Below are 119,357 nucleotides of genomic sequence, written 5' to 3'. Positions count from 1 at the left end.
TCGGGATTTCTGAGCCCTATCAAGATTTCTGCTTTTCTTGCCTTGCATACAATTAGAATGACTGATGAGCTGAGTTGGGTGCATCCTGGTTGCTGCTCTGCATTAGCTTAGAAATTAGCTTGGGAGGTTTGAGACCTGTAAGGGATTCAAAATGTCAACACTTTATATCATCGAGGTCAATAGAGAAAAATACCGTCATATTAGTCTTTGGAGTTCGAACAGTTCAGTTAAGCTTTATTCGGTTAAAATTGCTTTCATCTTGTTCGACCACAAAGGTGGATATTACTTTTTAATTGATGCAGTGCTTCAAAACCACAGTCAATAAATACTTGATTAGGACGTGGTGCAGCATGCGTGATGATCGCGCATGGATGGCAGGTAGATAACTGAAGAATCACCAATCATAATATGCAGCTTGACATTAGTTGGCATCATTCATCATCCTTAAAACATTTATTTTGATATGTCGAACAAAACCTCTAAGTCTTCAGGCGCAATAATATGTTATTATGACGATTTCAGATGGCGGACTGGACTTCTAATTAAAACCACAAAGCAGTCTCTTGTGTACTAAAATGATCTTTTTATAATATATATAAGCGAATTCAGTCAAACACAAAGCGCTTGCTGCACTGAAACACACTCATCAGATTGACATGTTTACAATGTTCGCAGACACCTGTGAGCACACTATACATGTATCAAGGCATATTGATTTCATTTAAACGCCTAGCAGTAAGGCTTAAGCAGGAAACCTGAATATACATGACCTCATGGACACGTAAATCCGGAGGCTGCAATTTTTTGCAGCTGGAACACAAGGTGCGCTTAGCTTTATGTTTTGGCATGGTGCAAGCTTTTGGTTGCATAGAAAGTAAAACGACCGAGAGCTTTTATCGCAGTTGCACTTAGTTCCATCTGCATTTTTTCCAATCTCCACCTCCAATCTCCATGAGTACAGCTCATAGAAAGTAAAACGACCGAGAGCTTTTAATATGAGTACAGCTCAAAGAGCCAGAAACTCGAAGTCGTTTCTTGCGGCCGTCCCTATCACCATGAGACATGTGGTGGATGATGGCAGCGGTCCTTATCGGGCCCACATAATAAGGAACGTACAAGAGTGCCTCTGAGTGACGTGGCAGCTTGCAAGGCCGCACGAGCATTTGGACCCACCAAGCAGCCTACTACTACTACTACTACTTCTACTATTTTTTCTTCTTCTTTCGCCGTCGTTACTCATACACAACAAATATGAGTACAGCTCAAAGAGCTAGACACTCGAAGTCGTTTCGTGCAGCCCTCACGCATAATGTAAGCTAAGCTACATCCGATGTCCAAAGCTTCTAGAACTAGGCCTAGATTATAAGTGGAAACCTTTCTCAAACATAATATGTATGTAAAAAATTTTGAGTGCATTAAAAAGAGTCCGCATAAATTATGCATGTTTTATAAACCAAGGTCATCAATTTGAAGTGCCAAACCATTTGTTTCATGCTACTCTTGCTCTTGCACCTGCTTCCAAAGTATCAGCTTTTTTTAATGTGTTAAAAGTTTCGAGTTCATTAAAAAAAAGACACCTATTAATCAAGCATATGTTCTTTATTGGAGAAGCCCAAATGTCAAAACCTCCAGATCGAATACCCAGGCCCGCCCAGCCTTTCTCCAGGTTTGCTCTGCCAGGGCTGAGAAATCCTGCCAGGGAGCTCTCGGTCGGTCGTCGTCGAAGTAAACATCTCGCCAATTGTTTGAAAACCAAATCAAGAGAATTAAAGAAGAAGGTTTTCTTTCATGTGGGGTTGCAACGCGTTAGGTGGAGAGCGATGGAGGCGGCGGTGCACGAAGTCTGGCCAGGATTGGGTGCAGGACGTGTCGCACGGAATCACGGCTAGGAAAGATTCTGGATTCAAATTTTTGAGATTGATGAGTCCGAGCTGTCGTCTTCCGACGTGGAAATCGGCTATTGATTGTTGGGGACCGGGCGAACCTTTGAATCGTCGACCGCGTGCCACCCAGAAGTAGCTCCTGTTTGACTCGACCCGCCTCCCTGATTCCTAGTCCTAATAATAATTAGAAGAAGAAGATCCAATTTGTTTTCTGGTCCGATTATAACAGGGACTATTAGAGAAACGTGAAAGGCATAAACAGTAGTGTCACTCTCTGTAATGGACCAGGACCAGCCAGACCTATCACCAAACCAACCGCTATCATTTACACAAGGTCCGCTGCTGGGTTGAGCGGTGACGAATCAACAATCACACCACGGACCACCGCTAGATTGCTGTCATATCACCTTGATTGGCACCTTATTAAGCTGGTTGTGGCGTGCGTTTGATCTTCTAGATTTGAAGCACATTGATTGCTTGTTTGTGCAGGCTGGATTGTGCGGCGAACGAATCCACCATGAACCGTGCTCGTGTTTTAAATTCCCAAGCTCCAAATGCCGAAAAAAATTCTGCCCTCCAGGGGGTCATGACATTCATCAAATCATCGCCGGGAAAGGTGAGCTCTTACCGATTAATTATTTTATTACAGAGTTAGGTGGTAGGTCTTATCTCAGACACCAAATCCAATCCGCCAGGAGGCCAATGGTTTCAATTATTGGAAGATTCTACCACGTCAAACATGAGTTCCTAACAAATTTCCTGGGAACCGCTGGCATACCAAATCCTAGGGAGCGCGACCGCCTTCCCCGGGAAAAATCTAAGATTTTCCTCTCTCTAAAATCAGGAGTGAGATTGATCCCACGATATAGAGCGACTCTTTGTTTCTAAGCTGCAAAGCGCCTCAGGGAACTATGAAGAATGAAAAATTTATTCCCTTTCACCATATCTCATTCCGCTAATGCTTCCAAAAATTGTTCGCTCAAAAATAAGGTGCTCAGAAAGAAAAGCTTACTTCTACCAAAAAAAAAAAAAAGAAGAAAAAAAACAGTTTGCAGCTACAGAATAACCCCCCTTTTTTTTCCATTGGACTTCATATATGCTTTGCTATCATCTTACAATGACCGGATAAGAAGATCATATACAAATGATACATGAAAGAAAGAGAAACGACACTTGGAAACAACCCAACTGATCCTGCAAAGAATGACAATAATAAAATGTGGTTATATCAGGAGCTTGGACGAGAGAACTTGTTACCGTCTTTCCCATTTAAGGAGACCTGCACTCGACAACAAAAGCCCCAAAAAATCACATTCTGTCTGCATAACTGATCATTCGAACTCACAGGGGGGTTAGTGAACACATGTGCAGGATCAACCAAGAGTGCACTGTGCATGTTTGCCAGCAAGCCCCCTAGTCAGCTTCATCCCTCAAACTAGGGTAATAGCTTGTTATTTCTAGCTGAATATTGTCTATCATCCTTTTATACACTGTTGCAGCGAGCAAAATGGGAAACATTTCTAAATGAGCCCCCCGCGAGTCATGCTAATAGATCTTTACACATAAATGCAAACGAAAAGTGAGCTGTATGTATTTTTATACGGTCGATTACAGGCACAAGCTGCCACTTCTAACCTGGTCATTAGTTATCTGAAAGATCAATTTAACTGGAAATGGAGCCTATCATATATGCAAGGTTGTCTGCTTGTGTTTCTGTGTGCCATTTAAGTCCTAGTCGGTCTTATCGTGCATACATTGGATAAGATTTTGCAGCCATGGTTACAATCACCCTTGAAATACTGTGGCGGGTAGGAAATTTAAGCATGACAAATAACAATTCCGCATTAATCAAACGAATGGTCCAGATAACTCATCTATATACAATCACCAAATAGGAAATCACAGCTTCAAATATTTATGCATGCAATCACAAAGCTCCTAATAACTAAACAACCTACACAACTGGCAGGTCAAGATGTGAAATGAACAAGCATGCTCACAGATTAGATCATAGAATATGATACAGATAATTTGAAACAAATCTAACATTTCTGATTTTAAGTGCTCAGAAGGTGGTTATTACCAGAAGAATATCCTCATCGGTGCCGAAGGATTTGCGTGCTTCATCGAGGAACTGCATAGGAACTCTTTCAGACTTCCTGCAGAGTTACAACAACCAACTGAAAACCTGATGAATCATTTTCTGCCCAGAACACAAAAACAGACATAAAAATAGCCCAAGCCGACACTTGTGTAATATACAAGTGCAAGGGAGAAAAAAGATTCTAATCTATAAATGTTAAAAGATTCCAGAGACAAAACTAAGAAAAAACTATATCTGGATGAAAGATCTGAGAAGACAAAATCTAAAGGAAACTTGGTAACTATGGAGCAACCTAGGCAAGAGGCATGCAAATTGGATCACTATGAGATTCTGTCATCCATGTCTTTATATAAGGGAGGGTTATGGAACAAAATATAGAAAGACAACATAAGAAATAACAGTATGGACGAGACCTTTTCTCTACATGTATGGCTATTGCTACGAACAAGAACTGTCCTATTCCAGTACAAAAGAATCTAGTGGAGTTGTTCCTCGAAATATAATTCACTGAAGCATTCTGTACAATAGGCTCTCAAGTTGCTGGCACTCACACAGAAGTACAACCTATGAAGATTCTCCATATCACGGTAGATTAGCGACGAAGAATTCAAAACTATCATTTTAAAACTTCTCTAGATGGCCTTTAGTTTGTGGACATTATCCCAGACTACAGTTTTCTCATATTACATAAAGAGAACAGATCCATTGACAAATCAAAGAACAGACATCCATTTGCCCAGTTATTATGCCATGAGGATAAGCAGAGCTACCCTGACCAAGGAAAAAAAGCAGAACAAAATTAGAAAGAAGAAGGAGGAGGAAAGAATACCGGTAATTTCATCTTCTCCCAACAACTCCCTAGCAAAGCGATTCTAATGTTGCTATATCCGGAAGTGATAAATCTTAATTTCAGGTACAAAACAAGATACTTAAATCTTTTTTCAGTAATCATAAATCAAATCACATGGACCTAAATGCCGCAAATAACCCCAAAGCACACTTCGTAGATTCGAAAGAGATGCATTCACTTCAGTGTAGATATGCAATTTTAACACAATCATTACCATCACTACCAAGCCTTGTTCCAACTATTTGGAATCATTTTATGAATCTTTACAAATCATTTCTATTAAGGGAGACCTTGGGTGTTGTTGCAAGATTTTTTTTATACTTTTTCACAACTTCCATTCATGTTAGTTATTCATTCCAAAAATAGATAATGATATATGTCTAGATGTATATATTGAAGATTGATAGGGACAGAAATGCATAAAGGTCGAATTTAGATCTAGTGATGAATTGTTAGCAATGCTTTCAAAGAGCAGCAAGCGTTACAGCTACAAGCATACCAGCCACGTTATTAAAAGCTTTAGTATTTAACAGCGATAGGCAATAAACTTTATGCCCGAGTAGCATAGAGGTGCTATAGCCTTATTTACATACTACATTATGGTTAAGAAAAAGCAAATCATATAAAAGTGAAACTTCCCCTACTTTAGTTCAAATAAAGAAATTTACATTAGAATACCTAGAACTGGCAGGATCTCTTATTTCAAATTCATCAGTATCTGCATCATAACCACATATTATAACATAGTGCCCTGACAAAACCATAAAATTCAGTTAGATCAACTAGTAGATGATCCACATACAAGGAAAGAAATCAATTTGCAAGAAAGAATTGAAGAAAAAAAGGGATCTTACAATTTCTACAACATGGTAATACATAAAGGGAGCATAGGTCAATTTGATTAAATATTAAATCATCCACATATAGAAGAAGATGGTTCAGTTAAATACTGTTTGATTAGCAAGACCAAATGGGAAAAAAGACCTGTTTATTTTGCAAGTGACAAGAGAAACTGGTGTGATAATACCATAAAACTGAGGTAATCAAGGAACGAAAGTGATGGGATTGAGTTATTTGAGGATAGACAGTTTGCTACTCATGCGTAGAATTATTAACAGGTGCGAACACCCAATCCATGGAAAGTGTTGTGGAGATGGCTCTCAGCTTATTTCAAAGCTTCCATAAACCCAAACCTCACTTCTGAAGTGGAGTTCAACAAGGTTAAGAGGCTATAGAGATGGCTTCTCTATGTGGCTTCATAGCGGAATTAAATCAATTTATGGCTGATTGGAGGCACTTAACCATGATTCTGACATCAACAGTTTGTTGTTACCAGATATAATCAGCGGGTGATAAAAAGTGATATCCATAATGACAAATGTTGGAATTAGCCAACGGACATCATGAACTTAACCTAATGGAAAGATAACAAACACCCTCTCCTTACAATGATGGCTGCTTCATTCAACATCTTCTGTTGATTGTTGATCTGCCACTGATAATTGGCCCTGCACAGTGATTTTCATTTTCACCTTCAAAGGAAGCATCTTCCAGCATTTCTGCTTCTTTTTTGATTCATGGATTTTCTCAATATAACATTGTACCTCACTCAAAGTTTTCAAAGAAAACCATAGAGCTATTACTTCTTGGATTTCTAAAATGCAAAGAAATCCTTACACATGCATGCCTTGTCAACTAAAGTTTTTTAAAAAAATCGCTGCACTAAAATAGCTGGAAAGATAGCCTCACTAAAACAATAATCCCAAGGACTCATCAAAACATTGTGAAAAAGAAAAAAGAAAAACGATGTTTCACAATTCAAAAATATCAATTTCAGTGCAGGACTTATCAGAAACTGAAAGCACAAAATAAAAGGCAGTATCCAATTATAAATGAAAGCGAGTACCATAATAAAAACAAACAGGAGAAAATCTTCTCACCCATATAATCGGAGTTTCGACCATACCATTCTGGCACGTGTACATCTTTCAGCCAAGTCCGACTGCATTACCAATATTAGTGTAAACATCAAGCATATTTGTAAAAGAAACAAAAATAATATTTTTAGATTTATGCATTCTGCTTAATGCAATAATGCCGACCATTCATGTTTGTTAACTAGAGCCTTGGAGGGAAAGTCTAAAAAAAGTAAAGATACCTAGAAATGATCCCCACCCTACGAACCACCACCAACAACCATCTCTCTCTCTCTCTCTCTCTCTCTCTCTCTCTCTCTCTCTCTCTCTCTCTCTCTCTGCTTTTGTGTTTGGGGTAGGGGGCAGGGAGGATGCCCAGGGAACAGTAGTGCTAGCGCCAGGAAAAAAAGGCAAAGATATCCAGAATGCAAATTTGATAGTCTACAACATGGTGCTGAGCTAGGCATTTTGATTTCTACAAAAGAAAGAACTTTTTCTTTTATTGACAATATCACAGGAAGAAGCATTGCAAAAAATTCCTTACCGTAACTTCATCTTGTCAACTAAAGCAACAGCAATGCATTGGCCAGATAATATTAGGACAGAAATATCTTTTCCACTGATGGATCTGCACTGTGAAACACTATATATTTGTTAAACTAATACAAGAGACTAACTAAAAACTGGTTAACCAACAACTATTCATCTGATAACTTTTTCACCCTTAAAAATAGACCCATCACTGAAACAAGGTAGCAAGCAGTAACGTGAAGAACATATACTTGTATGCTAATCCCAGCTTCAAGTGCTTTTTTAAATAGTCCGTCCACTCTTCCTACATCATCTTGCAGTTGCTCCTGCACGTGTTCCAAAGTTTAGAGTTATATACTGCTGATAAATCAGAAGATTTTTGTATATATTATTCAAAATATAATAGACATGCATAGAATTGCAATAAAGCAAAGAATATCAGCAATAGAACTGAAAATGATGTGAGATAAGCTTTAAGTGAAGTCAAATATTTGAAGTTTGAAAAAAAATAATCCCAATATCCTTATTTTTCGAGGCAAGTAGTATGAGTCACTCAGTATGCGACTAACACAATAAAATTATATGTATCATAATGAACTGGGCAGTGGCCCAGCACTCGCAACTTTCCTCCTCGTTCCAGGTATGAAACTTTGGAGTTGTTTTCCCAATTAGTTAGATATGCATAATTTCACCAGGTGGATCTTCCCTCCCTCAACAACACCCCCCCCCCCCCCCCCCAAAAAAAAAAAAAAAGTATCATATTACAAAATTCAGTCATGGCACCAGTTGTCCCAATTGCTTGAAATATTTAAAGTAAAATATAAAATATGGATAATTGCTTTCACAGCACTCATGACTAGACCCTTTAAAAACCCAATGATCTCAAAGGGTCCACATATTCTTGCCCCATGAAATATCCCAAGAAGTAATAAAAGGTTAAATCTGATTGTGCAAAATAATAAAAAAGCACATACTTAAAACAAAAACACAGGACATACGTAGAGTATATTTTGATTTATGTGTGACGAAGAAGATAAAGCAAAGGTTGTCAAAGCACTCATTCAAACCACAATCTTCACTCTATCAGTGTCCGCAAGAATTTGAGCATTCTAACTTCAAATTATCATCATCAGAGTCAATACCCAAGCAACATTATGGAATACATTGAGGAGATGATACTCTGCAACATCTGCAGTTAAAAGTGTGCTGTTGATGTACTTAGACAAAGTTGTTAACCACCAGGTTAAACATATATTTATCCTTTAATTTATCCATATGATTTCAAGAAATGTGTTCAGTCATTACAATCTCAATTGCATTCTTGAGTTCAAGGTGAAAGTTTCCAGTTTCAGATCCTCAAGAGGGAGCAGATCGTTTTAGTAAAGTATATGACCTCAGATGATGTCTTTTTTTCTAACAAATCACTATATTAACACAATGCAAAGTCTAGAACAGAGGAATAACCATAATTCCCGGTTTAGTCATCAAGAAGTGCCATCAGTCTAACTGAAAGGTCCCTGTTGAACTTCAAGAAGTTGACCTAAAAATCAAATGCATAATTACATCTAAGCTTCTACGTTCAAATTATGGTCCTTCCAGCAGGAATTGATCCAAATTACACCACTGAATACTTCCCTGGATAGATAAGTGGAGGGGACATAGTTTTCATAAAATCACTCCCAACAGGTAACAGGATCCAGTGATAAGGATGGTTAAGCATGCTTTTAGGACAACAACATTAGAATCAAAACTAATACCAGATGACGAGGGAAGAAGAAACCCTGCCTCATAGCAAAAATCATCTCCCAAACCACCCAAAACAGGAGGGGGGAAGGGAAAACTTCTTCCCTACAACGACTGGAAAAAAAAGAGCACCAAATATGGTGGAGACGTCAGCAACATGAAGGCAAAAAAACTAAGGTCTCGTAGACAAAAAAAGAAAGACATATTCATGAGGGGGACAACAATCAGGATATATGGAAATGTTACTAAATGATGAAAATAATCAAGCAAGCCTGACTAAAAAGAAAAGAAAAAAGCAAAAAAAGGATCGCACTTCCTTTCCCTACAAATAATAATGAGAAAAATTCAAATAAGCACAAGGAATATAAATCTGTTCATAATAAAATGACTAAGAACTTACCCTGTAGAAGGATTCTGCTGAAAATTCTGGATTTACTCCTAAAGTGACAGTCAAGAAAGAAAAACTAACTGAAAACTTATGCAGCAAGTATGCCAGATCGACAGTCCAAATACTGCAAAAGAGGAGCGAAGACATGAACAATAAACTAAAGAATGACATTCATTTACAAAATGCATCAATAGATAACATAATTAATTAACACATGTCTAGCAAAATCAACATCCATTTTTCTGATAGGAACAACTGATAGTAAGGGACAGGATAAGCATCTAAATAGAAAAACTGCATATTTGCTGTTCTTAAATGAACTATAAGCTTTGGACAAATGTAGCCATAAGCAATGACTGTATTGATTTGGAAATAAAGCATCACATGTTTATGAATTACCTAGATGAAAATTAGAAACTTTGGGAATTTTGAAGTTGTCAAACAGGAAATTTCTAATGTATACTTCCTTTTCAGAAGTCATGGACTCACTCTCTGAACTAATGTACGATCTTTCCCATTTCTTGAGAATAATCTTGTTAAATTGTCCCTGAAAATGATACTGTTATTGCTACCAGCAGCTCTTAATAGGAGTTCCCTTAGCAAATATCATTTCATCAAGGATTTAAGAGTCGAGTCTACTACCCAGAGATTGATACAGGGGATCCTTGTATAGTAGCATGTCTCGGTTTTAGTAAACCAGGCCCGGATCATCCCATATCATGCCTAACGTGGCAAATCAAGCACATTATTGCTCGGCACATATTTTTTCCCTTAATATTTTTTTAATCGAGGCATATTGACCCGATACCATCCCCATATCACGTGTACCCTACTGGTCCATGCATAGCCTATACGTCGGTATTTAAATCGTTGCCTTTTATAAATGGGAACAGGGACGAGAAGAGATTCTAAACCACAGGAGCAGCTGAGTGCTAAAAGTCTGTCAAGCAGTCATACCAGCGGAATAGAAAAGAATGTGTATTCCATAAGAAACCAAAATTTCATATTCATTTTTGTGGGTTTTGTATGGGCAGCAGTTAATAATCGAATCGACAAACTAGCTGGAACATCGTTTTGAAGCAAAACAAATTAGACATCTTTTCTTTATCCCGAAGGAGTTGGCACAGATAACACTCACCTTGTCGTACAGCAAAGCTTCTCGAGATCATGAATGTTGTAATGGTCGATTCCCAGAGTCTTTAAAACCATTAAAACACAGGCAAGGCCACAATCCCAATTGAATAGCTGCCGAACATGAGGAACCTAGAAGCCCACGATCATCAGAGCAGGAAATTTAACTAACAGGTAATTGAGAAGTAAAGTAGGTCACCAGAGGAAACTCACATCCACAGAGTGAGAACGACGGTTAAGAGGAATTAGATCTTTAGAAGAGAAGAGGCCTCCTTCCTCTTGGCCTCCTCCTTTGATCATCTTCAACAACTTGTCAGCAATGAGGCATAGACGCCACATAAACAATCAGTTCTAAATCAATAATTCCACGACATTATATAATTTGCTGAATGGCCAGACCTCCTCCTCCTCAATTGCGAAAATTCTGCCATTTCCTGCAGAGCTTCCCTTCCCTGAGTCAATTCCTAGGCTTCATGAAATCAACGAAATCATCTTAGTAAAAGAACATGTCATCGATATCAATACAGGAAATCATTCAAGACGCGTTTTTTCGCTTGATCGTGATGGAGAAGGAAGGCCAGGGTCTGGAATCGGTTTAATATTTGTCGAGGGAGATGGGGATCTTTTTCGAGAGGGGGGGAGGGAGACAAGAAAAAGATCTCAATTCTTAGTACTTCGACAAGTCGAGGAGATCACCAGCATCTAGTGTTTATTTGCAGACTATCTGCAATTGATCATGGATCGCGAGTATGCGTTGTCAGAAGAGACGGCAAAGAGGAGAGAGATCGCACGGTTCGTGGGGAAGAAAGACAAAAGAACAGCGGACAACAAAGAACGAAGACCAATAAAAGCGCAAACAGAAAGGGGAAAGGGAGAGATGGAAAGTGCCCCTTTCTTTGTTTCTCTCTTTCTTTCGTTCTTGCCTGAAAGGTATCTGCGGAAACGCGCCCGAGAAATCGAATCGGCAGCAGGTACTGCTGTCAGCGGGGGTTCCAGAATCCGCTCCAAGGCATCTCCCTTCTCTCCTTCTCCGCGCCTATCGGGCGACGAGCTTCTCGTTTCGGAGAGAGCGACCCAGGCTGAGTTAGAGAACCCACGGTAAAAAGAAATAACCAGCCGAAAGATAACCCGACTGATAACGCCCGACAGATGGGAGGCAGTGCGGCCCAAGCCCGCCGACTGGCCGCTGGTGTGGTGCCTGTACGAACTTGAATATGCTACGAAGTACCAACCGACACGTGGGAGGATATGCATGAATATATATTTATTCAAGTGGAAGAAAATTAGATGGATATACATGAATATACAGACTGCTGCTTTTTGGTTTTTTGCGGGTAAAGATAATGTTTTGTTTTCGAATCTAAGTCGATGTGGGCATTGCCCGGCGTTTTTTTCTCTGGAACTCTCCTGTTTAATTAGTATCCTAGGTGGACAAAATATCCAAATATGTATACTTTTTGTAGAAAAGAAGGAATGTTTTTCTTTAAAAAAAGTGGATATAAAAGGGCTAGGCTAAAGGATTCCCGTGGAATGTTTAAAACAAAAGGTTCGGGAAGAAAAACCGGAGACATGATCGTAAGATTTGTTTTTTTAATAAATAATTAGATAGAAAGAGTGAGTGTTTTATTTTTTAATTTTTTGGGCGAAGAATGCCGTATAAAAATTACTCTATCAATGGCATTGAATTTTGAAACATAGTCAAATTTTCAAGTTAAGACTAAATATCATCCACCATCTCATAATATTAATTTTGTACAGAGTTATGTCATCTAACTCAGGTAAATAGATTCGTTTTCAAATTAAGTCATGATTCATTGAAATTCTATTTAAAGGTGCTTGAGTTAGATGGGTGGGTATTGATCATGCTAGATAGTTTTTAAGGTCAAATAAAGTTAATTTAACAAAGGCTTTAGTTTAGAATTTAATATATTCTCAAAGCACAAGCTGGAGAGAGATTAATAAAATAAAACAATGGATAAAAGAAATTAAACTACATACGTAAATTCTATTGTCAAGCTCTAGCGCTTCTCACCAATTAGCATACAAATGGCCTAGCCTGACAACCTTGTAAATTAAATATATATTGCTTGAACTTAAATTATCGAGCTATCCTACCAAATATCTTAGAAATTTTTGGTTTGATCGAAAAACCTATCAATATCCTTTCCTAACAACCATGAAGTTTAGAACATTCATCGCCAATGATCCATAGCAACCTAAGTTGTTTGTTGCTCTTGCCCGCACGAACCTTCTCATGTCAATATATAGTCCGAATATTAGGGGTAAGCAAAATGATACCAACTGATTGATAGGATGGTTATTTCCAACGTCATTATGAAATAGTTTGATCGTGCATGTGCATTGCATCAATCCACCTGATACTTTTGCATTTGCTTACCTAATCAATGATTCGCAACAAATCAAATAGTGGTTGATCTTGATGAAACATAGACTCCTTCCACCCGATAACTAGAGCATTAAAAAGAAATATTGATAGCTGACTCCAAAGTAAGTGCAGAGACATTGGAGTTCCCAGAGGCAACTCGGGGGCCATGCAAACCAGTTTCCTCGTATAAAAATATTAAAAATGGTTTTTTAATATTTTTATATTCATATCATTTTTTGTTATTATATTCATATAAAAATAAAAATAGCAAATATTAAAAATGGTTTTTATATATGTCAAATTTATACATTTACAGGAAGTCACTCAATTTTTGGGAAACTAACTATTTATTTCCAGAAAAGCTAATCATATATATTCTCATATATATTCATATTTTTGTTCGTTTAAAATAATATTTTATAATTATCAATTTTTTATCAACCATTTCAACGTTTTTTCTTCATCACTTTTCTACATTAGCATAACTAAGAAATATGATGCACCTCGTGGCGTGGCATGTAATCACACTTTGAAACAACCATTTGAAATGGACTTGGGTGCGTATATCACAAGGAAGCTGGGAGGAAGCGTCCTATTTCGATTTTGAGACAAGTCCCGAGAGATTATTAAGCAAAAAAATCCCGAGTAGCTCGCCGTACGTGGACCACTTTTTCTCCATATAAATCCCACCCCCTCGTCTCACCGACTCGCCTCCATGCGGCCCCGATGTCAAGCCATCTTATCACGATGGTAACAGCGCCGTTTCGGACAACTCTAGTTCAAGGGCATTACAGACATTTGGAACCCAAGAGCGGCACGGCAGTACCGGGTGGTTCTATATACACCCCCCCTATTGCTAAGGACACCCCCCAAAAACCAAAAAAAAATATCCAAACTAACCTTTAGTGTAATTACCATATTGCCCTTGAAATTTTCTCAGTACACCCCCCCTTCCTCCTCACTGCCGCCTCCTCCTCCTCCGCCTCACTGCCGCCTCCTCCCCTCCCCCTCCTCCTCACTGTCGCCTCCTCCTCCTCCTCCCCGCCTCCCCCATCACCCCTCCTCCTCCTCTTCCTCCCCCCTCCCCCCTGCGCCCGCTTCCTCCTCCTCCCCATCCCCCACCTCCCCGTCCTCCTTCCTCCCCCCCTCCTCCCCTCCACCTCCCCCCCTCCTCCCCTCCACCTCCCCGTCCTCCCCCTCCACCTCCCCTCCACCTCCCCGTCCTCCTCCTCCTCCTCCCCCCTCCTCCTCCGCCACCTCCTCTCACTCCTCTTCCCCCAACTCCCCGTCCTCCTTCCTCCTCCTCCCCATCCCCCACCTCCACCTCCCCGTCCTCCCCCTCCACCTCCCCGTCCTCCTCCTCCGCCTCCCCCCTCCTCCTCCGCCACCTCCTCTCACTCCTCTTCCCCCACCTCCCCGTCCTCCTTCCTCCTCCTCCCCATCCCCCACCTCCCCCTCCGCCTCCCCCCGCCTCCCCGTCCTCCTCCTCCGCCTCCCCCTCCTCCTCCGCCGGCGAGGTGCTCGTTGCTCGGGAGATGGCCGGGGAGGTGCTTGAGGCGAGGTTTTTTGGGCGGAAGGGAGAAGCCGGCGGGTGTTTTGGAGGGGAAGAGCGGGGTGGGGGGGTTTGGGGGGTGTAGAGAGCAATTTAGGTGAGGAGGTGGGAAGGGTGGGGGGTAATTTAGGAATTTTTAATTTTTTAGGGGTGTCCTTAGCAAATGGGGGGGGGGGGGTGTAGAGAGTATTTATTTTTTTTTTAATTTTTGGGGGGTGTCCTGAGCAATAGGGGGGGTGTATATAGAACCACCCGGCAGTACCCCACATGGATGCCAATCTCTTTTCTTTCTTTTTCCCCGTGTCCTCCAGCGATTAGTATACGGTGGGAAAGATGCGAGGCTCGCATCCCTGTAGAGTCCCTGACCTTTTCCTTCTCATATCTTCGTCGCCATTGTTGTGTGGCTCTGCACTCCATCCCTAGGAAGCACCAAGAGAGAGGGAGAGAATATGGGAGGAGACAGGAAGATCGGGGTGGCGCTGGACTTCTCCAAGAGCAGCAAGAAAGCGCTGGAATGGGCCATCAACAACCTGCTCCACAAGGGCGACATGCTCGTCGTCCTCCACGTCATGCCCCCCAAGAAGGGCGAGTCCAAGCACGGCCTCTGGGTCAAATCCGGTTCCCGTAAGATCTCCCCTCCACTCTAGGGACTCCGATCCGACTTCTTTTATCCACACCTCTCGCCATTCCTAACCATTTAGCTCATGTTTTAGCTCTGATTCCTCTGGCGGAGTTTAGGGAGCCGGAGGTGACGACGCACTACGATCTGGAAGTCGACATCGAGGCCCTCGACATGCTCGACACTGCTTCCAGACAGAAGGAGGTGCTCCGTTTAATTCCCCCTTTCCCCATCTCATAGTTCAATTTTGAAAAATGTTTGGTGACTATTCTCTCTTTCCCCCCCTTAAATCTGGGGCAAAAAAAAAAAAAAAAAAAAAAATTCAGGCAACGATCGTGGCGAAGTTGTACTGGGGAGATGCGAGGGAGAAGCTGTGCGAAGCCGTAGAAGATCTGAAGCTGGACTCGCTGGTGATGGGCAGCAGAGGTCTTAGCCAGATCCAGAGGTAATGTGCACTCCTATTTCTGACTCTAATTGTTGCTTACTTATCTCCTGCCAGTTGCCACGCCGCCTTCCCCCAATTTGATGCAATTAGAAATAGATAGGTCGTGATGTATATAGGACCTGTACGTATAAATATCAAAGCGATCTCAAATTCCTTCCTATACTCATATTTTTAGTTCAAATCCATCAGCTGGCCCACCATGAATTTCGTACATGTCAAATCTGCGATCATCGTCGTCGTCGTCGTCATCTGATGTCCCGCGTCAAAATCGGAAAGTTAAATCCGTCCAGTGTTTCAGACCCACCGGACGGGTAACTTGAAGCCCATTCCCTTCTTCCCTTGATTATTTCATGGTTGTAGACGTCTAAATCCGTCGTAAGAACCAACAAAGATTTGCCCATAGGATGAACTTTTCAAGTTTTTCTTATGCTTGTACCCTTATTTATATGTGGGTTGCATAGGCCCTAATTTAGTTTCATCATGGCGATATGTCGAGCCATGTGTTGGGAAATTACTGATCAATGAATACTATAGATTTCATGGACTGCATTAGCCAAACAATTGATTCATATGAGGGGGTTCTTCACAAGGTTTAGGTAAACTCAACTGCCTCCAGCTGTTCTCGTTTTGTCAAGTGTCTTGGCCAGCGGGCAGATTAACTTGCGGAGTCTTCAATCTCTCTTAGCATAATGTTGGTGCAAAATTTATCACAAGTTGAGCGTAATAAAATTGACAAATTTCAAGTTGAGTTTTAGAGTAACCTGGAGGACCTCTTGGAGTCTTGGACTCTTCAAAAAATTTTGTTGCAGGGTGGCATTTATATGTGCTTATATTGTTGTACTTATGTTCTCTTTAAGAGAATTCTTTGTCTGTCCGTCATGTGAGTCCTCCAAGTTTGCATTTGCCAGCTGACCATAGGCTTAAGCACCCTCTAAAACAAAAATTAGTTGGGAAAAAAATCCCTCTAAAACTCCCGTGCTTTGAGTCAGGATCTTCTCAAGTTTAGGTCTGAACTGGAGAGATCCAGCTTGCCAATCATGACCATCTGTGTATTACAGAGATTATAGTAGAAGAGATCATTGGTTGTCATTGTCATTTGTTGCTATCGACCCTCGAAGAGGAGGAAGAGTTGTTGGTTGTAGTCTCAAACACGAACAGGAAGATACTATGATACACCCGTAGCGATCTGGAGCCGAATTTATTTGGAATTTGGGGCAAATAGACAATAAAAACGTAGCTCCTCTGGTTCTCTTCAGGCCCACAAGGGGGTGGACTAGTGTGAAGACAATGGTCTAGGATTCCCAGAAAGACATCTCAAGCCAATTACATTGGTTCAGAAATAGGTGCTGCAACTCATGGTTACAGAAAAGTAAAAAATTATTTGGAAGTTTGGGCAAATTGACAATAACAACATGCCTCCTTTGTTTCTGTTCAAGCCCACGGGAGGTGGACTAGTTTCAAGTTCCATCAAAAATCACGTGGATTGTTGTGAAATTGACAATTTTAGGATCTGAGAGTAGAAAAATAATCAGAATAGAAAATCAAGCGCACACAAGAACACCAAGATTTAAGTGGTTCGGCTTGGGTAGCCTACATCCACTGTCGAGGCCGTCAGGAAGAAATCTACTAACAACAAAAAGGGAGTACAACAGGGTAGTAAGAAATCACTTACAACCCAAAGCCCAAATACACCCGAAGAAAACTCCAACTCCACTCTCAGGAATCCTCTCTGTTCTCTTCACTGTGTATTATAGCTATCTCTCTCTTCTCTGTTATTCTCCCAAAGATTGAACCCTTAGGTCCTACTTATAGACTTTAGAAGTCCTTTTCAATCTGGGACTAGGAGTTTACTCCTAATACAAATTAGAAGTCATATCTCTACGAGCACTTAGGAGCTCTAATCCTACTAGGATTAGTTGATGAGCTGTTTGGCTAATTTCTAGCCACTCGCTCAACATGGATCCCCAGTGTTGGTTTCATTCCATAATAAAAGTGGAAGCTGGAGAATGTTTGGGAGACAGGGAGTCCTAAATATTAGAAAAAAATTGGTCTGCATGTTTGAAACCAATTCAACTTAAAAGCTTAAACTGCTAGGTCCTAATCATTTATATGAGCTCTTCTATGTCTCACTAATTAGTCCATATAGGACTACACCTTACACATAATCGTCAACAGAAAATCCTCCTCAAGATGGCTAGGGTTGTTGAAAGTTCATGTCCTGCAATGTACGAGGCATTAACTCTTGAGTCTGATATTCTTGAACTTGACTTCAGTACCTCTCATCAAACACATTATGCGAACAATGCCACAAACCCTTGGACAAATCTCTCGTTGCTTCAATTGAAACACCAAGAAATTATTCTATACTGCAAAATTTAGTAGAACACATCTGAATGTTTACGCTTGAAGTTTGGGTCTTTAGTGGAATGAAGATGTCCATTATCAGGCACCTGATATCTTTTCTAAGCGAAACTTGCAAAAATTCGGAGCTACTCTAAATTTCAATCCAAGCCAACTTATGGCATTACGAGGGAAGTGGTTGGAATGAAGATTTTTCAAGCAATGAAAATTTAGTTGCACTAACCCTGGCTGAAAAACTTATCATATCATTATTCTGAAATATTTGAATTTCATCTATAATGAAATTAATAGTCCCCATCATATTCTGATTTTCTCTTGCTTTTTTCTTGTTCCTTGTTTTTGGAATATTTGCAGGATTCTGTTGGGCAGTGTGACAAACTATATATTATCAAATGCAGCATGCCCTGTGACCATTGTCAAGGATTCAAACTCCAAACCTTGATATATGTTCTGCATGGAAAAACTCAAGCACCAGAAATTCAAGGAGTGAAAGTTCTTCTATTGCTAAGAGACAGGAATTTAGTAATGCTTATAGACTTGGAATAATGTGGAATGTAAAATGAACTTGCAGAACTTGAAGCATAGATTGCCTTTAATTCACGTTGGCCTTTCAGCTTTGTGTAAGAATTGTGGTAATAAATCGTGAGTGATGTTTAGTTCATTGTCATCCCGTGTACATCTTTTATCTGCTCTCCATATTTTCAGCAGTCTGTCAGATCTGGAATGACTTCCGACGTTTCATTTGTTTAATCTGCTCGAGAAAGGAATGCTTGCGTTTCTTCTCGTCTCTTGATACATATGTGAAGTAGCTGGTAGGCTTTATTGATCAGTCAGAAGCAGCTTGGTGCTCAATAGATGAAAGCGTCGATCACGATGCCGATCCATCTGTACTTCAGAAGCGGCCTGGAATGTATTAAATGGGAAGTTGGTCTTTAATTGTATGGCTTTCTAGTTTCATCCTCTCAAATGTGAATTGTGAGAGCTTCTGCTGGCGTGTGTGTAGTTTCATAGGAATCCAAATAACATCTTTGGGTTAATTTTTTTGAGTGAGGTTTTGGGTCCTTATAAAAGTTATCTTGATAACGTGCTATGTGGACCTTTCATGAGGTGTGGGCAGTTTAAAATCTTAATTGTTTGTTTATAAGGATGCCTAAAACATGTGAAGAGCGATCGATGGTGCTTTTGCAGTTGTAGCGAGCAGTCCTTGGTGGAAACTGGAATAACAGGTCTGCTTTCCCTTTCTCCTCGCGTCGTAAAATTCGGTTCGACCTCTCCCCTCTCGAATTGGGCTGGGCCGACATTCTATACCTGCACTGATCGAGTTGAGGCACCCGTGGACTGCCCATACTATACTTGCCAGATGTTTGGCACGCTTAACATTATCTGATGGTCGGCTTAAGAGTAGCAGCGTTTGCATCACCAAATCAAACGTCTGGATGGACATCTCCCTCCATGCATTCAAATAAGATCCTCCGCCATATATATAATTTATGAAGAAAGAACGTCAATTGGTGGGAGCGTAGCGATATTCCTCAGTTGATTGATTTCATTGATCGATTGACGACTGCTTTCGCTGTAACTTGCGGATTTATTATAGACTAAGAAAGAATAATCAAAGTATTCTAAAATGAAGGAGCAACCGAAGACGAGACATCTATACTAGAACCAACGGAGAGAATACTACTCCGAGGGCAACCCACTTATCCAGGATAAGTTTTGATGGTTATGATTTGATAGCTCTCGACAAGGCGGAAACTCAATGGTCAATCGGCGTCGCGCAAATCTCACCCACCGTTCTAGAATCGGCGGTCTCCACCCCACTGTTTAGAGTGACGCTTTTTCTTTTTCTTGCTTTCTTTTTTGGGTGTCTTTTGCTGCTCTGCCCAACGCCGCTTTACTCTGCGCGGAAGATTCGACCCGGTCCCCTTTCCTCTTCCACCGTCTCGTCGCCCCCTTTGTCGAGATGGACGACGGCGAAATATACGAATACGACGACCAGCGGCCGCGGAGCCCCGGATCCGACGGCGGCGGAGGGACGAGCATCCACATCACGGCGCTGGACGGCATCATCAACGTGAACTCCCTCTTTACGCTGGCCGTCTTCGTGGGCCTCGCCTGGAACCCATCCGACCTCTCCGCCGGCAGCCTCGCCTCCGGCGACTGCGTCGCGGGGAAGCGGGTGGCGCAGGACCTGGTCTCCTTCCACGTCTTCGCCTTCGCCTCCTTCCTCTTCTCCAGCCTCGTCGCTCTCTGCCTCAAGCAGGCCATCCGCCTCGTCCACCCGCCCGGCAGCTCCCGGGCCGCGCGCGTCAACAGGGCGCTGCTTCGCGCCGGCATCCTCGCCTCCGCCGTCGGCTCCGTCTTCGGATGCGGCTTTCTCATGCTCGCCCTCGTCAACGTCGTCCAGGTCAAGCTCGGGCGGCTCGGGTGCGGCGGCTCCGCTTCCGCTGGGGCCATCGCGCCCCTCGTCACCCTCGTCCCCGCCGCCATGCTCATCTACACCGCCATCGTCTTTTACGCCTTCACTCGCTAGTCGGTCGCCATGATCGGTCTCAACCGCCCATCCATCAACCATTTCCATGGTTAGGGTTAGGGTTAGGTCTCTCTGTGAATTAGTCTTCTCCGAGGTTCCGACCTGTTTATTTTTTCCTTCCTCTTTTGTGTGTGGAAATCTTGATTTGAAAATACCGACTTTGTGAATAACTGTTTTAATCTTTCATGAATTTATTTGCTTGCTTATATGATGAACTTTAAGATTGATTTCGTATCTTTTTTGTACAGAATTTTATTTGGAAATGGTGATTATTTTTTTTTGTTAATTTTCAAAAACGCTTTGATTAGTCGGTGTGAGTTGTTCGTGCATACTTCATTGTATAACTAAGAAAAGAGTGCATTGATGGAAGTAACCGATCAGATCTATGGGAAGTGGAGACACGGATATCTGTTGTACAAGGCTTATTTTGACCGTCAAACATTGAAGAAAGTTTAGAAAGTAGTTGCTCCTCGTGAATTCCTATCCGAAACTGCCCAAAAGCCAGCATTTCCACTTGGGGAACAATTGGCAAGTCAAATGGAAGATTCTGCCTCCAGTTTCAACAGTGTAAGATGAATTCATGTTCTTCATTTAGAGATCTAATTTATTTTTAAATATTCTTTCGTCATTTGATTCCTTGCTTTGTAGTCTTCAACAATGGCAAAGAATCAATTCGACATCTCCTTCAGTTTCCACTACCTCCATTACCTCATATTTGCTTCCTCTTTGCCCCGATCCATTTTTGTGCTCTGCTTTCTGCGATCATGCCGACCATGTAACTACAAGCAATCACGTTGGGAGATTAGAATATACGTGATCCCAGAAGAATGGGTTCACCCATAATTGCTAATGGTTTGGACGAAAATATCTACAAAGGGAGATCGGGAAGAAGGTCGGGGTGCTCGACAATGCAAGTTTAGTTGTAGGAACGGCAGGATGTTGGTGAAGGATAGAGGACAATCCTCTGATGCTTGAAGCACTGAAGCAAGTCTCCACAGAAAGAAAGCAAGAGTTTCAGAAGACATTTATGTCTTAGTTGCTGGAGATGGACTGAGGGTTTATAGATATGAGGAGCTCGGACCAAATTTACTTGTTCTGGGTTCTCTGGAGCAACAACAATTGGCAAGGTTTTACAACTTGATGGATGATGTTTTCATAAATCCGAGTCTCAGAGCAACAGGCCACAGGGTTTGTATCATGCACTATAGAAGCAATGCTTTCTGGTGTTACGGCCACAGAATTTGCCAGCATTACCAGCACTCTTATTGTGGGGCCAGATATCAGCTACGCATTTTCGCAAACAGTTCGTTTGCTTGAGGACTCTTTCCGCAGGATTCTGGACATGGAAAAAGAGTACTCACGGAGGAAGGTGAGGTCGGCTGAAACAGAGCAACGTGGCTCTGCGGGAAAGATGGCAGCTGCTTGTGAAAGGCTTGTGCTCTGCTTTTCTAGAGAAGCTAATGTAAAGGCTAACAATGATTACTGAAAAGGCCTATTTCCATGGGATTGAAGTGGGTGAAGCTGTTCTATCCATTTTGGTGGGTGTTAGTGCCACCATAAACAAACTGTAATTGATGTAGCGCTGCCTCCATTAAAGTCATATAGGCTATGTGGCTGCGGCACTCATCTATATCCATGAATATGGTCTTCTTGGAGCTTCTCCAGCAATATATATACCTGTGGAAAGGTTTATAGTCTGCGCACGGAAGAGATGGAAGTTACAATGAATCACTTCTGCCTCCTCGGATTTTTTGTGGTTGCAAGTATCGCGGGATCGGAGAGTGCTAATGGAGCTGGGGGATGTGGGAATGTTCGTGTTCATAGAGTTGCCCTTCGGATGGCTCTGAGTGCAGCAGCATCACGAGATGCACAGGCCGGAGTTTCAGATAGGTGCTGCTCAGAAGAAGTGAAGAAGCTAGGCCAGAACCCAAGCTGCCTTTGTGCTGTCAAACGCTGATAGCTGCTGGTTGTGATGTTGTATCTCCTCCTGGTTTAAATAAGATGATAGACATGCTGTTCCATGTTGCATGTGCTGTATGAACATAAAAAAAAATAAAATTAGTGGTTTGTTGTGTTGAATATAATCGTGGATCCTGGTCTGTTCATAAAGGTTTTCAGCAGATTGTCGAGTCGCGCTTTAGACTGCCTAATATGCTATATACAGCTGATTTCTATATCAATTGGTGAATTTGGTAGTTGGGAGATGATTTGCAGGGCTTTATCCTAATCGATTCAAATTGTAAACTGACTGCTTGTTTATGTTTGTATGGTGCCTCCTCCTCCTCCTCCTCCTCGTTATATAGGTGCGAGGGACTTAAATAGTTGTGCAAACTGAGAGGTACTGTTTAAAAGTAGTTGCATCTGATTTCTCGTGGAATTACTCGCTCCGTTTTCACCCATGTAAATCTTGCTAGATTGTTTGCAGCGGAATATTGCTAGGAAGAATTTATCCAAATCAATCCATTCATTCTTTTTTCTTTCTTTTTTGGGAGCATGGTTCCTTTTGCTTCAGAAATTAGAGTTACATCTAAATGCACGGGTATCGTAAACTAAAGAGGGGCATCTAGTTGTGCAAACTGCAAATTACTGCTTAATAAGGTAGTTGATTCATGTGAATCTTGCCAGATTGTTTGCAGTACGATTTTCTTGGGAAGAATTTATCCAAATCAATCCAATGACTAAACTGCTTCCTTGAGTTCTTGATATTCTACAAGTCCGTGCGTTTACCCGAAGAAGACGAAAAGAAAAAGAAAGAACGTCCATGCTGCAGCTTGCACCAGAATTCAGGATCGTATGCACAAAGTTGGCCATTTCCTCTGGTGTTTTAAATTGTTGGTTCCCTAATGGTGACTTTAGCTTTAATTATTGAGGTGCTTACGTCTCCGCGCATCACACTGTCAAGTTGGTATGAGCGGAGAATTCCCAAACAAGCGTGTATCTCTTCCTCCCTGCTTTTTTTATAAAGAAAAGTTAGGCATGATACTTAATTTTGCTTAAATTCAGAATGTTATATGCCTTTTCGAGATCCAACTTGACACACATATAACCGATCTTTACGTTCGACCATTTTGCGAAAGCACCATACGGATAATGAAATCAGGCAACTTTTACTCGCCTTCCGTCAAACCCTGTTCCAAGGACATAGTCCTCTGCTGAGATATTGTTAAGAGGTTGACATAGATGCTCGCTATTTTTGTCACCGCTGTTGAGTTTGAAAGAAAAAATAAATAAATAAATAAATAACTTGGAGAGAAAAAGAGGAACAATCTGCTCATGACATCTTCTTAGTATTGAATCCAAAGTAATCCAAGTTCAACGACAGTGGTACTATCTGTATCTTTTTTCCCTGTTATATTCCATGATGGTCAAAAACCAGATGAGAGCTAGATCTATCCTACACAACTAGGAGGTGAGCTGGGGGAAGCATATTTCATTAATCTATCCTACACAACTAATCCGTTGTTTGAATGTGGCTTTACGACCTCCATCTTGGTTCCTGTCAGGGTTGGTGGATTTGAGCCATCCGTTCAAAGAGCTTGTAAATCAACCTCCCAGACCTGGATTAATCAATCAACGCTCTGTCCATACGACAGTTGAATAAATCTGCCATATTACCAGAGACTCTGGTAAAATCCAGTCTTTTTTAAGTATCTTTTTAACATCTGTCGTGTGACATCAGATATTTGAAGATGTTCGATACAAGATTGATATAAGATATATTCCAACGGGGACAACTTTGACTAGGCAAGGAATCAAATGGTGAAGTTAATTTGCTGGTAGCTCATGCTTTTGCGGATCTAAAACAAATCAAATATGTTTTATTTCCATTTTCTTGGATTCAGACTCCAAAATCTGAATACATATTTAAAAATGGGTTAATGTTTATCATATTTAATATGTAGAACATGCTTGAGATATTATTAGCACAAGTTGTAATGATTGAGTTCAGGTTTAAACTAATTTTGGATATTATTAGCCATTTATTGATCCACTATTAGTTCATTAAACCAAAGCAACAAATTGTCTAGAATAAAGACTCACGAGGCTCAAGCTGCCTGCAAAAGTCCTCCTACCACTGAACCTAACACCTAACAAAGCCTCGACCTAATGACACTAAAAGGTTGGGTTCACATTGCTAGACAGGCAGAATAAACTTATGGACCTTCATCCGTTTCCAGTATCAATGACATTTGTTGTCTTTTTTAAAGTTGATTTGATCTGCAACACTAATTCCACTGCATGTTGCTGCGTCTGTTACTTTCTCTTCTTTTTTAAAAAATAATACTTTCATATATATATATTTTGATTTCATCTCAGCTAAATGTAGTCAATCAAAGCATTCATACTCCTAACGAGCACCAATCTCTTACCTAACTCACCTACCTTCATAAAAAAAAAGAAGAAAAAAAGTAAACCCATAGTTTGAGACCACCATGAAGCTCGATATAATTATATTATTTCACATTTCCGCTCATTGTCAACTTTAGAATATCGATTAGGAACAGAGAGTTAAAACTCTGGGCCAGGCCTTAAGCACTAGCTGGAAATTGGATCAGATCGGGTCATGGAACAATCCTACCCATTTGTAGCCGATCCCATATCCTAGAGAGCATGGATCCATTGTGGTGCATAGGCTGCACCATGAAATGTTATACCACATCCAATAACCATGACTGGAAGATGAACAGCAATGGTTGTCCATCTTGTGATGGTGACCATCAAGCATGGCACAGCAAGCACTCTGCGGTGCAGTCCACACACCATATAAGATCCTGGATGGCAGGCGGAGACACTGGTGCTCGCTTCTCTGCGAGCACCTGAAATCAGCACAGAGGCTGTTTGCTGTATGGGAAGCGCACCTATCAAAATTCCACAGAAGCTTCCGCCGCGGCCGATGAAATGGACCACCGGAAATCGGCAGGAAACGAGGTACGAAATTTCCATGCAGCTGCCGGCTCACAAGGCGGTCCCCTCACCAGAAGAAGCTTCGCCCACTCCTTGGGAGACCTGAACCAAGTGTAAACGCGTGGCGCGCTGGGCGCACCCGATCTAGAAGCCCAACGAACAACCACCGATTCAAAAGATGGCAATGAGAGACGCCCATCCCCATCATCCAAGCTATTCAATCCCAGAAAACTAGATATATAGACGCTCCTTCTTCCAATGAACCCCTGCCCTGCGTCATTCTCTCCCGTACTTCTAGAAACAGATCGAATGTCTGCCTCATGGGAAAAAAAGAGGTACTTGAAAATTCTGCAAGAATACGAAAGATATCCAATTAATCCACCTTCTTCGAGAAAAAAAGAACGCGTCTAAGAGGACCTAGACCTCGAACGTCTGCGCCTATATAATACTATAAGAAGCCGCTGCAGTTGCAAGCTCCCTGGCTACACCGGAGGCATGGAGTCGCAAAGAGCTTCCCTCTTCTTCTTGCTGCTCTTGGTTTGCGTCCAGGTTCACATCTCTAGGGGTGCAGAAGCCAGGCCACTTCCCTCTGCCAAACAAGAACGTAAGCGGTTTCCTAGAGAATTATAATTAAGAGGAATTATTTCGTGTGTTTGTATGCTATGTATGTGAAGGGTTTTAGTCTGAGTACCTGATTGGTTTTTGAATTATGGCATGGCTCAGGATATGTCCAAGTATTGGAGTCACTGGGCCTGAACTGCAGGTGCTGCGACGGAGCAGGAGGCGAGTGCAGGAGCACCTGGGATTCCACTTGTGCTAAATTGGATTGCCATCCCTGGAAATTCTAGTGTTCCTGGCATCACAAGTTTGATGATTTCTTCAGCTTGTACACATCACTTTCGAAGAGACTGTAATTAAAAGCACCAAATAATACTGCAAATCATACTTCTAGTGAAAAAAAAAAGCAGAATAAACGAGCATCGAGTAGATTGCATGTAGACAGAGAAGAAAACTTTGTGAATGCCAACACAAGTTCTCTAGAATTGATCTGTATCACGACTAATCTTTTATCATGCCTCTACTTATGCAGATCATGAAAACTATAGAATTGAGGGTACGATTGAAGAAAACCCAATAGTCCTAAATGGTCATTGAGTTTTCGTTAAAAGTTTGCAGATTACAATTTTCTGATGATTGGGAAATGGTCTATATATGAGCCTATTCATAACTCAAAAAAAATTGTTGTCTCATTGCCTAGCACCAACTCATTTATGATTTGCCGGTTGATTTTGCTAGCCATATCGCTCGACGTCCAACGAGCAGAATTAGGTACGAAACGAAGGAAAGGTACGTACCTGGTTTCCAGCTGACATAATCTCAGGATCCTTTCTATTTTTCATGGCATGAGATGACCCAGTATCTATCTAACCAGAGAAATAATCCCTAGGAGAGGATTCTGCGAAGGAAGCTGATATGATGCCAACCCCACTTGCAATAGCATCACCCCCCCCCCCCCCCCCCCCCCCAAAAAAAAAAAAAAAAACCTTTTTTTTTCGGTGGAGACTTGCAACGGCATCATCGAATACAGCTAAGACAAGCAACTCATCCAGAAGCAAGAGTTAAAGATATGAATAATAAATATGCGATCAGCTGATTTTTCTTTTCTTTTCTTTTTTTTCTTGAAAGTATGCCACCGATCTTAAAACAAGCTAATTGAAACAAATGACATACCAAAGAGCAACTTTATGATCCAAGGGAATTGGATCACTACGTAGTCAACTAATAATACAGGCCCAGGAGGAATATATAGATCAATGAAATGCTTTTGTGTGTGCGCGCGTGTGTGTGTTTGTTTGTGGGGGCCCTGGGGGGCAATACAAGGTTAAAAAAATACATTAGAAGTACGCATAGTTTATGTTAAGAAGGGGTCTTATAGCATGGACGCAGAGGCCGTCACTCTCTCTCTCTCTTCTACCATGGGAATAAGCCAATCCGAAAACCCAGCAACCTGAAAGAGGGAGGGAAAAAGAGGATTTAAAGGGATCGGGAGTTGGATATGCATGGTTTCTGCTTGCCGACTCACATACGACATTCTTTTCGAAATATACTATGAATCTATGATACCATCAATGATAAACCGATCGATAAATCCCGTCTGAGAAACAAAGCGGAGGCAACAGCGGATCAGATATCCTCGTTGATCCCGTGGAGTCGAGGTGACAAGCCATGAGACGCCACAGCTGAGTGATAGATTTTACCGAACACTTTCGGGGCAATTGGGACGGAACCAAATAGTCGAGCAGGAGACGAATGGCGATTTTATGCATATGATCATCCCTTTTTTATTTTTTTTTTCATTTTCGGATCTTTCATTTCCCCGGCGTTCCCTCAATGGTCGGCTACTGGACACGCGAAGTGGGAAGACCAGCCTCTCTGTCCCACAAGCAAAAGATACCCACCACCAATCCTCCCACAACGTCAAAGGAGGCCGGTGCGGGAACTGAAATAAATTACTAAAATAAAGATTATGTTGACATCACTTTCATTTTTTATTTTTTGATAAAATATATTTTCCATTTTATTTCTCAAATTTAAAATATAAATATAATAAATTATTTTATAAATACAAATATAATTATGATTGTCAAGATGACGACAATAAAAATAATAGAAATTTAATAGTTGTAATAGTAGAAAGGTGATAGAGATGGCAGCCGTAGTGGTTATGGCAACAATAATGATTGTGTTGACATAAACAATAGTGGAGACAATGATAATGACAGTGATGGATATTGAATTGATAATGACTGCGATAATAGCAATGATCGCAGCGAAGATAATAGTGGCTATATTGAAGGCGGTGTCAATAGTGATTATAAAAAAAATAGAGCTACCTGTTTTTTTAAAAATAGTGAAAGTAAATATATTTTACTTTCATTTTTTATAAATAATAAAAACAAATTTTTTAAAAAAAATGAAACTGATGGTACCAAACATTTTTCTTTTTTTGTTTCTTTCGATATCTATAATTCTATTTTTAAAAATAAAAATAAGAAAGTAACCAAAAATGCTAAACAACTCTAAACTACCGTAGTTGGGAGACATCTGCAGATACTCTGCTATGTTAATACGTTTTATATACAGATTATAACTATTAATTAAAGACCCCTCTCGCCTGCATAAATCACTATTGTAAGTTAAGATCGTGCGTTAAAATTATGACAACTTGATCACAACCGAATAAAATATAAGCAGTAACAAAAAAGCGAGAGGAGGAGTTGGGCGAACTATTGCCCCGGCGGCAACACTCGCAGGTCGGATTTGATTATGGATGATTTTCGGTTTGCCCCACGCCCAGCTAAACACATATAATTCGAGACAAGGAGTTGGTTAATAGTCAGATTCGTCATACACGCCGCCAACCCGATCTACAATAAGCCATCCATTTCAGCTACAGATTAGCATCAACAATATGCCACTTGCTTCCCGCTTTAAGCATGGCCTTGTTCAACTTTACTTTTTCCTCTTTTTTTTTCTGGTTTAGAAAAATCATGGCCAAGTTAAATTACTCTGGACTCCATATTAAGGTAACTCAATTCCCGGAAACTCTCCCTAAATTTGATACGATGATGGCAATCAGAACACAATTGTCACAGATCTAAGGATGAAGATAAATGAATGGAGGACCGGTAACTATGGTCCCTGGTAATCCTGAAATTTGCTTGTGCCATTAACAACAATATCATCATCACTCAAAGCCAATCTGCATGAGATTCATTTTGGGAAAAAAAAAACCGACGATGGAACTCAGTTCATCTAAGAGAGTTAAGCATGTCTTCTGCAATGTAGACCTGTTAGAACACAACCGTGTCTAGCATGGTTCCCAGAGTCTGAACTATGTTTGATGACATCAAGTTCGAGACATGCTCTTCCAAATGCTTCTTTGCATCTTGCCTTCCAACATTTGCAATCGCCAGCTTCTCTGGTGGCAGCTCATCTTCCTCCTGAACTGCTTTGTTATACTTGATGGCCAAATTCAGCATTTCCTGCTCATACACCCCACATCAGACAGATCATTAGAAAATGCTGCAGTTGAATCACAAATTCTCAGTTAGCAAACCAGAATTGAAAGATTTTGCGGCAACATTAGGCAATTCTCTATCATGGTATGACATCGGATAAGAAAACAAAGAAACAATAATAAGCTGAATATCTAGGTAACAATACCTGCACAGTCTGCTCGTTAGTTTTGGAATGAGCATCGAACTTCCGCAAAGTCAATCCATCAGTCCACTTCTTTTTGTGCAGGTTTAGTAGCATCTTTTCTTCAAGCTCATTTTTTCGATAATTTATGGCTATAGAGTAGTAATGCCGATTCAACCCATGGATAAGTGCCTAGCAAATGAAAACCATTAAAAAGGAATAATTTGAAAGATAATAGAATAAATGTTACCTAGTGGCCACTTTAATGTGGATCACCACAAAATGGGAGAAACATCAATGATCAATTGGACTGTTTGTGACAAAAAAAGTAGAAGTTAACAAGATATCAGGTAAACATGGGAACCATGTTTCTCAAGATTTACCTTTGCATCCTGATTAATTATGCCCTTAAATTAACAAGCAGCCTCTGATTAAGTTGGCTGAGGAAAACATTAATCCTTCCATAAAGCAATTTATTAATATAAATGGAGTACAACATGATCCGTACACATAATAAAGTAAATAAAAAAAACTATCTCCATCGATTAGGGTTTCAAACTCAAAACACTTCATGACAAAGTTCAAAGTTGAACCTGTTAATGAATAGGCTGCTTTTCAGAATTCACTAATTTCTCTTGAAACAAGTCTTCTCATATCATGCATGATCCATCAGTGATTAGAACACAAACATAAAAATACACATAATATGCTTCTTTGGATCCAAATGTAGTTTAGTAAAATTAAAAATAGAGATGAAAGTAAAAGGAAAAATTAGGATCATGAAGTTTCCAGGACTAACCATTTTCGGAATTTAGGATCGATTATTCATATGAGAGAGGAGGCTAAGAAAGATACTATTCGTAAGGTTAAAGCAAGTTGGATAAAATAGAGAATTGCACATGGAATATTACGTGATAGTAGAATACCTACTAGGTTGAAAGAAAAATGTTATAGCACAACCGTACGGCCAACTATGCTTTATGGTACAGAATGTTGGGCAGTTAGAAAACTATATATGCATAAGATGAACGTGGCCAAAATAAGAATGTTGAGATGGATGCATGGTAATATAAGAAAAGATAGAATAAGAAATAAAATCATTTATAGAAAGATGGAGACCACCAATTGAGTATAAATCGAGAGAAGGATGACTTAAATGGTTTGGACATATACAACATAGGCTCAAAAATACACCACTAAGAAGGAATAATTTGATATATGTAGAAGAAAAAAAAGGATAGAAACAGACTGAAAATCATATGGGATGAAGTAGTAAGGAAGGATTTGATATGGCCACACCTTTTAAAAATTGTGGCCCTAAATAAAGCGGAATGGAGAAAAAAAGAACCATGTAACCGATCCCAGCTAGTATGGGATTAAGGTTTAGTTGAGTTAAGAATACTTACTTGGATGCAAATCTCATGGCAATCCAACGGTTAGTCACATCTTAGCAATCCAATGACTCGTCAGATACTACAAAAAAGTCACCTTATTGAAGCTAAAGTTGCATTCTAGCAGCAGCGGCTCTTTCTCTTTGAACCTTGGTCAGGTTTAATCAAAGCCTAACCTATAACTTAATAAGGTTCTGAAATAAGAACCTAATCATTGATAGGTTCAACTCTGAATCTCATGAAAGGGTCTTTAAGTGCAAAACTCCAAAACCAATGCATAGGGTTATGCCAAACCCTAGACCAAAATTTCTTTTATCATATATAACACTCATATATTATCGCATTATTTTTATTAATAAAAACCTTGTGTACAAGGGTATTGGTTTCTCAGCCCGCATAACCGAAGGTTGCTCAATAAGTTAAAAGCATAATTAATCAGGATTCAAGTACAAATCTAGAGAAACATAGTTCCCATATTTACCCGATTCCTTTGTTACTTGAACTCTTGTTTCTCACAAACAAAGTCACATCTATAATTGATGTTTCTCTCATTTTGTGGTGATCCATATTCAACAAGCAATTTACCTGAATGGATGGCTTGTTGAGATGCCCAACATTGGAGGTAGTCTGGCGAGGTTCTTGGCCTAGCATCATGGTTTGAGGATTGATCAAGCGGAATGCATCAATGACCACTTTCCCTTTGACACTCTGAATTGGATCTATGACAACTGCTACTGCCCTTGGATTCAAGGCTTCAAAACTCTGTTCTAGGCGATGCAATTGAACAACCATGTCATAAAGCAATAAAGAAGTTTAAAGACCAAAGTATACAAGCAAACTCAGTAATAATGATAGAATTGACCAGAAGCACATAAATTTCAAGTAAATTTCATAAAGACTAGAAGAGTTTGGAGTGAGATGAAGGGAGGCATGAGCATTACAGGATCTAGTGGAACAACAAAAGACAATCACTCTTCTTAGAAAAATAGTGCAAAAAACAACTAAATACATGGCCCCCATAACCAAGAATGTTAAACCATTGGATACACAGTTTTCATATACGAGAAAGGATAGGTCAGCTCCATCCTTCTCTCTTTTTTTAAACTTTTTTTTCATTTATTAAGTTGCTTACCTGCTGCGTATTTATATCAACCCCAGAAAGCCAACAACCAAAGCCTGGATGAGAGTGGTACCAGCCTACCACCATTTCAGGCCTGAAAAATTAGAAACAAAGTTAGCGAGCATTATTTCTGCAGGCATTGCAAACATCCATTATATCTTATCCATGATACAAAGTCATGAATTTAGAAAAGCTAGCAGCATGCAGTTGTCAAAAACCAAAAGCATTAATAAGATAAAAATATATAAATAACAACTGATATGTGTCTGCATCTGTACTTGTGCATGTGTGTGTAAGAGAGAGAGAGAGAGAGAGAGAGAGAGAGAGAGAGAGTAGCTCCATGGAATAATCTATGGTGGCCAATCATACGAAATACACATTTGACCATCATTGATGCTATCCCAAAAACCCCAGCAAAAGGTACTACCTTCTTAGAACTGACCTTGCGTAAAGAAATTAAATTAGTAAATAGTATATTTGCAACTTTCATACTTACACAGATATTGTTTCCAAAATAATTCCATATTACCCAGTTTAGTAGCTTGCAAGGACCCTTTAAAATGGGCAATGAATAATAAGAGAACTCTAGCAGATAATAAGAAGTCATATATTGAATTTGCCTCAGCCAAATAACCTCTCCAACCTGCTAACAGCTTAAACATCAGGCAAAATGGCAAAAAATGGGTCTATTCAGGGCTATGTTTGAGAGAACCCCTTTTCCTGCAATCTATTGTTCTCGGAGACACTAAAGGTACAACCTCTAGACCATGGCAAGACCAAATGAACAGACGAGTACTCGGATTCAAGAGATGAAGGTGAACGAACTTATCATATCTAGCAAATGCATTGTAGCATGTAAAGCAGACAAACTATCAGGAATAGCCAAATCCAAGATAACTTTTACTGTCCAGAAGAAAACAACAGGCAATTGTAGCAAAGATAAGGATTAACAATCAAGGGGGGTAACAGTGTCTGCCTTATGGTGCTGAGAGCACGAAACAAATGCACTTGACTCATTGACTACAATAAATTTCCAAGTTTGCTGCAAGATCAATGTGGCACACAAGATCAATCTGTAAATTTCTGTCTCAAATTCTACTGTGTATGCAGTTATCAGATGAGGACCTTGCAAGCTTTAGGTTTCCAGAACACTTTACCTCTTGGAATTACAAAGAAACTAACTGAAACTCTTGAACATATTCCTAGCATAGAGTTAGGATATTACATATCCATGTTAATTTTATGATCAATAAGAGATAGGTAGAATTAGAAGTGTTGCACTGTCACATCCCCTTGAAATAACAGAAAAATTTCTGATCACCTAATTGTACATCCCTAACCCCAAAGACATCAGGTCCATCACTTTTCAACAGCTAATACTCAAGTTACTCTATATCCTAAATACAAAAAACACCCTTGTCCCCCCTCTTGCACAAAAGAAATCATATACATTCTCTTGCAAGTTGTATAAACAAGGAACCTACAGAACAACATAAAACAGAATAAATTACATGGAACCATGTTCGCAAACATCCTTTTCACTGTACGATCCCAATCATACTTCTTCTTTCTTTCATGAGGCAACCAAGTGGAAAGCCTTTTGATCTTACATATTACAGAGGCAACCTCTCCAAAGGTCTATCCTCCCCAATCCTATATCCCTCCATAGAACAGTAACCATAACAATGTTCTGACCAATAACCCATCTCAACGCCAAGCTGAAAGAAAAAGAATTTAAAGCAGATAAACGTTTGCAACTTATTCCATATAACATCAATGCCGCCCACATACTGAAATCCAGATTATACCTCTAAAACATAAGAAACATTTACTGCACATTTTACATGATATCTAATAACTAAACTGTATAGGCCATGAGAAACTGGATCATTTTGTCTTTTTCAATAAATACTAATATCAAATGTTTAAAAAAGATCCCTTCACCATACAAAAGTTTTCATAATCCTTCAGATTTCCAAATCAACCATCTCGCTTACACCAAATCACTAATATTAGATAGGAAACCGACTATAACTATTTAGTAATCATTGTTTGTTAGTAAACAAGAAAAGATAAACTGCGGCTACTCCATTAACTTCAGCACCTTCCGTACAGTTGCATTTATTACCATAGATAAGTGATGGGGATCTAAGCAAAGTTGCTACAAGTCATTCATTCAGACAATCAGAGTTATTCAGGAAAAAAGAACTGAGCCTATACAAAGGAGATTAATGCCTCTTGTGCCAAGAGGAAAAGGGGAAAAAAAGGGTGGGATTCCAATATTTAGAGAAAAAAAAAAAATCAAGAAAAGATACGGGAAAAAATTGGGAAAGGCTCGAGAGAGAGATGAGGACCTTCCGGTCTGCTTGAGCATATCAAGCATGTTGGTCTGGAAGACATGATCGACGGCCTCGACGCTGACGCCGGTCCCGCTCTGCGGCATGGCGAACACGTCCACCACCCGCACCGTGTACTCGTCCACGAACTCCCCCAGCATCAACCCCATCACCTCCATCGGAACCCCGGCCCTCCCTATTTTTTGTTTTTTTAATCAATAATTCCAAGATGAAGAAAATATATGCATATATTTATAAAAAGAAACCCTAATTTGATTGAAAGAAAAGAAGACAGAGAAAAAGAGAGCACAAGGAGAGGATGAAATCCCTAGATCTGATGGACGGGAAGGGGTAGGAGGGTTGGCAATTTACCGTGCTTGAGCATCTTGAGGAGGGCGAGGGAGGAGATGTAGACCTGCTCCGACGAGTCTAGCAGCGGGGAGTCGGTGGGCGGGTGCCCCATCGCTCCCGCCCCCGAGAAGATGCGATGCAGCCTCTCCATCTCAATCTCGGGCGTTCTATGCCCCTTCGCTGGAGTGGAGACCCAACTCCGTTCCGAAGGATCATTTATAATACCTGGGGATTTTCAGGCTCTGTCCCAGCCCGGAAATCGCACTCCGTCAAGCTATTAGCCCATTACCAGGCTAAACTGTGAACATGATTGGGCGAGCTCAACAAGACACATTTAAGAGTGCAAATGAGCCGAACAAACCGTAAGCTATCCCAGCTCAACTCGGATCCAAGCTTAACGCAACTCAACCATTACCGAACTTGAATACCGAAATACCCAATCGAGTATATATATTTTTCATAATATTTTATTATTAATTTTATTTTTTAATATAATATAATATTATATTTTAATTATGACTAAGGTTCGAATTCAAGCTTGAGTATGGATCCGTTGATAATCAAGTCGAGCTGATCTCGAATAGTGCTTTTTTTGATTAAATCGAGTTTAAGCTTGAATATTAAAGCTCGATTGATCTTGAATCGAATTTTGAGCTCAAGTATTTTGAATTAAGTTAATTTCAAGCTGCTAACAATTTGACTCGGCTCATTTTGATTGCATCTCTAACCACAGTGAACTCTCTTGCAGATCAAAAACAATCTAACCTAAGAGCTAAAATAATTAACACTGCATACATGGTGCACATGCAAAATCAAAAAAGCTAAAATATTGCTTTTTTTTTATTAAGTCAAGTTTGAGCTTGAACATTAAGATTCGATCGATCTCGAATCGAATTTTGAGCTCCAGTATTTTGAATTAAGTTAATTTCAAGCTTCTAGCTATTCGACTCAGCTCAGCTCAATTGCATATCTAACCACGGTGAACTCCCTTGCAGATCAAAAACAATATAACCAAAGAGCTAAAATAATTAACACTGCATACATGGTGCACATGCAAAATCAAAAAAGCTAAAATAAGTAAATTTGAGATTTTCTCCTCAAATTGGTAAACTAAATTACTTTTGGCACATCCTTGCATCATATAACAAAGAAATTAAAAGCATTCTTGCTAGCATGAAGAACCTGTTATCCTACAACCTCACAAAAAACTTTAATTTGATCTGAAGGAATAGATGTAGCTTGATCCAAAGTAAAGCTATCTGAAAGACCATGCACCCTCTTGCAATGTAGAGAATTATAATATCATCCATATTATTATCAAACAAGAAGAAGAAGAAGAACAAGAAAAAGCAGTAGCAGTAGCAGTAGCTCATATAAATGTTTTCTTTTTGCCAATTTTAACACAATTGACAATCTAACAATGTCCAGTCACAAGAATCTGTAACTTTCTTGCCAAAAGACCATCAAATTAATCCACTTTAGAATCCTACAAATGTAACAAAGAAGCTCCACAGTCACAGGGACAAAGAACTCAAGTGTGGAGATAATTAGCCGCCATCATCAACTCCAAAGTAATTTCAGGTTCAATATGAAACTCCGTCTCCTTTCCACTGCCATGAATGACCATCAACATACGAGTTAGCTCAAGAAAAGAAAAAAGCAAAGCAGAAAAGGCTTTCAAACCATTCTAGAAATTATACAATCATATTACAGGTCGACTCTAGAGCTCAATTTAAGAGCAAAGCATTGCAAGAATAAAAATCAAGTACGCTTCACTAGTTCATGGTAACCACCACAGAGTAAAATGCATACATTATTAGACTCAGGTTCAACTTAACCCTCAACACAAACATAAATGATAGACAAAGATACTGGTATTGCATTTCTAAATTTATAAGCTACCATTTAAAAGGTATTCTCGAAAACCAACATATCCACTGTTAATGTAGAAGATGATCTCTGGGATAAATACATAGATCTAGCCTATAAATCCAACTTAGTCAGAACATGAAGTCCAAAATCCCTTTATATAATTCTCTTTGACCTTTTCTAAATCCATTCATTGTTTCCTATCTTTTACCAAATCTTCATCCATATAACAGCAAATTCATGAGATAATAAAACAGGAGCACAAGCCAATTTCAATTAGAATTTCCCATGAGAAATAAAAAAAAAAATCAATGTAAAAAAACTGTATAAGTGGTTTGATGAAAAGGTTATATGCACCACATATATACATGAAACATTTCCTGTGACCATACTGCCAGCTATAAGTTTGAGCTCTATTACAATACCAATGAACTTAAATTTTTTATTTTCCTTTTTATAAAGCCCTTTCAAGGAAAAAATATTGCATAAGATGACTTGTTATTTCTTCATGCGATCAGAAGTTCAAATACTACAGCAGGTAGATGAAAAATTAAAAATGGTCAATTTTAAGAGCAGTGATCGATATGATTGCACACGTAGGTGCAACCATCTAAATTTGCCTCCATTGGCTCAAAGACATGCTTGGTTCTTGGGTCCACTTGAATCTTCCATGGGACCCACAGCACAGATGCAGCAATTTGCAGTGGGCAACAGGAATATAGGTGGCCGACAACCATGTGAAGCAGTCCTTACATAAGAAGGTAGGGATAAGGTAGGATATTAAAACATAAACACGAGGAAATATTGCTTGGGGGAGCTGTTAGCTACACAAATACGATAAACATTTCCTACTATATATGTTTAAATCTACTAAAATAGAGTGCACTATTCCAGACACTTTCTCAACAAGCAAAAATTTTCCATCTGGATTGCAAAAATAATAAACCTCCCCAGTCTTTCCCTGCCTCCAAGGTTTAAGCATGTAGAAAGTATGCTGCAATGGAAAAATAAAATCCTATTTATACACATAGTATGAACAAAAAAGAACATGCATCAAGGAAAGGCCATCTAATTGCTGAATACAAAGGTAATATTTATTCATCTAGCAACATTTCATAATTATCTTGTTAGGTAAAAATATACACCATGAATTAGTTGTTCCTTGATGTGGTAAAGACTCATGCTCTCATAAACCAATAATTTAACAATTTTACAACTTTTCTCAATACACCTTATCTTCATTAACAAAATTAAATGAAATTTTTATACTTTTAAAAGTTATAGATAGCTTCTCTCATTAAATGTCACCAATTCATATTTAACTTCTGCATATTCAGGGCCTGTTTGTACTAGCATTACAATTTGGATTGTATCTACTTCTGTATATTTATAAATTGATAAGATTAAATCAGATGTAATCATTGGAAAAACATTAAAATAAAAGAAAGGGTGCATAATTTCGTCATTTACCCCCTCAATGGATGGTATCAGGGTAATCCATTAGGTCCAAAGTCAAGAAGAAACTAAAGAAATGCTAGTAGGCTTTTGAGACATAAAATATGTAGCACTTGAACACTAATACCTAGCCCAGCATATTAGACGCATGACAACCCAATATTCAAGTATTCTCTCATTTTTCATGCAATACAAATGACCAATGTTTTGGGACAGAATGACATCCTAGACTGACCGACCACAACAAGACAGCTGGCCAAGATTCTGTCAGCATGTCACCAACCAGTTCCAAATAGTATTTGGATACATCAGGATACTAGCCTAATGTTCTCCAAATCACCTACCCAAGGACAAGGATGTAATAACCGAGAAGTTGTTTCCTTGTCCTTCTTATAGTTCGATGACTTTGCGAACCGAATAAGCCTGTTCTTCATGCTGTCAAGCATGAGAATTTCTTTATTAGCTCCATGCTAACAAAATTCAAGTGCAATTGGGAACCATCCATCCTAAACCTTAGTAAATGAATGCACATGCTAATTCACAAACAAATGTTCATTAACCAGGACAATTTTAAACTCATTAGAATAGTCCCGTTATGATTTGCGACTTTGCTGGATATAGTTCATTAAACTTGAGCAGCTTACCATGAGTTCTTAGTTGGATGGACAACTGAACTGGAAATGACACCATAGGCAATCTATTGGAATTGATTTACTTGCAAAGCTTGAAGGCTTCTACAGGAAAAGTGATTCCTAGTGTAGCATGAAGATGCAACATATCCTGCAAATCTAAAATGAACAATACTGGTTGAACCACGGTTCCCAGCATGTCTTCTCTTGGGTAATCATTTACTAGTTCTTGGACATGCGTGCATATATGCTTGTGTCTGTCATTCTTTTCCATTTGAAGGTGGATAGAAAAAGAGGGCTAGTCCACTACTCCAATATCAATTTGAACAGTTAGAAATTCCAAAAGGTCATTCATATATATTTCGACAAAATACAAGGGCCATCATCAAGCATTCTCGATGCTATCCAACGGACAGGAGAAAAGTTAATGCTGCAGGAGACTACGTATTACAACTAGTACATATTATTTCAGCAACTAAGTGTCAGGCATCAATTATTTTTCCCATCAGGCATTAACTTAAGGATTAACTCGAAATATGGCTGGCTAATCGTCGAAGAGACTCAAACATGCAAGAAACTTAATTTTCGAGGATTAACTTCTCTAGCATTTCTTGAGAAATAAAATTTTAACCGATCAGACAAACTATCCCCCAGGAATTCAAAACCGCTTTGTTCCCTGATTAGACCAATTGTGATCATTAAGGACCGACGAATGCATAAACATTTATTTCTGTTCATGGAGGATTAAATTTTACCCTAGAGAGCGAATTAAGCAGAAAGGAAAGGGGAAAACCAACACGTTAATAAGGAATGATAAGGATTGAGAACGGGAACCTGGCGTATTGAAGGGACCAGTAGAAATACTGGCAGATTTTCTCGAGGATGGGGGTGCTGATCTCCGGAAACGTCACCTCCCCAAGCTGCGTCTCCGCGAAGCCACCTGCCACATTAGAATTGGAAGTCTGGTAAGAAAACCCTATCGTACTAAAACAAAATAAGAAGGGGAAGAGATGGAAGGGAGGAAAGGAGAAGATGGACCAGGGGAGGTGAGCATGTTGCGGATGGTGTGGGAGACCATGGCCGCCTTCTTGTCAATCACGAACTCGAACCCCTCCGCGCTTATCAGCTTCACCGTCTCCTCCTTCATCCCTTCCCCTTTCGAGGTCTCAACGATGATAGGGGTGGTAACTTCCCAGGGCCAGGTCGGTCGATTCTAACGCGGAAACTATTGCAGGATTTACCAGTTACGGTCGAAAAGAAATGGACCAAAAAAAAAGCGGGTCATTTACCCAAAAAAAAAAAAAAAAAGCGGGCCGTAGATCGGGCCGGGCTAATACGTTAACTTAAATCTCAGCTTAAACTTGGGCCAACCCAATCACTCTAGTTGCTAAGCAGAGGGTGGGTCGGTCTGGCCATTTAGGGATTCAACTCTCTCCCTCTTTCTTTCATACGCATATTCCTATCAAATGATTCAAAAACCTCTTTTAGATCTATCATGTTAATGAGAAAAAAGAATGTGAACTTTAAATTATGACTTAGAATTAAGAATAGTTTAATTCAATAATTGTCTTAAAATATCATACTAATTATATGCTCTTGTCTGTCTCCTCTTTCTTGTTTCTTTATCTTTGATGAAAACTAAATTCGATATTCCAAATTTAAAACAACAATAGGCATCATCGAACAAAATCACATACTCAATGGATCTTGCTCTTACTATCTTACATGCATTTTGTTTCATGCTTTCAAGAATTCCATGCACATATTCGAAAATAGCTCTCATATTATACCAATTACATTTCTTTTGAAGCATTGGAAATGATAGTGCCATTTGTCAGCATCCCTAAACACTGCCCCTAAAAGAAGAAGGGGAAAAAAAATCAAAATATCTTGCCTATCATCATTCATATGTCATAGACCAACAAGAAGAGCAGGCATCCTCTTTTTTTTTTTTTTTTTTGCTAAAGAAAAGGGGAAGGGGGGAGGAAGGGACAAGCCCACCCCCGCGTAGCAGCCTTGACTACTGGGCTCTCACCCCGCCAGGAGAATGTTCGATGCGGGTAGACCGAGTCGTGTGTTGGGCACCCCAACCTATTTTACTCATACTATCCCCATCCGTGGGCCGGCTCGGTTATCCGACCCGACCTTTCGTGTGAGTACGTCACACCTGGCATCACCCAGACTACCAGCCGACCAGTAGCGCTTCCAGACCCCGTGTCCAGGCGTGGGGCATCCGGTCTCCAAATTTAATCGATGCCCGCGCGTTTCGAACCTGAAACCACTTGGTTGGAAGCAAACACCCCGTTCCAACTGGGCAGGCATCCCTAAGTAGTTGTTTGTGCAGTAATTTGTTTTTCAATTTTGAATAATTGACCTGACTAGTATATAACTAGTGCAATGTGCGAGGTGCAATTTTTTCTTAATTTTCCAATTGTATTTAAATATAATACAAAATAGATAACAAAAATTGAATAAAATGTAACGGATATAACAACCTAATTATTTCTACAATAAATATTTTTGATGTTAATATTATAATATACCATCACTATACAAAATTCTAAATATATATATATATATACACACATTGATATAGTGAAATAATATATTATTATAAAATAATAAAATCATGATCTATAACACACACACACATATATATATATATATATATATATAAATAAGAAATGGAAAAAATATTGTATTTAAAGTCTATTTAAGTGTAGTATAAAAGAGTCAACAATGATTGTACTTTCACTTTTAATAAAATTATGATCATAAAAAATTAATAAAAATTAATAAACTGTTATTGTAATCTAATAGTGACATTTAACAAGTTGATAAGTTTTTTTATTAATGAAAGAGCTTTATTAATAATTTTGTTAATACGAAGAGTTTGCTTCATTTTATATACATATATAGATATATATTAGGTGGCGGTAGCTCCGGTGGTTACCAAGTTGCTATCGATGATATCCGAGCACCACCGCCAAGGGGAGGAGAATCATCTAAACAACTGTCGGTGTAGGGCCGGATCCACCAAACGACATCAAGTCGGGCTATCATCCTACGGTAAAGCGATGGACACCTCACGCGACCAAAATCACCCGTGCGACGTGGACGGCAGATCCTGGTGCTCGCATTACGAATTGTATGCGTGCTCTGTTTTGGCCCTGCCTTCTTCCTCCCCCTCTACTCGAGGAATAAACGTGGGCGCGGACCGACACCTCCAAGCGGCCAGCGAAAATATTCAAATTATTTTTTTATAAGAATAAAAAATAATAATGGGGGATATTGGAGGCGCATAAAATGTTGATGGGGTTCCATTTCTCGCCATTGACCTCTGGGACTTTGCTCCGCAGTCCTCTCTCTCCTCGCCCCTGAAACCCATCGAATTCCAGGCTTTCTCCGCGTTTCTTCGATCGGATCTCACAGCGGGTAGGGTTTTCTCCAGGCCGATCCTGATCCTATTCAATCCAGTCTTCTCCATCAACTTCGGATTCAGATCTTGATTGTTTTTTTTTTCCAGATCGGAGGGTAGAGGGGAGAAGGAGCGGCAGAGATGGCGCACAGAGTGGATCACGAGTACGATTACCTCTTCAAGATCGTCCTGATCGGTGATTCCGGCGTCGGCAAATCGAACATCCTCTCGAGATTCACCAGAAACGAGTTTTGCTTGGAATCCAAATCCACCATCGGCGTCGAATTCGCCACCAGGACTCTTCAGGTCAGCTGCTTCCGTTCTGGCCTTCTCCGTCCTGTGCCCTCGTTCGTTCTCCCAATCCTTCCGTTTTCATCTGCTCTGCTCCGTTTTAATCGGAGGAACAAGCATTACCACGAATTTGATTTCGAAATAGCTTTCACCACGAATAGTATATTCATATCTTGCTGCTTTGATCTCATAAATGTGGTATATAATGAAGGGGAAAACGAATTTAAGCCTTTAAATTGTCGTCAATTGACCTTGTAATCTGCTTTCAGAACCTAATACTATATTTTACTCTGAGTCATGGTTCGTTACTATATCAAGAATGTAAGGAGTGGCTGCAAAACATTAAAGATTGCGATCTACCTTAATCCGGCAATCCCACCACACTAGAACCTCAGTTAGCATTGTTTTCCGAGGGTCACAAAGCACTTCTTGGAGGGCCAGAAGCTCGATGTTTGATTAAAGTTTTGAAACAACTTAATTGCTCCTCTAAAAGCTAATGAGGTTTACTAGGAAAAGCCTCCAGTTTAGAGCCTTTGGGCAAAAGCTCTACATGAGATGCGTGGGGAAGTTGTTTTCCTTTAGATGAGAAACCTAGGTTTGAGTCCCAGTAACAAGATTTATAATAAATTAATTCAAAATAACCTATAAATTAACAATACTTTATAATAATAATTTTTAATTGTATAATATAATAATGTTATAAAATTACACTATATTTATAGTATTATAATAATATTATATTACTATCATCCTTATTATTATATTATAACAATCATATAATAATGTTATAAAATATCATTATATTTTATAATAAATATAAAAATCTATTTTTGATTATATTTTGTAGATTTAATATTAAAATAAATAATCATGAATAAGAATAATTTTATCGTAAACTTTGATAATACAAACAATTTGACAATTGGCGTCCTTTATCATCATCTCTTGATACTAGAAACATTTTTCCAATTTGGTTACCCAACTATAGCACTTCAGAAGTATAGCTATTAAACAGTTAATAACTTTTTATTAAAAGCTTTGTCGAACCACTGAGGTGGTAGCCTAGTGGGAGCGTGGTCTTACTTCCAACCAAGTGGTTCCGAGTTCGAAACGCACGGGCGTGGATTAAATTGTGGAGACCGAATGCTCCCTGCTCGGACACGGGGTCTGGAAGGGCATATTGCTCTGCTGGTAGCCTCGGTGGTGCTAGGTGTGACGTACTCACACGTGGTATTCGTGCCGGAGCCCAGAGGGGTAACCGAGCCGGGCCCACGGGTGGGGAGGGTATGAGGAAAACCGGCCGGGGTGCCCAATATACGGTCATTTTTGCCCGCATCGAACATTCTCCTGGTGGGGTGGGGGTCCAGTGGGGCTGCTACGCGGGGGTGGGTTTGTCTCTTCCTCCCCCCTTCCCCTTTTGTTTAGCAAAAAAAAAAAAAAAAAAAAAGCTTTGCCGATGAAAGTTCTATTGCCTAAAGCGATACGAACAAAAGCTCTACTACCTAGACCTATGCCAAATGGGGCTTAAGTTACTTTGCTGATGAAAGTTCTATTGCCTAAACCTTTACAAACAAAACTTCTACCACCTAGACCAATGCCAAATGGGGCTTAAGTTACTTACCCATTCCCAACCAACACCCTTCCCACCCTTTTTTGAAGAAACATATAGAGTTTTATTAAACTTCTGATAGAGGGAACTCACCCAGTGGGATTAATTTCAAGGAGAAACTAAAATGGATTTCATTTACCTCTTTGTTGATGCCATTTTGGATGGATTGAAGCAGATTTATGATTATTTGGACAAGAATAGGAGGTTAAGGTACATCACCATTCTAGTACTACTCTTACGCTAGCATGCTTAACTATTGAGCTTAAGATACATCAAGCTTAACTTTTCTTAGAAAATTAGAGATCAAACAACAGAAAATTAGAGATCAAATGCTACCTTATAATTACAGACTAAATGCTAGCGTCTACTTCCAACCCATTAGTGCTTAATCAAATAGTTCCATATACATATTTGTCCTTTAAATAATGCCTTAGAAAAGGGGGAAAAAGGCTTGTGAATGTTTATGAAAAACATGCAAACCGTAGAGACATTTTTTTCTTTTTCTTCTGGGCATGTATTGGTAGTTGATTGTTTGCATGACTGAAAAATCCTTGCCAGGGGGTAAGATGCTGTGAGGTAAAATTCGTAATACGTATAAACTGATGATCTGGTGTTCACAAACCAGCTAAATAGGCGACCAACTTCTGTGCCTGAATTGAAGATATAACTATGAAATTTTCATCCATGCTAGCAAATTTGAGTTAAATTTCTTAAATGATTGTAGAAGTAGTTTAGCTTGTGTAGCTTCTTTTATTATTTTTCCTTTATATTCATATTCTTTCTCTCACTTTTCTCTGCTTTTTATTTTATTTTTTTTATTATATTTTCTTTGTTTTTTAAGGTAAGCTCTAACATTCTAATTGCAATAGGTCCAAAGAATTTACCGTTATAAATTGTTTCTGACATTTATATAATGCAAAACTTGTTTCTATTAATAACAAATTGCCGATGTCATAACAATGATATTAAGTCTTTCATGGAAGTTGATTGCTCTATAGTTAGTTTACTTTGAGATCAATATTGAGAAGAGGAATACTGCTCAATGGAGAGAGTCCAGGCATACAAAGTAAGTGTGCAGAAATGAGAATAATGAGGTGGATGTGTGCTGAATCTATAGGGAGAGGAAGGGGCAGATAAGGATATGGGTAAGAGCTGGGTCAAGAGAGGACATATTGGTGGAGATTGAGAAGTATGGTTTTGTGACTTGAGTATGACCTGGTAAACAAAGGTTCTCATGAATTGTTCAAAGAAAAAGGATGTTAAGGCGAAGAAAAATCTATCACTTTTGTTTAATCTATCAGTTTTTTAAAGTTGACTTTCTTTTTGTGTGTACTGATGATTAATTAATTACTAGATTTGTATCGATTGCACTTCTGCTGCTTGATATTGTTTTAAAGTTGTCTCACGAACTTATTGGGTTTCTGTTTTGAGTGATCTTCAGTTGGTGTCTGTTGGGTTGTTTACCTATTGTTGCATGACATCAAGGTGAAAACCCAACCCTGTGATTGTTAGTATCATGTATTTATGTACTAGAATGACATTTGCAGTTACATTCTGTATTGCTATAGTTCACGGTGCAGCTGTTTGCTTGTCAATTTTGCAAATGCAAGGTGCTCCATCCAAGAAGCTATTATTCTCCTGGATGGAGATAGTACTAAATACAACCATGTGGAGACAGAAATGCATTTTAGATTGGTGAAACATTGAACATTAATTATTTGCTTAATCTCTATATTGGCCCTTGCTCATTATATGGCATACTCTCCTTATATAATGATGCATCAGTTCAGTACTAACCATCATTCAAAAAACCCTCTTTTTTTTGATGAATAACCATTGTTTTGATTGTCTCTTTTGTATCAAGGCTCCATTTGAGGCTTATTCTCCTTGTAGATGTTTATTTTTTTCCATTTGTTTTCCATTCAAGGAATGCCATTATGCACCTCTCTTTATATGGAATGCATATTGTCTTGTGTTATTGTGTTTTGCTGCCTTTGCACTATGGATTGTTGATATTGGGGATTGGCAATCTAAATACTAAATTGTCTTTACATATCTGTCGTAGTGGTTGACTAAGACTTGTGCTGCATCTCTTGTTTTGCTATTTCGATTCTGTTGTTAATGCTGTAAAATTTTGATTTTTATTTTTTTTAAGCAGATAGAGGGAAAGACAGTCAAAGCACAGATATGGGACACTGCTGGCCAGGAGAGGTACCGTGCCATCACCAGTGCATATTACAGAGGTGCAGTGGGAGCACTTCTAGTCTATGACATAACAAAGAGGCAGACTTTTGACAATGTCCAGAGGTGGCTTCGTGAACTCAGAGACCATGCAGACTCCAACATTGTCATTATGATGGCTGGTAACAAGTCTGACTTGAATCATCTAAGAGCAGTTTCAGAGGACGATGGCCAAATATTGGCTGAGAAGGAGGGGCTCTCCTTTCTTGAGACCTCAGCACTGGAAGCAATCAACATTGAGAAGGCATTCCAGACTATTTTGACAGAGATTTACCAAATAATAAGCAAGAAGGCACTTGCTGCTCAAGAGGCAGCAAGCACAGCTGGACCACCCATTCAAGGAACGACCATCAGTGTTGCTGATTCCTCTGGAAATGCAAAGAGAGCTTGCTGTTCCACTTAGGTGATTACCTTTCAGAAAGGAGCACTACAGACTTACAGAGATCTCAAACTATGTGTAGATTACTTCTCCAATTTTTTGTGTGCGATTCTAGGAGACTCTGAAGGTCGATTTCCTTTTTCAAATGAAAATTTTCAATCAAAAGATAGATGTGTTTGGTATAGGATGAGTCCTTTTGTGCTTTGCTTTTCAAGGCACTGAAGCTTGGTAGGGTAGACGATGCACGTAAAGAATTCGGTGCCCACTTTGTACTTTTGATTTGATTCTAACTAAAATGAAACCCCTTTTTGCATCTTCGGATGTGAATTTGTTGCTGATTAAGCTCTTTTCTTTTGGTTGGTCATTTACCATAGCAATTATTTTGTTTGAACCTTCGCGAAGTTTACCGAATGTGTTTGTGAAGAGGAATGCTAAATCATTAATTACACAATCATCATCTTGTTCTCTTTGATATACTAAAAAGTCAAAATGCACGTGTAACATGCTGCTCATTTGATTTGAAAACCAAAGTTTGCGTGTGGTAGTAGAACATAGAACAAGGTGATTAGAATATGGATCAGATCCAGCATTCAAGTAATTTGATGCAATTGATCTACTGATGATCATGGAGAAATATACTCCTTGGATGTTTATGTTTACATGTAATATGCTGTTACTATTTTTCAATACAAGTGTGGCTTTTCACCCGGAATTTCTCCAAATTACAAATTTTTTTAATAAGGACTCATTTGATTCGGGGGAAAAAGAGGGGAGAAAATAGGGTCAACAGAAAAATGGAGAGATATCTTATGTTTGGTTGGAGTTTTCAAAGAAGAGAAATAAAAAAATATTTTTCAGTAAAAATAAGATTGGCATATTTCATGGAAAGAAAAAGCTATGTAGGATATGAGAAAGTCCAATTCCTACTAACTGAAAATTAGGATCTTTTTTTCCAAAAATATCCTCGAGCTTTTAGATAGAATAAGATTAGGTCCTTTTTCTTATTAAGAGAATAACAGATATTTTATACATTTTTTAAAAAAAGTAGGTACTATAAGCCACTATAAAAATGTGTCATTTTTTCGTGATCAACCAAATAGTTTCTTCTTATCTGATGTGGTACTTTTTCTTCTGATATGTTATGCGGCTAGAATTGAACAAAGCTCAATAGTCTACTTTAGTGGGTGTGATTGTGAATCATGATCGAAGAAGAGTCACGCTGAAGTGGACAGCAAACTTGAAGTTGAGAAGACCAGCGTAAGGGCCAAAATCCAGCTCTTGGAGTGATGCCTTGATTTCTCATCAACACTCGGGACGTGAAAGCATATTAGAATTGAAGAGGGTTCTTTTTATAGTTCTGTTAGACAATGAAGGAAAATGTTTAGATATTTCTATAAAATTTAGCCAAAAAATTTATAGTATTTCTGCATTGGGCCACCTATTTGTAAGAGCTTGTAATAGGTTGGGCTTGGGCCGGCCTGGTCTGCTCTGGGAGCGGTCTAGACCGGCCATTTGGGCCGACCAACATGCGTCGGCATGTGCAACGAGGAGAGGACTCTCGGTAGGAGTTGTCTTGCTCCCTAAGTTTGTCACGGAAGAGAATTCTTAGGGCTTGTCGGACTCCAGTGAAAGTTCTAGGACTCGGTCTATAAAAGGCACCTCCCCTCTCCTCTCAAATCTCTTGCTTATGGATCCCAAACAATCCTCACCAGATTTCTTTTATTTTCCAAGTTCTATTTCTGAATCTCTTCTCCGATTATCACCAAGAAAGGCCACTAGAACCTCATTGCCCTAATCCTTCTTCTCTTTCTTTCCCTAGTTTTAGAGTTGCTGGCACATTGATTTGAGCCGGCAAATTGCTGAAATTTGATTCGAAACAGAGGTGCCCTATTTTAGCTTCTTCTCCTGAGTTTTGCCGCCGCCAGCCACCGAATAGGCTGGGTTGTGCTGACCCTAGAGATCCCTATGATCATGTGGTTATCGGTTAGGGAGATAACCATGGTTCAAGCTGAGTTGATCGGTTCTTTGATGATGCTCTTTCTCTTTTCTTATCTTCTTCGCATCGGCCGAGCATCGTCGCCAGTGGTACTGCGGATGAAAGTAGCTATCATTAGAGCTCGACCACCTTGGGCCGCCACCCCCCGATCCAAGAAGAAGAGGGTGAGATTGGGCTCTCTCCTATTTGGAAAAGAAGAGAGCCCTCTCTCTTCTTTCTCTCACCTCTCTCTCTTAGTTTTCTCTTTCTCTATTTCTCTCTCTTCGTATGGTTCTATGGACCCACCAGACGGGTCCTAAATGTTCTCATTGTAGACCTGGGTTGAGCATTGTAAACTGGTGTCGCTGCGACCATCCATTGCGTTTGTCTTACCCCGATTATTACTAACCACCGTTGGATTCTATCATCATAAATTTTTATAGTGTTACCTGTACCATAGTCTGATTCTTGTTTTATGATTTGAATAACTTTATTGGCCAAAGTGGACCAACTCGGATCGTCGGACACTACTACCTAATAATCTAGGTCGGACGCTGCTACCCACTCGATCCCGTCATTCCTACACCCCAACTACTGTCATCTACTGTTGGACCCATAACTGTTAATTTCTAATCTATGACCTTCTTCTTGATTGGATATATAGTTTTTGATTAGATGGATTGAGTTACACTATATTAACTAATTCAACCCAATGGGGCGTTGTCATCTAGCAGATATCGTATATCTTCTTATACGAACCTATTTTCATGATCAACCCTAGTTTTGTATAGGGCTACAATCATCTGGACAGAAAGAAGCCCAACAAGATCTTGTACTTTAGTTTCTCTCTCTTTCTTTTTTTCTTAGTATTTTCTCCCTCTAGCTTGATCCGAAAATTTTTTGGTTAAAGGGACTTAGAGGATAGTCCCAGATTACTACATAATGGTGGACCTTTTAGTAGATCAGTAGAGGGTTCTGGATTGTCGGATATTTTAGATAATTTTTTATGTTGATTTGGTTCTGTAGGAGAACAATCTTCTAGATAAGAGGATGCTGAGCAGGGTTTTGTACACTCCAATTCGTAGATCGTGATGTAGGTAGGTGATTAGTCTGTCTGGATTGTCTGCTAAGAGGTAAGAATCCTTGTACACCGACCTGCATGATATAGATATTTTTGTAGCTATATATGTTTGATATGCTAATGATCTAGATAAGTAAGAAGCAAGAATGATTTTATGATGGTTTTGGTATTAAATCATATTTTGATCATGTATGCTTGTGATTGATAGTATGATAGATGCATATATGAGTATAACTTACACTTGCATAATCGAACTAATGGATGTGGTGCTCTGGACTAACCATATTATATTAATTGCCCCATCACAGGCGAAAAAACATGATCGTGGTTAGTTTAAAGCTGAAAATTAAAAAAAATTAATGTGTGGATGTGAACTGGATCGAATGAACAAAGATTTTAAAAATGTAAAACTATAGCAGGCCCCATCATAGGTTGGAAATATGAAATTATAGTAGGCCACATCACAGGTTGGAAATTTGAAACTATAACAGGCTTTGTCACAGGCTAGAAATGTGAAACTATAGCAAGTCCCATCGTAGGCTGGAAATGTGAAATTATAGCAGGCCAGTCACAAACTAGAAATGTGATACCATAGTAGGCCTCGTCACAAGCTGGAAATGTGATACTATAGCATACTTCATCACAAGTGGGAAATGTGACCAGAATTTGGTCTAAAGTCAAATAGATAATTAATCCGGATCAAGTTAAAAAGGAATGAAATGAAAAGCATTAAAAATATTATTAAAGATTTATGAGATATCATATGATATATCACTCTTAAGTGGCTAAATTTTTATTGATATTTGATGTACATATTTATACTGATTATTCAAGCATTTTTGATAGTCACTTTATGATTTTATGATGTGTGCAATAATTTCTTGTGGTTTTCAAACTTATACTATTATTGTGTTGGTATGAATGTATGGAGATTTTTACTGGGCTGTAAAGCTTACTACCCTTTTCTCTTTTTTTTTTCAGAGATACAGATTGAATAGTATATGATTATAGTTGAGATCGCATATGAAGGAGATGATTAGATAGAACTTCACTGATGTTAGTTGGATGATCAAATTTTGTAATTGGACTAACTCTGTTATTTGGTATGAATTAAGGTCATTATTATACAATAATATTAAGATTGTAATAAATTTTTAGGTATAGTACAGTTTTTAGGAATTTGTCCTAAGCTGTGTGCGGCCGTGCCGCGTGCCTGGATCAGAGTTCGTACAGTCTATACTCTATATGAACTAAATACCATCCAGCTCATATCCTATGGAAAGAAGAACACGATGTTTCCGAGATTTGGACTAGATTTGGAAGGAATTCGAAAAAATACAAGATGGATGGGCCACCGGGACTAATTTTTATAGAATTGTCAGTCTAAATTTATAGAAATTTTTAATCCTGCTGCACGATTACTGCCGGCTGTCATCCAACAGGGCTGTGCATGGCAGCACTCTGGAAGGTGGTCCAAGGTGGCCCCTAGAGGGCCCACCTCTCGCACGTCAAGATGCTCTTGCACGTCCATCCCATCACTTTTCTCACAAAAAGAGCTCGCCACAAGCTGCTGCCCTCGGCCCAACCGTCCAAGCCAAATCTAGGAGATGATACGGCGCCCTCTCCCATCTTCTTCTTCCCCTGTCGTGGTACTTGCTTCCTCCCTTTCTGTCGTACGTTGATGGGTTTGGAGGCATTCCCTGTGTGCGCGCACCTCCAGATACGGCGGTTGGACTGGATACATTTCACCACCCCATCTCCCGGTCTGGACCTCTACCTCCAACCCAAGAGGCCCCGGCGATTGGAGCTGACGGGCTTCAAAGTCGTAGGTGATCATTTTGGCCGCTGCCACTACACGAGGTCAAAGTTGTCGTTACCTTCCTATCTTGCCCCCTTTGCTTCCAATTCCCACTTTTTTTTTTTGACAAAGGATAATAATGGCCTGTTTTTTCACACCCTACTACATAGCTCCGACATGCCGTGTGGCTAGTAGATTATGAGAAATTGACCTTGACCAACATGATATTGCAAAATTGGCCTAGGTTCAATGATGCTGCCAAAACATGCACCACCTAGCCATGAATTAACATCCATTAATTATTAATTCTAGTGCACACCCTAATGCTGCTATTCAATCCAAAGTTCTTGCTTGAATGACTTCTCCTGTAAAGACGGGACCGCCGTATAAAGGGTCCACGATAGATTGTGGCTCACATTAAGCAAAAAAAAAGCAGACTAGCTAGCTAAAGGTGGGGAGGATTAGGCCACAGCGGTATAGCTTTCTAGGAGAGCAGTTGAGCTAGCAGATGGCTTTTTGAAATAACGACCGGTAAACTGACCCTAAGCAGTGGATTCCCCACTTGCACTTTGTTGCTACTCTCATTTATATATATATATATATACACGCACGGGTCTGTCATTTTGTTGATGGTTTTGTGTGTGTACGCGCGCGCGCTAGCTGTGTCTGGTCAGAAGTTGAAGAATGATTTCCTCCATTTGTTTATTTATGTCCGTGTTTGTGTGGAAGGCAATGGTTTCTCGTAATGGCGCCTTGTGGCATTTATTTACTCCAAGTCAAAGAGGACTGAGTTTGGTAATTTGCTTTGCCCACTAAAAGGAGATAAGAAGCCGTTCCCTGTACGTTCACATGGAGCTCGGATGTGACGGTTTTTTGGTGGGCCAGGTTTGGTTGAAGTCTGCAATGTTACATCCATGCCCATCCTTGTGGTAATTCATGGCTATCATTTGAATCCACTTCAGCATCTAAATGCACGAAAAACTCATTGCTTCCATGAGCCAGCCCTTCGACCAGTCTACTAGAATTCAAAGAGGAAAAGCATGATATGGTCATGTTGCAACTTGCATATCATCATTGATTATTGCACTACATCATCGCCACTCTGGCCTTGGTGCAGTCAAATAGTTAATAACAAAGTGGGATCGCTTTTTGTTCTCTTTACCTAAAACCATTTATGTCTTAACATTTTGATGGTCTGAAGAGATTTTAATTCGATTGTTGAAAAATAAAGAAAAAATAAAGAGAATTGTATTTCTGCATGTCTATTACAATATACAGGAGCAACCTTTATATAGACTAGGAGACTGACGAAGTTTGGTAAGGCCGACTAAATTTGGCACAATTAATCACAAACCAATCAAAGTAAAGTTTGATAAGGCCGACTAAGTTTGGCATAATCAATCAATCAATGGATCTAATTAATCATATAATTTTAACACTGATAAAATTGTATCTGAAGAACCACATGATCTAGAATTGAAGCGATGGAAGCTAAATTCATCTTCTGAAAAAAAATTTGACGTCAACAAGGTTGATTTCAAGCTTGTTTCAGGCGAGCAGGAAGCAATCGATCAATTTGGCTACCTAGACCCGGTGCCGACCACAGGGGTCGAAGATTGCATGTATGCTTCACCCATCTCATTAATGATAAAGCTGCATCTGTTCGTGTCACTCAAAACATGCAGATTCCTATAAAATGTAAGAATATATATAAGAACATGTCCGTTGAGGTGAATCCTCCTTTTTTCTGAGCTCGAAATACACGTGAACTGCATTGGCACTAACCCGGAGCTGCTTTCCATTGCGTGGAAAAGCAATGCTGAGAGCCTGAGAGCAAATTAATCACTTGAGTGATACCACGGCACCAGCCTGATGCTAACGTCACCAACGGCGACCCAACTTTTCCAGAGATAGGAACTCGATTCTCTCATTCTTTCCGACCGAATGAATTGGACTGAGAACTATGACGCGCTGTCACTCCTCCCGCCACAGGACCGTGAAGAGCCACGTACAAGGATGCAGAGAATTGCGTGGGTTCGGTGCCTGGGACCAAGCAGGGGATATTGGATATGTATATTGGAGAAAGGTTTATCGAGTACTCGGAAGGATTAGCAAGCGGAAGTTAATTGTTTTCCATTCTTCCGGTAAAACCAAGTGATTTACTTTAAGCAAGTGCTTGAGAGCCACTTTGTCAACAAAGAGGCGCACTAAACGCCATCACATCACTTAGATCAATTGCGGGTGGAGTGCTTACGGTTACCGACAAGTGCCCGCATGTATATCTTATTTGTGCTAGCTGTATATATGTTTGAGCATATTATCCACATGCATGAGAAGTAATAGCAAGCACCGACGAATTAATGATATATATCGATCGTGTCAAGTAAAGTGGTGCAATCTAATCCACTTGACATCCAACTTATGTCTCCCACCAGAGTTGTCGGCATTAATCATTGCTTGTCATGCAATTTGCGAGACTGATCTCATTCCGCAATAACTCTCCAATCCTAATGGCCGTGAACCTGCATCTGGACACAGCTGCTGTTTCCGACTCTCAAAATGAAATTGCTTCCCTGTTTTTCTGATGAAACGATTAGGCCAAGAAGCTAGCCTAATCACTTCCATTCCATAGGTGAAATTGTTAACTAATATTATGTGCCAACTTGGTTGGAGATATTAATCATCCATTTGTATGCACCAAATAATTTAAAAAATGAGAAAAGGACGCAAACCGCTCAGAAAGATGGTGCAGATCTGGCAAATCATGGAGATGTTTTAGGGAGTCAGCTTAAGCATGCATACTGAATTTTTATTTTTGACAGAAGTAGAATTGCGGATAACAAGTAGGTTACTAGATTGTGCACGCTTCCAGGTGAAGGTTGAATGCTCCTGCCTTGAACCACAAAATACCGTCTTAACATTATGATCTTGCATCCGATACATGCTGATTAAAGAGGGGAGGATGTAGTTCACATAGTTTTGGCAGTTTTTACCTATATGAATAATGAAGCTGTGGGTTTAGGTTTTTTTTCGGATAATAAATTTGTTGAATTATTACACACAACAATGGCATCTACAAGATAGAGATTAATTGTACAACTTTTTTTATCCATCTTTCTTTCCTTGTAAGAGCTAGGGAGCAATATGGTTTCAATTAGTAACAATGGTGTGGTTTGTCAAACAAAAATGTGAAGTGGCTTTGTGGAAACCATTGATGCAAGGTTTTCATCTTGGTCGATTTTTATTAGAGTTGGACATTCACCAATATAATGTAATTAATATCTCAGCCTTCACTGGTCGGCGAATATTTTCTTTAAAAATACTATATAGACCAATATAAAGTAATATGTCCTATGACACCATATAATATGATAGGATTTATTACTTTATCATTTCCTGATTAAAATTTTTACCAATTTAAATCAATTTATGATATTTATTTATATAATATTTAAAATGGTAACATGTCCATATTACCAGCAAATTAAGATCTTGTAATATCTTGATTTTTTTTCTTCTAATTTTCAATTAGATAGAGATGAATCAGGATCTTGGATCATCTTGATAAGACCTTGAAATTAATATCTCGATTTTTATTTTTTATTTTCAAATTTAGGCTAAGATATATCAATGTCTTGAAACATCTCGCACCATCGATCAAGATGGCTGAGGTATCAATTTCAAAAATCTTGCTCATATATATGTTGACGGAAATTATTGTCATAATTAACTATCAATCCTTTAATTGATGGCCATTTTGTATTGAATTTCTATTGATTCTAAATTTTAGTTACCTTCTTTTATTTCAATCGAGTACCGTTTAATATCTAATCTCTAAGGCTTTGCAATTATCTTCCAGGGCGAATCATATCCACACGTCACAACACATAGGAAATACCTTTATATTTTATGTGGCTATAGCCTATGGGCTAGCTTTAGCGGAAGATAGCTGAACGATCGATATGCATGCCTTTTGAAAGTGGTCCAACGAGACCTGCCTCTTTCCATTCAGTCTTCCTACTCGAGGATTCGATTCCTTTGCCCGCCAGCGACAGCTGAAGTGCTGGTAGGAGAGAATTTGTTATCGTCCAATATCCGAAACACCAGCAAAGGCCATAATTGCAGAAAAAATTAGGGCGTCCCAATTCGATGGGATGCTATATAAAGAGCCATGGAGCTCCCCTTGCTCTCAGCCAGCTTAGCGCACCTAATCAGTCTTCCCTCGCATCTTCAACTCCCCATCTCCAGTTCCTCTTCTCTTCTATGAGAACAGAACTAGCTGCAACCCCCATCTCACTCATGGAACCGGGGATGTTCGACGAGAAGGGGAGAGGGGAGGCACAAGTTGAGGAAAAACGGGTCTATGATTCATCCGTTGATCACAAGGGAAGGGTTCCTCTCAGGGCCTCAACTGGAGCCTGGAAAGCAGCCCTCTTCATCATAGGTAATATATATTTATGGCCCGTGAGCACCTGAGAGAAGCTGAGTTGTGTATTAATTAGTTTCTCATGAAAGAGTTCATTCGTTACATTATACATCGATCGATCGCGTATACATATGCTTTCCTTGCATGGTGCAGCAATAGAGTTCAGTGAGAGGCTGAGCTATTTCGGTCTGGCCACCAACCTCATCATATACCTGACCAAGGTGCTCCATCAGGAGGTGAAGACGGCGGCCAAGAACGTCAACTACTGGTCCGGGGTCACCACCGTGATGCCGCTCATCGGAGGGTTCATCGCCGACGCCTACCTGGGGAGGTTCTCCACCGTCCTCTGTTCCTCCCTCATTTATCTCGGGGTGAGCGTGATGAGCATAACACCACCATGATGCTTTCTCTTTCTTGTTCCTTGATTAGTCCGTCACTTTCTTAATTTGTTTTGAAGGAGCTTCTTAAGATTTCCGGGCTAGGGAAAAAAATCGTCAAAAATACAAAACCACACACACACGCACACGCACACGCACAAAAAAAAATTCTTAAGGGGAAGAAAGACATCGAGAAAAGAGAATTTTAATAGCGACCTCGCTCAGCAGGGCGCACCACTCGCCAGAGACGTTTCTTTCCTATTCCGGCCGCGGTGAATAACCGAACAAGTTATCCGAGATAATTCCAACGTCGGCGAATAAAGATGTGGGCCAAGGCCAATTTCGAGTCAGGCCAGGCCCGCACAAGTTTTACCTGATGGTGCACAACAACATGGGCAGCATCATGTCTGTCTGAGTCGATCACATCGTGCACCAACCCACTTCTACGCCCTTCCCATATTCCTGCCGTCGTGGCAGCTTGCATCGCCTTGCATGCATTCCAAGTTGCAAAGCTTACGACCACCGAGTCACATGACGCGCTGAACCACCAAAAAGATGGTTGTCGCTTTTCCCCTGCTGCCAATATTCTTCACACGGCCTTCGCGAACACGACGTTGGTCTATATTCTGTCGTTGGATATTTTCTCCTCACGTTCAACTGTTAAAAAAAAAAGAAAAAGAAAATTCACTGTCAAAAATTAAAAAAAATCAAGTTCACTTCTCCAGAGCTACTGCACTCGATACCAAATAAGCACGCTTGACTCAGCTGACTTTCTTCGCTTCGGCTGAAGCACTCTGATGGGTATCTGGTGCCGTTGCTATGCTACGTTCCTCCTGACTTTTTGCTGTCATGTTACTTTCCTCCTATGGAAGAACATACTTTTCGCTTCGACTGTCCGTCTCAATTGCAGCACAGCTAGTTTCAACCTAGGCACGATCCACCACCGAGGTGCAAAAGCCGATTTGGAATGCCGGACTTAAAACAAAGTCATATTACATATGATTGATTTTACGTTGATCATGAAATCTCGAAGAGTTTGTAACATAAAACAGCTAGCATCGAGTCTATATAATTCATTGGATCTTTCTTGTCGCAGGGTCTCATCCTCTTGACCATGTGTCAACTGGTCCCGGGCCTGAAGCCCTACCACAGATCATTACGACTCCATGAGATTATCTTCTTCGTGGCCATTTATTTGATCTCTATTGGCACTGGGGGTCACAAACCCGCACTCGAGAGCTTCGGAGCGGACCAATTCGACGACGACCATGAGGAGGAGAGGAAGAAGAAGATGTCATACTTTAACTGGTGGAACTTTGGGCTGTGCTGTGGGCTGTTGCTAGGGGTCACCGTGATTGTATACATCGAGGACAAGGTGAGCTGGGGTGTGGCTGATATTATCCTCACCTCGGTTATGGGAATCAGCCTGGTGATATTCTTGTTGGGGAGGCCATTCTACCGATACCGGGTGCCGACGGGTAGCCCCCTGACGCCCATGCTGCAAGTTCTCGTGGCAGCCATGGCCAAAAGACACCTCCCTCACCCTTCTCATGCCGGACAGTTGTACGAGGTTCCAAAGTCGCAGAAGAGTGACAAGAGACTGCTTTTCCACACCAACCAACTCAGGTATAATAAAACTATGCAGCTCCTTTCAACCTCACTCCTCTCGATTAGTTGATTCATTACTCTTCCATAAAACCCTAGCTGTCTGCGGGCTTGTCACTCGAGCACTATATAGCGTTTGGGCCCGATAACACTGTCGCTAGGCCTGGTGTTTCCCCTGAGCTACCTTTAGATCAAATCATATCACCGCAGCGCCAAGATGGCCTTGACAAGCGGGATATGTTACCAGTTCCTGTACCTGGACCCGATTTAGATTGCATTCTGAGTGAGCCCGTGGTTAGAGCGGGCCACATGTGGGCCTAGTAACGCTTTAGTCATCACGTGCACTCGGCCCAATTTGCTTCGCTCTTCGAACGCCAAAATTCGCGACACTTTAATCCACTTGGCCTTTTATGTTCTCGGATCAATTCCTCCTGATTCCATGAATGAATTCTCAGGTTTCTTGACAAAGCCGCCATTATCGAGCATAGAGACGATGAGGCCGCCTTCGCAGCTGAGAAACTAAACCCATGGCGGCTAGCCACGGTGACTCAAGTGGAGGAGACCAAATTAATCCTCGCCATGGTTCCCATATGGTCAGCCTCCCTGCCATTCGGCATCTGCGTGGCACAAACCTCCACTTTCTTCATCAAGCAAGCTAGCATCATGGACCGAAAACTAGCCGGTGGCTTCGACGTCCCTCCAGCCTCTGTCTTCTCCCTTGCTGCCATCAGCATGATCATCTCTGTAAGCTTTTATGACAAGATTCTGGTACCCTTCTTAAGACGAGCCACTGGGAACGAGAGGGGCATGAGCATCCTCAGAAGGATCGGAATAGGCATGGTGTTCTGCATCGTCGCCATGGCTGCCGCAGCCATTGTAGAAAGGAAGAGGCTGAGGGTGGCCGAGGCAGAGCAAACAAGCGTGGTCTCCATGAGCGTACTTTGGCTGGTTCCTCAATTCATGATCATGGGCTTCGGCGATGGGTTCACCATTGTGGGCCTGCAAGAGTATTTCTACGATCAAGTGCCTGATTGCATGCGGAGCCTGGGACTGGCCTTCTACTTGAGCGTGATAGGCACAGGCAGCTTTTTGAGTAGCCTCTTGATCACTGTTGCTGACCATTTGACTGGGAAGGGAGGGAGGGCTGGCTGGTTCGCCAAGGACCTGAACGAGAGTCGCTTGGACCTCTTCTACTGGTTGCTAGCTGCTATAGCTGCAGTAGGCCTCTGTGGGTACGTGTACCTAGCCAGTAGGTACTCCTACAAAAATGTGCAGAGAAAGGTGGGAATTGCCAATTTCCCTCAACAAGATGACATAGAATCTAGCAAATCTTGATATGTCTACATCAAACACCTCTGTATGGATTGTTTCCAGTAGTATGTTTATGTTTGAAGAATGGCATTAGCTATGCTTTTGTTGTATCATCAAGAAGAATAAAATGTGTCATCACTTTGCAAATCTAACGAGTCAGTTTGTATCGACACCACATAAATTTTGAGCCATAAGGTTTTACTAGGTGCGATCATATCAGTACTAATGCACCGGATCCTATTAGAACTCCGCAGATAAATATGCTTGGACGAGAGTAGTACTAGAATGAGTAAGCTGTAAGGTTTAACTGGTGCTTAGAGTATCTGGGTCTTTCGTTCACACCCGTATCCACAGTGAAACTAATCTCGCTCCCAATAACGTAGTGCCACCCGAAAGCAGCACTCATCTTGTGTTGCTCTTGGAAGTGCTTTTTACAAAACTCCACATGGGAATCATATTTGTTAATAAAATGGGCCACAAAATAGCACATAGATAACTCATAGTGCTGATTTGGTCATTGCTTGGCCGACCATATATACAAGGCTGGTCCTCCATCTTAAGAGTCGGGGCCAGATAAAGCCCCTATGGTTTTTGCCCCAACTAATCCATCTCTGAGCCATAAAGGTGGTTCCAGAAAGAAGAGTCCGATATTGAGGACCTTTATTAGAGGACAACACTTGATTGCTAGCCAGCTAAAAAAGACTCTGCTGATCTATCGTCCCATTATTCTAATGCACGCGAAGGCAGTGCATGTGCAAACCGTAGATAACTATCCTGACGGCCGCTTCCTAGCGTCGCCAAACCTCCGGTGCCTTTCTTTTTTTTTTTGCTAGACTCGGTGCCTTTCTTGGTGTGTCACCAACTTCAACTATATATCAACACATCATTGATTCCGGATGAAAATATTGCACCTTTATAAAGATAGACACTATACCTCCTTTAACCTTTTCTCCGCTCTGTTAAGCTCACAGCTTTAGAACGAATCGATTCCTTCCACCCTCACGGAACACAAAGTTAACTAAATAATTAATTATTAACTAGGGTCGAGAATCTTTATTGTACTCCAATTATTCTTCTCGAAAGCTTTACCGGGCCACGGGGATTTAAAAACTTGCTTAAAAAAAAATCAAATTTTATTATTATCCACAATTATGGAACTAGAGCTCTGGCTTTGTCTTCTTTTCAGCTTGGGCTCCTCCTTTAGAGCACCAGCTGGACCCACCGGGCCGCACTCGGCACGCCCTGGTTAACCACGAACGCCATGTAATACCCCGGCGGCGCCACCCTCCCGTTCGGCGGTGCCTTGCAAGCAATGCGGTACCGATGCGGAGCCCCATCTCCGCCGCCCCTTGCCACCTCCGCCGGCGGCGAAACGGCCAGCCTCACCATCCTCTGCCCCTGCGAGAACGAGTGGGTTGCGAAGGGCGCGCTTAGGAGGTTCACCTCCAGAACCCCCACCACCGGCAGCGCCACCTCTACCTCCACCTCGAACCCCTCCCCGTAACCCACCTTCTCCGGTGCAGCCTCGAGCCCCGGCCGGAGGCTGGCCTTATCCGGCGACAGATACTCCGGCGAGAACGCCTCCACCCGGAGCTCCGTCGGGAATTCGCCTTCGAAGCGGTAGAAGTAGTGGGGGTTGCTTCCCGCCACCAGGACCCGCCCGTCCGGCAGGAGGTTGGCCGTGGAATGGTACATCCGGGGAATCTCGGTCGGGGTCAGCGTCATGAACCTTAATCCGTCAGGTTCGTTGGGCCGATAAAGGACCGGGTTGAGGCACGGTCTGGAGGCCAACTCGAAGCCCTGAGAGCCGGCCTGCGCGCCGTTGATGATGAGGACCTCTCCCGTGGGCAGCATCACCATGTCGCCCATGATCCTCGGGAACGCCATCTCCTCCATGGCCCATACAGGGTCCGTGTCGGTCGCCACGAGCCGGCCGCACGTGACCCCGGCCGGCATTTCGAAGTCCCGGTGGAGAAAGGCCCCGTACTGGGCCCCGCCGCAGACCACGACCTCGGCCCTGGAGTAGCCGTCCGCCGGGTCGAGGGGGAGCATGGCGGAGGAGCCGCCGGAGGGATAGTTGCGGGGCCCACCGTCGAGGACGGGGTACTCGCGGAGGACGTCGCCGGTGTCTGGGTCGTAGAGGACGGACCGGTCGTTGGCGAAGACGAAGAGGTGGCCGTCGGGGAGGAGGTGGACGAAGGGGTAGAGGTTGTCCATCTGGGGGTCCGAGGCGGCGGCGAGGAAGGGGAAGGGGCGGAGGGGACGGTCCGGCGGATAGAACTCGACGGAGGGGGCGGCGCGGCCGCCGACGATGACGACGGAGCCGTCGGGGAGGATCTGGTTGGTGGCGTACCAGCGCCCGGCGGCGAGGAGGGGGGAGGGGAGCTCGAGCCAGTCGCAGGGGCTGCGGTCGTCGAGGGAGCAGGGAGAGATGGTGCGGAGCTTGCGGAGGCCGTCGAGGTCGCCGCCAGTCTGGAGGAGGGTGCCGTCGGGGAGGAACTGACCGGAGGAGCACCAGGTGTCGGTGAGGATGGAGAGGGGGCGGAGCCGGCGGGTGGCGGGGTCGAGGAGGGCGGAGTGGGCGGTGCAGTCGCCGCCGGGGAGGGCGCGGTCGGTGGGGTCGCGGCGGCAGTGGCTCTTGGGGAGGGGGAGCCGGGAAGGCCCGATGTCGGTCCTGTCCAGGAGGACGACCGTGCCGAACCGGGTGACGGCCGTGTGCATGGAGGCGATGCCGGCGTCCTCGACCAGCACCTCCCAGGTGCCGGGCAGCTGCGCATGCGTGAGGCTCACGCTCGTCAGCAGCAGCAGCACGTGCAAGGACAGACGGACGAGGCCGTGGGGCGGTCCGGTGGAAGCGGAGGCCGCTGCTGCCATGGTCGGAATTTCTGTACTTCAGAACGTCCGGAGTCAAATGTAGGAGTGGGCGTCTTCGGGCTTAAAATGGCGACCTCGATTCGGCTCCACCTGGAGTATATAGTTGGAGGGGAGGCATCGAAACGAAACGAAGAGAAAAGCTCCAGTAACGACGCCCGACCACCGCAGCAAGAGTAGCCCGCAATGTGGCCAAAAGGGAAAAATAAAAGAAGAGGCAAGGCTGCCGCTAATAAGCTGGCATTGACCCAGCCTGGATCAAGGGATGACCGTTTGATGGCAGCGTTTTGGACTGCCAGAATCTCAATTTAGCACCGAAATCTTATACACCATGGAATTGGTATAAAAGCGTTAGATACAGACAGAGAGAGAGAGAGAGAGAGAGATGGTGGGGGAGAGAGCGCCCACCGTTTCCGGCATGCGTCCACCGTTCTCGGCGGAGCCCACATCAACGGTGGGAGATGCAGACAGGTTAAAGGGGCCGGCACGTTCCGGGGCGGGTGTGGTGGCACCCGCAGCATCTACCTCGTGTCATGTGATTCTCCTGATGGGCCAAGTGGGTCGTAAGGTTTACGAAAGCAGACGATAGAAAATAAAACAATTCCGTGTTGTGCTCTTGAACGGGACATTTGCCTGCCGCTTAGCTGATTACGACCCTCCACCCACTAGCTTAGTAGACTCTCATCAAGGGTTGCGGTTTGGACCCGCTGCCGTTGCAGGCTCCGGGTGTGCTGCAAGGATAACTTTAAGAGTCGTGCAACATTTTGATGGTCCCGTTAAAAAAATAAGGGCCATTGGAAGATGAATAACATCTCTCAGCAATTTAGCGGCCGGCATCTGATTACGGACTCATTATTCCGGAGCAGACGGGGAATTCCTTAGCATAATAGCATGTTCTCGGTCTTGGTTTGCCAAAGTAGGTCCTGTAAATCCAGAGAAGGAACTGCCGCTCTTCCTTCGAGTTAACAGCAAAACTGCATGACATGGGCCATAAATTCACGCTCCAATAATTATGAACAATGATAAAGATGTCGTCGTCACGAATGATGGATATCTATTTTGAGGACCTTGATTTTATCAGTATACCTTATTCTTGAAAGCCGTGTACTTGTTCTAACAATATTTACTAATGTTGATAGAGTAAGATTAATAAACTTCATGAAAGGAAACTACTATATAAAACTTGCTACTGCTCACTTCATCAATTTTGTACGGAAGTCAACGATTGGCTAAGTAGCATGTAAGACTAACTGACATCGCCTAATATCCATGTACCACACCAATCCCCCATTGCCCAATCATGAAAATTTTGACTAATATAGCAGGGGATCAATGCTAATGCTCTTCATGGAAATTACTTGGCATGATAATAAACTTAGCATATCTAAACTTTCATCACCACTTTTTGATGTGGAGGACACAAGCACCAACTTCAATTTAATCTTAGCCGTACAATACAAGCAACATCATGGACAATGTTGAGCCTTATTGCGCATGAAGCAAAGGTAAATTTAAGCTGATTTATTGTTCTAGACTGTGTGTTTAAGGTAAATTGATCGACAACGGGTTGAAACAAATTAAATAGATTAAAGGGTTAAACCTTGCCACCCCTAGTCAAGATCATAATATCCATCCAACGGTGAGCCTAACATCAGGATGTTAGAGCACAGAACCTTTAAAATATCTTGAAAACAATGGTTGCGGAGAGGAGGTCAAAACATAAAATTGGAGTGATTCAAAGGTGTACATGATTCATAATCACAAAATATTTTCAAGGAAAAGATTGTGGGGCTGGTGGCTGAACACGGCCCAACCAGGGCCCAAATTTGTTGACAAACGCAGCCCACCACGCAACACTGTTCGTAGGCGCCCTTGTATTTGGGTCTTAGCCTCCTAAACTATTTCAAGTGGTGCCTTTGCTGCTTGTAGTTAATGTCGAATAAGAACAAGTTTAAGTGAAAAATAACATTTTTTTATCTGAACAAAGAAACGGCTTTCTCTTTTTTTTTTATGAAATGCTTTTTAGATAGAAAAAGAAGAAGAAGAAGAAGAAGAAGAAGAAGGATATGCAATGCACCTTCATTGTTTGGTCAATGGAAGCAATGACAGAGGAATGATGAAAAGGAGGTGCAATGTACAAAGTATGCCGGTCAGGGGAGATGCAATATATAGAGTAACCCGGAAATTTGAGTTGGCAAAAAGAAGATTGAAACGATGAACCGAGTCGCAGTGGGGAATATTTTTCGCCATATCGAAGAGATGGAGATAGTCGTTGGCCAACTGGAAGAAAAAGAAGATGCTCAAGGGGGTCTCTTTGAGGAGAGATTTTGCCTACTTAGGGTAAATCTATCGACTTACCACTCTCTTCTTCACCAACAAGATACTTTGGAGCTAGAAATCCAGAATTTCTTAGCTAAGGGATGGAGATGGTAATTCAAAATTTTCCATCGCTCTATAGCAGTGAGGAAACAGAGGAACTGTATTAGATTGCTGAAGACTAGTAAGGGTTCGTTGTTAGAGGACCTAGAGGAAATCAAGAATGAATTGTTCCAATTTTTCAAGCCAGATGGAGATTGGATGCAAAGTCATCTCACTTGGGTCCTCGTCCAAGTCGAAGAGACTCTTTTCAGGAGAATACAGGGTTAATGAGCCCAGTGATGGATAAGGGGGTTACGGATACTCTAAGAACTTTGGTTGGTGTTAAATTAAGCTCCAAATTTGGACAGCTTTTCAACTTTCTTCTTCAAGATGTAATGGCCCATCATTCAGGAGGATGTGTGCTAGGCAGGGAAACAATACTTTGAAAATAGCTCTATGCTAGATGCTTGGAAGAGAACTTTTGCAACCCCGCTCCTTGAGAGATCCAGTCCCATATGGAGGCGGTACACTTGAGACTTATCCATTTGTGCACCATCCTTTGCCAATTAATTGCAAAGATTATGGTAGCTAGAATGCTGCCGCTTCTAAATGATCTAATTAGTCCTAACTCCTAAATAGGGAGCCTTCATTAGGGGCAAAGGCATATTAGATAACACTCTTCTAGTCAAGGAATTTACGTAGGACCTCATAAAAGCTCCCACATGTAGATGCTTGATGGCCATCAAAATTGACATAGAGCGGGTCTATGGCTAGCTGTGATGGGATTTCCTATTTCTCTTTCTAACATAGCTTGGGTTCTAGGATGGGTGGATCGGCTGGATAAGGGGTTGTGTGGTCTAGCTTCTTTTGCTCTTTTGGTAAATGAAACTCCTGCAAAGTATTTCTAATTAAAGACTGGGGTTGTGCTAGGGTTGTCTCTTGTCACCTTGTTTGTTCATCATCTTTGCTAATACTCTCTCCTGTATGTATGCTAAGGGCGGTTAGTGGTAGAGCTGATTATGCGTTGGGTCTCAAGCCTAAATTTTATTCATTTTTAGTCCGGCTTCAGGCCGGCCCTTTTTCAAAGTGAAGCTTTTTTGTGCCCAAGCCGGCCCATGACTAGTTCTAGTTGGCAGCCTATCAACCTAGTCCCTTAGCCCCCCTCCACTGCTCCACACACCTTCTGTCCGTAGATGGTTGTCTTGTCATAGGTTGGGTTCTAATGAGTAATGTGGTGGTATTTAGAGGGTTGGTCCTCGACTATTTTCAATGGTGTTTATGATTCATAATCACAAAACTCTTTGGAGGATAGGATCGTGGGGCTGGTGGCTGAAGAAGGCCCAATTATTTTTGGATCGACCCTGGGCCCAAATTTGTTGACCCTTGTGTTTATATGTTAGCGTTCTAAGCTGTTTCAAGGGGTGTCCGTTCTGGTATATTTAAGAACAAGGTTAAGTGAAAAATAACGACATCCTTTTATCCGAACAAAAAGCAGCTTTCTTTTTCTCTGAAATGCTGCTTAGATCTTGAATTTTGAACAAAATGAGACTTCCACCTGGAACCAAACTATGATTTTTTCTGTTTTGCAAGAAAATACCAGTATCCTGACGAATCTTGTGAACCTCTCAGCCCATCGAAATTTGGGCCTTAAAGAGAGTGGCTGGGTCAGTTCTATCTAGCGGTTTTCTAAGGGATGATCAGGTGGATCCAAACGCGTTGCTGGAAACTTGGATCTCAATCGGTGAAATGTCAGCCGGACTGCCCAAGTTGCAGCGGCCCATGCGGTCCGGTTTCAAATGACCGAGCGCAGGTGATCGTACGACCGGAGACTCAGCGGCCTAAAAGAGAGGGGGAGTTGCATCCAGACAAAGGGAGTCCGTGCATCAATGCCGCTTTATTTTCACTTGCATTCTGGCCATCCTTCACTCCCGCGTCCGTAGCCATTAAAGCACCCCAGGCCGTACAGTAATCGGGTTGAACAGGCCTCGGTATCCGGGGATCGACGGGAAACTCGGGCGCTCCCTTCCCTCATCTCAAGCAAAAGATCTGCTGCGGGGACTCTGCACTCTGCAGCGCAAAAGATTGAAAAGGAAAAGTAACCAAGGGCACCAGTACTCGCCCTGAAGCAGCGAAGCAGTACTCTCTCTCCACTCAGTTCTCAGTCAGAGAACAGACGACGTCACGTTTCCCTTAACACCGTAACGCAGCACTGCACCTCCACCTAACCCGCTTTATTGAGGAGCAAACCCAATAATGATCATTCCTCAGGAAGCCGGCACGAACGCTCCGACACGTGGTTAATGATGACCGTGATCCGCGTAATAATCTTTTATTTTCGAATCATCTTCCCCCTACGCTACTCCCCAAATCTGGCTGTCATCATCGCCATTCACGCCACGGCACGACGAATGTGCGATGTAACGTCACGTTCTCATTTGATTTTACTACGATACCCTCCCAGGCTCGCTTCCCAATGGCATGCGGGGAGCCTCGCTGAACCAGGGCGATCGGCCCGCCCTCTGGGGGCGGATGGAACGTCCCCTTCACCCCGGCCCCGTCGCTCCGAATGGTAAGTTGGAACTTGGAAGGTATACGAACGGCTGCGATCTTCCGTGAAGCGAGCGATGAAGGGCATTTTTGTCATTTAGTTTCCACTTAAATTCCCGATCCGGGATAGCGATGGAGGTCCCACCGACCTCCGGTTTCGGATCCCACGTGCGTCAGCCACAGCCGTTCGCTCGACACCGAGTCCCATATTCTCCACCCAATCACGAATTTTAATTTAAATTAATGAATGGAGAATCATTGATCACACATACGCTCGTTGCTAGTGATCCTCAAACCGCGCGACACATCCAACAGAGTGGGGGCATATTTGTCATTTGCCTTAGTCATTAAATCCGATTTCCTTCCTCGCCTCTCTGTCTCTTTCTCACTCCCACTTCTCATATCTTTTTCGCCTTTCGCTTTCATTGTTTCCTGTAATCCTCTCTCTCTCTCTCTCTCTCTCTCTCTCGCTCCTTTGGCAGAAGAAAGCAAGCGACCTTGGTTACAAAAAAATCAGAAAGGGAAAAGTTATCTAGCTGTAGACCTTTCTTGTTCTCTCTCCAGGGGAAGAGGTGTGGGGAAGAAGATGTCGGCGGCAGCGGAGCGATTCGTCGTTGAAGGAGGAGAGGAGCAGCTACTTCAACAGCATCCGATTTACCACGTGCCCCAGCACGGCCGGAGGGAGAAGCTCCGGTTCCCGCCGGAGGACTCTCCACCACCCACCTCCTTACTGTTACTCCCCGATGCCACCATCGCTTCGCCGCTCTACCCCACCAGCACCCTCACCTCCTTCTTTCCGGCCTCTTCCTCCGCTTCTTCCTCGTCTTCCTCTACCTATTATTCGCAAAACTCTAACTACAATATCGCTTCCAGTACCCAATTCTCGGGCCACACATCCACTCTCTCTCTCCCAGCACACCAGCACCACCAGATCTCCAACCAGGGCTTCTCTCTGTCCCTGTCTTCCTCTCCTTCCAACCCTCCACCCCCTCCTCGCCACCAGTCGGGCGTCGGAATAAACCACGGGGTGCTGAGGAGCCCGGCTCCTCTCGGGCCATTCACGGGCTACGCCACCGTCCTCAACCGCTCGAGGTTTTTCGAGCCTGCCCGGCAGCTTCTTGAAGAAATATGCGGTGCTGGCCGTAGAGCAGTAACAGCAGCTGAAGGAAGCAGCGCTGACGATATGCTTTTAGATGCTGATCCACCGGCCCCGTCGCCGATGGATCATCGGATGGAGCTGAACGACCGGATCTCGAGCACGGAGCAGCAGTGGAAGAAGACCAGGCTTGTCTCCATGCTTGATGAGGTGACGCTCAGCCCCATTAGCTTGTTTTCCTAGATCGTTCATTGCTCTCTTTCTCTTTCTTTTTCTTTTTCCCTCTTCTTCTTGTTCTTCTTTTTCTCCCCCACAGCCGATGAAAAGACTTTGTGAGAACTTGTTCCAGTTACTACTTTCGGGATTGAGATCCTCTTTTTGGGCCCTCTCGAGTTCTGCTAGCTTCTCGAGGCGTGTTACTGGGTTACGAGGCAAAGATATCTTCATGTTCTTTCATGTCAAAATATTTTGGATGCAACGGGTGGAATCTTGTTACTGTACGAGATCATGGTCTTGTCATATTTTCATACTTGCTGTTTCAGCTGGGATTATTGGGATAGCAATCCTGATTATTTCTTGAAAATGAAACAGCAAAAATGCATTATCAAACTTGTGCACTTGATTAACTTCCATGCATCTTTTTCATTTGATGAAATATCCTTTTATTGCTCGGTAGGTGGGATTGTTAGATTCTAGGGATTACTTGCTACTCCTTAATTCCTGCTGCATTTTGGTGCAAATCATGATGGTAAGATATCTTTATTAGTTAATTACCTAGAAGATGCCATGGTAGATAATGGGCTAAATCCTTTGGATTTTGTCTTTTAAACATGTTGCTCGAAATATTAAATTTGCCGAACATGTATCATAGAAGTTAACCGCAATTTTAGGAAAAGAAATGAAGACATGCAAAAAGGTTGCAGTATCAGATCATGAAGGAAATTAATAGTAGTAGAGCCTTTTGGGATGAGCAGAACTGTTAAAATTGGGGTTGAACTTTCGTGTCTAAACTACTTGTTGCCACGAGGCCAAGGATTTTCTCTTATATGTTTGAATTTAGAAATCTTGAATGTTACAGTTCATTGGCTTATCGTATATCGATTGATGAAGGGGCTGTCATTGTAGGGTAGATTGCTGCTTCTAAGGGGATATACAACATCGTGACATTTTTGAGAAATAATTTTGGCCAAGATGACTATCAGTTGTTGATCTGTAGGAATATAATCTCTAATCAATAGAGTTCAAATATTTTTTAAGAGAAAAATCACCAGAATTCCAATATTTAGTTTAAGCTACCTAATTTTTGCTAATTAGACATTTCATTTAAGTGACTAAACAGTTTGTCAGAGTTAAAGCAGAAAAAGAAGGAAACTAACTTTTCATGGGCCAATCTATCACAAAGAAGGTTATCACAATACATGTATTATTAGCATGCAGGCATGTGTTTGCTCCTATCGGCTATGCCTTGGGTATTTAGATTGGGGCAAGGAATTCCAAATAATAATTTTTCTGATGCCTTTTTGGGGAGTTCCCTAGGTTGTTACATGCTGCATGGAGAAATCTTCAGATTGTTGGAGTGTTAGCATTGAATTAGTTTAGAAAAACTTACCTTTATAGTTGCACATGATGTGCATATCGTTTGAATGGTTCCTTAAGTTCCCATGAGTCTAAATTATGTCAAATTATCTCCTTTTCTTTTGTCTCATTGAAAGACAATGTTTACTAGTGCCATATAACTACACATGTTTATTGAAAATAGCTAAGCTTTATAAAACAAGATGTCAAATTATTTACCTGAATAACCACACGCACATGTGCACTGGCTTAACTAAGTGAGAGGTCATATTATTATCAAATAAAAAAGATGTTGGCAAATCATGAATATTTACAATTTTACTTTGTTCTCTAAGATGTTTGGTTGTTCTAATGATCAAAGAAAAGAACTCTTGGCAGCTGGCATCTTTCACTACAACTAAAAGTATATGGATTTGGCATTCTGGTAGTAAGAGATGATGTAATGATTAATCTTGCTTGCTGTGAGAATTCTTCACACTTCATTCAAAAGCTTGTTTTTTGCGAGTTTACTTAGATATTACATTTAATTTTGAGATGTACTCTGAATCAGGAGTTAAGTTGTACGTCTTGGAGAATATTAAAATTGATTTATGAATTAGTTTTAACAAGTAGTTCTGGGATATATTGACATTTTGCTTCTTACTGCCATATTAAACAGTATATGAATGTTCAATATTAGGTGGAATGAAAAGAATTGCGAAATAGGGATATGCTTTTATCTCTATCAAGAAAATTTGTGTCAAAGCATTTGTATGCGTTTGACAGGATTTGTTAATGCTGTCATGTTCGTCATCATTATCATTGCCGTTATTAGTTGTAGCCTTTAGCTCCTAGGCATTTTTAAAGTCCATGAAAGTACTAAGCTTATCTTTCTGACCAGTTCTTGACTTTATGAACCTTTCTTATTGGTGCTTTAATGTTAACAAGGGTAAGTTTAGGCACAAGACGGACGTGCCATGAACCGACAAGATTATTTGACATGTATTGGGGGGGGGGGGGGGGGGGGGTAACTACGTTGGTTTATTGTAAAATCATGCAATTACAATGCAACTTTTGGGAATCTGTCTAAACTGGGTCAGAGTTTAGATGAAGGTGCATGGAAGATGATAGTGTTTCATAGAGACGTATAAGATATGGCTGTGTGCTAAGTATTAAAACTAAAATGCTATTCCATGCTTCGGTCCCTTTTGGATGCTCTTGAATTGTTCTCTTCTATTCTTTTGTTTCACCTTTCCTACGTTGTCTGCTTTGCACTAGAAATCACTATGCATGGTTTTTCCTAGTTACTGTTCTCTAGATTTGCTTTCAAAAAAGATCTATTAAAATTGTGTTGATCTTGCAAATTTCTTGATTGAATTTGCTGTTGCTGTAGTAGTGTTCTTTTTTTCTTTCTTTTTGAGCAAATGACTACTAGTATTCTTTTGTCACTTTGATGTCTTAATAACTTCTGGAGGCTACAACATATCATGTTCAGCCTTGTTCTTATATTTCCTTCTTGCCCTAGTTCATCTCAAATGATGTCTGTGTAGGTCTATAGAAGGTACAAGCAATACTATCAACAGGTGCAAGCTGTCATCACATCTTTTGAATCTGTAGCTGGCTTAAGTACCGCTTCGCCTTTTGCCTTCATGGCCCTAAAGGCCATGTCGAAACACTTCAGACGCCTCAGAAATATGATTGCTAATCAGCTTCATCACACAAACAAGGTCCTTGGAAAAGAAAGCCTCGGTAGTGAAGAAACTCCAAGCTATGGGCTCACTAACAATGGTGTTTGTATTCAACGAATGATAAACAACTCAGGTACCTTTAGCCAGCCGCATGTTTGGCGACCTCAGAGAGGACTCCCTGAATGTGCTGTTGCTGTCCTACGTGCGTGGCTTTTTGAACACTTCTTGCACCCGTAAGTGGCGATCCCTTCATATGTACTTAGCTTTGTAGTTGGCTGTGTAAGTTGGAGGAGGTTTCTATGTCCGTTTCCTAGCGGCAATTTTGTTTGTCTGTTGGTCATGCATAAATTTATTCATGACCTACGAATCAACTCTTTTAGTGCCTGACATATACCCAGCTACTAGGTTGACAAGTTATTTTCTATATCTTCCCCACTTTTGAAAGGTCACAAAAATAGAAGAAGAACTGAAAAACAAAGTCAGCAACCCTGCGTCTTTTGGAATCAAAGTTGTTATTAGCAGTCGTTGACCGTATCGTGCACGTGTTGGGTTATCTGATATTAGGAGCTGGCAAGCATGTCTCACTGTCCAAGCCACCAGGCCATAGTTTATGTGATAAAGGAATGGCGAAAACATTACTGCTGTGAACTTGTCATCTGCATTATTTGCAAGATAAACTGATGGATGGTTTTATCTGATATTCTTATTTTTTTCCAGATATCCTACTGATACTGACAAGCAGATGTTGGCTAAACAAACAGGTCTCACAAGAAATCAGGTAAATGAACTTCATTCATGCCTTTTAGTCACTTCATGGGAAATAATATGTTGCCCCTTGAGTTGTAGGTGTTCTCTATAATGTAATTTAGGGCACTGCTCTTTCTTTTTTCTCTTTTTTTTTTCCTTTAAAATCTAAAGTTTGGTGGAATTTGGCCACGGCAGTAATACTTGTTTCTCTCTTTTCTCCCCTGGATGATCTAACGAACTGTCTTTCTGTATTTTGATGTTACAATAGTAGTAATATTTTAAAATGACACATCCATTCAAACAGGTTTCAAACTGGTTTATTAATGCGAGGGTAAGACTTTGGAAACCAATGGTTGAAGAAATACACTCTCTTGAGATGCAACAATTACATAAAGTTTCAGCGGGTGATAAAAGCCGTGACCTTGATGAGCAAACTAAGCTACAATCAGCTTCTACTGCTGCTTCCCATGATTCTCAACCACCTCAAAGTGCTAATACCCAAAAGAATCATCACCCAACAAGTAAATGCATTCAACATGATCGCACTCAGACGCCCAGCCATACCCAAGAGCCATTTAGCTTCGTATATGATGTTTTACCTGGTCATCAGCATATTGGAGTTGGTATGAGTGTTGCTGCTGGGGGAAATTCAGGTGTTTCGCTTACTCTTGGTCTCCGCCAAACCAACAAGGTTTGCTTGCAGGAGCCTCTTCCATTGAATGTTGTTCGTTGTTTTGGTCTTGAAGAGTGCAATGATGCTTACGTAATGGGTGCATTTGACGGGCAAGACCGGCAGTTTGGAAAGAACATCGGTGGGCCGTTTGTTCATGATTTTGTTGGATGAAAGTGCTTGTGTGATATCTGTTTAGCCAAGATGGAGCAGCAGAAAATTTTAGATGTTAAGAAATACCAAGATAGGCCAAGAGTATACTCATTGGGTGCAGGGGACTCCAATTCTTCAAGCTTTGTTTTAGAAGATTTTAGCCTCGATGGAGCAGAAGGTATGCTATTTTATGCTCAAGCTTCCTATTTTGTTAGAGACATTAGTCATGCCGCTGTTGCACATGGACATGAAAATCTCACTTGAAGTGAGCGTTAAGTGTGATGAGTGGTACTTTAAAAGCTATAGATCACAAACCTCATGACCTTGGATGGCTATTTGCGAGCAATTACATGCACAGAAAACATTGGAAAGCGCGTGGCCCTTGCGTTTGCGCCGTTTATGAGAACGGCTTCTATTTGATGGGTCGGGAAAATCTATATTGAGTAGATTTTGTCATCGCGGAGGTCACGACCAAGTTTCCCGCTTTTAATGCCTGCATGTTTGCCTTCTGATATCCTAGGACCCCCTCGTCCAAAACAAGTCGGACGTGTCTCATATTTTTCAAAAAATATTAAGCATTCATTGTCAAACTTGGCCTTCATGGCCATGTATCTGCTGCTGCTGCTGCGCTAATTTCTTTTTGTGTTTTCCATTCTACAGGATACAGAAGGAATGTAGGCTGAGTTCCACTTCAGAAGAAAATATAAGTTTGTTTATGATGCAGTTAAACATTGTGAAGTATGAACTTGTATGTCATTTTAAGCTTGGCAAGAATGTAAGAAATTATATTAAGCAAGTTTGTATTGATGATAGCTGGCTGGTTAGGAGGCCGTTCTGTGTCCTCAAGGGGTAACGTGTACCAGAAAGGTGAGGCAGGGATTCCTGGCCGTTAATGGGTGTTTTCCTGGATGGCTTTTAGGACGTTTGCCAAGGTATACGCTCAAACCAATAACAAATGGATCATCGAGCTAAGAAAAACTTACCTTCTTGGGTCGAGCATTTTATTATTTTGCTAGGTCTCTTTCATTTTAATTTATTCGGGGTCTGAGGCGCTGTGGGTTCCGAACATATTTTAAGCAGTCCGCGGGGACTGGCGATGCAGGTCGCTGAATTGGGGCCGAGTTGCAGCGGCCAACGTACTCGCGTCTCGGTAATGACATGTACTGTTTACGCAGAATAATTGCTTTCTTGGAAATGACATGCACTGCGAGCGATGTATCATAGGCCTACCATTCGATATACGCACTACTCCTTCTTTAGCCTTGTTTTTTCTGTGTTAGATTACGGTCGGTACAGTGCTTGCTTTACCTGTAATGTGGTTTCTTTTGTCCTTTGCTCTCAGCCAGGAAACTAGCTTTGCTTTTCCAACCTTTCTGTTCAGTGATGCTCTCCTCTTCCAGTTGTAGATGATGCTTCTTATCTATGTTAATTGGTAATGTTGTTAATACTCGATAGGGCAAGGGTACGGGAGAGCTTAACCCCTCTCAACCAAATCAGTAGGGCTTTAACTTGTAGTTAGAGATTCTAAATTCCATCGTTGGTGGTTCATGGACTCGTAGTTATAGATCTGATTAGGTCGCCCTTCGTTGTTCTAGTAAAAGTATGGAAACTTTAATCACTTACATGCTATTGGTATGCGTGAAAGATTGTGCACGTTAATGCAAATTTTTCGAGATTTTATTTGACTCTACCATCATACTGAAAATGGTGAACCAATCAAGGATGGCAAACTAAAAAAGAATTGCCACCTTGTACCCAAAAAAAAATAAAAAAAAAAGGAATTGCCACCGGAGAGTCTGCTCTCATGACGGGCCGGTAATATGTTACATCATGAACAGTGAATAGCAAGGCAAAAGTGTAATTAAAAAGTATCGCTTAATATGAATATAAATATCTTTTAGTTTTACGACGACATAATAGGGTCGATAATTTTACGTATATTGTGTTGGGAAGTGCTGGATAACGGTACAAACCTTGTCGAGGGATGAGGAGCAACATACCAGAATCGCAGGCATGGTCTCTCATGGAACTGTGAAAAAAGAATATTTTATTGAATCTCCGTGCTAACTCTTTACGGAAATACGATGATTCATTTTCATAGAAATTATTGTATTTCATGCAATTAATCGACTCGGACATTTCTGCAGTTCAGATTCATGCCATCGATATTTTGTTGCACCTGCCTGCACGAGAAGCAAACGTGGTCCCTGCCGTTGTTTATCGATATTCATGTCTTCACTGGAAGCGATGAAAACGCTCTTGAAATCGAATGACATGGTACTGCTAACCACGGCGACTCAATGATTCTCCCCATACGGGATGTGTTGGTGGAAAAATGGACCACCCCACAAATGTAATTATAGCACCCAAATCCATCAGCAAGCTCGAGCTCATCCTAAGTGATGGAGCTCTTCCGCTCTCGAGCTCATCCTAAGTGATCGGGCTCTTCCGCTCTCGAGCTCATCCTAAGTGATCGAGCTCTTCCGCTCTCGAGCTCATCCTAAGTGATCGGGCTCTTCCGCTCTCGAGCTCATAGACCAGAGAGCCGAGACCAGAAGGCCGAGACCAGAGAACCGAGACCAGAAGGCCGAGCACAGCAGGCCGAGCCCATGCCTTAGCCAAATATCCAATTTCCACCTAACCCTCTAAGGGACCTGACAACTCCACTATAACCTGCCACTATCTCCAAGCCATCAAGGCATAAGATCTTCGCAGGTATTCGGCACGACCTGCCATTAATGCACGAGACTCTCTCAAGTCTCCGATGCACTCAGTCATTTAATGAACACGGCCCAAGACGATCTCCGGATCACTGAACCATCAGAACGTATGGCTCTCCCTGACCGCCGGTTCATTCGGTAATAAATGCACTTACCATCCACGGACCCCAGGCCCACCACAGCCGGCGGTTCAACCACTCCAACAGGTCCGATCGACCGTGACAACTCCCTGATTCCGGTCTGATCCGGTCCCGTTCTCCATTACGCCATTAATGGGCCAAATCGTGCCCAATTATTACAAAACAGGACAAACCTCCTGTCACCTCCCAGGTAACAAAAATCCTCCTATAAAAGGAAACCTGGGGGGAAAAGGAAGGGGGAACAAAAAACGGAAACAGATCCCCGGGACTGAACCGGCCGGGAAGCACAGACACAATTGAGGACATCATCCTCTTCGTCTTCTTTATCTTATCCAAATGTTCTTGCTGTCTTCTCCAGATACTCTCTTCCCTGCTATCTCCACATACTTGCCCCCTCTGACTTAGGCATCGGAGGGCCGGCGCCGGGGAGCCCGGCCACCGGTTTTCCTTGCAGGACTTGCACACCCCCCCGCAGCGGAGGATGCAGCCAGCCGGCGCACCGCCGTCCGCCCCCTGTAGCAGCGGAGCTCCTCCTTCCCCGGCTTCACGGCGGCCCCCGGGTCCAATTTCCAGCAACAGGATGGATGGATGGATGAACCCATACTCGAATGGTACTTTTAAGTGTCACCTTTTTTTTGGGAGGGCGAGGAGCATGGTTGTCTCATCGGTGAGGAACCTCTAATATATTGGGTGGGTGGTGCAGGAAAAACTTTTGTTTAATTTGGACCCGAACTGAAGATGGAATGTTGAAGGTGGCGGATACGGGATACTATCATGCGATAGCAATTTGCTGGTTATAATTTATGATGCTTTGGTGAAGGTCCAATGATACAGATGCACATGGCCTGTGTCCGTTGCCCATTCTATTCCTTCGCTCGGCCGGTCCAAGGCTGCGAGATGGAAGGCCCATGGTCCTACCCAGCCCACTTATGTCTGACGCTCGAGAGCGGTCACAAGGAGAACAATGCGTTCGGGGACCGGCAGAGCGTCCGGCGGTCCCATCTTTCCGTAGAAAAAATGTTAGGATCACTGCCGTTTGATTGGCCTTGGGCCAGATGTTAGGATTGTGATTGTGTCGACGCCTTCCTTGGGCTTGGGCCAGACGCTAGCATCTGGTTATATCGCTGGGCTCATGCTTGCAGAGAACCGCTCCTCCTTGCAAGCCATGCCCCGCCACGTTTACGGGTTGAAGGAAGAATATTCCAAGAACCCGAGCCAGAGACGCCGACGGATATTCCCTCGGATGTGCTCCGGTATCGGCTCGACGTGCTAGGGTTTCCCGATCTCGCGAATTCTTCATCTCCACCGTCCGATCCAACAAAACCCGATCTTACATTTCTTGCTTCAAAAAAAATAAAAAATCCTCGTAACCGGCATAACGACGAAATCCACCCTCTTTCAAATCGAGCTTGACGAAATATATCTAGGTTTCTATTTGTTTTCGAGGGTTTGAGTTGGATTTGGGGTGGCCTCCATGGACGTCGAATCTGCCTGGGCTCGTTTCTAGGGTTCCCGGGTTCACGTTCTTGTATCAATCCGGGGAGCGGCGATGCAGACGGAGGCGCGGGTCGGGGTGGTCATGGAGGGCGGGGGGCAGAGGGCTCTCGCTTCCAGCCACGCCGTCGCCGTTGACGGCGGGGTCCGGCGCTTCTCCCAGGCCCACCACCAGCGAACTCGGCAGCAGGGCCTGCAGCAGCAGCCGCAGATCGGGACGTCGGTGCATCTCCTCGCCGGAGGGGTCGCCGGAGCGGTTAGCAAGACCTGCACGGCTCCCCTCGCTCGCCTCACCATTCTTTTCCAGGTAGGTCATCGCTTTCTCCCCTTTCCTTCGATGCTCAACAGGAGGGATTTTTCGCCATTTGTGTTAAATAATTTGTTATGATCAGTTGGGGGGGGGGGGGGTGCGCTAGTAATATTTACAAAAAGCACAGCACATACTTATTTAATAAATTTCAAGAGCACAAGTTGCCAGTAAAAAGAGAATTTTGGGATCATCTTCGGGTTCTTTTGAAAATGAGGCTTCCCGAGTCGAATAGTATTTAGAACAGACCCAAGAATTAGAATGGTATGAATGTCCCAGCCACCCAGGGCATTATGTGAATGCCAGATTGTAAACCCTGGCAAGTGGTGTTGCTGATCAAGTGTGAGTCTGAAACTCGGAGGTACGTAGTCAAAATGGACCATGGACTTTGTCATTTTAACATTGCCGATGATGGTTATTTGTAAAAAAAGGGAGTTGCAACATAAAGTCTCTTGTGTTGCATGTCTAATAGATAATAGGAATATTTAGAACTCCAAATCTTATGAACAATATGTCCCAACCATGTCCATTCCGTATTCTATCTACATAGTCCATGTAGTTTTGGGTGTGTGTAGGCATGCAAGAGAAAGTATGGAGGCACATCTGATGCTGATATGAGGAAGCATGGAACGCTTGATTCTCTATTAATAAGATAGCCTGTTATCTGCAATCATTAGCTTAATTAAAATTTAAACTCAACATTAATTGTCTACATTATCTTACAAAGTCCCTCAATATAGGTTCTCTATAGTTTGCTTAAGTGTTTAAACATTCAGTGGTTTGAATTTATTTTACTCTAAATTGAGCACTAGGATCACATGTTGTGATTATAAGGTGATGCATTTTCTAGAAGCCTTGGTTCGTGTCTTTGTGAAACTGTTATATCAAGATCCGATCATGTTTCCTTTTTAATCTCTTTCTTTTTTGTATCCATTCTTCTACTTCCAATTATCCAATTTCTCCGTCATTTGTGTAAGCATCCATAATCTTGTGGTTTATTCTCGGATAATCTGTATTGGTTGGTCTCATATAGGTAGAATCCAGTCTTTTGGCTTTTTCATTGTGCAAAACCCTCAAATCAGCAACTAGCTCTGTGGCATTTTGTTTGTAGGTGCAAGGCATGCATTCTGATGTTGCAACTCTAGGCAAGGCTAGCATGTGGCGTGAGGCTTCCCGTATTGTTTATGAGGAAGGGTTTAGAGCATTCTGGAAGGGAAATTTGGTTACCATTGCTCATCGCTTACCTTATTCCTCGATTAGCTTTTATGCTTTTGAACGCTACAAGCATGTAAGTGCGAAAACTCACTGGAGAGATGTATGCTAGCCTGTCAGCAAACTGAGTGTTGTGGTTTCTAATTCAATAACCACATTTTCTTATATTTTGCAGTTTCTACAGTTAGTTCCAGGGCTACATAGGCATAGAGAATATGTGAGTGCAGATGTATGTGTGGGATTAATAGCTGGTGGTCTGGCAGGAATAACAGCTGCATCTATGACATACCCATTGGATCTCGTGAGGACACGTCTTGCTGCTCAGGTAATCCGATGATTCATATGACAGGTCAAGCAGCCGTCCATCTGTTAGTTTCAACTTTAGCAATCATATTTGAAGGAAAACTTCTTACTATTTTCAACTTTAGCAATCATATTTGAAGGAAGACTTCTTAGTTTTCCAGATATAAATTGGAACAAAAAAATTGGCCGATCGATCTCTCTTTAAGGGTTTGAAGACATGAAAATTTTATTTAACCATATTTTGAGGCAATGATACTGGTTGTAGCAGTGTAGAAGCTTATGCATTGTACTGTTATGAAGTACTCTTTCCATTGTTCTTATTTATATGATGTTCTCATTTAAGAATTTTATGATTTAGCCCTTGATAATAATTGCATAAATATCTAGAAGTCATTACGTGGATCATGGACGATCTACCAGTGGACTCACAGTTGCTTACTATAGTTTTTAGCTCTCATATAGAAATTAGAATTCTTGTTTGTGTTTCTGGAACATATTCTGTGTGCCTAGCCACATGAATGAGGGATAGACTTTTGTATTGAGTCCATTTGTTTTGTAAAGACTTTATGGCTAATTCCTTGTTTTATAAAAAGAAATCTAATGAATGTCTGCCATCATCATGCTGCCACTAGTCCGTGTTGTGCCCGCTTTTTAATCATACAAGCAGCTTGTATGTGTTTCTAAAAATATACTAGAGTCATTATTTTATCTAGTTTTTGATAGCTTGATTCTCTTGAAATTGCTAGTTCCATCTTCTGCATTGCAGTGTGACCTGGTCTGTATTTATTCTTCCATCTATCAGTATCTTTAGGTATGTTTTGTTTCTGTTATAACTACTATGAGATTTGCATTCATTTGCAAATTTTGGAGTGTATCTTACACAAGCATGTTGTCCACAAAAGTAATATATTTCATTCCCATCAACCATGGTCAGTTGGTGATACCGATCCTTCCTCATTAATTTCTCTTAAGTTTGCATTCTTATTCAATGCAAGTCATTTTAATTGCTTTTCCCATGGTTTCTAATGTATTTCCCTGCTCTTTATTTCTAAAATATAGATTGAGCACCTTATGTTAGAGCCCTAGTAGGTTCCAGAGCTCATGTCATATTGTCTAAAAACTAGTTGCTTACGATGCATTGGCTGACGGTTAGTGTATGAAAAAAAGTGAAAAATGGCCAAGAATACTGTTAATAATTGAATCACCTATTTTTTACATGATTTATCATATTATCACTAACAATAATAACAAAATTTCTCAATTGCCTTGTCGAATCAGTGGATAAAGATAGCAAATAAAGATGGTAAGGATGTAAACGCATCTGTGGTGCTAGACGTCTTGTGACAATGGAAAATAACCCAGGTTAGCCAAAGTACGAGGTGGATGCTCCTTGGCTCCATGTTGCCTTAGTATAACCTTTGGATTTATTTTCATTGATTTGAGTATTGTTTTGAAGTGCCTTTAATAACCAAATCTTCTGTTGTAATATTCTCAACCTCCATGGATTGATAAAACACATAAGTTTTATATAACTTATTTTTATGTTTTCTTGGTTATTTTTATGTTGTCTAGTTCATTAGCTCTTCTCAATGCAAAGTCATAAATATCTTCACCACTGCAGGACATTTGTGTTTTTTGATGTGTTATGTAGTTTGTACATTGCTGTTTAGAGCAGGTATTGCAGATATTTTTAGTATATTATGAATTTGTGTGATTTGAAATTGTGCAGACAAAAACTATATATTACAGAGGCATTTCACATGCGCTCTATGCCATCTGCAGAGATGAGGGTATAAAAGGGCTATATAGGGGTCTAGGAGCAACATTACTGGTAAATTATCATGCAATTTACTTTAGTTGGGACTACAATGTTTTTTATTTGTTTTGGGTTGACATTGATAACTGGTTACCTGCAGGGGGTTGGACCTAGTATAGCGATCAGCTTTTCTGTTTATGAAACCTTGAAGTCCCGTTGGAAACTGCAAAGGTGACAGTAGTGCACTTTGATTAAATAAAATCTAGAACTTTGTGTGCTGAGAAAATTATTCTTTCCATTGCCTGATTGATGCTAATATGTGCATTTTGATTATTTGGAATCAGGCCACGTGATAGTGCAGTCTTTGTTAGCTTGGCTTGTGGAAGTCTTTCTGGCATTGCATCATCAACAGGCAAGTAATTGATCACTTGACAAGATGAAATCTCCAAGTCTCATATGACATAAAAATGAGATTCAAAAGAACTAGCAAATATTCAATCAAAAGAACTAGTGAGTAGATGGAAACCAGTACGAAGAATGGGTTAAAATACTGACAGTGAAATTCTATGGCTTTAGTGCATATATCGGAGACTTTTTTAAAAATTAAGTGGGCCACTCAAATACATTTGTAGATTACTGTACTCTGCTCCCATCCATAAGAAGTAGATTGTTGATTTTTGCATCCATTCAGTTCAAAATTATGTTACTTTAAAATACCTATTCCTTAAGATATGCTTCTATGAGTGCGGGTTAGGCCTCAACCAAGTGGACATTGGAGACTTTGAGATTTGCAAGCACCCTGCCTCAAAAGCTGGGAAGAAGCATGGATACTTCAGATCACATGCCTTGTTTGTATCAATTACAAATCGAATATTAATAATTGTTGAATACTTCCCTGATATGCACCTGATACTTGTATTAAGTATCCTATTGTATAAGTTTTTAGAAAAACTTTTTGTTACTTCCTAGATACACTTGAGATACTTTCCCAATACCTTCAAAATATGGGGGAAAGGTGTTTTCTTCCATTTTTAAATGTTAACCTTTTAAAAGCGAATGGTCAATTTTAGAGTCTATGATGTTAATATTTTAATATGTAGTATGTGGGTCTAGGATTTGAATGATGATTAAATGATAAGCTCATAAAAGTTGATGTTATTAGGTGAAGTATGGAGTATGTTATTTTGATAACCTACTATATTTTATGTATGCCTTTTTTTTTCATACATTAAAATGCATAAATGTATATGTTGTTGTGAAAGTATATTTCTATATGCATGTTATATGTGCATATTCATTGATGTATCTTAGCCATATCATATCTCAGTTTTTCGAGATTTGTTATATTGTGAATGCATAACATGTTGTATTCATATCTCATATCTATGCCCATGCACATGATGGTATGGATCTCAAAGTCTTCCCTGTATAGTCGACCGACCTGAACTGAAATCTCAGTTTCAACTTTTCAGCGGAACTAAACCATATCGTGCTTCTATTTTTCTTTGTTCCAACATCAAATATAAATTATTTATATTGACGGGATTTTGTGTGTTTTACATGGTGCTAACAGGGTTCTAGTTCACCAAGGGTTGAAGAACAAAGGTGATAGACAAAAAAAGGAGAGATGCCACGAGGACTTGATAACAGGAGACCTTGTAATCTCACAATAAATTGATATGCAAGGGAACCATTAAATGCAGATAAAATACCAACATCCTGTTTATGCTGGTTATCCTTGAAGTTATCCTTAAAGTTGGGTTGGCTCAACTAGTTAAGCCCAATTGCAATGAAAGCCTCAGTAGAAGGTCAACCACATAAAACTAGAAAGTATTGCCTTAAGTTTGGGATCTGAATGTATTAGGCACATGATATGGACCATTATGAATACTTGCCGGGGTGAGAGCTTATGTATCACTATTTATCTCAAAACATGCAATGTATGCAAATGCTCTGGACTTCTGGTCATGCATGTCAAGCATGAAGGTTTTGCCTCATTGGAATCTGGTGTATGCGACACATGTTTTTAAGGAGAGAAGGAAGATGCTTGCTCCAGTAGACTACAGACATTTGAGATGAGGGAGATACTTCCTTGATCTCTTGTAAAAGCCATGTTTGTGGCCATGTAACCTGCAAATGGGGTTTAGAATGTAGCTTCTGCTTTTTCATCCATGGGCAAGGTTCAATTTGGGGCTCTTATATCTTTTTAGGACTATTTCCTTGACAACTATCCTTTTTTTTTGTAACTCTTCACCTTCAATAGGGATATTGCTCTGTTTTTTCTTTATTACAGACTCTTGCCCAGCTATTTCTTCATTTGATAAGAATCTGGTTCTTAGTTGATAGAATTGGGAGCGGGTGTGGGTGCGGGGAAGTCGATATTTTAGAAACATTTTTAGTATGGAAGTGCTTTTGCAGGTTCGATATTCGAAAAAGATTCTAAAGTAGGTGCATTACCTTTGGTAGAAGATTCCATCTACTAAGATCTGGTTTACTAACATTGGTATCTGTGGGCCACTGAATGCCATTCTGGGCCTCTCTTATTCTAATTGTGAGATGATCAAGTTGAAATGATACATCTGTTGGCTACTAAGTCGTGCCTTCTTGCTTGTGTACTACAAACTGCTGGTATGACACATGATTATATGCAGAAATTTCTGCTTCAATAAGTTCACAGACCAATTGCTAGCTTGACTTCAAGATCATCTTGGACAATGAAATACTTGATTCAACTTTATTTCCAACATAGTTATATGCATGTGTTTTCCATCAGTTTATGAAATTGAACTTCCGCCTGTCTCAATTTGACAACCTTGTGCAGTCATTAGACGCGACATAATCAAGCTCTCTTTCATGCTATGTGTTCTATCTGAGCATTATGCAACTCTTCAGATAATGCATTCTCTATATAGAAGTTCACCTAAGGCTCAATGGATTTACTTGTGTCCTTGTTTTGACTTCGTCCAAGTTCTGATTGGAGTGAAGAATTAACAATGGCACCAAGTTCTGATTGGAGTGAAGAATTAACAATGGCACACACGTACACTGGCGTGCACGCACACACTGAGAGAAGGAGAGAGATCCTTAACTTTTAATGTTCTTTGTCATCTCTACTTGTCATATTGTGATTGGCTTGAATCTATTGTTATGTTGCATTTGATTGCTAAATTTTGTATTTTATGCTGATCCTGTTGTTTTAACCTATCTGTTAGGATTATCTCTAGTGCTAGCATTGAAGATTCTGGGCATTGTATAAATAATGATTTCAGTAATAATTCCAAGTTAATACGCAGGATGAGTGATTGCAGCAGTGCATACTGCATGAGTTTATATTTGTTGTTTGTTCAAGTTTGGCATTTGGAATGCTGACTCATCTACCATTCTGCAGTGACATTTCCATTAGATCTTGTGAGGAGGCGGATGCAATTGGAAGGGGCAGCTGGAAGGGCTCGTGTCTACAACTCGGGCCTTTTTGGGGCATTCAGGCACATAGTTCACACTGAAGGCTTTCACGGCTTGTACAGAGGCATCTTGCCCGAGTACTACAAAGTTGTCCCTGGTGTTGGCATTGTTTTCATGACTTATGAGACAGTTAAGTCATTCCTGTCTGGCACATCTGATGATGACTAGAGCTGGGATCTTTCTAATATTGCAGCATATCTGTGATCTTTGACTTATGCCAATGACACACAGTTTTGAGTTCTTATTGGAGATGATGAGTCATAAGAGTATGTAGTAAACCCTGATGAAACACATGGTGGTAAGTTTTGCAATTACCGCCATTGAAAAGCTTTCATGCCCTGTATACATATGTTATTATTTCAAGTGTATTGTCAAGGCATATAACTCTATACAACTTTCATTTTACTGTTGCTATCATTTTCTTATCAACATGTATTTCCCAAATTTTCTTATCATTTTACTGTTCTTGTTTCAAGCATACCTGTTGAGTTGGTGATGGTGTAACTGGGATCGGCTTTATGAAAAAAAATGTTGAAAATTCAGGAATTCTGGAAATAATTCTTCTTTTCAAATTTACAATGGAGCATTTAGGAAACTAACACTTGCATCTTGCTAGTTCTAATTTCAGGAAATTAGTAGTGTCAACAACAGAGAGAACATGGTGGAAGATTATGCTTAAGTGCCATCATAGGCATGGAGAAACATTATTTGAAGGATATTCGAGATGCTTTTCTGGTATTGATACTCAAGATGTAGCAAGGTTATCTTTCGTTGCTTGGATGGCTACCTTTAAAGGAATCTAGATCTTTTAAAATACTGTTATAGTTTTAGCTGATGGACGTGACATTTTCATTTTGATCCTCGAAGGACACAGGCAGGATTAAACAAATTCCTCCTGGCAATCAATAGGTAACTGCAAGATGTTCTTGCCATAACAGAAACAGCAACAACCGCCCTACAAATTAGAAACAGCCTGTATGTAGTGCCTATTGTTAAATCATGATTCAAATAGGTGGAGACTGAATTTCCAATTCATGATGGTGTCATTTATGAAAATCCTGTTTATTAAGCAATGATATGAAGATGAAAGCTGTTCTGGGTACGGGGACCTGCTTGGAGATCAAGGAGTCGTCATAATGAATGTGCTAGTTGTTCTTGATATTCACACAATTAAATAAAGCTGATTCTTGATGCAAATTGACATACTTAAATTGCTTTATTTGGCTGCACAAGTCACTGTGTTTGTCAGTTATTCTGATTTCATTGTCTGGTTGGGTTGCTGGTTACTTTATGTGTCTGCTGACCGATTTGGTGTGCTGTGTCATAATAGCTGCAGTCAGCCCTTTTAATTTTATGTTTTCTTGTGGAGCATTGAAATAGAAGAAAATAGCAATCACATGATATGTTGTTTCCATCCTGTTGTGTCATGTAGCTTTCAGAATATATGAATGCTATAAAACTTGTATTTGAAGTCATGAAATTATGATGACTTGTGCAAGATAGTCTTGTATAGATGTATTGCTATCTGTTCTATGATTTGAGAACCATGGGCCAGTCATACACTATTCTTGATATTTACTGGAGTGATTTCTCCAAGTCATCCGCATGTTTATGCAATCTAAGTTTTAAGCTTCCATCAACACTCTCAACGGGGCTGGCAGGATCTTGTACGAAAAAAAAAGGGACCAGCAGGATCAAAGTGATTATTTTTTGCCTGTGATTTGTGGCCGACTAGGCTGGTTGGTGCATGTAATGACTGTTAGCTGAGGTTATTAGAGTTGCTATTCATTTGACCTGCATTAATGATCAGCAGTTTCTAGTGTTGCTGCTTGCTGCAGTTGCCAGAGCTGCCGTCATTTGAGAGGAGTATAATCTATGAAGTGGAAGGGCTTAAAAAAGCACCCTGGCAGCTTGATTATGTTCTCTGCAAGATGCTCCATTCTTTTTGTTCCTATGAATCAGTAAATCGGTTCGATGATGGATCATTTTGTTTTCCATCAAAAAGAAGAATCATTTTGTGGAGTGGCAAAAAAAAAAAAGAAAAAAGAAAACTAGAAATCATCAGACTGATTTATATCGAACTCCTCTGAATGATTTTTTTTAGCATTGGCTGCAGAATTGGTGTAACCAGACCTTGGAATTGGAAGAGCAATGTGGCCTTAAAAGGAAGCGGACTGGTGCCATGCCGCTACAATTTGAATTGAACCTTCAGCTGCAGGCCTTGTATGCTCCAACCTCCATGGTGGATGAACCAAGGAACAGTTTACTCTCATCTAAAAGGCTTGCCATCTATCGATTCTGCCAGAAGCAGTACTTTTAGCTGCTGAAAATCTCTAAAAAGAAATGAATGTCCTGACAACCAGGTTACAGGGAATGAGTGCTGGGACATCTACTGGTTTCGGTAATTGAGAAATGATAGTGTTGCTGCTAGAAATCTCCACAGAAACAAAGGACATGATGGGCTGATACAGCGGGAAATGATAGCTCCAATGGAAATTATGCCGGCAAGTGCTGTAAGTTTGTCCAACCTGTTTATGACGGCAAGTGCTTTTGCAATTTGAAGTCCCAGCCAATTCAGACCTACCACTCCATTTTCCAGTGGCATGATCCAACTCCTGGCTGTCGGCTTTGGATAAATGGAAGAAATAGCAAATTCTAAGGAAATTTCCTATATTAACAATGCCAATGATATAAAGCAGATGAATAAATACACCACCAGTTCGGAAACACAGCTAATGCTTATCCATCTGCAATAATGTTCTCAATTTCCCTCTAAAGTAAATGCGGCCCATGCCAAACCTTGTTCCTTTGATGCTCCGCAACGTTCCTCTGAAATCTTGCAAAACCACCTCATGAAATGAGCTTTTATTTCAGTGTGCGATGGAATTGCGTAGCCTGGATGTATATTGAGTTTTTTAGAGCGAGAGAGATCCCATCAGCTTCCAAATATCAGGATTCATTTTATTTTTTTTTTTGGTACAATGGAGGTTGACCCTCTGATTTCTAGAGATTTTTAGAGATTGACCCTCTGGCTTGACATCAAGCAGCATCACATAACTATTTTCTTCGGCAATATGGCATTCTCTTGTATAGCATGGGCCGCCAAAATACAATTGTCAGCCAACAAAACGTGCGGGATGGGTGGGACTATTTGGTTCGGCTAGTAAGCAATCAATGCATGGTTGGAGACTGCAGTTTCGACATGTATGCATCAACACAAATAATAAAAAGATAAGAAAAAAAAGGGTGATGATGCTGTAAACCGATGGACCCTAAGAAATCTATGGGGATCCATTGTTCAGTCACGCAAACGAGGGGCTTTATGACGCAATCATGTACCCAATCAATCCATCTGTCCCAGAAACCCATCTATCACCGAACTCGATTATAGGCCTTTTTCCATATCTAGTTTAATAGTCATGAGACTGCAATAGGTGGAAGCCTAGAGAAGGTTGCACATGCTCTCTTATAGAATAAGAATATTATTTGAAATGCTTCTGCTCCTTGTAAAGTCAATTGAAAATCTTCTCAATCATCTTTAAAACATGTCTACGTTGCCATTCATGGCACCCATATCTCAAGAATAGATGAGAGATGAGTGAGAGGGAGTGATGATATGTTTGATGTATCCTATATATTAGATTGTTTTCTATGATTCCCCAATTAAAAGTAAAAATCATGTGTGCAGGCAAGGGATGGCCATACATAGCAATCTAAACACTCCATCGTCTTGAAGCTCCTCATTCGACAAACTAGAAATACTTTTTGTATTTGAAAGCTTGTTATATAATCAATGTGATCAAGGATCTTCTACAAGAAGTTCGATATTGATGCCTTCGATGATGTGAAGGTGCCATGTATATGTCTCTTCTTCCTAGTTGTCTTAAGCAAATCACATGATCTTTTCAATGAGGTACATAGAAATTAAAATAAGAACAAGAACTAAAAGGATGGTTAGAAGAAAATTTTCCATGCTTCTAGAATAACTTTGATCAAAGCGAAGTTGCACCATTTGGATACATATAGAAAGCTAGTTCCGAAAATTTATATAGCTAGGTTTTATTTTAAAGAATCTCTAAGCTTAAGTATGCTATTTATTGACAATATAATAATTCATATGTAATTTAAGATAATTCTAAGCTGAACCATGACATTATTCAGAACTTGGTTGAGTGCGAAAAAAGTTATGTCCAGTCTCATTATTAATAATAACTGCAAGCTTTTTACAATGATACATAATATAACCGGATTTTCCGTGCATTTATCATGCACTCGACTGCCTGGTAGACTATTGATATGGCAGCGTGAATTTTGGGGTGCTATTCTTGGAAGATCACCCTTAATTATATTTGTTTTTTTAAATAACTTAAATAAATCTTCTTTATTATTTATTTATTTCTGATTTTTGATTTGTGACCGGTGTGCGATTTCTAGCCTTGGCTGCACGGATTGCGTCTATGAAAGGCAGGGTCGAGACCCGACAGCTCAGGTTCACCCACGATCGATCGGATTAAACTTCGAAACACCGTCGCGTCTTTGCCAGCCACGAGGATCCAACTTCCAACGCGACGTTTCCAAAGAACAGATCTCGTCGAGGAATAGCATCGAGCCAATTTCCACGTCAGGAAAGAACGCATACGAGTATCATCGGCGACTCCGCAGCATTGGGGTTGCAGACCCGCTTTCCTACATTACGCATTCCTCCTCCTCCTCTCTCTTATATTATTTTCTTATTTTATTTATCAGCGAGACGAGTTGAAGATTGAAGCGAAGGTTGTTGTGGTGGTGGTGGTTGTTTTTTTCTTTTTTTGTTTCCAACAAAAGAAGAAAGAGGGTTGTTTGTTTTTAGGGTTTGGGCAGGCGGATGGATCCGGTGTTGCTCGACGACATCATAAACCGCCTGGTGGAGGTGCGGTCGGCGAGGCCGGGCAGGCAGGTCCAGCTATCCGAGCCGGAGATCCGGCAGCTCTGCGTTGTCTCGCGGGATATCTTTCTTGGCCAGCCTAATCTATTAGAGCTCGAAGCTCCCATCAAGATCTGCGGTCAGCTCTCTCTCTCTCTCTCTCTCTCGGATCTGTAGAGATCCTTGCCTCGTTCTGTTTCTTGTTTAATCAGTTCAAAAGGTTTGTCTAGGATCCTTGTCCCAGGTTAGAGATTTGCTTTGGTGGTTTGGGAGAATCTTGGCATAAATACGGGAAGAAAGTTGAGTTCTTTCCCGGGGAAAATGATATTGCGAGTTCAGATGAAATCTAGGGTTTGCTTTCGAGAAAGATGGGTAGAATTTTTGATAAAGATTTGATATTGGAATATGCAATTGTGCACATTGCTACGCTTTTAGGGTTTTGCTGTCACACTGTGTGATCCCTTTTTCCCTCACGGATGTCTATGATCTTTTGCCATTTAATGGTTCAACTGTTTACAGTTGCTTTTTCACCAATTGGAAATTGTGAGGAAACTGCCATCATTATTTTTATTTTTTTCGCATATCTGTATTAGAGGCATAATTCCTGCTGGCTGCGTATTCTCCAGCTTGCAAGGCTGTCAAGAAAAATAACTCTGAAACTCGTGTATCTTCCTAGTGATGCAATCAACCTGCGAAAGTTCAACTCTTTCAATTTGATACAGTCAACAATGGAGACAACCTACATGCTATATTATATCTATTGCGTTGCCCTAAACTAAAGAATAAAGCACTAGCAATAAGATTCGGGGGACAGGTAACCGGGAAAAGTGAAAAGATTTGAGATAGGATTGCAAAAGGAAATCAACTGTAGCAGAATTGAGACAGGATTTGAGATTTGAGATAGGATTGCTTTGATGCCTACACTTTAGTTGGTTTGGGAGCCTCCAAAAATCCAAGAAGATGAATGCTAGTTGTGTGTATCAAATGGCAGCAGTGATCCCACAATGACCTGCACTCTGTAGCCTGAGCACTTCAGATAATGTTCTATGATGTTACCTGCGTTTATGCATGTAAAATCACATAAATTGATGTAATTGGACCCTTTGTTCTTACATTATATCATGTATAATATTGTTTTAGGATGTGCGATATTTCATAATGTTGTAGAAATTGTATACATTTAACAAAGCATATGATGTGATTGCTGTTATCAGTAGATGTTGTCATGTACTGTTTTAGTTGGTTTCCTGACCAAAATAAAAAGTAATGACTTTGGATTATTACTGTTATGGCTTATTGAATCTTGTCAATTTCGTCAAGTTCAAACCTTCTTCATGAAGTAGTCCAAGCTTTCGTTCTTTATTAAGTTTAGAATGCTTTTTAGGGCAGGACCGTTACTCTTCTTTTTCACATTCCTCTTATGACTGCACTGAATTTGTTCAACTGCAACTATGCACGAATATTTTCAGTATGGTTAACCAAGGATATTACTGGATACTGGACATACAATTTGGTTACATCGTTCATGAGATACTTAGCAATAACTGGTCGTGTTTCATAGTTCATTAAGGCCCTGTTTGTTCCAGAATAAACATGAATAAAACTGAACTTTGTTCAGTTTTCCAGCTTTATTTAGGTTTATTCAGCCAAAGAACTTCTTTGGCTCTTGAATATAAACCCAGTAATGAGGGTCATTTTTGGGAAATTCAAAAAATAACTGAAAAGCTCATTTTTGAATTTTGATTCTTGTTCGGCCTTAACCTGGTTAAAACTATTCGAGGGAGAGGGCCCTAAAATAGCTCTACTTGATTAACAAGGAATAAGTGCCTACTCCAATAAAGTTATTAATATATGCTGGTTAAAATTGTTTGGGACCAGCAACAACCTAATTATTTACAATAATCAATTATTGAACCAGCCGCCACACACCTTTATATGTCTCTATGTTATGAGATATTATCATACAATTCCTTTCTCAAATCTTGTGATTATTATCCTAGAAATATTTTTCCTATTTTTTTGGTCAAAAAAATGTTTTTCCTATTGATAATTCCCTTATCATATATCTTTCAGGTGACATTCACGGCCAATACAGTGACCTTCTAAGACTTTTTGAATATGGAGGTTTTCCACCTGAGGCTAATTATTTGTTCTTAGGTGATTATGTGGATCGGGGAAAACAAAGCTTGGAAACTATATGTCTTCTTCTTGCGTACAAAATTAAGTACCCAGAGAACTTTTTTCTTCTAAGAGGAAATCATGAATGCGCCTCAATAAACAGGATATATGGATTTTATGACGAATGTAAGCGCCGATTTAATGTGAGACTGTGGAAGGTCTTTACTGATTGCTTTAACTGCCTCCCTGTAGCTGCCCTAATTGATGATAAAATACTATGCATGCATGGTGGTCTTTCTCCCGATCTTTCAAACTCAGATCAGATTAAAAACTTAACTCGGCCAACTGATGTCCCAGACTCTGGTTTACTATGTGACTTACTTTGGTCAGATCCTGGAAGGGATGTTCAAGGTTGGGGAATGAATGACAGAGGGGTTTCATACACTTTTGGTGCTGATAAGGTTTCAGAATTCTTACTAAAGCATGATCTGGATCTTGTCTGTCGGGCCCACCAGGTTATAAATTAATCTGTATTCTGTTTCTTGTAGAGTTTGCTTCTATTTGTGTACTGAGTAATTTCCATACTTGCAGGTTGTTGAGGATGGCTATGAATTCTTTGCTGACAGACAACTTGTCACTATATTTTCAGCCCCAAATTACTGTGGCGAATTTGATAATGCTGGTGCAATGATGAGTGTTGATGAAACTCTAATGTGCTCTTTTCAAATTCTCAAGCCTGCAGAGAAGAAACCAAAATTCATCATGTCAACAAAAATATGATAATAATGAAGCCTGTTTTTTCTATCATCATCAAGGTTAGTTGTATAAGATCATACCTGCTGTTTTATACTCTTCTCTGTCAGTAGTTGACTTTAGATGATTGTGAATGAGTATCCCTCCACAATGGTTCACAAGAAGTTTCTACATCATGCCTTAATTATGGGTGCTTGCTTCACAAACAGACAAACAGACAAACACACAACACTACACACGCACACAAACAATATCAATCATATTCTTGAGTTCAAGTGTGTCAACTTTGGACAAATTGATGTTGGTAGCAGCTTGTCTTAGTACTGCTGGATAAGAAAAATACATTACTCTTTCGTAACTTAACAAGGGTTGAGAAATTGGAACATGCATTTGCTGTTTGCTATTATATTTCTAGCGTGTGGAAGGAATTCTCAAGATTCTGAGAGAGATTTTGGGAAAAAGCAACAAGAAGTTAATACTGTTGATTCTTTCTGTTTTATTTTGTTTCATGAGAAGTGATACCCAATGAAGAGATTTTATGAGGGCTAGAACTCTCTCCCCTGCACCCCCCCCCCCCCCCCCTCTTCTCCCTCTCCTCCTCATGCAACTACTAAAAGTTTTGAGGTTAAAACACACCATGGAATAACAGAAGTGTACTGGGAAAATAGGTTTTGTTTTTACTTCTTCATCTTTAGCTGTTCTTGATCTTCACCTAGTCTGTTTCCCTCAGATCTCCAATTGACTTGAGATAAAATCTCATGACATACCTTAATTCAGAGTTCAGATCCTTTTGTGCGTTTACGTGACTTGACCATTCAACAAACCCTTTTTCTCTAAACTCGTAAGATCCAAAGGCCTAATAATTACCCTCATTAACATAAGTTTCAGATATTTCTGTTAAAATTTGTTTATATTACATATTTGTATAGAGTATTGTCATGTGATCATGTATTAATTCAGTCAAGAGGATGAAGATACAAGACAAGCACCTGGATCATATAAAAAGATAAAGGGCAGGACCAAATGCATTTCAGCATAATTGATGGTCACCGTACTGCAACTAAATGTTCAACATCAAATTCTGGAAGGAAGTGCTCAAAACTTGCTGTTTTTTGACATCAAGCATATATACATCCATGTGTATATGTGTATGTACACATACATTTATACAAATGTACATACATGGAGATATCTATGGATGCATATGCATATGCATATGTATATGTATGGGGTGGAGTATAATTCTCTAGAGATCATGATGATCAACATGTGGATCTTTTATTTAGGTGTCCTATTATTGATTTTAGATGTGAGAGGAGCCGATACCCTCTCCTCTCAAGAGGATCACAGTCCACCCCTATTCTTACACATACACATATATGTATGTATCTTAGGGGATGGACTACGATCCTTACGAGAGGAGAGGTTATCTGTTCCTGTCAAGTCTAAAATCAATAATGGGACACGTAAATAAAAGATCCAAATGTTGATCATCATGATCTATACTACCACCACAAACCATGTGTTTTGGCGATCTCTAACGTACGCATCAAATGGGTGAAAAAAAATCTAAAGTATAATACAAGAGCATATTATTGTTATGGTCTAAGTATCAAAATCTATTAATTTTCACTCTATATATGTTTTAAAATACCCAGGTCATAATTAATAAGGTGGATATTCAATTTAAATGCTTTATCATGTATTTTAGTATACTAGTACAATATAAATTGTCAATTTTTGTATTCATTTGATGCATAAATTAGAGATCATCAAAATGTGGGATTATTGGTTTCTAGGCATTTTTAGTGGTATAGATCATGATCAATGGTGAGGAATCTTCAATTTGGATTCTCCATTATTGATTTTGGAATTAATATGAGTAGATTCCTTGTTCTCTTGAGAGGAATGTTGTCCATTATTAAACCTAGTTGTTTATAGGTTCTACTCGGTTATAATTCAAGCAACATTGTGTACATCATATAATAATTTGTTTGACGCTAATCTGTAGGCGTGTTCTAAATCAACCCCGCAAATCTTTTTCTATTATTTCTTTTGTAGATTGTTTATCTCCACAATCTTCTCAGAATTCATTTGATGCAATGCAGTCTAGTCAGTTTCTTAAATAACTCGATAAGCATCCATGGTAGTGTTTAATAAGTAAGTGTAACATGTGGCATCTTTTGTATCTTGCACCTCTATTTTGAACTTTTTATTTTTTATTTGTTTATGAAAGCATGGAAATAAATTCCTGATTCAGGATATGTTAGAAACTGGGGATTGTAAAGAATATGGAAAAAAGATAACTGATATAGAGAAAATGTCAATAAAAAGGACAAATTCAAAAAAGTTTAAAATAAGTTTGAGGTATACATTAAAAGAACTTCTATTATTAGTACAAATTGTTTGAAATTCATAAAAACATGATTTTTCATCAAATATACATAAATTTGAACCAATAATGCTTTTAAAGAAAAGTGAAAATAATTGGATCGTGTCTTGGTAAGTTAGAGATTTTTTTATTTACTTGGTATGGAAATAGTGGATGCATATGGAACATATTCAACTTGTCTTAGTGATGACAGATATTAATTTTTGAACTGATCATTTCACACGGATTTCACACCCGCTTCCAACTTCGAAGATGAGGTCTGCAACATAAAAATCTGAACAATGACTATGATCTACGAGGTTTGAGGTGTGTATAAACCAAAGTGAATATTTTGGAGACCAGTTGCCTATATGTTTGTGTCAAGATTGCACAATCATTTCAAGCATAGCTTCCTAAGTCAGAAGTCTGTTAGTAACAAATGTAGAAAGAAAATTTTAGTGGCATCTTTTGATGTGGATCTGCATGAGAAGGGAAATTAATCTGGTCTTCAGTATTAACAAATGTTTGAACAGAACCTACCAAGCTATAGGTTTATTGTTTCAATTTTTTTTTGTAATTTGTGATACCAGAGTAGGGGTGAAAGTGGATCGAATAATATCTGTTTGGATCTATTTTTCGTATTCAAAGCTATCTAGATGTGGATAGAAATTTGAGCATCCGACTAATATCCGTATTCGTATCCATATCCGGAAAAAAAAAGAAAAGGATATGGATATGGATAGATAACTATCGGATTCGTATTCGAATATCCGATTCTATTTGTAACTCTATTTAATTTTATATGACACTCATGAATTTTTTTAAAAAATAAATGACCACATTGACTTGCTATTAACTTGATTTATTATCCACTAGTAATATCTTTGATTCTGTGGCCATAAAGTTTGATTATCCGATTTATATTCGTATTTATATCCATATTTTTAGTATCCGTTTTGTATCTGTATTTATTTAAATTAAATATGGGTATGAATTTTTGCATTTGATTAACATTTGTATTTGTATCTATATTCGTCAAACAAAACAAATATAGATATAGATATGCTAGTATCCAATTAGATTTGTATTCGATCCGATTTCAGTCCTATACTAGAGTTAAGAGACCAGAAAAATACAAGATCAATGGAGAGAGTTATATGTAAGAAATGTTATGACTTTAGGACTAGATCAGAAAATAGTGAATAAGACATCTCAGATGCGCTAATATGTGTATATTCCAGTAATGGAGAAATTCTCAAAATACAATATAACCTGATACTTCAATGATTCTAGACTTGTTGAATGTGGATAGTTATTGACATAAATGCCTGCAACTATTGGTGCATTTTGGATGGAATTCTATTGGTTCTGTTCCAAATCATGGTTTCATAGAAAACTGATATATAGCCTGGTCCAATAGCTGTCGAAATGAGATGTATTTATAAACAAATTATTTTATTTAGGATGAAGAGATAAACAGTAAGAGAAGTTTAACTGGTGCATGATGTTATCAGGAATGGTGGATTTAATTTAATGCGCTTTAATTTTGAACTTAAGCTGTCAAGGTAATAGAATCATGCAGTTATAATAACTTGTTATTAAGGCTTGTGATATTTGTCTTCATAGACTATCAAAAGTAAGTAGGTGATTATTATTTTGTACATTGACACTTGTCTTCATATTGTTTTGCTGCCGGAATGAAGTACTCTGCTTTTGTTTTTTGCTTTTTATTTACAATACTTTTTTCCTTTCCAGTTGCAGAATCAATTTTGTATTCTGGAAGCATCTAGTTTGTTCATTTTCATGGAGGCTGTAAACCTGTTTCAGGCTACTTGCAGTGATGGATACAAGGAAAATGAAGCTGCAGAACTTCTTAACCTACAGAAACGGACTTGGAGTCATAAATGCTATTAGTGAAGCTGAAATAATGTGACATGGCCGTCAAGCATTCACTATCTTGAAGCAACTATTGTTCTTAGATAGCAAGTGCCAAATTTGTTTTCTTTTCTCTGTTTGTAAAATTATGTTGCAAGGGCACATAAATTGATGCTGAAAGGATAAAGTATCCTACTATTCTCTTTAACATCCTCAATCAGCAACTCTGATCATTTTGCCTCTTGGGCAACCCAAAGACATAAAAAGATTCTGATAACTCTTGTTCATGTATTGCTTATTGGAAAATTTGCAATGCATGAAACGGACTCTTTCATTCTCTGGAAGCAGTCAGAATACTATCTCCAATACCAATTTCGGATACCATTTTTAAGCCATGGATTTGCTTTAGGTGATTTCTGTCATGTCTGTCTGTCATTTTGATGCCTGTAACTTCTTTTGAGCAAGCCAGTCCGGGAAAGCTGTTCAAGTCAATTATCTGGGATTTTTTGCTCTGATCTGCTAGTACATTGGAGGTTTGTACTGTAGTTCATCCGCAATTGAGAGGGTGCGCTCTCTCAAGGATCCAGATATTCTGACACGCATCTTCAAGGCAACATGCAGCACCTATCTTGAATTCCGTTCTGTTTGCTAGATTTTCTTCTTCTCTAGCTCCTCCTGCTGCTGGGTCACATTAGCCGACACAGGCCACAACAACCAGTCTGGAGAGCAACCACCTGCGCTCTTTTGTGTCATCAGTCCTCACTCAAATGGGCCGCAGCAGCAAGTTGCAGCACTTCCATCCGATCCGAGCACAAATCATACCGCTGAACCAAAGATAAAGGGTACCATCAGGGGTTTGATTGGGTGAGCATGGGATAACAAGTAGGGATTAACCCTTCTGCTCTTGAACATAAGAAAAATGTCAGTGGGGGCCACCCTTTACTTCGAGATATTCGGGCTACGATGAGAGAGGAAATAGCATTCCAGGCTAAACATGTATTCAGAGATGTAAACGGGACTGTTGAGTGGGTGACGTCTTACGTGGCCAATCACTTTGGAGGTATCTTGTAGGTTGGAAAGGGAAGCTGTTTCAGGTCCTTTTATTTTCTAACTTTATTGGATGTATCCGTACCAAATATATATGAATCATCCGTTTTAGCAAAAGAAAAAAAAAAAAAAAGAGAAAGAAACATAAGAAAATCATCCAACACAAGATGAACATAGGTATTCTTTCAATTTTATGTTGGAAACTGCTTGCAGGCTAAGTAAAGCAGTACAAATCCATCAGAATAAATGATGATGGTGAGCTTAGGATAAATGATGATGTTGGCTTCTATTGTCAGCTCGGGACTTACAATTACACCTCCAAATTGGCTCGACAGCACCTACTCCCCCCACCCCTACCCCTAAAGTATCTCGGCATGCAAGCCTCTTCACACCAAAAAGTCCTCCAAAGCGGATTGGCAGTTCCATCCAAAAAATTGAATCAAAGCTGGCTTCTTGAAAAAGTAATCTACTCTCATTTAGTGGCAGGCTTACTCTAATCAATTCGGCCCTCTCGGCAATCTCCATCTACAGTACTCGTTTTACAACTTGCCGGCCTGGGTCATCAAGAGAGTAGAAAAATGCGGAAGGGATTTTCTTTGGAAAAAACAAGCTTCCTCTTCTGAAATTGCATCCAGAATTAACCAGAAAATGGTCTGCTTGGAAAAGGAAGGAGGAGGCGCAGGAGAGAAGGTTCTTAATTACATGAATTGGTCACTTCTGACTAAATGGGGATGGAGATATCTTAAAAACAACCCGGGTCCTTAGCAGAAAGTAAATTCATCGGAACGACTATAAGAAAATTAAGTTGTCTCTATATATGTTGGAAGCCAAAAAGGAGGTGCTCAAATCTCTGGCCTGATGTGATTAACTTACTACAACCATTTTGGAATAGAACCCATTATGAAGGTGGAAATGGCCTTGGCATACCATTTTGGAAAGATTGTTGGCTTTGTGAAATTCCATTGAAGTCATTATTCCCCACCTTATTCAGTTTGAGCAGGCAAAGAAATCTGGTTTGGTTGCTCCTTTTTTCACGCCCACCACTAATTCATGGAAGCTACACAGCCCTTCCTCGGCCTTATGAAGATCTCATGAAGAAATAAAGCTACTAGCCCTTGCTGTCTAGCTATTACTTGCATATCTTTTCTATCTCAACAAAAAAAGGTTTTCTTGAAGCATGAACTTGAAAGGCAGCATCGATGTTTTTGTCTTCAAGAACCCGCATCCCCGTATGTGGTGCTGAAAAAATTTACACAGACTTCGAAAATATTGTCGGGAAAATGTATCAGCCCTTACTGTATAAATGCACCCTTAAATTTGACCGATGGTTCATTTCTTATAATAAAGAATGAAGGGGTGGACATAGGCTCGATCTAAAGTTACTCAAACGTTGTGATGTATTCTTCCTGCTCCCTTTGAAGTCGTACTACGAGACACCTGAGTTCCTTTTTGGAGTGATTTTAATCTGAAGTTACTCATAAACGTTGCGTTGTATTCTTTCTGATGGTTCATATTTTTGAAAAACGTCAAGCATTTGGTCAATCCATCCATTCACTTTATTTCACATATATGGGTGATGGGTGAATGGTGATAGCACGCGTGCTGCTTTCAGATGCATTAAAGCCCATTATTTGTAGCCTTTTGAAGAAAAAGCATAGGAAGGACCTAGCTGGCACAATCAGGGAAACAGATCCACCAGCAAATGGAGTTTCGTAAGTAATCATTTTTCCCTTATTAAGGAAGAGGATTTCCACTGGCTTCCACGAAAGTACCTATGGATGCAAATATGTATTTGCATACGTATCATGTTGATGGGGTATCAACGTGGAATGTGTCGATCATGACTGACACTGGTATATATATCTATGTACTTGCATATAATAATTGATGGATGTGTATATGTATGTATATGTTAAGCTGAATCAAAAGCCTTAATCTGTGGGGTCCAAGCCCAGCCCAACTTCGAGGTGGACGTAGATGCTTCAGGCAGGTCCTGCCCTCTTTCCAATCGCACCGTTTCAACGACTTTGGTGTAGTCCTGTCGTCCAGATCAAGCCCATAATTTCCACGAACTCCGATGGAGGTGCATATCGTACGATTTCGTATATATATCGTGTATATATACCATCGGATGCGAACACGATGCAGTGCATAAGGCTCCAGAAATGTTTTAAACACCACGGGCATCTTCCGGCACGATGCAGCCTAGAGCTCCAATCAATGAATAGAGGCTATAAATGGCCGACGCAGAACGAAGCAATTGGACGTATCCTTCCAATGGCAATTCTTATTCCTTTTGCCCTCCTCATCCTTCCGGCCATTTTTGGCCTTCTTCCTCCTCACGCCACGGCGGACCACGTCCTTTACACCGGCGAGGTTCTCATGGCGGGCCAAAACCTCACCAACGGGCAATACCGCTTAGCCATGCAATCCAACTGCGACCTTGTCCTCTACGAAGGCGAGACGCCGACATGGACCGCCAGCACTGCCGGCAAGGGCAACGACTGCTACCTCGGGCTGAAGCACAACGGAGAGCTAGTCGTCCGCCGGAATGTCCACTACACCCTATGGTCCAGCTCAAACAAATCGAAGAAAGGCAAGTATGCCCTCGTGCTCGACGGCCACGGGAAGCTCGGCATCTACGGCCAGAGACGGTGGGCGAGTAGCAACCAGAAGGAGACGGGCGTCCTGGACAGATCGGTGGTCTCGACGGAGTACGTGCTCTACTCCGGCGAGAGACTGGCCCCTCCGAAGAAGCTAAAGTATAAGCATTATGAGCTGGGATTTAAGAAGTGCAACCTGGTCATCAGTGACAGCCGAACAGGGAAGGTGCTGTGGCAGACTAGCACGGAAGCTAACAGTTGCTACGCGCAGCTGGAGGCGGATGGGGAGCTCACCGTCAAACATCGCAATAACCGTCTTTGGAGCAGCAACAAGAAGTCGGAGAACGGGCCTTACGTAGCCGTGCTTCGTTTCGATGGGAGGCTTAACGTTTATGGCCCGTTGATATGGTCCCTTGACAGAAAGGACGACTCGCTCTTCCCGGATGCTTCTTCTTCTTCTTTTCCTCGTACGGGAGATTTCATGGCGCCCAATGAGTGAGCCAGTGTACGTACCCGTTGGCTAAGAGGCAGGTATATTAATAAGATGGGGGAGCGCTTGTGGTTCGAGAGAATTTGCGTGTCGATTACCTGTTTGTGGTTTTCTATCAGTTAATCTTGTCTCGTAAAATAAATTTTATGATCCTTCTTTTTCGACCCGAGATGAACCTTGTAAAGTCAGGAATGCTTGCGATGCATGGCTTCAGCTTTAGAAGATTTTTACCGGTTTTACCGATGTAGCCTGTGTTTTTGGCTTGTCATTTTTATTTTAAAAAATTGAAAACAGAAATTTTATTTCTATTTTTTATATATTTCTATCACCACTTCTACCAGGTTGTATTTAGCTTGTCACTTTTTTTTAAAAAAAAACCAGAAATTCTATTTCTAACTTTTCATATTTTTGATAATAAAAAATATGTCTGATTTTTTTATAAAAAAAACGATGGCTAATGTTATGGCCAACCGCCAACAAGCAAGAAAAGAAGAGGGGAGGGAGCCAACAATCTAGTCGAAAATGATGAAGAGCATTGTATTAGGCGGAGAGACAATTGAGAGAGAGAGGTAGCGGAGAGGAAGGAAGGATATAATGCGGTCGGGCATGAGGGAGCTAGCGAGGTTTGGCGAGCCGGCACGGTCGAGCATAAGTGACGTGACCCAGAGCAAGATTGGATGGTAGAAGAGGGGCTAGGAGAAGAAGTGTGAAAAATAGAATTTTAAGTGGAAGCACAAATTTTATTTTTATTTTTCCAAAAATAATAAAAATTATCTAAAAATATATAAGTAGAAACATAGCAACAAAAAAAAAATTTATACCATTTTTCAATTTTTATTTAAAAAAAGAAAAAAAAACAAATTCCCAACTACCGTGCAACACGACCAGTGAACTGAAAACTGATTCATAGCATAGTAAGAGGTTAAGAAGAAGAAAAAAATCTCAACAAATTAAGTGCCATCCTGATCTCTTTACTATATCAACTATCTTATTGAAATGAAATCACAAAAAATACTCTATGAAACATTCATGAATCTTCCACGATGAAACTAATAGTTATTGACCTTGCTAGCTCACTAGTCCTTGAATTTCCAGCTCCTAGCTAGTGGGCGAGGTCCTTGCCCAGGCCTTCCCTTATCATCCTCGTGCCAGAAACGCTGCTATGGTTCATGCACGGATCCTCCTGGCCTTGAGACACCTACCCTAATCACAGACGAAGGAAATGGTCAATATCCCAAACTCGATGAGAACCTGGAGCTTTTTTTTTTTTTTGCTAAAGAGAACCTGGAGCTTCATTATCTCAGTCTAAAAGCACCCTCTCACGTGCGCCTTGGACGTGATAAACAATAGCAGAAGACCCCCTCACCCCAGCTATAAATAGGGCACTGATCGGCTAGCAAGATGCAATGGTTGCAAACCCCCATAAACGTTCCAGTTATCACCGTCGTTCTCCTCTCATACAAAACCGCTCCCCGCCCGGACACCCCCCCCCCCCCCCCCCCCCCCCCCCACACCCCGATCAGCAATCCTTGTGCTCCTCCTGGCGTCCACCGACCACCATGACCGATAACAATGTCCTGTACCCCGGCCAAGCTCCCGGCACCGATAGCCAGCTCATTTACGGAGATGCGACCTTTGTCATGCTGGAGGACGGCATGCAACCTGGCCTTGTGTCACAAAGGCCTGGGCTCCCAATCCAACACTCGCGGCATGGAGGTGAACTGCACCCTCTCCCTTCACTGACAATGTCCGCCTCATCCTCCGGCGAGCTTATGCTGCGGTACTCCAACCCGATAGTAAGCTTACCATTTATGACCCGGAAGTCTGGTCCACCTCAGTCTTCAGCAACTGGTGAAAAGTGCCGGCCCTTTTTTTTTTTCTTTTTTTTTTTTTTTGCTAAAGTGAGGAGCGTCCCTTGGTTAGGAAAAACTTTTCTCAGGCCAAAACCCTTCGTTGGGAACAACTTTTCTCGGGCCGAACTTTATGGGCTCGTTTGGTTCGCGGGAAGTATTTTCCCTTCTAGGAATATGATTCCTGGGAATCAGATTCCTAGGAAGAGGATACCTAGGAAAGCACTTTTGGCATGTTTGGTTAACCATGGGAAAGTGACAAATTTCCAAAGTGCTTATGTTTGGTTGACCATCCACTTTCCTAGGAAAGTTATGTATAATTTCTATTATGCCCTTAATAAAAATTAGGTCTTTAATGCCTCTTTAATGCTTCTTTAATGCTGAAGGGTCTTTTTGGGAAAAAATAAAAAAGGAGTGATTCCCACCTCATGGGAAAGTAACTTTCCATGTTTCTCATGGGAAAGTAACTTTCCCATGAAATGTGGGAATCATATTCCCATGGGAATACAACTTTTCATCTCTCTCCTTTGAAAACTCCAACCAAACAAGAGGCATTTCATTACTTTCCCGTTGACCACACTTTCCCCCCTCCCTTTCCTGCGAACCAAACGAGCCCTATATGACAACGCTACCATAGTTTCATCGGTAGGGTATGGATCCTGTGCGGTATACACATGGCACAACAGGATGCTCTGCAGCCATAGATAACTATTATGAAAAGCAATCTATAAGGGCATTCATCTTTTTATGGCGGCCATCTGGGATGCACAACATTCTGCGGTGCGCAAGCCACACCACTAATAGAGCATGAATCCTCAGTGGTGTGTGTGCAGCATCGTAGAGTACTGTGCAACCGTGGATGGCTACCATTGAGACATAGATGGCTCTCAAACAAGGCAGTTCATGAGTGCGTGCCTTGTGATACATGTTGTGGGTGTGGTGCCGAATTTAGTCTCATACCGACTAGGCAGCGGAAAGGTCTGTGCTTTATAAGGAGGGAAATCTCTTTCCTCACGAGGCGCCTTTTATGGGGCAAAACCGTGTGGGTATCCCCCCGTCAGCGCTGGACGCGCGGGCCGAAAATGTCTCTCCCAGTAGCGCTGGACGTGCGGGCCAGAGCGCCCAAAGCGGACAATACCTCGTGAGGGACGCAGTCTCTTTCTCTGCTCGGCTCGGTTGGGGCTATGCTGTTGCGTGGGCCCAAAAAATCTTGCAACAGATGGCGCGCCAGGTAGGGGCCCGCCCGCACATAGAAACTCTTCTTGGGCCTGGGAGGCTGCGTCAGCTCAGGCCGGCCCAGGACCTTCCCGCTGGGGGGGCTATGTTATGGGTGTGGTGCCGAATTTAGTCCCATACCGACTAGGCAGCGGAAATGTCTGTGCCTTATAAGGAGGGGAAACCTCTTTATTCACGAGGCACCTTTTGTGGGGCAAAACCATGCGGGTATCCCCCCGTCAACGCTGGATGCTCGGGCCGGAAATGTCTCTCCCCGTAGCGCTGGACGCACGGGCCGGAGCGCCCAAAGCGGACAATATCTCGTGAGGGACGTAGTCTCTTTCTCTGCTCGGCTCGGTTGGGGCTATGCTGTTGCGTGGGCCCAAAAAACTCCGCAACAATACGTAATGCACATTGTTTGATGGTTGTCCGTGGTGGCTATCTTGGGATGCACAATACTCTACTGTGTGTGGTTTGCACCATAGATGATTCTGGCTGTTGTCATGAAGCATGGATCCTCTACGGTGCGCGTACAATCCTATAGGGTGCTGGAGAAGGGCAGATACAATCCCAATTGGCAGCGGGACAAAGGGCAATAGGCCAGAGATACTACTTCTTAAGGCTTGGCCACCAAGGCAAGATACTTGTCAAGAACAATGCCTATCGAACTATGCATAGTAGCTCACTCACCTCGGAGGAAGAAGACTACATACTCGTCCTCCAAGCGAAAAAGCAAGCAGTCATCTATGGACCTTTAGTCTAGTTTACTGCTTCCAACCGTGTCAAAAATGAAGAGATAACTTTGTTAGTCATAGAGTGAAGTAGAAGCATGTTCGTGTGCTAACCTAGATTTTGTATATGCTAGCAGAGCTAGGTGAAATTTTAATATAACATCAGAGTTAGATGGAAGTTCTACATTATTATATTGCTAGAATGTCAGAACGTGTATTTTATTTCTGAGAGTTAGCTCGTCATTTGTAGTATTAAAATATTTACAAGAGAAGGGGAAAATTAAAAAGAAAGAGAGAGCAATAGAGAAAAAACTTTATATTTGATTTGTTCCATCATATTTGGTACATCTCAGAGGTTATATATACTAATATATATACTCTATATAAGAAAAATAATACAGGCTGATACAAAATCATGTTAACAAAAAAAAAAAAATTATGGGTTATAGCTATGTGATCCCTAAAATCATTTTAATAAGATCATGCTAATAAAAAAAAATATTATAGCCTAATATAAGTTGTTATATTCATCAAACCATTTGAAGAAACAGATTCATGGGTTAGCTGTTGGGACATCAACTTTTTAGTTTTCATTAGAAAATATTGTGAACTTAGTATGTGCTATATATGCTAATGAAAACTAAAAAGTTGATGTCCCAACAGCTAACCCATGAATCTGTTTCTTCAAATGGTTTGATTAATATGGACTCTCCATGAAATACTCACGCAGTATAATTCTTTAAAAAACCATTTTACACTAAATGTTCTTCAATAGTTTTTGGAGCGAGAGAAGAACAATTTATATATTTTCGATATGGACATAAATTTTTTCCATTCATATTAGCTTTCTCAAAAGCAAATTTAATGAAATTCTAAACTCCATTCAAATATTCGTTGCTAGATCTCGACTTATTTATCCAACTCTTGTCCATTCTGTTAGAATACTGATTGAATTACAATTTATCGAAAAAAAGATAAACAAAATTAAATATTTAATATTATATTTTCTATAAATTTATAAGAAAAAGGACTTAGCAACTGACATGCACTTTATAAACTTTGATTGCAGTATCTATATTAAATTCTCGATGCATGAGCCATTAAGTTGGTAATTGATGAGAGGACAAGAAATTTCATTCTTATCAACGCATGCCAACCACATAATACAAGTATCTACTATTTAACATAGTTCAACATATTCTTATGCATCCATATCATGCAATAATTATGTTTTTTTACGGGTAACTCTATGTCCCTCCCTTGTTTGTAATAAAGTAGGCCCAAGATATCCTTTGTTGACAAATGAAATGCAAAGGGCCCAAAAAGGTATATCAACCATGACAGAAGGGTACAATGGTAGTGCTATTAATGTTTGATGTTTCTTATGGCATTTAGCATCACTTAGTGATTGATCATTAACTTGTGATAGTTGTTGAACATAACCTTAGTGGGAGGCTAATTGAGAGCTAATTGAGAGAGAGAGAGAGGCTTAAGGAACCAGTAAGGCTGTAACAGCTTCTAAAATAATATTTTCTAGAATCTAGTGATCTTGCAAGTGTCAAATTAGTTGTTATAAAACATGGTCCTATTGACCTTGAGCATGGATACAGTTGTATGCTTAACATAACATAGATAAATGTTTTATTTGATTACTAATAGGTATGATTTGTCAAATCATATGCAGGTATGCTATGACTGGCCAGCTAACCCAGAAAAGTGACGCATATAGCTTTGGCATATTTCTTCTGGAGCTTCTGACTAGCAGGAAACCAGTGGATCATACGATGCCTAGAGGACAACAGAGTCTGGTTACTTGGGTAAGCTATTACTACATATATGACTCTTTATTGCTCGCATAACTACAATTATTTTTGTAGATAATATTATGTGATCAAAATAAAAGAAGTCTATGATAGGAGCATTTTGTGGTCCATGACCTACAAACAGGTTGCCATAAAGCGGTTTAAAACATGCTAATGTATATTTTTTTATCAATTCTTTTTTCTGAGGGACTAGGGCAAAACAAGACGACCTTAGTCTCCCAAACAACTGATTCAAAGACTATAACATGCTCCTACCCTTCTCATTTCTAAGGTCTTGAAATGGCAATGCACGAAGCCAAATGGTGGAAGAAATGCCATAAAATTACTCAAGAATGACTTTAGAAAACCGAAAACCAGAGGAAACCCGCTTCTACTTTGACAAAGCTTCCAACATCTAAAGCTATGGACTCATTTTCTAGTAATTCATATGAAATCTTCAAAGAAACAGTAGAGATAATGCTTAAAACTAAACTTCTCCAAAGTACATGAATCCCGCTCAATCGAAACCCTAGCACCATCCAGATTGATTCAGCATGCGCCAATGCCTCTGACTTTGGAGCCTCTCCCGCCTAAATCTCCAAGAAATCTCAAAAAAAAAAAACGAGCAGAAACCCCAATTCATTGAGCAAAATCTCTCTTCCAAACCCTCTAGCTCAAAACCCACTAGATGAAGGAGAATGGGGAGAGAAGTTTCGAAGAACACTGCAGATTGGCGGTCGCTACGAGCAGAGAGGAGGCGGAGAAGGACAAGAAGGATGAAGAGAAGCTTGCGAAGGAGGAGAATGAGGCTGGCGGAGAGTCAGAGGAGTAGAAGGAGACCAGTGGAGAGCTCAGTTCCATGGAATGGAGAAGAAATGGGGTTGATAGTGTGTCGAATAGGGATTTGAAAAATATATAGCTTCCGATAATGCTTATAATCGTCGTTTTGTTATTGGTTTCTGACGACACTTATTCATATCATCTTATTATTGAATCCAACGACGCTCAACAAAAAACGTTGGTAGAAAACCCACTAATTTTAGGCTTCCAATGATGCTTACAAAAAAGCGTCAGAAAAATCTCGACCACTATTTTCGGTGCTTTTAAGCGTTGTAATCTATTGATGCTAATAAAAAACGTCAGCAAATTTTGGTACAGTATTTTAAATTACGGACGCTTCTTTCTGGCATCGATTACAGTCCCCATTACCCATATTTTCTATAGTGTAGGAATATTTGTGCATGTCATTAAATTTGTGTATTCAAGAATAAATTTGATGGACATTAATTACTCCGAATAATTTGGAGATAATCTGTATTTAATCAAGAAAGAATCATGAATATTTCAAGAATTTTATAATCTGCTGCACGCTGTTACAAGTAATGTGAGCATGCATCTTCCCCCCATTTACAGGATAATATATGTATAATGTCACGGACTTCCCTGAATGCCACCGCCTAATGCATTACAAATGAAACCTAGCTTTGATACCCATAATAGCCCTGTAGATCTTGAAACTAAGCCACGCATGCCGGGCCTGGAAACCCCATCCCCATCATCGTGCTGAGATCGATCACCCACTCCGGAGCAAGAAGACGCTGAGCTCCTGAGCCGGGCTGCCCCCGGGGTTGATGAGGTGGTACGACACCGAGTCCCTTGAGCCCACCACCCGCTCGTAGGTGGCCCTCATGTACATGAGTTCTCCTAGCTCCTCCGGCCCGTCCCCGACCTCGCCGGGAAATAGCGCCCCCGCCCCGCCGACATCGAGCGCACCATCTCCAGCACCCGCCGATCCTTCTCCGTCGGCCGCCGCCGTACCGCATAGCCTACCTTCCGGCCGTTGCAGTAGGCCTTCCACGTCCGCCTGCCGCTCCGGTGGCACTCGAGGGAGACGCGGAGGAGGCCGGAGCGCATCTCGCGGGCGAGGAGTTGGGTGGGGATGGAGAGCTCGAAGAGGAAGGGCGGGGGGACGGCGGGGTCGTGCTGGACGCAGAAGGCGACGCGGCCGCGGCGATGGCCGAAGATGGTCCCCACGATGACGGACCTCGATGGGGACGACGGCGGTCGCTCGGCGGCGTCGATGAGGCTGTCCTCTTCTTGAGGGGGTTCTTCTTGGCGGTCCTTGAAGAGGTCGGCGAAGGAGGCGCTCAGCCGGTTCTTGATGGTGGCGGACGAGGAGAAGGTGCCGGCGGCGGCGGCGTAGGAGGCCTTGGCCTTCTTGGACTTGGGCTTGGTGGAGGAGGGGTGGCGAGGCAGGAGCAGAGGGAGCGGCGGAGGTAGTCGATCACCTTCATGATGCTTTCTCTGGACACAGAGAGAGAGAGAGAGAGAGAGAGAGAGAGAGAGGAAGGTTATTATTTATTCGTTGAAGAAAGCAACGGTTAAGATTCAAGAATCGCAGGATGATAAACATTTGGCCTTTTGGCTGCAGCGAGAGGCCGCGGGAAGTGCCACGCCGGTGTCAGCATGTACTTGAATACAGCTGGACTTTGAAAGTGGTGCTCTGCTTAGATTTTTCGGATTCCACGCTTCCGGTTAGGCGGTTACTCATACATTCTCCCGCATCCCTCGAGCCGCGTTGGAAACCGACAAAGCGGATACGCTAACCGGACCTGGGCTGGCAACGTACACGGATATTGGAGCAAAATTTGCCAAAGAAGTAGATGGAGATTTCGGGCAAACGCCTAATCTAAATTCCTAGGTTTTTTGGTCTGCCTTTTACTGGACTTGGGCTTAGTCTTCCATGAACTTAGCCCATGTATAGCTGGAGAATGAATGCACGCACAAATGTTAGCAAAGCCTACGTATTTCCATATACAAGATATCAATTAAATAATTTGGTTGAAGGAAAAAGCCATATCAACTGCTAGGTTGGTTCAAGTCGAAGTTGAAGGTCCCTAATCCAAGCCCCAAAGTGTATGGCCTGTATCTATATGCCAATAATTAAGAATCCAGCTTTTACTAGCTGGACCCATGTCCCGGTCCACGTGGGTCCAATGCAAGTTTATTCACACAAAATTCTTGAAACAATACATTGTCATTAACTAAAAAGACAGGGCACCCCAATAATTTATTTCATGAGAAAATTAAACAAAATCTTACAAGGAAAGAAATTCTCATCAACGCTTTAATTGGACAAGTGTTTGGTGGGAATCGCTGTTCATGAATCGCTGCCTTCTTCACACAATTCCTGCACCGAGACATCCTTGGCAAATTCTAACTTTATATTTTCCCTGTGTTAACCGAGGCGAACGTATGAAAATGGGTGCATCAAACTGCGTTCTCAGGGCCCAAAGCATATGCCCTGGTTTATTAGGTATGGCATTTTGTCCAATTTACAGCTCGTCGAAGAAAAAGTTAAAACAAGCTTTTTTGGTAAAGCCAGGTTAGAACTGCTCAAGATCATACGGCACTCTCGTTTCCGCTTCCGCTGTGTCGCACGTACATCGTTTTCATGGCATGATTACCTGCCACCACCTAGGTTGCTGTGATCCATTCCTGGCTTCCATCATTAGTCCCCCTGGCCGCTGCAGCCCCGGTGAATGGCTCAAATTATAGTGTCCTCGCATCCCGTCATCATAGCTCTGATCTCTGATATCTGGCATTTTCCCTAAATATTGCCTTGCTTTTACAGCCCCACCGCCTTCGCCGATGCATTTGTACCAACGGGCTTGCTTTTTACCTCACCACGCTGAAATTGTCCTAGCGGTAATTGACCCTTCAGTTGCCATCATCTGCGGAATCTCCTCCATCGAACCAAATTTGTTCCCCTCTCCCTTGAATATGGGAAAGAACAGGACGTGGGCATAAACTTACGTGTGGCTCAGCTTAATTACTGGATGCATGCAGCCAAGGAACCAGATGGAAGTCATAATAGCTGATGCAGTTGTAATGCATGGCCCGGATGATCGATCCACTGAAAATAAACACAGCAAAGAGATCATAGGCTCTAGATGTATTTCGGCCAACATCGTCTCCTAACGTACGTGAAGCAAATAAAACCAGACTGCATCTTCCAATACAAGTGCAGAGACGAATAATTTCTAACACCAAGCAGCACGAGAATAAGCGACATCTAACGCACCTCGCCGAACTAATTCAATCCATGAAACCTCAATGAAGCAGCAGCCAGCAGGCCTTACCCCCTCAGTCAAACAATCACTCTCAGCCTTCGCCATTTTGTGGCGGCAATTCCTCGTCGCACCCGAGGAATAAATTCTAGGCCCTTCTTCACCTTCAGCCATTCCCTCATAATAATAGAACGTGCTCATTGAACACCCGTCCACCGCCTAGGTGCGCGGCTCGTTACGTGTCACGCCTAGCGGGCTTCTAAATGCCCAGATAGCGCCGAGCCCATCTGCACACCCATGGACCCAGTGCTCTTTGCCTTCCGCATGCAACTAACCTAAGCACCCGGACACCGGCTATAAAAAAAGCCCCGCTACCTCTTCGGTTTTCGGAGGGGGCCGGAGAGGCAAGAATGGCTCTCCTAGAGACCATGTTTTGGTTAATAGTAGCGTCGGTGCTAGGGGGGAAGTATCCAATCCGTCGGAGGTGCTTCAACGTTGGAGTATCTTCGTCTGCCTCCTTTCTCCTCCAGTCCACAACATGAACGACTGACACCTCCACCATCCTTCAATTGGTCACCTCCACCATCATACGGCCAGCCTTCTCCACCACAGTATGGCCAGCCACCTCAACCCAAGCAACGGACAGCCGCCTCCTGAGTACTCGCCATCTCCACCACAGCGAGGAAACCATCCCCGCCCCAGTACGGGCATCCGCCTCCCCCTCAACATGGACAACCACCTCCAGTACGGCACAAGCTGCAGCCTCCACATCGGCAGCGACCACCCTCTCACAAACCACCTCCAACACCGCCACCACATCGGCATCGCCCACCACCTCTCAAGTGCCCACCGCCGTCTCAACAGCATCCACCTCCACAGTACTCGTCCCGCCATCTCATAAGCCACCACCGCCATCTCATAAACCACCTCCTCACAGGTGCCCGCCACCGTCTCCCAAGCACCCACCTCCTTCCCGCAGCATGCACAGGCGCCGCCACCACCACGACACAGACAGGCATCCCCTCCAAGAGCACACCACAAGCACCCGCCACCCTCTCAGGGAAACCCTCCACCTCATCACAGACACTCATCGCCGCCCCTGTCACCACCTCCACATGGGCACCCGCCACCACACCATGGACGCACCCCGCCACCTCATAGAAATCCCCCACCTTACCACCTGCGCCAGTCGCCTCCTCCACCTCCCGGAGACGAACACCACCCTCTCACGGGTACCCACCACCGCAGCATGGCACAGCCACCGCCTCCATCTCATGGAGCAGCACCACCTCGCCACAGACTCACCCCCCCATCTCCCATGCCCCCCCCACCTCATCATGCTTACCCACCACCATCTCCCAGGCTGCCCCCACCCCCGTCTCGAGGAGGTTATCCACCCCCTTCTCACCATGGGGGTCCTCCACCGCCGCAGCATTACGCACCACCTCCGTCGCAGATGCCATCGCCACCATCTCCATGGCAACTGCCACCGCCACCGCCGTATCTCTAGAAGCTGGCAACATGCTCCTGATCTTGTATTAAAAATACTACTATGGTTGCTGAGAGCCATCAAGCTCCCTTATTTGGTAAAGGCTATACGCCCCTGTAATCGGATGTCCGCTTTTCTATGTGTGCTTGGCGCGGTTCGATCTATCGATCTTTTGCTTCTAGCAGATCGTATGATGAGAATTAAATAAATGAGTTTTCAAGCTGTGATCCCTCTTCCCAACCGGACAATTAGGGAACATACCGTTAGAGCAAATTGGATAGTCAAAATTTACTAGAAATTAACAAATAAGAATGTAAAGACATTGGTACACCCATATGTTCATGATCATGCAAAATATTTCCAGCAGCAGCCAAAAAAAAAAAAAAAAACATAAGTTGAATAAATCGTGAATATTCTGAAAAAAAAATCATCATAGGAAAAAAAAAGTTTCATGATTGGTATACAAATTGATTATTTCAATAACCAGAGAAATTTTCAGAGATCGTCCCTCAGATGGAAAAAGGTGAATAATCCAAGTTTTTTCTAATAATTTGAATAATGTCGTTGGTACTTATTATGCTAGAAAGCACATAAAATAGAAAAACAAAATAATCTGAAATATACTCAATACCGTTTCTTTCACCGTAAAAAAAATGATAAAGCTGCGACTTACTCATCATTCATTTCCAGAAAGAAGCTGCCATAATAGAAGAGCATTTATACAGAAACTAGCATCTGATTAATTTACAGCAGAACGTGAGCTCTCTTCCTGAAAGAAGCGGAAATAATCAGAACAAAACGCAACAATAAACCACCATAGCTAGCAGGAACTGATGCAGCATCAGCTTGTTTGTCCACAGGCAACGCCTCAAAGACTCAACCAGCGGTTACCACTCCGATTGAGGATAATCCATACAAGTGTCAGGGTAATAAGGGAGAGGAGGAATAGCTAAATGGGTTTCTGTTGCGTAAAGAAACAGGTTTCTGAGCATCAAGATTGAGAATGATTATTTCAGGGAACATCTCTTTATGCTGGCCATAAAAATCCCAAAAAATATATGAACTCAAGTAACTGCACTTAATAAACTGTAGGACCAGACATAATCAGATAAAATTGCATGACTTATCAAAGACTTACCAGAGATGGACAAGGCAATGGCTATGACTTGAGCTATATACCAAGATCTGTGTAGAGAAGATTTGCAACCTAAATTATTGGTTTATCAATTTATCCAGCTGCTACTATCTTTGCTACAAAATATTAGTGAAACAGCACCACCACAAAATCAGCACAGTCAATTTGCAAGCCAAGCAACATGGAGTGATAAGGTGGGGCTTGCAAATCGTAACAACCAATCCATCCAAAGAGAGGCAAGATGTATGATAAGATTGAATCAAGGCAAATCTGTCTCCAACAAAGTCGAAAATCGAGCCAGCAAAGAAGTTGCTCCAGCTCAGGAAAATCTCAAGGCAAATCCATTGAATGATTTAAATTCCAATTCAAGAGCAAGGTTGTTGCAACTGCAAAATCAGATGGAGTCCAATTCAAGAGCAAGGTTGTTGCAACCGCAAAATCAGATGGAGTCCAATTCAAAAGATCAAACACCATTCGATGATCAAGAAATCACAACTGTATAGGAATCAAATCTTGTAAAAATTTACATGTACTTGTACTTGTTAAATACTTAATGATAGAAACCTCTTGGGCTCACGTTTTGAGAATAGAAACTCAAAAATACAAGTTTTTCAGTTTGGTATCAGAGCAATTGTGAGCACCGAGAGTTCCATTCTTTGCTACCACCATGGCAACCATCTCACTCAGTGTCAGCAACTTTGTTACCCTTAACTCACCCTAGATAACTATTCCTTATGACGCAAGCAGGTCATTGCTCTGGCCGAAAGCCAAGATCTCTATGGTTATCTCACTGGAGATGTGGCGCCTTCGACCATGTTACACTCCATAAACATCAACAATGGACAAGCCTTAGTTCAATGTAGATTATCTCCACTGGAGAAAGTCCGATTGCTTACTTTGAGGGTGGCACATTGGCACCCTAACAGAGGAAGCACTTGACCTTGTTGTGGAAATTCAGACCGCCAACAAGTATGGGACGGTATCCAAGAAGCCTACACCCAGGATTCCCAGGAACAGAAATTCACCTTAAGACAACAGCTGGCATACCTCAAGAAGGATTCCGCAACAGCCCTGACTGATCACCTTTCATGCCTTCAAGAAACTGTGCGACAGTCTTGCAGCCATTGGCCATCCAGTTCATGACAGGGAGAAGGTATATTCACTCCTCACTAGCCTTGGTTCTTGATATGAGACCTTTGTCACCACCATGCTCAAACCTCTGATGCTAGGCTACTCTGACATGGTGTCCCTTTTCCAAAGGTATGAGCAAAGAACTCTATGACAGGAACCACAACAAATGGCTTTCTATGGCCAACAACAACACCATCAGCATCGTGGGACCTCCAAAATTAGCAAAGTCGATTTCTCCTCCAAGGGACGCGGGTTCAAGCCGACCAACACCGTTGCTTCAGCATCTCGAGATGGAGGTAACCGAGCCACTGGACCAATCCTTCCAGATTGAACATGCCTCCAGCGCATGATACCTACAGAGCGAGAACGCTACTGAAATGAAACATGTCAACTTTGCGGGAAGAAGGCCATATTGCAACTATCTGTTGGGAACGATACAAAAAAAGGTCTGTTCAATCTAAAGAAATTCCATAGGCCTTAAGTGCTCTTACACTTGATGCATTAGTGCAGGATACAGAGTGGACAACTGACACAGGTGCCTCCAATCACATGACATGTAACTCAGACCTACTATTCAATTTACATTCTTATTTTGGAAATGATTTAATTCTAGTTGGTAATGGGAGTGCTCTATCCATCAAAACAATTAGAGATACATGGATTAAACATGAGAACATGAATTTAACATTGCGAGATATTTATTGGTTCTTCATTGGCTCGTAATCTCCTTTCGGTGAGCCAACTTACAGATCAATTTTCATTAAATTGTGAATTTTCTAATATGTATTTTTGTATAAAGGAACAAGAGACAGGTCGAATTCTGATGACAGGACAATGCAAAGGTGACTTGTATGTGCTATCACCTCCCCATGAAGCTCAATTTTCAAATCGGTTCGCAAAGACAATGGAGAGGTGTGGCACCAGAGGCTCGGGCATCCACAAGCTGCCACCATCCATAATTTAAAGTCTAGTGGTTTAATTAAGAGCACTGGGTCGAATAAAATCACCACTCTCTGTGAGAGTTGTCAATTAGGAAAATTAAGCAATTTTTTCTTCAACCATTCTGAGTCTGTTAGTTCTGATTAGTTTGATAAAGTTCATTGTGATCTCTGGGGTCCTGCCCCAGAGTTATCAATTGAAAAATTTTGGTATTATGCATGTTTTGTTGATGATTATTCTAAGTACTATTGGTTAATTCCTCTGCACCTCAAATCTGATTTTCTCTCTGCTTGAGCATTATATCTGCAGGCAGTTTGACAAGAAAATAAAAATATTTCATTCAGACAGAGGAGGAAAATTTATAAATGTAACACTGACATCACATTTCAAAAATGAAAGGATAATATATCAGATCTCATGTCCAAATACCCCGCAACAAATAGGTTTAGTTGAACAACGACACCGAGTGATAAGAGAACTTGGCATGACCATGCTCTTTCACAGTGGTGTCCCTAAGCAATTTTGGGTGGAAGCCTTTCATATAACAGTTTTCTTAATAAATAGATTACCTTGCTCTACAATTGAGTTCCATACTACTTACTTCAAGTTGCATAATCGACATCCTGACTATTCCAGTCCAAGGGTCATTGGCTCACAATGCTACCCTTATACTTGGGAGACAAAAAGAAACAAATTTGACTCTAAAACAATTCTTTGTGTCTTTGTAGGGTACAGTGACAACTACAAAGGTTACAGATGCTATCATCCTCCTACATAGAAATTTTTGGTTTCATGACATGTTACATTCGCCGAGAATATCTTCTCCATATCGAGCAACAATGCAACCAATCTCTCTTTATCCCTCAACACTATTAATATCTTAATTTAAAGATTTGATTGATCAACATGACACTCACGATAATGATTGTTTGTCTTCGCAAGATAAATCACACCTAGACAACCCACCTCTTATATCCCTCGGAGATGTCACCATCTCAAGCACTCCTCGCCCATAAGCTCGAATTACTTCTCGTGAAGACAATACACCCATAATAGTTACCAGCAATATCTCCAACTTAACCGCAACTCCAGAAGGACATAGCCCTACAGCTGCACATGTAGACATGCCCGATACTTCACCAAATGATCAGCAACTGTTGCAGTCGTGTGAAGACTAAAGTTAGCTTTCTGATCCACATTCAGTAACTGCAGCAACTAAGTCACTTATAGAACCTCACCACCTTATGCCTGAGCAGCCAGTTTCAGATACTCCTATACACCCCATGATCACAAGACTCAAAGCTGGTATAGTAAAACCTAATCCCAAGTACGCTCTCACTGTGGCTCGACATGATATTCCACAGGAACCCAAGACAGTCAAAACAGCACTACAACATCCTGGCTGGTGAGCTGCAATGGTTGAGGAGCTAAACGATGCTTTGCATTACAACAAAACATGGAGATTAGTCCCTTGCACGCCAGACATGCATGTGATCGGTGCCAAATGGGTCTTTAATCCAAAGTTAAAAGCTGATGGTTCCCTTGAAAGATTGAAAGCTCGTCAGTAGGTAAAGGATATCATCAAGTTGATGGTGTCGATTACTCCGAAACATTCTGTCCCATCATCAAACCAAGTACCGTTCAACTAGTCATCACCTCGCGCTTGTTCGTCATTGGGAAATACGTCAGTTAGATGTTAAGAATGCCTTCCTCCATAATTAAATCACTGAGGACATATACATGATTCAACCATCTGGAATGATAGATCCCGCCTATCCCAACCATGTGTGCAAACTTGAACGTGATCTCTATGGCCTAAAACAAGCTCCAAAAGCATGGTTTGATTGGTTCAGTTCTTTTCTTTTGCAATTTGGTTTGTGTTGCAGTCTGGTTGATCCGTCCTTATTCATCTATCACTCATCACATGGGACACTAATCTTACTTCTTTATGTTGATGATATGTTAATTACAGGTTCCAGCCCCAATTTGCTGACCCAGTTCATTGCAGTCCTGAGCCAAGAATTTGCCATGAAAGACTTCGACACACTTCACCACTTTCTCGGAAAGGAGGCTTTCAGAGGGTCTTCACTTATCTCAAACTCACTATACACTCACAATTTTGGACAGAGCACCAATTACGGACTATAAATCCATGGGGACACCAATTTGGACCTGAATTCCGGCTCTGTTTTGGGCCTTTTTTGGATTTGGGCTCGGGCCGAGCCAGGGCCAAGCTAATGGCATACCCGAGCCCGGCTCGAGAAACATTGTTTCTCCACGTAAGCCCTAAAAGCATGTAGCTTAGCTTGCAAGTCAACTGGCATACGGTATGTTTGCATAAGGGGGAAGTGGCGTAGGGATCAAGGATATTACCCAATTCAACAGCACTTTGCTAGCGAAGTGGGGGTGAAAAGACCCAGGCCTTTGGAGTAAGCAAATTGAGCATGCCTATCATGAGAAGGTAAAATTGTTCATGAGTTGGAAGCCCCCCACAGAGATGTTCAAATTTTTCGAACGACGTCATCAAGACACTCCTAGCATTTTGTAATAGAGTCCACTTCCATATTGGAAACGGTTGAGGCACTTTGTTTTGGAAAGATAGCTGGCTGTGTGATGCTCCCCTCAAGTCGGTCTTCCCTGCCCTCTATGCTCACAGCTCATGAAAAAATAGATCAATGTCGGATTTCTTCAACCCAAGAACCATGTCACGGAAACTCAGATCATCATCCTAGCAATCTGAGGAGATAAGCTCATAGCTCAACCACCACTTGCTCTCCCTACATTCAATAGAGAAGAGGACAAAATTGTCTGGAGATCAAACAGTACAGGTGCCTTCTCATCATCATCCCTCCATCAATTTACTAAGTCCAGAGGAGTGAGATGCAAGTTCGCATCTTCTCTTTGGAACCTCAGCGTACCCCTAAAGATAAAAAGCTTCCTTTGGCTATGCTGGAAGAGAGCTCAATAAAAAAGACATCCTTAGCCGGAAACTTGGAAAGAATATTGGTGGATGTGTTCCTTTGGCTTTCTTTTCTTTGTCAACAGGCAGTGGAATCTGTGGATCATATTTTCTCAGTGTGAATTCTCCTCTACCTTGTGGAAGTCTATCTGCTCTTTGCTTAGTGTTCTTCAATCCCATTTACCTTTGAAGAGTTGTGTCTAGAATGGAGAAAAAAAAACTTCACTAGATCAGCACAAGTAGTAGTTTTAATATTGATAGGGGCCATGACCTTGATGTGTTGGAAAGAAAGGAATGCTAGAGTGTTCTTAAATAGACTGGCCTCTTTGAGCTCAACTGCATTTGAAGGTATCCAGCTTTTTAATCTCTGGTCTTACCTGTGTAATATCGAATCATTGCTGGAGCATGGGAAGATCTGGCACAATGTGAAAAATTGCCTGATTTTCTAAATGGTGTTGGAGAAGTCTTTTGGTGTGATGGAGGAAGACGACCTACAATTACTCAATTCAAAGAAAAACAGACGCTGTTCGATAATTTCAGAAATAAAGTTGCTGAATTCCATCTACTTCTAAGAAGCTACAGTATCTATTATATTTTGTCATACTCTTTTCTCCTCTGTGGCCTTACTAAGTGAAGAGGAGCTTGATGTCAAAGTGCTGAAGCATCTTGCTTCAAACTTGGAATTTTTGTCAGCATCTCCTCTATTTCCATATTTTCAAACTCTGTTTTTCCCCCTATCTGTAACACAACAAAGCCTCTTTTGATTGCTGCCTCCTCTTGGCAGCAGCAGGCTTTTGTATTCATTGAATCAAATCAATAAAATATGGGTGGTTTTAACCTCCCTTTCAATCAACAACAACAAAAAAAAAAACCTTGCCGGAAGCACAATAAAACCAGTCTTCTTGCAAATGGTGAAAAGTGCAGGCGTTGAGGAGTGCCCCTTTGGTTAGGAACAACTTTTCTCGGGCCAAACCTTATATGGCAATGCCACTATAGCTTTATTAGGAGAGGACGGATCCTATGTGGCATGCATGTGGTACTGCAAAGTGTTGGATGGCCACCATAAAGAGATGGACAATCATCATACAAGGCAGTCTACAAGCGCGTGCTATATCATACACGTTGCATATTGTTGATGGCCATCCATCTTCTGATGGCAATCATCCAGGTATGCATCGTAGACTACACCATAGTGGATCTTGGTTGTTGTCGAGGAGCATGGATCCTCTAGATGCATGTGCAGCACCGTAGAGTGCTGTGCAACTTTGGATGGCCACCATCAAAAAATAGATGGCCATCAAACAAGGCAGTCTATGAGCGTGTGCCGTGTCATACACTATGCATATTGTTGATGGTTGTCCATCTTTTGATGGTGGCCATCCAAAGATGCACAGCACTTTGTGGTACATGGTTCACACTGCAAAGGATCCTAGTTGTTGTCATGAAGCACGAGTTCTTTGCGGCATGCATACAACCTCACAGAATGCTGGAGAAGCATAAAATACATGCATGTTACAAAAGGCAGGGCCACAATGTGTGCAAAACTATGAGATTCTAGTTGAGATAAGCCTAAATTATGGTCAGCT

General features: G+C 41.2%; 12 protein-coding genes, 2 long non-coding RNA genes and 1 pseudogene across 25 annotated transcripts; 9 read left to right on the top strand and 6 right to left on the bottom strand.

The window, feature by feature from the left end:
• Positions 1-2,939: 2,939 nt before the first annotated feature.
• LOC103722646 (guanylyl cyclase 1) lies at positions 2,940-11,730 on the bottom strand. 4 transcript variants are annotated; one of them, XM_039124122.1, is made up of 10 exons: positions 10,946-11,730; positions 10,760-10,855; positions 10,554-10,678; positions 9,428-9,539; positions 7,476-7,610; positions 7,298-7,386; positions 6,778-6,839; positions 5,516-5,588; positions 3,967-4,042; positions 2,940-3,162 (listed from the first exon to the last, which is right to left on the bottom strand). In XM_039124122.1, exons 2-10 carry the CDS (start codon positions 10,844-10,846, stop codon positions 3,112-3,114), a joined length of 810 nt encoding a protein of 269 aa, XP_038980050.1. In that variant the 5' UTR covers positions 10,847-10,855; positions 10,946-11,730; the 3' UTR covers positions 2,940-3,111. The 4 variants fall into 4 exon arrangements, with proteins under 4 accessions (XP_038980050.1, XP_026666395.1, XP_026666397.1 ...); XM_026810594.2 differs by having other exon boundaries at positions 10,760-11,015; positions 11,470-11,729; XM_026810596.2 differs by having other exon boundaries at positions 2,940-3,373; positions 10,760-11,730.
• Positions 11,731-14,762: 3,032 nt separating this feature from the next.
• LOC103722647 (universal stress protein PHOS32) lies at positions 14,763-18,576 on the top strand. The gene is made up of 4 exons (XM_008813280.3): positions 14,763-15,108; positions 15,198-15,307; positions 15,430-15,548; positions 18,264-18,576. Exons 1-4 carry the CDS (start codon positions 14,934-14,936, stop codon positions 18,349-18,351), a joined length of 492 nt encoding a protein of 163 aa, XP_008811502.1. The 5' UTR covers positions 14,763-14,933; the 3' UTR covers positions 18,352-18,576.
• A 1,118-nt stretch (positions 18,577-19,694) lies between these two features.
• Positions 19,695-22,379, top strand: LOC103722648. The gene is made up of 2 exons (XM_008813281.4): positions 19,695-21,009; positions 21,091-22,379. Exon 1 carries the CDS (start codon positions 19,873-19,875, stop codon positions 20,440-20,442), a length of 570 nt encoding a protein of 189 aa, XP_008811503.1. The 5' UTR covers positions 19,695-19,872; the 3' UTR covers positions 20,443-21,009; positions 21,091-22,379.
• A 3,304-nt stretch (positions 22,380-25,683) lies between these two features.
• Positions 25,684-26,170, bottom strand: LOC113463781. The gene is made up of 2 exons (XR_003388633.1): positions 26,039-26,170; positions 25,684-25,936 (listed from the first exon to the last, which is right to left on the bottom strand). It is a non-coding gene; the product is annotated as an uncharacterized LOC113463781 (long non-coding RNA).
• Positions 25,824-26,484, top strand: LOC113463782. The gene is made up of 2 exons (XR_003388634.2): positions 25,824-25,951; positions 26,071-26,484. It is a non-coding gene; the product is annotated as an uncharacterized LOC113463782 (long non-coding RNA).
• Positions 26,485-29,018: 2,534 nt separating this feature from the next.
• Positions 29,019-35,018, bottom strand: LOC103722649 (26S proteasome non-ATPase regulatory subunit 14 homolog). The gene is made up of 6 exons (XM_008813282.3): positions 34,770-35,018; positions 34,416-34,593; positions 32,074-32,155; positions 31,527-31,703; positions 29,575-29,742; positions 29,019-29,393 (listed from the first exon to the last, which is right to left on the bottom strand). Exons 1-6 carry the CDS (start codon positions 34,897-34,899, stop codon positions 29,202-29,204), a joined length of 927 nt encoding a protein of 308 aa, XP_008811504.1. The 5' UTR covers positions 34,900-35,018; the 3' UTR covers positions 29,019-29,201.
• Positions 35,019-36,025: 1,007 nt separating this feature from the next.
• On the bottom strand, positions 36,026-39,945 carry LOC103722650 (elongin-C-like). The gene is made up of 3 exons (XM_008813283.3): positions 39,740-39,945; positions 39,536-39,641; positions 36,026-36,358 (listed from the first exon to the last, which is right to left on the bottom strand). The coding sequence occupies exons 1-3, from the start codon at positions 39,846-39,848 to the stop codon at positions 36,280-36,282; spliced, it is 294 nt and encodes a 97-aa protein (XP_008811505.2). The 5' UTR covers positions 39,849-39,945; the 3' UTR covers positions 36,026-36,279.
• Positions 39,946-41,899: 1,954 nt separating this feature from the next.
• Positions 41,900-46,981, top strand: LOC103722651 (ras-related protein Rab11C). Its single transcript, XM_008813285.4, has 3 exons — positions 41,900-42,136; positions 42,228-42,425; positions 46,178-46,981. The coding sequence occupies exons 2-3, from the start codon at positions 42,261-42,263 to the stop codon at positions 46,661-46,663; spliced, it is 651 nt and encodes a 216-aa protein (XP_008811507.1). The 5' UTR covers positions 41,900-42,136; positions 42,228-42,260; the 3' UTR covers positions 46,664-46,981.
• An 8,522-nt stretch (positions 46,982-55,503) lies between these two features.
• LOC103722652 (protein NRT1/ PTR FAMILY 5.6-like) lies at positions 55,504-59,364 on the top strand. The gene is made up of 4 exons (XM_008813286.4): positions 55,504-55,937; positions 56,073-56,290; positions 57,393-57,922; positions 58,357-59,364. The coding sequence occupies exons 1-4, from the start codon at positions 55,643-55,645 to the stop codon at positions 59,234-59,236; spliced, it is 1,923 nt and encodes a 640-aa protein (XP_008811508.2). The 5' UTR covers positions 55,504-55,642; the 3' UTR covers positions 59,237-59,364.
• Positions 59,365-60,245: 881 nt separating this feature from the next.
• On the bottom strand, positions 60,246-62,397 carry LOC103722653 (aldehyde oxidase GLOX). The gene has a single exon (XM_008813288.4). It carries the CDS (start codon positions 62,084-62,086, stop codon positions 60,413-60,415), a length of 1,674 nt encoding a protein of 557 aa, XP_008811510.2. The 5' UTR covers positions 62,087-62,397; the 3' UTR covers positions 60,246-60,412.
• A 5,056-nt stretch (positions 62,398-67,453) lies between these two features.
• LOC103722654 (BEL1-like homeodomain protein 9) lies at positions 67,454-73,883 on the top strand. Of its 2 annotated transcripts, none has more exons than XM_039124119.1 (5): positions 67,454-68,294; positions 71,189-71,559; positions 72,044-72,104; positions 72,378-73,156; positions 73,189-73,533. In XM_039124119.1, the coding sequence occupies exons 1-4, from the start codon at positions 67,575-67,577 to the stop codon at positions 72,915-72,917; spliced, it is 1,692 nt and encodes a 563-aa protein (XP_038980047.1). In that variant the 5' UTR covers positions 67,454-67,574; the 3' UTR covers positions 72,918-73,156; positions 73,189-73,533. The 2 variants fall into 2 exon arrangements, with proteins under 2 accessions (XP_038980047.1, XP_008811511.2); XM_008813289.4 differs by lacking the exon at positions 73,189-73,533 and adding an exon at positions 73,557-73,883 and having other exon boundaries at positions 67,459-68,294; positions 72,378-73,074.
• A 3,046-nt stretch (positions 73,884-76,929) lies between these two features.
• Positions 76,930-85,698, top strand: LOC103722655 (mitochondrial substrate carrier family protein B). Of its 7 annotated transcripts, XR_003388631.2 has the most exons (9): positions 76,934-77,557; positions 78,669-78,845; positions 78,945-79,094; positions 80,802-80,903; positions 80,989-81,059; positions 81,173-81,240; positions 84,217-84,588; positions 84,907-85,050; positions 85,158-85,698. XR_003388631.2 is itself a non-coding variant. In XM_008813291.4 (7 exons), exons 1-7 carry the CDS (start codon positions 77,306-77,308, stop codon positions 82,407-82,409), a joined length of 828 nt encoding a protein of 275 aa, XP_008811513.2. In that variant the 5' UTR covers positions 76,932-77,305; the 3' UTR covers positions 82,410-82,998. The 7 variants fall into 7 exon arrangements, 2 of the variants coding, with proteins under 2 accessions (XP_008811513.2, XP_008811512.2); XR_005510864.1 differs by lacking the exons at positions 84,907-85,050; positions 85,158-85,698 and adding an exon at positions 82,402-82,636 and having other exon boundaries at positions 76,932-77,557; positions 84,217-84,352; XR_606504.4 differs by having other exon boundaries at positions 84,919-85,698.
• Positions 85,699-88,818: 3,120 nt separating this feature from the next.
• On the top strand, positions 88,819-96,649 carry LOC103722656 (serine/threonine-protein phosphatase PP1). Of its 2 annotated transcripts, none has more exons than XM_008813293.4 (4): positions 88,819-89,332; positions 91,267-91,826; positions 91,903-92,126; positions 96,263-96,649. In XM_008813293.4, the coding sequence occupies exons 1-3, from the start codon at positions 89,155-89,157 to the stop codon at positions 92,089-92,091; spliced, it is 927 nt and encodes a 308-aa protein (XP_008811515.1). In that variant the 5' UTR covers positions 88,819-89,154; the 3' UTR covers positions 92,092-92,126; positions 96,263-96,649. The 2 variants fall into 2 exon arrangements, with proteins under 2 accessions (XP_008811515.1, XP_008811514.1); XM_008813292.4 differs by having other exon boundaries at positions 88,820-89,332; positions 96,191-96,649.
• A 2,985-nt stretch (positions 96,650-99,634) lies between these two features.
• LOC103722658 (mannose-specific lectin 2-like) lies at positions 99,635-100,459 on the top strand. The gene has a single exon (XM_008813295.2). The coding sequence runs from the start codon at positions 99,635-99,637 to the stop codon at positions 100,457-100,459; it is 825 nt and encodes a 274-aa protein (XP_008811517.2).
• A 6,906-nt stretch (positions 100,460-107,365) lies between these two features.
• On the bottom strand, positions 107,366-109,653 carry LOC103699277 (annotated as a pseudogene).
• Positions 109,654-119,357: the final 9,704 nt, after the last annotated feature.

Source organism: Phoenix dactylifera, chromosome 3 (genome assembly GCF_009389715.1).
Source record: "Phoenix dactylifera cultivar Barhee BC4 chromosome 3, palm_55x_up_171113_PBpolish2nd_filt_p, whole genome shotgun sequence".
Taxonomy (NCBI): Eukaryota; Viridiplantae; Streptophyta; class Magnoliopsida; order Arecales; family Arecaceae; genus Phoenix; species Phoenix dactylifera.
This window is presented reverse-complemented; position numbering and strand designations above follow the sequence as displayed.

Bases quoted from the DNA above. Each gene is read 5' to 3' on its own strand.
- LOC103722646 (XM_026810594.2), bottom strand. From the start codon at position 10,885: ATGTGGCGTCTATGCCTCATTGCTGACAAGTTGTTGAAGATGATCAAA. The intron at 7,611-9,427 runs GTAAGTTCTTAG...GAACACGTGCAG, and splicing joins CAGCAGAATCCTTCTACAGG to GAGCAACTGCAAGATGATGT. The intron at 5,589-6,777 runs GTGAGAAGATTT...TGGTTTTGTCAG, and splicing joins TCGAAACTCCGATTATATGG to GGCACTATGTTATAATATGT.
- LOC103722647 (XM_008813280.3), top strand. From the start codon at position 14,934: ATGGGAGGAGACAGGAAGATCGGGGTGGCGCTGGACTTCTCCAAGAGC. The intron at 15,109-15,197 runs GTAAGATCTCCC...CTCATGTTTTAG, and splicing joins CTGGGTCAAATCCGGTTCCC to CTCTGATTCCTCTGGCGGAG. The intron at 15,549-18,263 runs GTAATGTGCACT...GAATATTTGCAG, and splicing joins GGTCTTAGCCAGATCCAGAG to GATTCTGTTGGGCAGTGTGA.
- LOC103722648 (XM_008813281.4), top strand. From the start codon at position 19,873: ATGGACGACGGCGAAATATACGAATACGACGACCAGCGGCCGCGGAGC.
- LOC103722649 (XM_008813282.3), bottom strand. From the start codon at position 34,899: ATGGAGAGGCTGCATCGCATCTTCTCGGGGGCGGGAGCGATGGGGCAC. The intron at 34,594-34,769 runs GTAAATTGCCAA...AACAAAAAATAG, and splicing joins CCTCAAGATGCTCAAGCACG to GGAGGGCCGGGGTTCCGATG. The intron at 31,704-32,073 runs GTAAGCAACTTA...CGCCTAGAACAG, and splicing joins TTGATATAAATACGCAGCAG to AGTTTTGAAGCCTTGAATCC.
- LOC103722650 (XM_008813283.3), bottom strand. From the start codon at position 39,848: ATGAAGGAGGAGACGGTGAAGCTGATAAGCGCGGAGGGGTTCGAGTTC. The intron at 39,642-39,739 runs GTCCATCTTCTC...CTAATGTGGCAG, and splicing joins CAACATGCTCACCTCCCCTG to GTGGCTTCGCGGAGACGCAG. The intron at 36,359-39,535 runs GTTCCCGTTCTC...CATTCATGGCAG, and splicing joins TGGTCCCTTCAATACGCCAG to TGGAAAGGAGACGGAGTTTC.
- LOC103722651 (XM_008813285.4), top strand. From the start codon at position 42,261: ATGGCGCACAGAGTGGATCACGAGTACGATTACCTCTTCAAGATCGTC. The intron at 42,426-46,177 runs GTCAGCTGCTTC...TTTTTTAAGCAG, and splicing joins TCGCCACCAGGACTCTTCAG to ATAGAGGGAAAGACAGTCAA.
- LOC103722652 (XM_008813286.4), top strand. From the start codon at position 55,643: ATGGGATGCTATATAAAGAGCCATGGAGCTCCCCTTGCTCTCAGCCAG. The intron at 56,291-57,392 runs GTGAGCGTGATG...TTCTTGTCGCAG, and splicing joins CCTCCCTCATTTATCTCGGG to GGTCTCATCCTCTTGACCAT. The intron at 57,923-58,356 runs GTATAATAAAAC...ATGAATTCTCAG, and splicing joins TTCCACACCAACCAACTCAG to GTTTCTTGACAAAGCCGCCA.
- LOC103722653 (XM_008813288.4), bottom strand. From the start codon at position 62,086: ATGGCAGCAGCGGCCTCCGCTTCCACCGGACCGCCCCACGGCCTCGTC.
- LOC103722654 (XM_008813289.4), top strand. From the start codon at position 67,575: ATGTCGGCGGCAGCGGAGCGATTCGTCGTTGAAGGAGGAGAGGAGCAG. The intron at 71,560-72,043 runs GTAAGTGGCGAT...ATTTTTTTCCAG, and splicing joins TTTGAACACTTCTTGCACCC to ATATCCTACTGATACTGACA. The intron at 72,105-72,377 runs GTAAATGAACTT...CCATTCAAACAG, and splicing joins CAGGTCTCACAAGAAATCAG to GTTTCAAACTGGTTTATTAA.
- LOC103722655 (XM_008813290.4), top strand. From the start codon at position 77,306: ATGCAGACGGAGGCGCGGGTCGGGGTGGTCATGGAGGGCGGGGGGCAG. The intron at 77,558-78,668 runs GTAGGTCATCGC...TTTTGTTTGTAG, and splicing joins GCCTCACCATTCTTTTCCAG to GTGCAAGGCATGCATTCTGA. The intron at 81,241-84,216 runs GCAAGTAATTGA...ACCATTCTGCAG, and splicing joins TGGCATTGCATCATCAACAG to TGACATTTCCATTAGATCTT.
- LOC103722656 (XM_008813293.4), top strand. From the start codon at position 89,155: ATGGATCCGGTGTTGCTCGACGACATCATAAACCGCCTGGTGGAGGTG. The intron at 89,333-91,266 runs GTCAGCTCTCTC...TATATCTTTCAG, and splicing joins AGCTCCCATCAAGATCTGCG to GTGACATTCACGGCCAATAC. The intron at 91,827-91,902 runs GTTATAAATTAA...CCATACTTGCAG, and splicing joins TTGTCTGTCGGGCCCACCAG to GTTGTTGAGGATGGCTATGA.
- LOC103722658 (XM_008813295.2), top strand. From the start codon at position 99,635: ATGGCAATTCTTATTCCTTTTGCCCTCCTCATCCTTCCGGCCATTTTT.